This window comes from Arvicola amphibius, chromosome 1 (genome assembly GCF_903992535.2).
Source record: "Arvicola amphibius chromosome 1, mArvAmp1.2, whole genome shotgun sequence".
NCBI lineage: Eukaryota > Metazoa > Chordata > Mammalia > Rodentia > Cricetidae > Arvicola > Arvicola amphibius.
In genome coordinates this window covers 148229376-148369204 of record NC_052047.1, presented here as the reverse complement: position 1 = coordinate 148369204, position 139829 = coordinate 148229376, and the positions used below count along the sequence as shown (strand labels likewise).

Genomic DNA, 139829 nt, shown 5'->3' with positions numbered 1-139829 from the left:
CATTCCCTCTGTAGAGATGTAGAAACAAGAGCCCAGAGAAGTTAAGTAACTGGCCTAAGATCACACAGCCAGAAAGTCACCGAGTTATGATTCAAGTTGAGGCATTATGGTTCAAGAACCCATGCTTTTAAACCTGAGGACACACTACACTTTTCCCAACTCCTCAGAAGTCACTGAAGGGCAGCTGAGAACTTTCTGGATCCCAACATACTCCTCTCCTTCCTTTCTTCTGGGAGTTCCGGAGCTAGATAATAATCCAGTGTCTCAGCAAGGGGTAGGTGGGGCAGGCCTGATCATATGAATTATGTGCATTGTATGGCATTCTCAAGAACAAAGACATCTTTGGTGGCACCCCCATCCCAGGATTTTTCTCTGTAGCTCTGGCTGTCCTGGAACTTGTTCTGTAGACCAGGCTGGCCTCAGACTCAGCGATCTGCCTGCCTCTGCCTCCCAAGTGCCGGGATTAAAGGCAATAAGCTGCCACCACTGCCATCACCATCCGATTTAAGAATAAAGAAAATTGGGGCTGGAGAGATGTCTCAGAGGTTAAGAGCACTGCCCGCTCTTCCAAAGTTCCTGAGTTCAATTCCCAGCAACCACATGGTGGCTCACAACCATCTGAAATGGGGTCTGGTGCCCTCTTCTGGCCTGCAGAAATACACACAGACAGAATATTGTATTCAAAACAAATAAATAAATAAGAATAAAGAAAATTAAATTCCTAGCATCCACCCCTAGTAGACCACAGGGCACAACTGGGGACCCATGTCTGGAGAACTACAGCCTGGCAGAGACTTGAGAGACTGAGGGAGATGGGCTGTGGAGCCTCCCATCATCCCCATGAGGTAGATGGTCCTTGTTGTTGGCGGGAGGGAGCCTGGAAAAGGCTCTGAGCAACAGCAGGCCCAGGTTGGGGTTGAGGACCCAGGAAGGGAAGTGAACCAGCGCAGTTCTAGGCGGAGAGGGGCAAGCAGGGCAGGCAGGTTGCTCAGTTATCTCTGGGTTTGGGGTTCATTAAAGAGTACTCAAGATGACTGGAGAAATGGCTCAGAGGTTGAAAGCACTTGCTGCTTTAGCAGAGGACCCAGGTTCAGTTTCAAGCACCCACAGAGCAGGCTCACAACAGTCTGCAACTCCTCCACTTCCAGAGGATCTAGAGCCCTTTGTGCTCTGGGTCATGCATGTGCTCCACTTACACACACACAGGCAAGACACTAATACACACAAAGCACAAACAGATAAAACCTCAGAGGCGCTACTGGAGAGAAGCAGGGTGGCCGCGGCTGGCAGAGGCGTGTCCTGTCCCCATCATCTTTCATGACTCTCTCCACCTGTCTCCACCCCTTTTGACACCTTCCCTGGGCGCCCATCCTTTCCCACTCTTTCCTGTCCCCTTTTCCTCGCACCCAGTCTCTGGGCCTACCTTCAGCGTCCTGGGCCCCTCTTGCTGGAGGCAGGCCTGCCTATAGCAAGGGGAGGATGAGTTCTTTGGCACCCACTGATGACAGCATCTCTCACCTCTTCTTCCTTTCCCCTGCCTGAGCCCATACATCTGTGTCTGCAGATACCCAGAGCGAGTTAATTAGGGGGCTTAATGATCCCTGAGATGGGGCCCGTAGAGCTCCCTCCCTCTTCAGTTCACCCAATTGCTGGCTCACCCTTCCTAGCAGGGAAAGCCCAACAGTAGCAAAATCCCAACCAGGAGGTTCATGCAGTTGGGGGAGCTGGACTTCCCATAGAAGGATGATTGGGAGGGGGAACCTTCTGGGTTCTGCTGTGCATAGGCCTGGGTCTGCTTCTCTGCTGTATGAGAGTTACTTCTACTCTCAGGGCCTCAGTTTCTCCAACTGAAAAATGAAGAGTGTTGGACAAGTTGGCCCATAAAATGCTCCTCACACCTCTGACTTCATTTTTTTATTTAAAATTTTTTATTTTATATGTAGAGTGAGTGTTTTGCATGAATGCATGTGTACCATATGTGTGCCCAGTTTCCACAGAGGTCAGAGAGGCATCGAATACTCTGAAACTGGACTTACTGGCTGTGAACTACCATCTGGTGCTGAGACCCGGACCCAGGTCCTCTGTCAGAGCAGCAAGTGCTCTTAACCACTGAGTCAGCTCCCCATTTGCCCCCTGCCTTTTGGTTTGTTTTTTCCATTCAAAAATTTACACTTCCTCTCCTTCTGCCATTCCCATCCCGCTCCCCCACTCACCCTCCTCCCTCCCCTTCCCTCCTTTTTTTTTTTTTTTTTTTTTGGTTTTTCGAGGCAGGGTTTCCCTGTAGTTTCTAGAGCCTGTCCTGGAACTAGCTCTTGTAGACCAGGCTGGCCTCGAACTCAGAGATCCGCCTGCCTCTGCCTCCCGAGTGCTGGGATTAAAGGCGTGCGCCACCACCGCCCGGCTCCCCTTCCCTCCTTAAGAGAGGGCAGGGAACCCTGCGCTGTGGGAAGTCCAAGGTCCTCCCCGCTACATCCAGGCCTAGGAAGGTGTGCATCCAAATAGATTAGGGTCCCCAAAAGCCAGTACTTGCAGTAGAAACAAGTCCCTGTGCCTTTATCAATGGCTTCTCAGTCAGCCCCCATTGTCAGCCACATTCAGAGAGTCCAGTTTGATCGCATGCTCATTCAGTCCTGGTCCAGCTGGATTTGGTGAGCTCCTATTAGAACAGGCACACTGCTTCAGTGGGTGGACAAATCCCTCGCAGTCCAGACTTCCTTGCTCATCTTCTCCCTCCTTCTGTTCTTCAACTGGACCTTGGGAGCTCACTCCGTTGCTCTGATGAGGGTCTCTGTCTCTATCTCCATCTGTCGCCAGACGAAGATTCTATGGTGATATTCGAGATAATCATCAGGGTAATAGTGGGGCCTGCCTTTTGTTTAGAGGCTGGGCCTCACACCCATTATGTAGATAAGGATAACACAGAACTCCTATTTCTACTGCCTCTACATCCCAAGTGCTGTGATTACAGGCATGGCCACCAACCTGGCATAATTTCTGAGGATTCTGTATGGACAAACTCTGGAACTCAGTGTCCAGATTTTAACTGCCAGCTGGGCCTTGTCTAAGTTCTCTCTCCTCTTTGGGCCTTTGCTTCTCCATTTCACAGATGCATAGGAATCGTATGTACTCCCAAGGGCAGGATGACATGGCATTGCCAAGTGCATGGCACACAGTAGGTGCTTGGTTTATGTGAGGGCAAAGTTTTGAATGGCACAGTCCAGGTTGAATCCAAGAATTTCTGAAATCTGATGGTCACCCTGCCAAGGCACCCCAAAGGCGAGGCCGTGTCTACACAAATACCTAGCACCCCATGCCAGGAGCCCCAGGGAAAAGCCCTGGGAATGACCTGCAGAGAGCAGAGTGGCCACACAGTGGCAGCAAAGAATCAGAGCAGCCTGAGATGCCCAGCTGCAAGGGAGGGTAGAGGTGGACCAAAAAGAGGGGCCAAAAGTTAGGGGGTCTATCCTTGGAGCAAGTAGAAGCTGCAGAACACACTCCCACCTATGGTCACGCGTTATATGTATTTAGCCTGCAGCTCTTCTTTATTTATTTATGTATTTCCTTGTTTATTTATTTTGAGGTTTCACTGTTCAACTCTGTCTAGCTTGGAACTTGCTCTGTAAACCGGACTGGCCTTGAACTCACAGAGAACTGCCCTCCTGCTGAGTACTGGGGTTACAGGCGTGTACCACCACGCTCAGCCATTTGGTCAGTTTGGTTCTTTCAATCCCCTCTTTCTTTCCCTTCTTCCCTGTCCTTTCCTCTCTCTTTACTTCATTCTGTTCTTTTCTTTCTCTTCCCGTGTTTGTCCAGCCAGGCTGTCAATTAGACATAATATCCGGAACCACAGCTGGCGCCTGTCTGAGATAGTCTGGGTTACAGAAATGGGTCAGCTGTGGTCGGCCCCGGGTAGCTCTTGAGGTGGCCCTGGCTCTGCTGGAGCCCTGCATCACTAAGAACAACATTCCAGACGGATGCTGGCCCCACCCCCTCCTTGGTGCTGAGGTCTGCAGGGCAGTCACATGCTACACAGGGCTCATAAAGAATTCTGGGCTTGGGATTGATGGGGCCTGGAGGGGTTGAGTCACCCACAGGCCGGAAGTCAGCAGCAGCTACAGTAAACAGAAAAACAGCAAACAGCACCCTGATGAGGCCGACTATGTGGCCTAGGCCACCTCCCCACTCCAAAAATAAACTTCAGGAAAACAGTAAAGTCCAGAGTCCAGTAATGTCAGATTTGGGAAAACTCCCGATCACCAGGGCAGATGGCTATGGGTCAGTGACTGACTGACATGCCTCTCGCAGGAACCTGAGCAGAGACTGTTGATGAGGCTGGGCTGGACACGGGGAAGAAGTCCTGACTCTGGTCTTAATGGCCTAATCTAAGCAGCGCCCTCCCCCTGGGGTTCAGTCCTCAAGTCTGCAAACAAGAAGTAGGACCATCCCCCAAGCCTGCCTCATAGTGTGAGAGCTGAGAGCAGTAAAGGACAAGAAGTAAGATTTGGGACCAGCTGAAGAGTCTTATCCGGGTCCACGTGCCATTGGCCTCTTAACTATCATTGGAGCTTAAACAAGAAGTTACCCTCTCTAGGCCTCAGTTTCCTCCTCTGTAAAATGGAGTTAGCAATTCCTGCCTCCTGGTGGACAGTCCCTGCACTGCAGCTCCCACCCATCAGTGGGTGCTGTTACCAGAAGGTAGAGAAACTTTAAAGAGTGACCGTCAAGGGTGTCATTACAGTGATTATCCCTATATCAACCAAGGTCAACCTCCTCTGCCTGACTTTCAACTTTCTCCACCCTTGCTCTGGCTCCACCTGCCTCCCAGGACTGGTGACAGCAGGCAGGGATGACTAGGCTGACATCTGACTGGAGTGGGGATGGGACTGGACGGGACGAGGGGGGGGCACGACGGGACAGGGACAGGGACAGGAACTGGGATGGGGACGGGACACAGGGCCCCTCCTCACCACTCCTTAGATTGGGCGTCCTGCTCAGCTACATACCCAGCCTCATACCAAGTCCTACCCAGCCCTGTGGCAGTTTCAGGGAAGGGGCAGAGCTGTCCTGGGGAGGTTCCCTCTATGCAGCTGACCTGGCAGCCGCCGCCGCCCTGAGGGGAACTGGAAACTGCCTCCTTGGGACACAATGAGGATCATATAGGTCTGACAGATCTTTTCACCTGACTTTGAATACCATGGGGATGACATCATAACCAGTGTGGGGTGGGAGGTAACTCCCAAAGACTTCCGACTTTGTTCCATTTAACTTCCACGTAAACACCCAGTCCAAGGTCTGAGAAGACAGAGACCCCCTCCCCCTTCTTGTAGACAGAACATCTAGCCCAGGCTGGTCTTAAACTTTCTGTATGGCCAAGCTGACATTGACTGAATTTCCGATCCTCCTGCCTTCACCTCACTAGTACTGGAATTACAAGCATGCACCTCCAAGTTCAGTTTATGTGATAGTGGGGTGGAACTCGGGCTTTCGTGCATGCTAGTTAAACATTCTAGCAGAAAAGCTACATTCCCAGCCTACTTATGCCCACTAAAGAAGATGTCCACAAAGAAGAATGCGGGATTTAGAGGACAGTTTCAGTTCAACATTGGATTTATTCCTGAAATCCCAAAGGCGCCTCCAACTCCTCAGCCAAGCCCCGCCCTCTAGCCCGTAGCTGGGAAGGGGGCGGGGCCACCTTACGCCAGCCTCTTTGTGTTGTCTTTGAAACACCTGTTACTTTTTCTTCAAGACTGCCTCTCCCGTGAAAATGTCCTCCGCGTTTATTCCAAGTGAGGAGTCCCTTTTTCTCTCTCTGGTCTCTCTGCCTCAGGCAGATCTTACATTGATGGTGGCCTGCCCGGCTCCCAGTCTGGGCTTCTCACAGAAAGTGTTTTGACTTGAACAGCGCAGGGGCCCCAGACTCTTGGAAACGAAGGACCATCTGTGTTGATTAAATATTATACCAAGGAGCTGGAGAGATGGCCCAGAGGTTAAGAGCATTGGCTGTTATTCCAGAGAACTCAGGTTCACCCACGTAGTGGCTCCTTATTGTCTGTCACTCCAGTTCCAAGACTTCGGAGGGCAGAGGTCACCAAGCATGTACGTGATGCACAGACATACACTCAGATAAAAACCCATACACACAAAAATAAAAATTTAACGTAAGTATTATACTAAGAACCACTCATAGCATCAGCCATATGCCAGAGCCTGCTATGAGAGCTACAGATGGACCGTTCCCGTAGTTTCCCTAGATCCCTACCTTCATTGAAGATTCCTGGTGCTGGCTGAAGAGGTCCTGCAGGGACCCACAAGGGCATGTCCGGGCCATTCCCTTCTCATCTGACCTGCATCTGAAGGAGGTCTGGATTGTTAGGTTCCCAAGCACAGAAACTCAGATTCGTTCATTTCATTCACTCATAAAAGACCACCTCCCTCACAGGCAGATGGGCCAGCCCAGATGCGTCTTCCCTCCCTGTCCCCAACCCCTCTCCAACTGCCTGTCTACTTATTTTTTTCTCCCAGGAGCCCCGGGTGCCCTCTGGAGGCACTGCGCCCCACAGTAGGTGCTCCAAAAGTGTTTCATGAACGGCCAGCTAGGACGCCTGGGGACCGTACCCCGCGAGCGCTCCAAGCCTGGTCGGCTGCCGCGCCCCCATCCTGGTCAGAGCCTCTCACCTGAGCTGGGTGTCCCCCGCCCCCCGGGCCGCCTCCTGCCCGGGCCTCCCCGCTCCCACTTCCTCCCGCCGCCCCGCCCCTTCCACATTCCTGTCCCGCCGGGCCAGCCCCGCGCCCGCCGCAGCCAGCCCGCCGCGCACCACCCGCCGCTCCGCGCACGGCTGTCCGCCCGCTCGCCCGCTCGGGATGAAGGCGGCCCAGGCCGCGGGGGAGGAGGCGCCGCTAAACCGGCGCTCGGTCAAAGTAGTCCTGGTGGGCGACGGGGGCTGCGGGAAGACGTCGCTGATGATGGTCTTCGCCGCCGGGAACTTTCCAGAGGTGAGTGCCCTCACCCTTGGCCTTGCGCTGTCCCCGCGCTGGAACGCGCCAATGTGCGGGTCTGCCAAGAGCTGCCTCGAAGTACCCAGCTCCAGTCTCCTGAGTGTGTGTGGGGTGGGGGAGAGAAAGAGGGAGATGTCCCAAGAGAGCCTGGGGTCGAAGGCAGAGTTTTTCAGATTTAGCCTGTAGGGGCGAAGTGAGACTAATGGCACTTAGGGGGAGGGGTGTCCCAGGGACTGAATTAGGCCACCTGGGGAAATAGCAAATCCTAGGAGAGCAGTTGGTGTCACAACTTGGCTAAGAGAGAGTGAGGACTTTGGAGCCAGACTGGCAGCAGCCAAACCAAGCCTTTGCCTCTTACAGCTGTGTGCCTTTAGGCAAGTCCCTTACCCTCTCTGTGCCTGTTTCGTTAACTGCCTGGTAGGACTAGCAGTCCCTACCTGAGTTCAGACGAGTGAGTGGATAGAGGTGAGGAGCTCAGCTCCAAGTCTGCATGCAAGGACTCAAGAAAGTTGATAAATGATGTCCCTTGGGAGACACAACTCTTCTCTCTCTGGCCACTGTGGTGCAGATCCTGCGTTTCCCCGTAGAGAGGAAGATAGGAAACCTAGACCTTTCTCTGAAGAGCCCTGTTCGCCTGCTGACTTGCTTTGACTCTAAGCCTCAGTTTTCAGAGCAGCATCATGGGAAGGAAGGGAGTTGGGAAGGTGAGGCAGCAGGCTGATCGACAACGCAGCGCGGTACGGGGGTAAGGCTTGGCTCTCTGGGCTCGCCCTTGGGACAAGCTCATTGGCTGTCCAAGCAGCTCGGCAGGTCCAGTGACCAGGACAGTGACAGTGACTGAGCCCACTTTCTGTGCCTCCATGAGTCTGCCAGCAGCATGTCCGTTTCCTTTCCTGTCCCTGTGTCCTTCCAGCCTCTGGGACTGTGCAGAGCTGGGCAGTCTAATGCAGGAGTCCGAGAAGCTGCCCTGGCAAAGGTGTCAGCAGGGCTTGCTTGGCACTCTACACCAGTGAGCTGTTGGTTTTTATGTTTTGGGGCCTTCGTGGTTTCTGTTTTATTCTTGAAACAGGATGCCACTGTGTAGGCCTTGGGGCCTCCAGTCTCTTGCCCTGAGGGTTGCTGGGATTACTTGTCTGTGCCACCATACCCAGCTATGAGCCTTTGGTTTTGTGGATTGAAAAGCTGACATCACATCCTTTGACCAATTACACAACTTTTTTTTAAGCTGAGGAGATAGTTTCCAGGTCTCTAGGTGCTGCCCGTGGAAACCTGGCCGTTGTGACAGCCGGGGGATCAGAGGAGGGCACCTAAAGAGAGAGGGCTCAGCATCATTGTCCTGGATCAGACATTCCAGATGGACGCTGATTGCAGGGACCATGCTAATTTCATATGGAAACACCTTAAAGCCCATGAACTATGTATGTTTTATAGGACACATTGGAGTGACAAAAGAGCAGAGTAGGCGTGTGTGTGTGTGTGTGTGTGTGTGTGTGTGTGTGTGTGTACCATTTGTTCTTATTCTCCCTTTGTCTGGGAGGTCCCTGACCTGAGAGAGGGCTCTTTTTAGTTAATTAGTTTTAGTTACATCAAGTTAGTTTTGTTTTGTTTTTGAGACAGTCTCCACAGGTAGCCTAGGTTCACCTCAAATCAGTGATCCTCCTGCCTCTGCTGCCATAGTGCTGGGATTACAGGTGTGCAACACCACTTACCTGGAATCCCAGCACTATAAATTGTTTTTTATTTTGTTTTGTTTTTCTGAGACAGGGTTTCTCTGTGTATGTAACCCCAGCCATCCTGGAACTCTATCTGTAGACCAGGCTGGCCTCAAACTCAGAGATTCACCTGCCTCCACCTCCCAAGTGCTGTGATTATGGGCGTGCCTTTTGAGGGGACCATGGCGGTAGCTCTGATGTGGAGCTCAGGTTGCCTTGCCCTCCCCAGGGCACTCCGTGACCTCTGAAGCCATCACTGCTGTCTCTTGGCCCAGCTTCAGCCGCTTCTGCCTCAGGCAGCCCTAACAGTCAGGGCGCCAGCAGCCTGGAGGCTTAGGGTCCATCTTTCAGGCTTTCCGCTTGCAGCCAAGGGTAGAGAAGAGAACACGCTGGAAATGTGGAGCGGCCTCTGTGACTCTCGTTGGCTGTAGCCCAAGTTTAAGGCAGAAGGGGCAAAATAGAGTTTATGGGGTAGGAAGAGGCATCAATCTCCAGAAAGCCTCAGCTGGCACCGAGAAAGCAAACATTCCTAGTAGCCAGGAGGTAGGAGAGAACACCCGGTGTGCAGAACTAGCCAAGTTGTAAGTCCTTCTCACACTTTTCCAGTCTCAATAGGTTCCACCTGGGGAACCCTGTTCTTGTTCTGTGATAGTCATCTGTCTGTGAACCCCAGGAGGGCAAGCCTGGGGCTGAGTCACCTCTGTCCTGGGTCAGCTTGGGCCAGACCTTGGGTCTCTGGCTGAGCAAAACTGAACAGATAAGATTAGGCACTTATGCCTGGGGGGGGGGGGGTCAAAGAACACCACAAATGGTATAGATAAAGTAACATTCCCAAGTAAAGGGTGGGGCGGTGACACTTTTCAGTGGCGAAGATGACACAGCCCTTTTCAGCTGTCTGTCTGATGTCAGGAGCAAGAACTGGTGAGCTCAGAAGAGGAAGGTGGCTGACTGGTGTAGTCCATGAAGACCGACAGCCCCTGCTCTGCTTCTGCCTGCCCCCCCCCCCCCAGTGCATGACCCTAGGCAAGTCACTTTCCTCAGAACCTCTTGAGGACTACGGAGGTTGTCGTCGGAGTCCAAGAAAAGAGCCTTAGGGAGTAGTGGGCTGGGGCCATCTTCACACTTTGTGAAGCACTGGCCTGTGGGGTCATCCTGACGCTCAGATCAAGAGAGCCCCTCAGCTGGTATGTGGGTGACCACATCACAGTCTCAGATCAGAGGTCAGTAGTGCCACGGTGACAGGTTCTTGCTCTGGGGCAGAGGCCAGAGGCTGCAGTTGGGGATGGGAAGGGTACAGCGAGAGGGATGGGTAGGACTGGTATAGATACTGCCAACCAGGTGAGCAGTGACCACCCATGCTGGACCAGGCCTTCCCTTTGCATCCCAAGGTGACACTGTTTCTCCTCACCAGTGATGGTGCAGACCCAAGACCACACACGGCTGGTGGTTGTCAGAGCTGGGTCCTAAACCAAACTCATCTGATCTCAAAGTCAGTGCTGTCCTCGCTCTCTTCCCCTCCAACAGGAAAAGTGCTGAAGGGAAGAGGGCCTAAGCCTGTAAACAGGGATGGGAAGGCAGCTTGGGCCCTTGTCTGTCCCTGTCCACTTCTATTGCTATAGGAGGTGGCAGACTGTCCATGCTGACTTCTCCATTTGCCCTCTACTGCATGGCCTCCCAGGTGCCCTGGAGAACATACTGACCCATCACTGTGACTGCCCCTCCCAGCTGACCAAGGCCTGACTCAGAGGACAGGCAGGCAATCTGGCCATAAGACAGACAGGCATGAAGTCCTACTGAGTCATAGGCAGGTAAAGACCCTGCCCGACATGGGAAAGGAAGAGACTAGGGATCTCCACATTGTGACCCTACTAGCCAGCCCTGGCCAAGTGATAGAAGCCTAAGGGGTCCTTACAGGAAGTTAAACATGGAATGGTGGCTCATGCCTGTCACCCTAGCACTCAAGAGGCCGAGGTAGAAAAACTGCAGTAAGTTCCAGGCCATCCTGGGCTACACAGTGAGAACCTGTCTGAGCGTGGGGGGGGGGGTAAGGGGAGGAGAGCGGGAGGGGGCGGGGAGGAGGGGGGGATGGCTCACCAACTCTGACAACCTGAGTTCCATCCCCAGCACCCACATAGTAGGAGATCACAGATTCCTGTCCCCTGACCTCTCATGGGTACTCTGGCATGTGTGCTCCTCCCCCAATAAATACATGTAATTAAAATCAAGCAAAGAGGGGCTAGGGATAGAGCTCAGTTGGTAGTGTGCCCACCTGGCATAAATGAAGTCCTAGATTCAGTCCCCACCATCAATCACATAAACCAGGTGTGGTGCCTGCCTGTCTATGTTTGCAGAATTCAGGAGGTGAAAGCGAGAGGATTATAAGTTCAAGGTGTTCCTAGGCTATGTGAGACCCTGGTTCAAATACTAAAACAGTAACAAGACCAGGAGGTCCAGGGCTACTCATAGCCAAAGGCTCCAGACATAGCAGTTTGGCATGCTCCATTACTTGTGGCTCAGGCCCCTAGCTTTTCATCTAGCTATCAGACCTGTCAAGTCCACTTTTCAACCATTGTAGAGAGGGTGCACTCCAAATCTGAGACAAGGCAAGTAGTTGTGGGACTTTGGGAGGGGCAGGAAAGAGAAGGGGAGCCCCAGTGCCTTCTGAATCAAGGAGGCCAGCCAGTCTGCAGGGGACAGGCCTGGGTTGGGGTAGGGGACTGTCTTAGTCAGGGTTTCTATGGCAACAAAACACCATGGCCAAAAAACAAGTCTAGAAGGAAAGGGTTTAGCTTATACTTCCACATCACTGTTCATCATTAAAGGAAGTCAGGACAGAAACTCAATCAGGGCAGGAACCCGGAGGCAGGAGCCATGGGGAGCCAGGCATAGTGGTGCACACAAGCCATGGGAAGCAAGTCAGTAAGCAGCACCCCTCCCCTTCCCTTGTTTGTTTTTTCCAGACAAGACTTCTCTATGTAGCCCTGGCTGTAGAGACCAGGCTGACCTCGAACTCACAGAGATTTGCTTACCTCTGCCTCTGAGTGCTGGGATTAAAGTAGACATGGGAAAATAAGGAGTTCAAGATCATTTCAGGTACACAGTGAGTCTAGAGTACCCTAAAGACTACAGAAGATCCTACCTCAAAAAACAAACCCCCCACAAAATCCCAATACTCCCTACATACACACACCAAGAGTTGTGCTGAGCACAGCAGTGCACACCTGTAATCCCATCAGGCTAGCCTGAACTACAAAGTTAGACTCTGTCCTAGAAAAATAATAACAGGACTAGAGATGGCTTAGTGGTTAAGAGTCCATATTGCTCTTGCAGGACAGTGGTGGAGTACCTCCTTGATCCCAGCACTTGGGAGGCAGAGTCAGGCAAACTCTGAGTCCAAAGCCAGCCTGGTCTATAGAATGAGTTCAAGGACAGCCAAGGCTACACAGTGAGCCCCTGTGTGGGAGGCAGGGAGTGGAGAGAAAGGAAAGGAGATAAATGCCTGACGGCTGGGTCTTATGGAGGATTTGCTCAGTTGAGGCTCCCTCTTCTCAGATAACTCTAGTTTGTATGTCAAGTGACAGAAGACCAGCCAGCACAGACACTGTGCCCTGGGCAACCCATTCAAGAGAGGACACTTCGGGGGGGGGGGGGGGGCATCAGGAAAGGCAGGCTGAGACAGAGTGTGTGAAAGGACTCTGTCAGGATTCTAAGAGATTGAGAGGAGCCTCACATGGTGATATATGTCTCCAACTCTGGCATTCAGGAGGAAAACCAGAGGCTCATTAGGTTCTAAGTGAAACTGGGCTACACAGCAAGACCCCATCTCAAAAAGAACCAAAATGGGGGCGGGGGGAGGAGGCAGGCGTCATGGTGCTCACCTTTAATCCCTGTGAGTTCAAGGCCAACCTGGTCTACATGGCAAGTTCCAGGCCTGTAGTTAGGGTCACACAATGGGACCATGTCTGGAAAGCTCAAAAAGGGGGCTAGAGAGATGGTGCGGGACCTGATGCTCTTGCCGAAGACTCCAAACCACATGGTGCCTCACATCCTTGAGTAACTCTAGTTCCGGGGCCTTCTGCTTTCTTCTGACCTCATGGGCATGTGGCACACATGTGCACATTCATTCACGTAGGCAAAACACTCACACACATAAAACCTTTTTTAAAATAAAGAAGGAACCGGTCATGTGAATTCCAGCACTTGAGAGGCAGAAGCAGGTGGGTTTACATAGCGAGTTCCAGAGATATGTAGAGAGACCGTCTCAAAATGAATGAATGAATAAATTAAAATTGTAAAAGGAGCCTCCCTAGTCACTGTGGTTTTTTTTGCTGTGAAGAGACACCATGGCCAAGACAACTCTTACCAAAGAAAGCATTTAACTGGGGCTTGCTTGCAGTGCCAGAGGTTTAGCGCATTATCTGCATGGCAGGGAGCATGGCAGCACAGACGTCATGCTGGAGAAGTAGCTGAGAGTTCTACATCAGGACCCGCAGGCAGCAGGAAGAAAGAGTAAACTTGGTGGTGCTTGCTTGTAATCCCAGTACTCAAGAGGCTGAGGCAAGAGAATTGCCATGAGTTTGGGATAGTCTAAGCTAAGAAGACCCCAAGTCAAGGGGTGGTAGAATGTTGCATACCTTTGATCCTGAAACAGGGGCTGTGAGCAGAAGAATCAGAAGTTCAAAACCAGCCTGGGTTTTATGAGAGCCTATCAAAGTAGACCCCAGATAACAGAGAGAATGAGCTCTGCAAGCCAGACCAAGTCCTCTTTAGTTAGTCTAGGCTCCTTGGTGCCCAGAACTAGGCTTGGACAAAGTGCGAATGTTTGCTGGATGAACATATGGGTGCGCAAGGGAAGAAGCAGGTATATGTTAATATCTTCCCAGAAAGAGGTGTGCGCACACACGAAAGCTCAGAAGTGGGCACGGGACAAAGGTAATACCAGTAGCCAGCATGTGTGGGGTCTTGTTTTGCACCAGACCGAGCACTCTGCCTGGACCATTTCACTGACTCCTTGTGGCAATATTCTACCCCTACCACAAGGACATCATCTTTCCGTTTATAATCAAGGAAAACAAGGCCAGGGAAGATGGGGACCTTCCTGGCACCCGGCTCTAAACCTTTCCCAAAGGCTGGTCACTGTAACGCTGGGAACCTTCTCAGAAACAAGCACAATGAGGGGGTTACACATTCCCGGAGGTCTGCTTTGCCCCAAATCCCTCAAAAGCTTCCTAACTGTCTTCTTTCTTCTTCAGAGCTACAGCCCCACAGTGTTTGAGCGCTATAATGTCACTCTGCAAATGCAGGGTAAACCTGTGCACCTCCAAATCTGGGACACAGCAGGTAGGTGGGGGGCTCTAGGGGGCAGGAAAGAGAAGGGGAGCCCCAGTGAATAGGCACTGGCATCAGGAGGGGCCCCGGGAACCTGAACCCTCCACCTGTATGTGCCCACTTCTCCAACCCAAGGCAGCTTCAAGAGATAGGCTGGTCCTGGCTCCCAAGCTTTGTACCCTGAATTTAGCTTCTCTCAGACCCCCTAATCTTGGTCTGTGCCCTCCTACTCCTGGCCTTGCCCATACATGGGTTGGTTAACTAAAGTCAAGGAGACCCAGCAGCCCCTGATAGTCCACCTGCTAAGACCTCTCTGTTGGGGTCACATCTGTCCCCGCTCTCACTGCACAAGCAAGGGCAAAGTGGATTCCTAAGCCTGGCCTCTGCCTCAGGCTCACTCACTTGAATAGGGTCTTCCAGTGATGGCGTCTCCAGGCCAAGGCTGCCACATCTCCCAGGCAAGCCAAGTAAAAGCCACCACCAGGGGACATCCACATGACGTACAAAACTTGACTCCACCCCCTAAAATCCCTGGTCTGCTAAGTTCCCTCCCTGATGTTGGGAAGATGCTGAGAGCAGGCAGGAGAACTAGAGAGTGACTCCTCTCCTTTGCCTAGGGCAAGATGACTATGACCGCCTCCGACCCTTGTTCTACCCCGATGCCAATGTCTTGCTCCTCTGCTTCGATGTGACCAGTCCAAACAGCTTTGACAATGTCTCCAACAGGGTAGGTGATGGGGTGAGGGATGTGTCACTTCAACACCCAGGCCACTGCCCATCGCCCTTTGCTCTGTCAGCTGTCAAAGCTTGGCAGACCTGGGGCTAGACAGATGACTCATTGGTGAAGATGGCATACTGAGCTGGGCAGTGGTGGTGCACGCCTTTAATCCCAGCACTCAGGCAGCAGAAGCAGGCGGATCTCTGTGAGGTCGAGGCCAGCCTGGTCTAAAGAGCTAGTTCCAGGGCAGCTAGAGCTGTCTTTAAAAACCAGGAAAAAACAAAAGAGGGCAGGGGCTGGAGATGGCTCAGAGGTTAAGAGCATTGCCTGCTCTTCCAAAGGTCCTGAGTTCAATTCCCAGCATCCACATGGTAGCTTACAACCATCTATAATGGGGTTTGTGGCCTTTCAAAAGGGACCCGCCCAAGGTAGAAAAAAAAATATAATGGGGTTTGGTGCCCTCTTCTGACCTGCAGACATACATACAGACAGAATATTGTATACATAATAAATAAATAAATATTTTAAAAAAAAGAGGGCATACTGAGCTGGGCAGTGGTGGCTCATGCCTTTAATCCCAACACTCGGGAGGTAGAGGCAGGTGGATCTCTGAGTTTGAGGCCAGTCTGATTTACATAGTGAGTTCCAGACCATTTGGGAACACACAGTGAGATTCTGCTTCAAAAACAAACAAACAAACAAAAAAGCTGGGCAGTGATGGCACATGCCTCTAATCCCAGCACTCAAGAGGCAGAGTCAGGTGGATCTCTGTGAGTTCGAGGCCAGCCTAGTCTACAGAGTGAGTTCTAGAACAGCCAGAGCTACACAGAGAAACCCTATTCCAGAGGATCTAATGCCCTCTTCTGGCCTACACAGGCACAGCATGCATGTGTTATGCAGACAAAGCATCCACACACACATAAAGAACAAGAAATTTTCAATTGCCAGGCATGGTGGTTCATGTCCTTAATTCCAGCACCCAGGAAACAGAGGCAGGCGAATCTCTAGGAGTTTGAGGCCAGCCTCATTTACATAGTGAGTTCTTGTAGTTCATAGTGAAATCCTGACTAAAAACAAAAATAAAAAAAAAAAAAGGCTTGGCAGGCCCTTGATGAGTCTGCTGGGTTTGATATATCCATAGATAATGTGAGGTTCAGAACAGGGCAGCAACTTGCCTGGAGTCACATAGAAATGTGGTAGCAGGGCCAGTCCTCCGACTCACTCCAGTGGCTCCCTGCCTGCCCTTAGTGCAGCCCAGACACTGGGTCTTTTCCTTCTGACTCTGCTGAGAATGCTGGGCGACTCAGGCTGCCTCCCGAGCCTGGGCCTGCTGGAGGTCTCGTGAACTATAAAGTCCAGTTCTAGCAGCTGTCGGCACTCCACTCCATGTCCGCTGCTGATAGTCAGCAGCCTCTCATGATGCCCAGGATCAAGAGGGGTTCTCATGGCTCCCATCAAAGGTCAAAGAGGCAGTATTTTGTTTTCCTCTGCCCAGCTGTGGCACAGCCCCTCAGCCACTGCTTACCAAGACCTCCACAGAAGCAATACACTGGGCAGTGACAGCATTAGCAAAGGCAGCAACAACATTTATTAAGAATTTGCACGCCTTTAATCCCAGCACAGAGGCAGAGGCAGGTGGATTTCTGTGAGTTCAAGGCCAGCCTGGTCTACAGAGCGAGTTTCAGACAGCCAGGACTGTTTCACAGAGAAACCCTGTCTCGGGGGAAAAAAGGAAAAAAAAAAAGAAAAGAAAAGAAAAAGACTGGCTATGTAATGGGCACTGTTTATTTACCTTCATGGCAACCATACAGAGTCAAGATACTGTCATTCTTGGATTCAGTCACTTTCTATTAAAGTGAGAAGTCAAGGGCTGGAGCCTAGGCAGACGCTCAATGCTTTTCTTCGGAGCTAGTGCTGAGCACATCCCTGGACCAGGCCTTGTTACGGGCATGAGGACAGGAAAGGATAGTGGTGCCTGTGGTACAGTGGCACAGTGGGTAGACTCCAGGATTTGCTGATGGATGGGAGAGACACTGGACCACAGCAAGCAGAAAACTGAGTCACTACTTCCCCAGGATGAGAGGGAGGAGTCACAGGACTGTGGTAACTGGAATCTGTGGGTCCCCTGCAGGGAGTATGGAGCTGGCCAGTTAGGTAGGGTACATCCAAAGGACCTGAGGAGGTCACCCAGGGAGCCAGAGCAGCTAGGGGAGAGGAGACCATAGGCCAGTGGGAGAGGAGGGCAGAAGGGGATGAACCAGGAGAGCCAGAAGGGTGGGTCCTGGATCTGGATCTAGTGTAGACTGCTCTAAAGGAGCTGATCCTGGTGTCTAGGTTCCTACAGTTGGGTTCATGAGGCCACCGGACAGACTTGGTGGATGGAGAGTGGCTCACTTGTAACTCTCCCCTCCCCATGCAGTGGTACCCCGAGGTGACGCACTTCTGCAAGGGAGTGCCCATCATCGTTGTGGGCTGCAAGACAGATCTGCGCAAGGACAAGGTGCTGGTGAACAAGCTGAGGAAGAATGGGTTGGAGCCCGTGACCTACCACAGGGTAGGAAGCTAGCCCTTGGGCCAGAGGACTTGGGGGAGGGAACTCAAGATACTGCTCCACTGTGCCAGGTGTGTAGCACACTCGGAGGTCTTGGGGGATGTCAGGAACAGCTGGCACTTGGAAGCAGAAAGCAGAACACTTTCTAGAAGCTTCTGTCAGGAGAAGGGCGAATAGATACATATAGCACAAATGGGGCCCCTGACGTCCATGTTTTTAACCTTCTCTGCAACACACAGGTTAGTTGTTCACTACGGGTGTTCTAGAAAAGCCCCACTTCCCACTGTTGTCCTCTAGACTCCCGGATGGCCAGAAGGGCTGCAAGGAGACCAGACGTGAGTTCCACCCTGTACCCACAACTCATAGTAGCTCCTATTTTTCCCTGGCAGGGCCACGATATGGCAAGGTCTGTGGGAGCAGTGACCTACCTTGAGTGTTCAGCTCGGCTCCATGACAACGTGGAAGCCGTCTTCCAGGAAGCGGTTAATGTGGCGCTCAGCAGTCCGAGTCGTAACTTCTGGCGGCGGATTACCCAGAGATTTTGCCTGATCTCCTGACTAGTTTGGAACCCACCTTGCCTCCCAAGTCCCGCGGCTGGAGAAAGACCCAGGAGCTGACCCGCTCTGTTGACTGGGCTGGACCTAGTCCGCAGGCTGAGCCGGTAGAACCATACCTCCACAGATGGACTCCAGAGAGGCCTGGCTCCCGGACCTAAGAATCCTGAACCGAGAAAGAATGTTCCCAGACCCTTAGCTCTGGAACCATTAATAGACTCCCTGTGCCCAATCCTGGACTTGCATGTTGAGTGGGGTCTGTGGAGTCTGGTCTGGCGCCACCTTGTGGCTATTCTCTGAGCTGTACCTAGAGGACCTAGGGGTTCTTGGGACATCCGGCCAGGGCCAACACCCTATCCTGCATCTTCCCTGGTCATCTCATTCATCCCGTTGATAAGTGTAACAATTAAAATGATATCACTTGTTATTTGTGTCCTGACTCTTGCTTCAGAGTATCTTTACATATACTATACTAGGTAGGGAAGAGCCCACCCACCTAGATCCTAGGGTGGGACTGCTAGGAATCCCAGCCTGACTTTATCACTTCTAACACCTTGGGAAAGTTCTAGGCCAAAACCTCATCTGTAAAATGGCCAATCAGAAATTACCCCAAGCAGGGCGGTGGTGGCGCAGGCCTTTAATCCCTGCCTCGAAAAAAAAAAAAAAAAAAAAGAGAGTCTCGAGGACTAACACATGCAGAGAGAGAGAGAGAGAGAGAGAGAGAGAGTATCTCGAGGACTAACACATGCAGAGAGCTTAGCAGTTAACTGGCTCTGAAGATGCACAATCTTATTTAGCTAGTATATTAGGCTTCTCCAGAAACACAAAGACACACAGTTCCTTTAAAGAATTTGCTCACAGCTGGGCAGTGATGGCACACATCTTTACTCCCTGGGAGGCTGAGGCAGGAGGATCTCTGAGTTTGAAACCAGCCTGGTCTACAGAGTGAGCTCCAGGACAGCCAGGGCTACACAGAGAAAGCCTGTTGGGGTTTGCTCATTGTGGTGTGGAGAAACACCGTGGTGTTTTACAAGTACCAACCATGTAAGTCTAAATTCAATCTGCAGAACCCATATAAAAAAAGCCAAATTCGGGGTTGGTGAAATGGCTCACCGAGACTGACCTGAGCTCCTTGGGACCCTGTGATAGAAGGAGAGAACCGACTCCTGCAAGCTGTCCTCTGACTGCCACACGAAGCCTTAGTATAAGCCCAAGTAAAATTGAAACGTTCTGTGAAACTTTTTAGAGCTGAGTGGTGGTGGCGCACGCCTTCAATCCCAGCATTTAGGAGGCAGAGGCAGGAGATCTCTGCGAGTTCAAGAACAGCCTGGTCTACAGAGCAAGTTCTAGGACAGCTAGGGCTGTTACATAGAGAAACCCTGCTTCAAAAAAGGCTAGAAACTGGAGAGATGGCTCAAGAGCACTGGCTTCAAAATAAATAAGAAACAAGCGAATGAAGCAAGCAAGCAAAAAGTACTGGCTTCTCTTCCAAAGGACCTAGGTTTGGTTTCCAGCACTCACAACCACCTGTAATTTCAGTTCCAGGGAACTCAATGCTGTCTTCTGGCTTCTGTAGGCACCAGGCACAAACGAGTAGGCAAAATATAAACAAACATAAAATATAAAATCAAGCTGGGCAGTGGTGGCTCACCCCTTTAATCCCAGCACTTGGGAGGCAGAGGCAGGTAGATCTCTGAGTTCAAGACTAGCCTGGTGTACAAAGCTAGTTACATGACAGCCAGGGCTACACAGGGAAACCCTAAATCCATAATAACAATATAAATAATAAAAAATGTAAGTTGCATATGTGAGTGTGTATGGCAGCACTCTTATGTCAAGATGGGAGGCATACACAAGAAAGTCCCGAATCCCTTGCAAGTTCAAAGCTCACTAGCAGGGGTATATAGGGAAGCTCAGAAACAAGGGAGACTGCCTCCCAAAAGTTGTCCTCTGACTGCTACATGTGTACTGTAGAGCATGTGTGCACGTATGCACTTCACACACACACACACACACACACACACACACACGGTATGCTTTAGGGAGCCTGCTCATGCTGGTGTGGCTGTGGGGTCTGGGCTGGCAAGGCTGATGGGTGCCAGGCAAATGAGTCAGGGTTGACATCCAGAGTTTGGATTTGCAGGGCTGTGGGCTGGAAGCTTAGGCAGGGTTTCTGGATTGCTGACTCAAGGCAGAATTTGTCAGGAAACCACAAAGCCCACACATCCTGAGTGCCACCTGCTTTATTCAAAGACTACCAATTTATACTTATTTTCTCATGTATTTATTTGTGGGGGCTGGGCTGCGCGCCACGCCGCACCTGTGGAAGTGAAAAGGTAACCCTTGAGGGACAGTTCTCTCACGACGTGGGTCCCTGAGATCCACTCAGGTTGTCAGGCTCGGTAGCAGGTGCCTTCTTCTGCTGAGCCATCTCACTGGGTCCCAAAGTCTACCAATTTAAATATGATCACATCTATTCTTTCTTTCTAAGATAATTGGGTTTTATTTAATTTTCTTTTTAAATTGCAATTTGTTTGTTTTTTTGAGCTCCCAGCAGGCTCTCAGCAGGTCAGAGGGACAGGGTTTCTCTGTGTAGCTCTGACTGTTCTGGAACCCACTCTGTAGACTTCCTGGCTTTAAATTTTAATTATTTTTACTATATGTGTGAGTGTTTTGCCTATATGGTATATCTGATGCCCACGGAAGGCAGCAGATGGCAGAGCTGATGTTCCAGAGTGTGATGAGCTGCACACCCGTGGGAGCTGGGAAGCAAACTGCGGTCCTCGGGGAGAAGCCAGTGCTCTTAACCCGGAGCCGTCTCTCCAATCCCAATCTTTTTTGTTTCTATTTTTTATTCTGTATATGCTAATCAAGATAACTGTTAGCATTGTGTGGAAGTACGTGTGTATATGAAGTACGTGTGTATATGGGCACACATATTGCCATGGCAAAGGTGTGGAGGTCAGAGGTCAGTTTGGTGGAAATGATTCTCTCTTGCTTGTGTGTCTGTTCTGGAGAGCGGTGTCAGCTCATCCCACTGTAAAGCAAGAGCCCTTCTATTGCAACTAAATTCCGTCAGGCGTGATGATGGCACATGCTCATGGTCACAGTGACACGCTGGGCTTTGGAGGAGGAGTCCGTGTGTGGTGCTCAGACCTGGACTTTTGTCTTCACACATGAGGCATCGCTCTACCATTGAGCTATATTCCCAGCCCTGAAGACCAAGCTGAAAACCCAAAGTGGAGCCAGGCGCACACCTTTAATTCCAGCATTCAGGAGGCAGAGGCAGGCAAACCTCTGTGAGTTCAAAGCCAGCCTGGTCTACAGAACTAGTTTCGGGACAGTCAGGGCTGTCACACAGAGAAACCCTGTCTCAAAACAAAACAAAGCAAAACCCAAAGTGGAGCCCGTCACCCAGTGGACTTTTCCACATGAGCCCAAGACTACTCACCAGCTGTGGCTCAGCCCTGTCACCCGAGCTGGGGTCTTTTGAGTGGAGCTGCTGAACTGGATGGGGGTGGCTTGTTCTCACTGAGTATCACATGCATCAAACCAAGGTTCAGGTTCATGACATGATGTGAAGTTCCGGGTCTGTTCCAGCTCAGGGCTCAGCAAGGTTAAGAAATACGTGCTTGGATTTAGTCAACGGGGCTTACTGAAAGCTTTGACTTTATTCAAATTACAACAGAAGAAACTCGGATTTCAGCCAGAGCACCTGGACAGAAAACTGACTGGTGTTGCTCTGGCTACTGTTTCACCGTTGGTTCAGATAAGGACTTCAAGCATGAGAATCACTCATTCAAACCAAACATGTAAACGGGTCAGAGAAGTGGACAGTAAGGGCCTCAAACCTCATCCCAGCTGGACCTCAGGTCCCCTCAGCCCTTGCAGGCATCTCAGTGCTGTTTGGAGAGCACTTTCTTGCAGAATCAGTTGTAAAAAACCAAAATTGAATTCATATTTACTTAAGGCCTTAGCATGTGCCAGACAGCATATACAGTCATTTTCTATGATATACCCCATATAAAGTTCCTGGGTAGATAACAGAGAACCCATACTGCACCCAGCTCACAGATGAGGGGCAGAGTTGGGCCAGGATTAAGCTCAGGATTGTCCAATATACTTGCATCAGACCTGCAAGCTCCATTCCTAGGCCCTGGCCCTCAGCAGTCTGCCCTGAACCCCAACTCTGGGCCCTCTCTATACTAATGTGTCTAGACTCTAAGGAGCTCAGTTTAGGGAGAAAAATCCCAGGACTGCCTTTTGTCAACGGGCCTCCTCCCTCCTGCTGCTCACCACTGCCATCACAGCAGCTTTGAAGACGAGTTGGAAAGAGCAGGTGATTGGGTCCAGACTGAGCCAGTTTGGAAAGTCTGAGACAGGAGCAAAACAGGAAATAGGAACCTAGAAAATAGCATGCCTGAGTTCTATATTCAACTCTCAAGCTAGGCTGTGGTGGCACAAACCTTTAATTCCAGCACACCACTGGGGAGACAAAGGCAAGCAAATCTCTGTGAGTTCAAAGCCAGCCTGGTCTACAAAGAGAGTTCCAGAGCCGGACGATGGTGGTGTACGCCATTCCCAGCACTTAGGGAGCCAGAGACAGGCAGATCTCTGTGAGTTTAAGGCTAGCCTGGTATCAGATTTCTGAGAACTGGAGTTACAGATAGTTGTGAGCTGCCTTGTGGGTGCTGAGAACTTCTGGAAGAGCAGCCAGTGCTATTTTGGGGGGGAGGTGGGGGTGGGGAGGAGGATGAGACAGGGTTTCTCTGTGGCTTTGGAGCCTGTCCTAGAACTTGCTCTGAAGACCAGGCTGGCCTTGAACTCACAGAGATCCACCTGTCTCTGCCTCCCAAGACTAGATTAAAGACATGTGCCACCACTACCCAACCAACCACTGCTTTTACTTGCTGAGTCACCTCTCCAGCTACTTTGAACTTCTTCTCCTTCTGTTTCTGTAGCCAACTACTGGGACTGCAAATGTCCACTATCACCCAGTGTTCGCTTTCCTGGCTTTTAGTGTGCTATCTAGCACTCCACCAGTAACTACAAGCCCCAACTCTTGAGCTTTTGGGGGGGTTGTTTTGTTTTATGACAGTGTCTTATGTATTCTGGGCTGATTCCAAACCACTTATGTAGTTTAGGATGACCTAGAACTTCTGGCCCTCCTTATTATACCTTGAAAGTGTTGGGAAAAGAAAGCATGGGTGCATCACCTACCCAGTTTTTTATTGCTGTTCTTGTTTTTTTGTTGCTTTTTTCCCCCTTATGATTTATTTATTTTTATGTGCATTGATGGTTTGCCTGCGTGCATGTCTGCTCAAGGGTACCTGATCCCTCGAGTTACAGACAGTTGTGAGTTGCCATGTGGTTGCCGGGAATTGAACTCAGGTCCTCTGGAAGAGCAGCCAGTGCTCTTAACCTCTGAGCCATCTCTCCAGTCTCAGTTGGTTGGTTTTTAAGATTTAAAAAAGTTTATTATTATTTCTATGTGTGGGGATGTTTTGCATGCATGTATGACTGTGTACCATGTGCATGCCTGATGCTCACAGCAGCCAGAAGAGGGCACTGAATCCCTGAAACCGGAGTTACAGGTAATTAATTATGAGTTGTCCTATGGACCCTGGGAATCAAACCTGGGCCCTCTGGAAGTGCACTCAGTGCTCCTAAGTGCTGCTGAGCCATCTGTCCAGGCCCTACTTGTGCCCATGCCCAGCTGTGCCATCACTAATGCCTCCGTAGGACAAGGGTGAGAGTAAAGGAATGTGGTGGAACCACATTCCTCCAGCCCTCGCCTCCCCTGGCCTGGGGCATGCCAAGTCCAGACCCTCCAGATTCTCACTTGCCTCATCTTCCTCAAAGAGGCAAAGCTACCAGAAGCACAAAATCCAGACAGGAAGCCACAATGCAGAAAGATGTGCACAGCCTCCCCATCCAGAGAAGAACCAAAGACCCCAGCTGTGCCTTGGGCTGTCCTGGATCTGGCTCCACTTCCTTCTGGCCTTGTCCCACAAGCACCTGACCACACCCACTCCAGTTGCACACACAGGGCCACACCCACAGGGCACTGGCCTCTCAGCCTTTGACCAGGCTATCCCCACATTCTCCTTGTCATGAAGTACCAAGGTAGTGTGGTCCTAAGTTCCCTCAATCGCCAAATCTTTAGGGTCCAATTTAGATACCATCTTCTCCAAGAAATCATCATCCTGCCTCTTAATCCCTCCTCTCTGAGCACACATTCACAGGCCAAAACTTGATCTGATCTCTGCAAACCCCTTGCAAAAGGATTCTGGGCCTTTCTTCCCATCCTGGATTCTCTAAAATGACAGCTCTGGCAGTAGGACAAGGCGGAGTGTCTGGCAGGGTGGAGGAAGATGCCAGGAGACAAGTCAGGCAACCATCCAGACACAAGGGACAAGTCACCACAAGTCAAAGCTTGGTGGCTTCTGGTAAGCCACGTATGACAGTGGACTGTGAGAAGGGTGGGGATGGTAAGTGTGGCCTCTCCCTGAGGCCAGAAACACCAAAATAAAATACCCCATGACCTCAGTGTGGGGACATGGCCCCACCGGGTCTGCATTCTGCGTTTCCAGCCACACACAGGCATCCCATGTGTGAAAGCTCAGGAGGGATGTGCTACAGAATCATGGAAGCCCTGCTTGCCCCCCAACAGCCCTCTTACTCCCCACCCCCACCCAGCACTTCAGTTAGTTCCCTACAACCAGTGGGGTAAGTGGGGCCTGACAGAGGGACCCAACCTGGGAAGACACTGCCCAAACACAGTCCCTCAGTCCAGCCTTGGGGTTGTCTGCTGATCTCCAGGACAGACGACTCCCTGGCATTCTCTGGGGCAGAGGGTGGAGCCAACACTGAGTCATAAAGCTCCCTGCACAGGCTGGGAGTCGTAACTGCATAACTGCGGATTATGCCACCCTCCTTACACTCTGGCCTCTATTCATGTCCCAAGATGAGCGCTCACAGCCCCAGGAAGGCATTCTGAAGCCAAGGCCCAGGGAGCCAAAGCACCCTGTGACCAGACCAGAGAACAGGGAGACCTAAAACAGGAGCAGCCTATTACGCACCTCTAAGCTGGGAGTGTGGGGGTGAGGGTGTCACCCCCTCCCCCAGTTAGATGCTCCTGAGGAGGAAAAGATTAGATAGGTAAAAGAAAGGGATTTTCCTAGCTTCAAATCCTGGCTCTGGAGCAAAGCATGGTAACAGAGGACTATAATCTTAGTACCTGAGAGCCAAGAACAGGAGCACAGCTGCAAGTTCAAATCCCGCCTAGTCTGCTTATCTATGTAGCAAACTGGATGCTAACTGGAGCTACATAGTAGCACCCGGTTTCAAAGAAAAAGGAGGAGTCAGAAAGATGGTAAAGACACTAGCCACTAAGGCTGATGACCTCAGAATCCCAGATCTCCAGAACCCACACGGAGGAATAGACTCAAGTTGTCCTCTGATCGATATATGAACATTGTAGCAACCACACACACACAAACACAAAATTTTAAAAAGGCCTAGATGTACAGCTGACTAGCTGTGTAATCTTGTGTTATCTTGTGTTTTTGTTGTTGTTGGGGCTTTTCTATGTTTTTAAAGATGTACTTATTTACTTATGTATGTGCCCGTATGTTGGGGGTGCATGCCTGAGGCCAGAAGAGGATGTTAGGGTTTCTCTATCACTCCCCATCTCTTCCATTCAGGAAACACCTCTCCCTAAATCTGGGACTTGCATTTTTTCTCAGCTAGATGGGAAGCCAGCAAGTCCTCTGTCCCCTCCTGGAGCTGGGGTCACAGGTGTATGAGAGACATTGCACAGAAAATGCTCTTACCCGCTGACTCATCTCTCTAGCCCCTCTATTTTTTTTAGAGATACAGTCTCACTGTGTGTAGCTCAGGTTGATCCTGAATGGTGAAGATCCTCCTGCTTCAGCCTCCTCAGCACAGGGATTACAGATGTTTGTAGCCATGCTTGACTCTAGGTCTTGATAAGCAGTTACTCAGGTTCTCTCAGTTTCCTTATCTATATCTCTTAATTATAAGTTCCCTTATTTCTAATTGTAGGCTAGAACAGTACCTTTTAGCAGGGGGAAGGAGTAATAGCCCTGGCTGTTCTAGAACTCACTCTGTAGACCAGGCTTGTAGAAGGGAGTGGCGGGCTGTGTTCCTGCCCGGCTCCCGCCCGGCTAGTTTTACACCTGAAACAATTACACAGAAACTGTATTCATTTAAACACTGCTTGCCCAATTAGCTCTAGCCTCTTACTTGCTAACTCTCACATCTTGATTAACCCATTTCTTTCTTTTTTTTTTTTTTTTTTTTTTTTTTTGGTTTTTCAAGACAGGGTTTCTCTGTAGCTTTGGAGCCTGTCCTGGAACTAGCTCTTGTAGACCAGGCTGGTCTCGAACTCACAGAGATCCGCCTGCCTCTGCCTCCCGAGTGCTGGGATTAAAGGCGTGCGCCACCGCCGCCTGGCTGATTAACCCATTTCTATTAATGTGTGTAGCACCACAAGGTGGTGGCTTACCAGGAAGATTCTAACCTGCGTCCATCTCGGAGAGGAGAGCTATAGCGGCTGTCTCACTGCCTTCTTCCTCCCACCTAAGGGCTGGCCTATCAAAGGCCAAGGCAGTTTCTTTATTTGACCAATGAAAGTAACACATAGACAGAAGATCCACCTACATCACAGGCTGGCCTCAAACTCAGAAATCCACCTGTCCCTACCTCCTGAGTGCTGGGATTAAAGGTGTGTACTACCACCACCAGCTTCTTTTTTGGGGGTGGGGGGTAGTTCAAGACAGGGTTTCTCTGTGTAGCTTTGGAACCTGTTGTTCTTCCAAAGAACCCAGGATCAATTCCTAGCATCCGCTGGAGGCTCACAGCCATCTGTAACTTCAGTTCCAGAGTATCAAACACCCTCTTCTGGACTCAGGGAGCTCGAGACATACATGAGGTACACAGACTTGAATTCAGGCGAATCACCCATACGCATTACAAATATCTAAATTAGCTGGGTGGTGGTGGTGCATGCTTTTAATCCCAGCACTTGGGAGGCAGAGGCTGGCAGATCTATGTGAGTTTGAGGTCAGCTTTGTTTACAGAGTGAGTTCCAAAACAGGCTCCAAAGCTCTACAGAGAAACCCTGTCTCAGAAAAACAAAAACAAAACAAAGCAAAAGAATCTAAGTTTATGCTAATGTTCACTTATTCACTTGGAATATATTGCTAACTAGTTATGAAATATAAGAATAAATGTAATTATTTATTGTGCAAGGCTGCTGCTGGCTCTGTAAACCAGAAATCATAGCATGCAAATATATTAGTATGTTCAGGGCTGGTTCCCTCATCTCAACCTAGGAGAGCAGGCACTCTGACCCTCCTGGAGCCTCTGGGAAGAGAGGACATGAGAACGTAAGCCTTCCTTCCTGCTGTAGGCACTGATGGCTACTGAACATTGACCGTGGCAGGACTGTCAGTACAGACAGCAGCACGTATCCCTTGTCCTCCAAGTCCTGTCCTCAGTCCTGCAGGAGAGCTTTGAGGACAAGATCACAACGGGCAGGGAACTGGCCTGTGACATGACTGTTGCTTTGCAGTCCACAGCACAGCTGCCGAATAAAATACCTCTTTCCTTGTATCTGCAACAGGGCGAGAAGAGTGACTTTAGTTGTGTCTGGCTGGGCAACCTTGGAGACATTTTGCCTTCTTGCCTAAATTGGTACCCACAGTTCTTTCCAGATGAGGAACCCAAGGTTCAGGGGGACCCAGAACACTATCAAAGACAGTGTTGGGCCAGTCAGAGCTGGGAGCTTAGACTCAGCTCTTTCGAGCCATTGTAGTTGAACATGGACCAGTAGGGGGCAGCAGGGCCCAGGAAGAGCAGCATTTCCTGGTTACAGGAAGTCAGGTACACAGGTGTGACTTGCCCCAGCAGTTCCTTTCATAGCCCACTGTTCCCCCTGGTTGTCACCATAGGGGTAAGGCTTACCACACCAACTCTCTATTAGACGACTACCAAGGTCCAGGGTGATCCTATGAGTTGACTATTTGGCCAGTCTAGAATAAACCTAAATAGAACATTATGCTGTCCTAAAATCTACAGTGCCTCTGCATTTAAATCTGCATTTAGCTACTACAGACAGAGCCCAGGTAACACAGACTAGTCTGATTTTGTCAATGCAAATTAGGGGAGCAGTGACTGAGGGCCACTAGTCCAACCGGCTCCCAACCTATCCTAGTTTATTGGACAGGGAACATAGCTCGGCTGGTAAAATGCTTACCTACTATGAATTAAAGTCCTTGGTTCAAGTTCCAGCACCACATAAATCTATATGAGCTTCTGGAAAAAAAATCCCCTGGGCTGGGCCATGACTGTTTTTCCTGTACGCCCACCAGTGGTGGCTAAGAACATGTGCTGGAGAGGATGCTTCTCATCTGGCTCCACTATAGTCGGCCTCTTCAGAAGTCTCCAGTTCTCCAGCACTGTTCCTTCACCAGCCTATGTCCGGCCTGCTAGAGTCAGAACAGAAGGGCTTGACAAAGTACCGTCGTCACTGTCACATCCCCGAGGTCATCTCTAGGTTCCCACTCCTCTCTACAGCCCCACACCCCTGCAGGGGCCAGGAGTTTGAACCTGTGCTCAACTCTCAGGAGGTTTTAGCAGGATCACAGCAGAGCCCCATTACCCTGTTATCAGCTCCTGACTCTGTGAAACACCATATGAGTCTGGACAATCCCAGACAATGATAAAATATCCTGGAGATGACAGAAGATTCACAGGCAGCTTGGTCTGTCATTCCTTCCCTTTTAGAGACAGACGGATTTTGGATATAGCCAGACGACAACTTTGATTACCTGTGTGTTCTACCCAGTTAGACCTGATTTCTTTCTGCTGAAACTAGCCACATTAGATGTTTAAAGCCTATATTTTTTTTTGTTTGTTGGTTGGTAGGTTTGTTTGTTGGTTGGTTTTTCAAGACAGGGTTTCTCTATATAACTCTGTCCAGGTGTAGACTAGACCTCGAACTCAGATCAGGCCTATCTCTGCCTCCCCAGTGCTGGGATTGAAGGTCTGTGCCACCACTGCCAAGCCTTGAAGCCTATTTGGGACAGAATTTACAGGGCTGGCCTTTTAGAGATCTGGCTGGGGTCCAGTGCTCTATCAGCTAATAGCCTGATGGGCACGTGACCGTCTGTGGTGGGCAGAGCAGGGACATGTAGGCAAAGGAAAGAAAGTGAGTTCCAGATCAGCCTAGGTTACAGTGGTACCCTATCACAGAGAAGGGGGTGAGGGAGAATTAACAACTGTGTAAATAACTTGACTTATTTAATCAAAGCACTTGACCTGTGTTAGAACTTTCCTTCCTTGCCAGGCTGCAGTGGTGCATGCCTTTAATCCCAGCACTCAGGAGGCAGAGGCAGGTGGGTCTCTGAGTTCAAGGACAGCCTGGTCTACAGAGCAAGTTCCAAGACAACTTCACCACAAAAAGAAAGAAACAAAAAAAGAAAGAAAAAAAAACTCCCTCCCCAAAACCCAAGAGTCTTGTCCAGTTACGAAAAGAACTTCAGACAAATCCAGCCCTCTTTAGAACTGTCAAGGTCATCCAAACCAAGTCAGCCAGGTGTGCTTTTGTGGGGTTTTTTTGTTTTGTTTTGGTTTTGTTTTGGTTTTGAAGGCAAGGTTTCTCTGTAGCTTTAGAGCCTGTCCTAGAACCAGCTCTTGTAGACCAGGCTGACTTTGAACTCAGAGATCTGCCTGCCTCTGCCTCCCGAGTGCTGGGATTAAAGGCGTGCGCCACCACCGCCCCGCTGACAGGTGTGCTTTTAAGTGTAGTACTTGGGAGGTGTTGAGAGGTGCAGTGTTCAAGGACAGCACAGGCTACATAGACCTTTCTCACCACCGACAAACATGGAGGGAAAGAAATAACAAACAAAGTCTGAGAAACTGTAACAAACAAAAATAACAAAAAAACCCCCAAAACAAACAAAACATGCAGACAAGAGTGAATTGGTACCAGAACTGAATGATAGGACAGAGGAAAACATTAGGTTCAAAAATAAGGAAAAGCCAGGTATGGTGGCTTAGACCTACCATCTCATCGCTCAGGAGGCTGATGCTAGATGATGTCAAGATCAAGGGCAGCCCTGGGTGTATAACTTCTGCCTCGATAATACAATAAGGCCAGTGTAGTGGTGACTAGAGTCAGAGGCTAGTCTCCATCAAACTGGTCTGTGGGAAATGTAGTGAATTCCAGGCCAGCCAAGACAAATAAAAACAAAGCCCACAGTGTTGACAAGATAACTCAACTAATGGTGCTTTTTTGCCAAGCTTGATCCAGGACCCACAGAGTGGAAGGTGAGAACCCACTCCCACAAGTTGTCCTCTGACAACCACACTTCCTCCAATGTGTGCTCATATACAATTCACAAACAAATAAAACTATCCCAAAACTATTATTCATTCATTTATGTTTTACAGTGCTGAGAATAAACCCAAGAACTCAAGTATGGCTTGCAAGTCACACCTGTGGCTGGGCTTCTAATCCTGGAGCAGGCTGTTACCTACGGGAGCTGGGGTGGGGGAGGAGTCATTGAGATATAAACAGAGATGCAAATAACCCCGAAGGGTTCAGTCATTCACTCTCCCTCACGGTTCCTTTCTCCTGGAATCAAAGGAGACTATCTAACATATCCAGAATTTCAAACTAGAGCATTGCATTCCAAAGAGTTCAGTTTGGAGCCCAGGCCCTGTCCTGCCCATGGGCTGACCATCTGGATACAGCCCTGGGGTTCTGGATCACTGGGCCCTGTCCTGCCCATGAGCTGTCTGGATACAGCCCTGGGGTTCTGGATTGCTGGCACTACAGTTCCCAAGGGAAGTGGCCCTCTTATCAAATTCTGTCATTAGATGAATAAATTAAGACAGGTATTAAAAGCTTGATGGAAAACAAGCAACATGGCTCATGTCAAACCAGGTTCCACCCCCAGAATGACACATAATGGAATAAGAGAACCTCATGTTGGTCTCTGATTTCCACAGGTGTGCTGTGGTATAGTGCACACACTAAACCCTGATGGATGAGGGTCATCTGTCTATGTGTTACTTTCATTGGTTAATAAAGAAACTGCCTTGGCCCTTTAATAGGACAGAAAATTAGGTAAGCGGAGTAGACAGAACAGAATTGTGGGAGAAAGAAAGCAGAGTAAGGCAGACACCTCAGGCAGTCGCCATGCCTCTCCTCTCCGAGATGGACGCAGGCTAAGATCTTTCCCGGTAAGACACCACCTCGTCTTACTAAATTACTAAATATGGGTTAAAGCAAGATATGAGAAGTAGCCAATAAGAGGCTGAAACTAATGGGCCAGGCAGTGTTTAAATGAATACAGTTTCCATGTAATTATTTCAGGTAAAGCTAGCCGGGTGGTGGGAAGCAGCCTGCAGCTCCTTCTACACACACACACACACACACACACACACACACACACACACACACACACTCACACACATATATTCCTGAGTGCTGGGGTAAAAGGCATGCACCACCACTTCCTGGCTTTGTTTTTAAAGATTTATTCATTATGTCAGGCAGTGATGGCAAACATCTTTAATTCCAGCACTTGGGAGGCAGAGGCAGGCAGATCTCTGTGAATTCGAGGCCAACCTGGTCTACAAGATCTAGTTCCTGGACAGGCTCCAAAGCTACAGAAAAAACCTGTCTCGAAAAACCACACACACACACACACACACACACACACACAAAATTATGTATACAGTGTTTTGCCTGCATGTATGCCTGCACACCAGAAGAAGGCACCAGATCTCATCACAGATGGTGGTGAGCCACCATGTGTTTTCCAGGAACCTCTGGAAAAGCAGCCAGTGCTCTTAACTTCTGAGCCATCTCTCCAACCTGTTTTGTCTTTTGAGTCAGGGTCGTACCATGTACCCTCTATGCAGACTCAGGCTCACCTCAAACTCAGAACTCATAGGGATCTGCTTGCCTCTGCCTCCCCAGTGCTGGGAGTAAGGGTATATGTTACCATTCCCAGCTTTCAAGTATTTAAAAAAAAATTAAAGAACATGCTGGAGGGTGGTGAAAGCAGGTAACGCAGGGTAATAGAGGGCGAATATGATCAAAGTGGCTTGGTTGTTACAGCGCCAGCTAGCACTAGCTGGGTCAGCACAGCATATACGGCAGTGTGGGAGCACACACCTGTAACCTTGGCACACAGGAGGTTGAAGTGGAACCCTGTATGCCTCTGGGAAATCTATGGTCATCTGTGTAAGCACCAGGCTCCAAGATGGTGGGAAGATGGCTATGGAGGTGAGATTATGGACAGAGCCAGGCAGAAGCATACTGCAGGACCTTTGAAGGAGGGCTGTGGGTAACCCAGGAAAACCGTGTGTGTGTGAGCTGGACAGTAGAGCTGGATGGAGGATAACCAGACACACTTGGAGCCTTGCTCAGATGGAGGATGTTCCATTCTATGCTAAACTGAGGGCTGGGAAGGGTCTAGAGCGTGGCAAAGGTTGAATTGTCCCTGCCCTCTCTCTCTCTCAGAGCTGCTCCCATAGAAAGGGAAGTGCGTGGATTACAGAGGAGGCTGCCCGGGTCAAAAGAGAAAGGTGACCACTTCCCTGATGAGTAACTTGGGGTTCAACGTGGTTATAATCTGCTGGAATTAACCCCTGTGCATGGCTACCCTCCAGCACCCACCAGAAGACAACATGCCTCCCCTGCAATCCCTGGCGCATCCAGGTAGGATCTCTGAGTGGGTTAGGTGTGTGAGCTGGCGGGTGACTCCATCGCTAAAGCAACCAGAATAAACAGGTTCAATAAATGGTCTCATGACCTTGTCAAGGTGATTCCAAGGTTTTCTGAACAGCTTTCAGAGAGGAAACACTGCTATTTCTAGCAGTCATCTCAGCCTGCTCAGGACTGTGGTCCAGCAGAAGAGGCCACACCTTCCTGTTCTTCACAAACTTAGTGCTGGCTGTCTCTCCTCTGGTGTCCCACCCTTTCACATGGGGCAGCTTATTTTCCCGGCCAGCACAGTGCTTGTTCCAGTCTGGTACACAGGAAATTTTCTTCCCAGTGTGAACTCCTCCCCTTCACCTGCATCTAGCCAACTCAGAACTCACAGCATCATCAACAACAGTCCAACTCCTTCCAGGACGTGTTTGTTTGTTTTTGTTTTTCGATAACAGGGTTTCTCTGTGTTTCTTTGGAGCCTGTCCTGGAGCTAGCTCTTGTAGCCCAGGCTGGCCTCGAACTCACAGAGATCAGCCTGCATCTGCCTCCCCAGTGCTGGGATTAAAGGTGTGCGCAATCACCGCCCGGCCTCCATGACATTTTTAAAATATTTATTTTATTTTATGTATGTATTGTCTGCATGAGGGAGTTGGATCCCCTGGAACTGGAGTTATAGACAGTTCCTCTGGAACAGCAGTCTGTGCTCTTAGCTACTGTGACACTTTTCTTACATCACTTATTTAACACACACAACCTTCTGTATGTTAATAAACCTTCTGTCTTTTTTGTTTGCTTGTTTTGTTTTGTTCTTCAAGACAGAGTTTTTCTCTGTGTAGCCCTGGCTGTACTGGAACTCGATCTCTAGATCACCTACCTCTGCCTCCCCAGTGCTTAGATTAAAGGCATGCACCACCACCACTGCCTCGTTTGTTTTTGTTTTCTTAAATATAGAAATCTGTTTTTCATATATATAAATATATATATTTGATATATATATTTGGTTTTTTTTTTAAATATTTATTTATTATGTATACAATATTCTGTCGGTATGTATGTCTGCAGGCCAGAAGAGGGCACCAGATCTCATTACAGATGGTTGTGAGCCACCATGTGGTTGCTGGGAATTGAACTCAGGACCTTTGGAAGAGCAGGCAATGCTCTTAACCGCTGAGCCATCTCTCCAGCCCCCTATATATTTGGTTTTTAGGGACAGGGTTTCTCTGTGTAGCTCGGGCTAGCTGTCCTGGAACTCACTCTGTAGACCAGGCTGGCATCAAACTTAGATATCCACTTGCCTCTGCTTCCCTAGTGTGGGGATTAAAGGCATGTGCTACTAAGCCTGGCTATGATGCCTGGTTTTAAATGCAGTGCTGAAGATTGAATCTCAGACTTCATGCATGCAACATAAGCACTCAAACGTGCCAAGCTGCACCCCAACCCCTCCAACTGAAGTTTTAAATAACTTCCTTGTGAGCATAGGCCTGGGAACCATACTACCTAGGCTCAAAACCTAGTTTTTCCTATGAAAGCCACATGACCTTAGGCACCTGGTAATCTCTCACCATTTTCTCAAGTCTGGAATGTGGAAAAAACTGTAGCAGCAGTGGTGGTGATGGTGGTAACAGTGGTGGTTGTGGTGGGAACACCAGAGTTGGGATAGGCAGAAATGTAGTCTGAGATTGTGCTTCTGTTTCCTGGCCACCCAGCCCTGAATAATCACACAGAAACTATATTAATTACACTTTTGGCCAATGCCTCAGGCATATTACTAGATAGTGCTTACATCTCAAATTAACCCATTTCTATCAATCTATGTATTGCCATGAAGCTGTGGCTTAACTGTAATGTTCTGCCATCTTTCTCCTTTGGCTTTCTCCATGGGGCTACATCGCATATCTCCTCGACTCCGCCTACTCTCTCTCTCTATCTTTTTGGATTTTCTACCTGGCTTTGCTCTGCTAAGCCACTGGCCAAAAGAGCTTTATTCATCAACCAATAAAAGCAACACATATACAGAAGGACATCCCACATTACAGAAATCCAGGGACTTCAGTAGATATACAGCTGAGGTTTAATAAAATCAATCTGATTATGAGGTAGATAGGATCCTAGTTCTGTACTTCCTCTCAGTTCACCCACTTGGGAATTAGTGTCCAGAGAGAAGGGGATGCTGGGTCAAAGCAAAGTCGCACAGGCTGTACCAGGTAAGGCCAGGAACAGCTGGATTCCTAACATCCACAGAGAGAGGTGACTCTAAATTCTGCCAGGATCATCTTGGATGCATCTGTAAGAGAGAGACTAGGCACATGCAGGACCTGCATCACTGAATGACATTGATGGATGACTAGTAACCTATAATTCTTAATACCTATGTAACTTAAAGACTAAGACTTCATATTAGAATATTAAAAAATCTTTAAACAACTATGCAACAAATGAGGACAATGACCTCAAAATATAAACAATGTGTAAGTATCTTGATCAAAGATAAAAATGTATATTGCAATATGATAAATATATCCTAAAATTGTATCAATATACAAAAAGTCTTAAGCGGAGGTAGAAGCATGCATGCATACAATATGACAAAATAACTTTGCCCTAGGTATACAAATATTGTAGACAAAAATAGGAACATATTCAATATAATTTAAGTTTGTATCAATATACAAGAATCTATACCAACATAAATTGCCTATAAATAATAGCTCACAAGTATTCACTCTATTACTCACTATTATTATTGGTGTATGTAAGTTCACACTAATCTATTATCCCATCCAATTTCCACCCTTTTTTTCCAAAGAAATCCCTGAGCTTATATAATTCCCACCCAACCCCCAACTCATAATCAACCCCTAATTGATGTCCCTAACCCTGAGGACAAACTTTGTTGGGAGAGGGGACATCATCTTCTAGAATTACTTCCATCTGTCATGGGGGCAATGTTCTTCCTATGGGATCCTGTGAAAGTAAAATGATGGTTAACTTCCAAGATTACTGTCTGGTATAATTGCAAATAGTCTCTGAGTATTCAGTAGGGTTTTTCTGAGGTTCCTATTTGGAATTCTGGCCAGAACGTTGTAAAAAAGTGCACCATTTCAGCTAAGCAAGTTGGAACCATCTTGAGCAGCTAGTACCCAAAACAGGTCTTATAATAGTGCTATCAGCATCATGACGTCATATCAATCAGGTGGATTCATTGTTGTGGGGCCCCATATTCTTCCTGGAAGCTTCAAAGATTACTGCAGGAAAATTCATTGTTCATTGTGGAAAGCTTAAACATTATTTATACAGATATATATTCAATGAAAGTTATGATAGAGACAAATATAGGCATAAAGAAAAGTAAAATTTTTTCTAAATTCTTCTTTCTGTTCCATACCATGGCTCCTAACGTGAGACAGAAACTCTGAATTTTTATTTTAACAACATGCTTGGATTTAGAGAAGGACAGAGCTATTGTCCAACTTGAAAGCCAGCTTTCATTTTTAAGTGGGTCATGACTATTATTCTATTTATTTATGTTTAGAGATTCTTACCCTTAGATGATCTGTCCTCATAAGTCATAATTCTCTTTGCTTGGTGGTCCTGTCTGGATAATTATCTTTTCCTCTTTAGGCTTCTAGATGTCCAGGGTCTCTTGACTTTTTGAAGATGAGTATTTTCCTGCAAGGACAAGAACAGAACCCTGCCCCAACCTTTATGAGGTTTCATTACCACCTGATTGGTTGTCACCTCTGTGGATGGGCCATCATTTCTCTTTCTCAAGAGATTTCTCTTTTTCAAACCAAATCTTTGTTAATTTTGATGATATCCATAACTTTTCTTCTCCTGTTGAAACAAGAGCAATACCCCTTCCCCAATGAAGCACATCTCCTGGCTTCCATTGTGAAGTCAGCACATTCTTGAAAAACACTGGCTGATTTAATTCAGAAGACTTTTCTATTATCCAATGTCTCTTTTCTTTTTTTTTTTTTTTTGTTTTTGTTTTTCGAGACAGGGTTTCCCTGTAGTTTCTAGAGCCTGTCCTGGAACTAGCTCTTGTAGACCAGGCTGGCCTCGAACAATGTCTCTTTTCTATTATCCAATGCTGTTATTTCTTTCTCATTAGTGTTAAGAAAATTCAGGGTCAGCCGGGCGGTGGTGGCGCACGCCTTTAATCCCAGCACTCGGGAGGCAGAGGCAGGCGGATCTCTGTGAGTTCGAGGCCAGCCTGGTCTACAAGAGCTAGTTCCAGGACAGGTTCTAAAAAAGCTGCAGAGAAACCTTGTCTCGAAAAACCAAAAAAAAAAAAAAAAAATTCAGGGTCAATAAAGCATCATGTAATCTATTTCTGGGGTATTGTCCATCCTTTTCTGTTTGTTTAACATATCCTTTATAGTTCAATTTGATCTTTCTATAACTGCCTGACATGTAGGATTGCTTGGTATACCTGTAATATGCTTTATATCATAATAAGCAAAAAAACTGTTTCATTTTGTTAGAGACATGTGCTGAACCATTATCTGTCTTTATTTGTTCAGGTATACCCATGATGGCCATAACTTCTAATAAATGCATGATTACTAAATCAGCCTTTCCTGAGCTTAAAGAAGTTGCCCATTGAAAACCTAAATAAGTGTCAATAGTGTGGTGTGCATATTTTAATTTTCCAAAATCTGGAAAGTGGAACACATCCATCTGCCAGATTTCATTTCTTTGAGTACCCTTTGGGTTACTCCCTGCAGGTAGTGGTGTTTTGTTATAGAAAGACCAAGTAGAACATCTCTTTATAATCTCCTTAGCTTGTTGCCATGTAATAGAAAACTCTTTCTTTAAATCTTTGATATTGACATGATGTTTCTTATGACATTCTGAAGCCTTTAACACACTTCCAATCAATAATTGATCAATTTCTGCATTACCTTGTGCTAGCAAACCCGTATGGGATTGGAGCCTATTCCTGATTATATCTTGAACCTGTATGAATGATGAAGTCAATTCTGTATCTTTTGGTATAAATTTAGCAGTTTCAATATGTAAGACAACTCTTTCTGCATATTGTGAATCAACAACTATGTTAAGAGGTTCTTTAAAATCCCTTAGTACCATAAGAATAGCATATAACTTTGCCTTTTGGACAGAATTATAAGGTTTTTGTTCCACCTTACTTAAATCTTCCGATTTGTAACCTGCCTTTCCTGCTTTATTTGCATCAGTATAGAATGCATGGGTTCCAGTTATTGGTGTATCCTATACAATGTGGGGAAGGATCCAAGTAGTTCCCTTTATAAGGTTAATCCTATAACTTTTGGGATAATTGCTATTAATCTCTCCTAAAAATAAGCACAAGCTCTTTTCCAAGATTCATTGTCTTCCCATAATTTTTAAAATTTCATCAGTAGTAAAAGGCACTATAATCTCTGCTGGGTCTATACCTGCAAGTTGATGAAGTTTCAATTTTCCTTTTATAATTAATTTAGAGACTTTTTCCACATAAGTTTTTAATTTTTTAAATGGTTTATGTGATAAAAAAGATCCATTCTAAGAAAATATCTTCCCTTTGCATTAAAATTCCTGTAGAGGAAATTCTGGAAGACAATGTGACTAGAATGCAATTAAGGTTTGGACTTACATGCTCAACCGCGCCACAAGGGCAGGTGCTCAGCTATGTTCATAGTGGACTTACATGCTCAACCGCGCCACAAGGGCATGTGCTCAACTATGTTCATAGCAGCTTTGTTTGTCACAGCCAGAACCTGGAAACAACCTAAATGCCTTTAACTGAAGAATGGATAAGGAAAATGTGGTACATTTCACAATGGAGTACTACACAGCAGAAAAAAATGACAGCTTGAATTTTGCAGGAAAATGGATGGAGCTAGAAAATATTATTTTGAGTGAGGTAACCCAGACACAGAAAGACAATTATCACATGTACTCACTCATAGGTGGTTTTTAAACATAAAGCAAAGAAAACCAGCCTACAAATCACAATTCCAATTAGACAACAATGAGGACACTAAGAGAGACTTATATAGATCTAATCTACATTGGAAGTAGAAAGTAGGAAAAGACAAGATCTCCTGAGTAAATTGGGAGCATGGGGACCTTGAGGGAGGGCTTAAGGGGGAAGGAGAGAGCCAGGGAGAGGAGCAGAGAAAAATGTAGAGCTCAATAAATATCAATTAAAAAAAAGAAAAAAAAGATTTGGATTTACCCTATCCACATGTGCCTCCTGTAATTTTTCTTCAGTGATAGTAAATTCTTTTTCCACTTCAGCTGTTAATTCTCTGGGACTATTTAAGTCTTTGTTACCATCTAAGGTTTTGTTTAAATGAACTATTAGATCAGGTGTTATCTCAGCAGCTGGTCATAGTCTGAAAATGTCTCCTAACAATCTTTGAAAGTCATTAAGAATCTGTAATCAGGGGGCTGGAGAGATGGCTCAGAGGTTAAGAGCATTGACTGCTCTTCTAAAGGTCTTGAGTTCAATTCCCAGCAACCACATGGTGGCTTACAACCATCTATAATTAGGTCTGCTGCCCTCTTCTAGCCTTCAGGCATACACGCAGACAGAATATTGTATACATAATAAATAAATAAATAAATAAATAAATAAATAAATGTGTTTAAAAAGAATCTGTAATAGGTCTCTCCTAATTTGTGCCTTTTGTCTTCTAATTTTCTGTAAATGTATTTTATAACCTAGGTAAATGACAGAATCTCTTCTCTGTATTTTTTCAGGAGCAATTTGTAATCCCCATTTTGGCAAAACTTTCTTTACTTTTTCAAAAATTCTTTCTAAAGTATCTATGTTTGACTCAGATAGCAAAATGTCATCCATGTAATGGTAAATCATAGATTTAGGAAATTTTTACATATTATTTTCAATGGCTGACTTACAAAATATTGGCATAGGGTGGGGCTGAGTATTTCCTGTAGAAGGACGGTCCTCTGGTATCTCCTAGTAGGCTGAGAATTATTATAAGTAGGCACTGTGAAGGTAAATTTTTCTCCGTCCTTTTCTTGTGAAGGTATAGCGAAGAAACAATCTTTTAAATCAATAACTGTAAGAGGCCATCCTTTTGGTAATAGAGAAGGCAGAGGAATTCCAGATTGTAGAGGGCTCATAGGTTGAATTACCTTGTTGATAGTCTTTAGAACTGTCACCATTCTCCATTTACCAGATTTCTTTTTAACAACAAATACGAGAATTCCAAGGGCTGGTTGATTCTTCAATATGGTGAGCAACTAGTTGCTCCTATACCAGCTGTTCTAAAGCCCGCAGTTTGTCTTCTGTTAAAGGCCACTGTTTAACCCATATTGTTTTCTCAGTTAACCATTTTAAAGGTAGGGCCATTGGAACTGCTAAAGGTTTGCTAATTGCTTTGTGTTCTTGTACAGCCTGAATGGCTAGTGACCTTTGTGTACAGTACCTTATAATGTCCTTCCCAGAATTATGAGTTTCTGAGACTGCAGGAATGTTAATCTGGGTATTCCATTGCTACAGCAGGTCACAACCCCATAAATTCACTGCAATATTAGCCACACACAGCCTCAGCCTTCCTCTCTGTCCTTCTGCCCCTATGCATTCAACCCATCTCATGCTTTGTTTCAGTTGAGATAGGGTTCCATTTCCAATGAATTGAACTGTCTCTCTGTCTCTTTCTCTGTCTCTCCCTCTCTCTTTTGAGACAGGGTTTCTCTGTAGCTTTGGAGCCTGTCCTAGAACTAGCTCTTATAGACCAGGATGGCCTCAAACTCACTGAGATCTGCCTGCCTCTGCCTCCCGAGTGCTGGGATTAAAGACATGCGCCGCCACCACCTGGCGAACCACTGTTTCTTTAAGAGGCCAATTTGGATTCCAAGATTCTGGAGTAATGATACTCAAGTCTGCACCCATGTCTACCAAATCCACAATTACAATGCCATTTATATGCACTCTTTGTTTTGGTCTTTGGTCATTTATAGCAGTCTGCCTGAATATATTTTTCCTATTTCCTGTTGGAATTTTTGATTCATCTTCCATGTTTATTCCATCATCCAGAACAGTATGGTTTTTTAGAGAAGGCTCCAGATTTTGTAATTGTCCTGGTGAGACATGTCCTCCACAGTGAGTGGGAATGACTGGACCACTTTTGACTTGGGGGCCTTCGAGAAGCCCCCCAAGGAGTTTCCCAATGGCATTGGGTTGCCTTGTCTGTCTTTTGTTGATCTGCATTCATTGGTCCAATGCCTTTGCCACACCTTCTACATAATCCAGAAGATTGATACCTTTTATTTTTGCCATTCCCAGAGGCGACATTATTTCAAGGAATTCCTTGTCTACAATCCCTTCTCAGATGTCCTATTCTACCACAATTAAAACATTTGGCGTTTTGATGTTTCCTCACACCTTTAGAAATTGCTTCTCATACCCAAGATTCAGTATGATAGTCAAATGTCTCAGTGTTCATTGTATGCAGGATCCATTCATCCATTGGTGCTGATCTAAAGGACCAAGTATCTTTTTCCATTCTAAATTGGCATTTTCAAAAGCCAGAGATTCAATAAATACTTGTCTAGCATCTGGGTCTGTTACTCTTATTTATACAGCCCTAGTTAATCTTTGTGAAAAGTCACTAAAGTGTTCTCTCTGGCCCTGTTTAATCCTGGTATAATTCAACTTGCTTTCCTAGTTCTTGAATCCTGTTCCAAGCATTTAAGGCTGCTTTGTGGCATAGGGACAAGATTTGTTCATCATAAAGGGCTTGAGCCTGTGGGTCAGCATAAGTGCCCTCACCAAGAATTTGATCTTGGAAAGTCTCAAGTCCTTTGCTTTTCTCTGTTGTTTAAAATTTTGCCTCTTCACTAAAATAACATTTCCACACCAGTTGTGGCCCATCATCCAGGACTGCTGAAACTAACTAAAGCCAGTCCTTTACCATCTCCCTAACAGATGCAGAATGCAAGCCATAAGTTACTACTGCTTGCTTAATTTCTTTTAGATCATTCATTCCTATTGGTATCCATCTACCTTCTTTGGATCCTTTTGGGAATTTAGAACTTGATGTTTTGTCAGGGTAGGAAGCTAAAACCCTGGCTAAGTCATCTCTGACAGGTATTGGCGATGTTGAATCCTGTCCCTGTACCTCTTTCCCCACTCATCAGCTCCAATAATTTCCTCAATTGTTTCCAATCTTTTTACTACTGTCTTTTGTAAAGCCTGAATCTCCTGGCCTGTATATATTTCTAGTGATTTCATTGAGGCACCTACTTTCTGGTCCTCATTCTGTACATGTGATTCCAAGGTCTGAAGTTTTTCCTTAAAAGATAACCTCTCATCTTTTATTATTTATTTAGATAGTTTGCAGATTGCCTTTCTGGAGAGATACTCTATCTGCTAACCTATCATAACTTTTTAACAGATTTTGATTGTCAAATTCAACAGTATGAATTCTTTCAGATAATTTCTCAGTACCCTTTGATATGGTTTGAATTTTGTCTGTCAAATTAAAGTTATCCTTTTCAATAGAATTAATTTTTTAGGTAACTTTTGATTTTTGATGGTATTAATCCTGTCAGCTAGCTATTTATTATTAGTCTGTAAAGACTGTATCATTCCTAAAAGTGCCTCATTCTTGGCTCTGTTATCGAACCATTTTCTTAGGGATATATTATGAAGAAAAAACTTAGTCCCAATATCCAATAAATGGATGTATCACAATAACCATATAAACCTTGCAGAAGACAATCCATAGTATCAGCAAAAAGGTTACTAAAATTTTCCATGTTAATGCTGTCTGCCATTATATAACTTTCAAGTTTAATGATTTATTAATTAATAAAATATTTACCTGTGTTATGAGGTCCAGTAAATTGTTTTAGATGTATAAATCTTCATTGTTCAGCAGGTGTCATGGTTGCAGAGTCGCGACTGGCAGCGGCACAACCAGTGGCACCAGAAACAGTCCAGCTCTGCTTTGGTTTTCCACCTTGGTGCTGGTCAAATACTGACAAATATGCTTTGCTTGACAAATTAAAAGTAAATCAATCCCATATACAGAGCAAGAAGTCCCGAACTCAGGAGCAGGGAGCACAAACCGGAAGCTGTGTGAGTCACCGCAGGGAAACAGGGAATGTGGCAGTGCGAGGGGACTGTGTGTGAGCTTGGGAAACTTCCAAGTCGCCACTTAGTAGGTGAAAGCAAGCCAAGCGGGTGGGGGTGGAAGACCTTCTGGGCTGTGGGCCACTTGGGCCTTTTAGGCAGGTCCACCAGGTAGGTGTGGAGTTCAGATCCATGTGGGGTGCCAGATGAAGACAGACGCTAAAAGGAAATTCCACACTAGCTCAGAATTGAGTCTAATAAAGGGTTATTTATTTAGGGGTAGACTCACAGTTCACAGCCCTCTGCACAAATGGGGAACAGGAACCAAATCCAGCAGCCTGAAGAGAGAGGGAAGGCATTTATAGTATAAGAGGCCACACCCAAGTGGGCAGGTAACTTAAACTGGCTTAAAACTGGCTAAAAACTGGCTACAGCAGGCATGAGAAGCAGATTGTGTAGAAAGTCTACGTACAGGCTTGGCCAGAGGGAGACATAAATTCCTCTTCATCCACTGCTATAAGCTAGGGAATCCTGCTTTGAATTTAGCTTCCCTTCCTGTTTGGGGTTCTTCTAGACTGCCTGGACCTGCCCAAGTCTTCAGGAACCTCTGACATGAGCAGAAGAGACAGTAAGACAGCTTCCTGGGACCCTTACACTGAGTTTCAGACCTCCCCACGCTTTTCACCTCAACAGGGGCCACAGACTATGGACAGAAAGTGAGAAGCTACCAAATGTGATGACATGACTTACTGCAGAGTATAGAACTGCCAGAGCTGGGGAAATGGCTTAGCAGTTACTGCAGAGTATAGAACTGCCAGAGCTGGGGAAATGGCTTAGCAGTTACTGCAGTATAGAACTGCCAGAGCTGGGGAAATGGCTTAGCAGTTACTGCAGAGTATAGAACTGCCAGAGCTGGGGAAATGGCTTAGCAGTTACTGCAGAGTATAGAACTGCCAGAGCTGGGGAAATGGCTTAGCAGTTACTGCAGAGTATAGAACTGCCAGAGCTGGGGAAATGGCTTAGCAGTTACTGCAGAGTATAGAACTGCCAGAGCTGGGGAAATGGCTTAGCAGTTACTGCAGAGTATAGAACTGCCAGAGCTGGGGAAATGGCTTAGCAGTTAAGCATTTACTACTGTTGCAGAGGTCTGAACTTGATTCCTAGCGCCCACACAATGGCTCACAATTTCCTGTAACTAGAGTTCTAGGAAATCTGAGGCTTTCTTCTGACCTTGGGATAACTATAGAAACATGGTGCATACACACTCAGGCATACACAAATGTGTGTGTGTGTGTGTGTGTGTGTGTGTGTGTGTGTGTGTGTGTGAAAGAGAGAGAGAGAGAGAGAGAGAGAGAGAGAGAGAGAGAGAGAGTTGTTTTGGCCTATGGCAGGACAAAATATAGCCAGGCTGGAAGAGATATATAGAGAGAGTAGGTGGAGTCAAAAAGATGCCATGTAGTTGCCAAAGGAGAGAGATGTCTAGAAACTTCCTGGTAAGCCACAGTCTCATGGTGATACATGGATTAATAGCAATGGGTTAATTTAAGATGTAAGAGTTAGTTAAAAAGAATAACCTATAGGCCAAACAGTCTTGTAATTAATATATTTTCTGTGTGATTATTCTAGTCTATGTGGCCAGGAATAAACAAGCAGCCTCCATTTACAAAATGGCGATCATACATTTGGTGCTAACCTGTGTGGCCAGCCACCCACTTTGGTCTGGGTGCTTGTATGCTCACTCAGGTTAGGGAGGAAAGTAGCTGCTCAACACCTCCACCTGGGAAGGCAGTTGGATCAGGTCTGCTAGGTATGCACAGGCAGGAAAACATGGTAGATTCCTGCTGCCATACATGAAGACATTTCCAGTCCATGCAGCATGCTGCATGGCAGATTTAGCTTTTTCTCAGACAAAAAGCATTTATGTGGACAGTGCTCCCCAGAGTTGAGGTGGTGAGCATGGCTCCCACCCAGCAGTTCCAGAGCTAGCAGTGAACACACCTCTACCATACTGAAAGAGCAAGAGAGGTGGAGCCAGCATCGGGGCTGCCATAACCACACTACTTACCATTAAAAATGCTCCTTGTCAGAAAAGGATTTCAGATACACAATAGGACAGATTCAGACATAAAGACACAAGACACAGTGTGTTTTAAAATCTACATAGGCTTTGGAGAGAGAGGAAAAGAGTATTGATAGTTATAAAAAGAAGTAAAGTCTTTAAAGAGACAGTAAAAGTAATGTTAAAGAGTACAGGCCGTCATAGATTAAGTGAGTAAAGAAAAATAAGCCATGTAAAGATGGAAATATACAGAGGTCTGGATTATGCATATTATTGTGTTTTCTTTGAATTTTTTGACTGAAGAGAGACATTTTGTTTCTGGGGGCTGCTAACCTAAACTAACATATTCATATTTTTTTTCTTTTTTCTTTTTGTTTTGTTGTTTGTTTTTTGAAACACGGTTTCTCTATAGCTTTGAAGCCTGTGCTGGAACTAGCTCTTGTAGACCAGGCCAGCCTCGAACTCACAGAGATCTGCCTGCCTCTGCCTTCTGAGTGCAGGGATTAAAGGTATGCACTACCATGCCCGATTCAACAGATATATATTTTAAAGGTATCTGGACTTCAAAATTTGAGTCTAAGGATATGTTACTTTGGAAAAGAGGTTCTGCTTTTGTTTCCACAGAAGATGAGAACCTATGAATTCCTTCCAGGCTAATGTGGTCTGATGGAACAAGAACCCCCCCAAAAAAGATCTCCATGAATCCTAAAAATACTTTGCCAGCAAACAACAGGAAGCAGTTTAGAGAGAACAATGCCCAAATTCCCAAAATTATTGTTTATGTTTGTTTTCACTTAAAAAGGATTGAGTATAAATGGTTAAATGGTCACAACCAATCTCTTTGAATAAAAGGAGAGGGAGATATGATACAGAAATGAATATATTGCATTGGTATGGATCTTGGTCTATTGATACAAATTTGTTGTCGATTTTGTTATATTGTATATATGTATTTCTGCTCTTGTTTAATGTATTGTGTTTGTGTAGGTCATTTTAAAATGTAATACATAGATAAGAAATACAGATTAATATATAGTCATCTATAATAGTCAAACTTGTAGTCATGTTAGTTAGGTTTTCTAGAGTTATAGATATATATTTCAGTTAGATATAAACCTTTTAAAGACCTACAGAATATGGCATTTAAAATGTTTTAAGAACTTAGACTTTTCTCAACAGTGAGACATGTCTACTTCTGGCAGCACTAATTACTTCAGAGAGGTTGATGGGCATTGAAGAAACTTGTTATGGAATTTGACTCCAATGTGGCAAGGGTAGCCATTTGGGCAAATAACTGCTGTTGTCTGGACTGCTTAATGGTATGCTGTATGAACTGGACAGGCAGGACCCATAGAAAAATGGCTGCTGAACTTGCCTAAAGAAGGTGAGCTTGCACTTCAGGGTTCTTGCTTCATGAAAGAGTCTGCCAGACATTCTGCAGGACACAGAAGAAAGTGACTGACCAACTGCCAATATAGGTGAAACAGTCTTTCAAATTTCCTGCTTCATGGAAAAGTTTGCCAGATACTGTGGGCCTGTAGGCTAAAGATGAATGCCCCAATGTTACAGAAGAACTTTGGGTGACTGTCCAGACAACGAGATGTCTCTGTAAATTCTAGAGTTTTGGAAATTGCTTACAATGCACTTCTTGTTTACTTAGGTAATATATCCTTCTGGGGTCTTTGAAGTAGTTTTCCTTAGTTAGGATAAAAGATAAATTTGATATGAAACTTTCCAGATACAAATAGACTAAATATTGTAACTATAATTCTTTCTTGATAACTGTTTTGCATATGTATTTTTACTATGTTAAAGTTAAAACCTTCCTTCTTATTTAGACAGAAAAGGAGAGATGATGTGGGATGCCCTTCTGTATATGTGTTGTTCTTACTGATTAATAAATAAAGTTGCTTTGGCCTATGGCAGGGCAGAATATAGCCAGGCTGAAAGAGAGAGAGAGAGAGAGAGAGAGAGAGAGAGAGAGAGAGAGAGAGAGAGAGAGACTGTAGGTGGAGTCAAAGAGACACTATGTAGCTGCTGAAGGAGAAATATATCCAGAGACTTTACCCAGTAAAACACAGCCTTGTGGGCTGGAGAGATGGCTCAGCGGTTAAGAGCACTGACTGCTCTTCCAGAGGATCCGGGTTCAATTCCCAGCACCCAGATGTTAGCTCACAACTGTCTGAAAATCCAGTTCCAGGGGATCTGACACCTTCACACCAATGCACATAAAATAAAAATAAATAAATCATAAAAATTAAAAAATCAACAGCCTTGTGGCGATATACATATTAATAGAAATGGGTTAATTGAGGATGTAAGAAGCCTGAGCTAATAGGCCAAACAGTATTGTAATTAATATAGTTTCTGTGTGATTATTCAGGTCTGGGAAGCTGGGATATGAATGAGCTGTCTCCACTTACAGAAAATTTGTAAAGTTATTTCCTCACAGCCCTAGAGGACAGGAAATCCAGGATCATGGTGCCAGCACCTGAAAGCCTTCTTGACATGTCTTTTCATGGCAGAACAGGGGAAAATAGTAAGTTTACTCCCTTTTTCTGACACTGATCTAGGAATATTCCAGATAGGCTTCTGAGTTTAGTCTCCCATGCCATTATCTTCAAAATAAACTCCTTGTCCTAGACCATGGTAATTTCCTCCCAAGCTAGGACAATTTGCCCATTCTTAGCTGATGTTACTCTTGGATCTCAGGGCCCCCAACTTTTCTATATGCTGCAACAGTGAACATCTCCTGCCCTATCCCTGACCCTTGGCTCACACTTTCCTTCCTTCTACCCTTCTCAGCCAAGCTCCTCAAGTTCACATTCCTCCTTTCCCCATTCATTATATTCAGACTTCCTCTTGCTGCTGTTCCACCTCTCTCTCCCCTCTTTTTTTTCTTTTCTTCCTTCTCTTCTTTTGGGAGACGGTCTAAGTAAGTAGCCCCAAGTGTCCTGGAATTCAGTCTGTAGACCAGGTTAACTTTGAACACAGAAATCTATCTGCCTCTGTTGGGATTAAAGGAGTATGCCACCCACCGCACCCTGCTTCTCCAGATTGGGGAAATTTCACATGTAATGCCACAATAGTTATACCCAGACTTGGTCCTCTTCCCGACCCTGATTCCCCTCTTCCTCCTACTGTCCTCTAGGTACTTTTGTCTCTTCTACCTCTCTGGTCTTTGCTTCTTAGCTGTTTCTCAGTCTCCTCTTCCTCTGATGGTCATTGTGCATATCCATTAATTCCTCAAACAGTTACAGGGCATTTACAATGGGTTCTACAGCCCCGCCCGAAGTCCCAAGGATTCTGGCCTCCTTCCTCTATCCACATAGGCCATATTTCTCCTGTGATTTTGATCCTCTGATGTTATCTCCAACCTCCTACTCTATCACAGACTACTCTCTTCCATTCCAATCCTTGTAAATCCAGCAGGTGTTTCAGAGTCCCTCAGACACGTATATGTGACCTTGTCCTTTGGGTAGAAACTGTCAACCATGGCCCCTCCCTCTCTTTCACATTCTATACAACAAATGTGTGGGTGAATTTTTTCTTTCCTTCTTTTCCTCCTTCCTCTTCTTCTTCTTTTGTTGTTTTTCAAGACAGGGTTTCTCTATGTGTAGCCATTGCTGTCCCTGGAACTCACTTTGTAGATCACGCTGGTCTCAAACTCACAGAAATTATCAAGGCATGTGCAACCACTGCCTGGCTATGTGGACAAATCTTGTTGGGCCCTCTTCCTTTTCTCTTCTCTCTCCCCGCAAAAAAAAGAATCACACTACGTTGCCTAGGCTGACCCTAAATTCAATGATCCTCCTGGCACCGGTCTATGTCAGGCTCTTATTTCTTCCCTTCTCCTCTTACGCTCCTGTGTGGGGCCACTTTCTTGCTTCCTTCATGGGAAGAATAGAAGACTTTTCTTGCTAGCATTCTGCTTTTGTATCAGAGTTCTGAGACATAAACTTGACCTTGTCATTTTCTTGTATCTAAGAGCATCGGTTGTTCTGCCTTGAGGGTTCACTCTTAGCCAGCTTCAAGCCTCCGAGCCTCCTGGGCTCCTGGTCAGGCCACAGGGCAACTTGCAGGACTATTCCCCTAGTGTTTTACTCCCACTGCACTAGCTGCTGCTCTTTGGGTATACCAGTGCCTTTCTCTACCTGGAATGTTCCTCTTCGGGTATACCCAGTGCCTTTCTCTACCTGGAATGTTCCTCTTTGGGTATACCCAGTGCCTTTTCTCTACTTGGAATGTTCCTCTTCGGGTATACCAGTGCCTTTCTCTACCTGGAATGTTCCTCTTTGGGTATACCCAGTGCCTTTTCTCTACCTGGAATGTTCCTCTTCGGGTATACCAGTGCCTTTCTCTACCTGGAATGTTCCTTTTGGTCATAGTTTCAACTCCAGATGTTTCTGCCTCAGATAACTGTCAGTTTCCTATCAGACCCAATTGTTTGCTGTAGTTTTTCCAAGTTAAACTAAGTTCAGTTTTTTGTGTGCTTGTTTATTTTGTTTGGTTTGTTTGTTTTTGAGACAGGTTTCTCTGTGTAGTCCTGGCAGTCCTGGAATTCGATCTGTAGACATGGATGGCCTCAGCTCAGGGATCTGCCTGCCTCTGTCTTCACAGTGCTGGGAATAAAGGTGTGCACTACCACCACCTGGCTTTTTTTTTTCTTTCTGAGACAAGGTCTCAGCATGCAGATCTGGCTGGCCTGGAACTCACTTTGTACACTAGGCTAGATTCAAACTCCCAGAAATCCCTCTGCCTTTGCATCCTAAGTACTGGGATCAAAAGTCTGGTGCCATCATTTCTGGCCCAAATAAATGAACATTTGATCTGTGGGTGAGAAAATGGTATCAGTTTGAGGAACAGCAATGGACCAGCTATCAAGACAAGGTTTATGGTTACAACTGTATCACTAACTGAGCTGCATGACCTCAGAAGGATTCTTAACATCATGGGCCTCAGGCTGTAAAATTTTAAAAATGAGCAAATTGGCCTGGTGGTGATGGCATGCACCTTTCTTTAATCCCAGCAATGGGGAGGCAGAGGCAGGCAGATCTCTGAGTTTAAGGCTAGCCTGGTCTACAGAGCAAGTTCCAAGACAGTCAGGGGTACACAGAGAAACCCTGTCTCTAAAAAAACAAACTAAACAAATCAAACCAAAAGATCACAGAGCTAACGTCCCATTGGAAGGTGTGGAGCCAGCAGACACTCTTTGGAAGAAGTGACCACAGCACAGGAGGTCTTGGAGAGGAGGAGCTCTGACAGCTCCTTCTGACGCTGGCCAGCAACCATGTCCTTCCTGTCAAGTGTTGTCTCCAGGCTTCATCTGGAGGCTGACCTCCCCATTTTCCCCCATGAATGGTGTGGATTTGTATACATATTGGCTGATTTTTTAAAATTAGACTTTTATTGTGTTTATTTTATAAGTAGGAGATGGGAGGGGGTATGTATGCCACGGTGCTCATGTGGAGGTCAGAGGACACGATTCTATCATGTGGTTTCTGGGGATTAAAATCAGGTCATCAGGCACATTTACCAATAAGTCACCTCACCAGACCTAGGCTGGCATTTTGTGAAATGTCTTTTTGCCTCTCTCTGCAACATAAATGTATGTTCCTTAAAGACAAGGTCCACATGTTATGTCTTATTATTTAAATCTTAGGCACCCAGTAGGCACTCAGATATTGGAATATACTGATGCTAATAGTCATTAGAAATCAATCAAGGTTGGGTGGGGGTAGTGCATGCCTTTAATCCCAGTATTTGGGAGCCAGAGGCAAGCAGATCTCTGTGAATTCAAGGCCAGCCTGGTCTACAGAGCTAGTTCCAAGACAGCTAGGCTGTTACACAGAGAAACCCTGTCTTGAAAAGAAAGAAAGAAAGAAAGAAAGAAAGAAAGAAAGAAAGAAAGAGAGAGAGAGAGAAAGAAAGAAAGAAAGAGAAAAGAAAAGGAAAAAAGAGATGAAATGGTAGGCAGCGGCCAGCAGGTTTAAATGAGGTACTATGAGGTACTCTGTGGAACAAGTCAGCCCTGGGAATTGGGCATCACTATGCCATCTGGGGCATCCAGAGCAAGTGCCCGCACTAAGGAGCAATTTAAGTGCATGGATAGGAAGAAACAGTCTCCAGGAGTGACTTGAATTCAGAAAAGAGAAGTTCCACATATTCTCACTCAGTAATTGATCTATGAATTTTGTCTACTTTTCTGACAAAAATTGGGGGTGGGGTGAAGGAGGAAAGTTGGGGGTTACATCCAGTCTTTCACACATGTTGAGCAAGTGCTCTACCACTAAGCTAACATCTCCAGACCACTTTTTCCATTTAATTTTCGCTTTAGTTTTTTGAGACAGGGTTTCTTTGTGTGTAGCCCTGGCCATTCTGGAACTTGCTCTGTAGACCAGGCTGATCCTGAACTCGGAGAACTGCCTGCCTCTGCTTCCCAAATGCTGGGATTAAAGGTGTGCACCACCACCGCTGGGCCTCAAGTCTATTTTTATTTTATTTGGAGATGAGGGCTTTTGAGGTTGGCTTTGAAACTGCAATCTTCTTGCTTCAGCCTCTGGAGTAGCTGGGATTACAGATACACACTACCACACTCAGCACATACTTTTCTGAATTTATTGATAATAAAAACTCTTAAAATATATTTTGGGGGGGCTGGAAAGATGGCTCAGAGGTTAAGAGGACTGGCCACTTTTCCAGAGGTTCTGAGTTCAATTCCCAGCAACCACACAGTGGCTCAGAGCTATCTGTAATGAGGTCTGGTGCCTGGCAGAACACTGTATGCATGACAAATAAATATTTAAGAAATATATATATATATTTTAGTAAAACTATCTAATATGAATTAGGTAATAAGATATATTATGGAAATCAGTATTTATGTAAAGCATACATTTCATTCATGGCTTCATATATAGTCCCAGAATAAATGGGTCATCTTGTAATCAGCTCCAAAAATAAAAAAGTAAGGTGTGCTGGGTGGTGGTGGTACATGCTTTTTTTTTTTTTTTTTTTTTTTTTTGGTTTTTTGAGACAGGGTTTCTCTGTGTAGCTTTGGAGCCTGTCTTGGAACTCACTCTGTAGCCCAGGCTGGCCTCAAATTCACAGAGATCTGCCTACCTCTGCTTGGCAAGTGCTGGGATTAAAGGCGTGTATCATCACTACCTGGTGGATCATGGTAACTCTTATAAAGGAAAAACACTTACTTGGGTGGCTTACATTTTCAGAGGTTTAGTCCATTAACATCAAAGTGTGATGTGATGGCATGCAGGCAGACATGGGGCTGGAGAAGTAGTCAAGTTGTCCAACACCTTGGCTTGTGGACAACAGGAAGAGGTCTGAGTGTCACACTGAGTTAAGCTTGAGCAAAGGAGACCTCAAAGCCCACCCCCACAGTGACATACTTCCTCCAACAATGCCACATCTGCTCCAGCAAAGCCAGACCTAATAGTGCCATTCCCTTTAGGCTTACAGGGGCCGATTACGTTCAAACTACCACAGGTGTCATGGAGCCAGCAGTGGTCTAGAACTCTAGATCCTCCTGCCTCAGCCTCTGTAGTACTAATAGGATCATAAATATGTATACCACCTAGCAGAAGGCTTGCATGGTTTTGGGCTTGGGGAGAACTTTTTGGTTTGGTGGTGGGGATGTTGTTTGCTTTTTTATGTTTTGTTTTGAAACAAGATCTCATCGTGTAGCTTTAACTGGCCTTCAACTCACAGATACACCTCCTGAGGCCTTCCAAGCCCTGGGACTAAAGATGTGCACCACCATATTCTGCTTAGGATTTACTTTTTTTTTAAAAAAATTTCATGTGTATTGGGGTATGTATATCTGTGTAAGGGTGTTGGGTCACGTGGAACTGAAGTTACAGACATTTGTGAGCTGCCATGTGGGTGCTGGGAACTGAATCTGGGTCCTCTGGAAGAACAGCCAGTGCTCTTAACCACTGAGAAAAACTAGTCAAGAAAGTGAACTGAATGAAAGCCTCATGCAGAGGAAGACATTTTGCTCATGGATGCATTCCCAGTACCTGTTACCAGTGCCAGGCAGAGCACTTATTCCTGACTGTATAGTGAACAAATAGATAAAGGAGCAGTAAGAAAGGAGGAGCATGAAGGTGGAAGGATTGAATGCCTACCTGTGAGGTTGTGTGGATTTGATGCGGTAAGACAGGCTCTTGTGTTCTAGAGCACAGGGCTTATCCACTATTTCTCCAAGGAAGCTGTCACTCAGCTGCCACTGCAGGAGGAGAGCTGTCAGCAACCAAAAGCCCTACTCCTGTAAACCAAGTCAAGAGGTAGGCTTGTGACTCTTAGGTCAGCCAAGTTTTTTTTTTTTAATTAAAAATATTTTTATGTGTTTGTTTTGCTTGCATGTATGTCTGCACACCACATGCTTGTCTGGTGCCCTTGGAGGTCAGAAGTGGGTGTTGAATGCCCCAGAACTGTAGTTAAGGATGGTTGTTAGTCATTACATGGGTGCTGGTAACCAAATCTGGGTCCTCTGCAAGAACAATGCTCTTAACCACTATGCCATCTCTCTAGTCCCAGGCCAAGTTCTTCACTATTCGTCTATCTCAGCTTCTCTCCTGATTTAGTCTTAAAATGTCAATCTTTAAAGTCTACACCAAAGCCCTTCTTCCTTGTATGTACCAGGGAATAAACCCAAGGTCTCAGACATGCAAGGCAGGTGCTCAACTACTGAGCTAGTCCCTAGCCCAAAGACTCAACTTTGTCATTTCTGAGTTTTAAAATTGGATCTAAAGTGAGTCAGGCTGGCCTCAGACTGGTTTGTGAATGAGGACAGCCTTGAATTTAAACGTTTCTGCCAGGATTACAAGTGTAGCCACTCAGTTTATGTATTGCCTCAAATATACCAACCAGAGCTCTACCACTGAGGTACACCCCAGAGCACAGCTGCTGTTATTTTGTTTGATTGAGAAAGGATCTCATTATGTAGCCCTGGTTGGTCAGTAACTGGCTCTGTAGACCATGCTGGCCATAAACCCCAGAGAGTTCCCTGCTTCTGCCTCCTTAGTACTGGGATTAAGGTATGTCCAACTAAATTCAACTGTAGTTGGGAGGCCACTTGTGTGTTCCCGGCTGCCCAGACTCCCGAAATAACCACTCTGAAACTGTATTAATTAAATCACTGCTTGGTTCATTAGCTCTAGCTTCTTATTGGCTAGCTCATATCTTAACCCATCTCCATTAATCTGTGTATCACCACGAGGCTGTGGCTTACCTGGTAAAGTTCCGGCATCTGTCTGTGTGGGGCTACACGGCTCCTCCTTAATGTCTTCTTTCTGCCATCATTCACTTTAGTCCCCACACCCCGCCCTGCCTAGTTATACTCTGCCATATCAACAGGCCATGGCAGTTTCTTTATTCATTAACCAATAAAAGCAGCACATATACAGAAGGACTTCCTACATCACTGAACCTTGTTTTGTGAGATAGGGTCTCAAACTCAACACATAGTTGAGGATGACCTTGAACTTCCAACCCTCCTGCCTCTACGTCCTGAGTGCAGGGATGGAACAGAGAGCTTTGTGCATGCCAGGTAAGCACTCTTTCCAACTGAGCTTCATCCCTAGCCCAGAACATGGCTCTTGTCATGGTAGCATAGACTTAATATTTCTATAATCATTTCCCCCCAAAATGCCTCTTTAATAATATTCATTATCTTTGAAGTTTATGAAATTTATTTATTTATTTAGGTTTTTTTTTTCCAGACAGGGTTTCTCTGTGTAGCCATGGCAGTTCTGGAACTCTCTCTGTAGACCAGGCTGGCCTCGAACTCACAGGGATCTGTCTCTGCCTCCTGAGTGCTGGGATTAAAGGTGTGTACCACCACTGCCCGGCGAAGTTTATAAAATTTAAATGACACCCCCCTCACACCCACACAAAACTGCTCGCTAAATGATCCAACTTTAAAATATTTTAAGTCTTCACTTTTTCACTCAGTCTGTCTTTCCCACTCTCTGGAGTGGGACTGCAAGTGACTGCAAGACAGTATTGACCGTGTTTAAGGGGAGATTTTTATATTACAGTTTTTTTGCAATTAAATGTGATTTGCTGCAGCTTGGAGCTCATATTTTGATTTGGCCTTCTTTTTAGATCTGCTTCTGTTGTCCTAGATGTCCTACTGGTGAGTTGCATCTCCTTAGATTTCCATTTCTGTTCAAAAATAAATAAATAAAATGTTAGAGGATAGGACTGGGTGTGTGTCACACGTAGGTGGGGGTGTTTCACAGTTGCCGAGAAAGTAGGAGTTCCTAGGTTTGATCCCTAGCACCCAAAAAAGGAAAAGAATACAAAAGAACCAGTAATTCTTTTAAACATGTCATCTCCCAGATTCCAAGGGACAGTCATATCTTTGTCTACTGATTCTATAATGATACTAAAAGGGAACAGGGCAAGCATTAGAACCTGTTTTACGCAAGAGAACTGAGGCTAAGGCAGGAGGGTAAAAACAAATTGGTAGGCACTCCCTGAAAAACAGCCAAGCAGCTGTAGCAGAAGCTGAGGAGAGATGGTTTGAGGGCACAATCTGACCTGATAGGAGATCTGACTTGCAGATCTGACCTGCTAGGAGATCTGACCTGCTAGGAGGGTCTGGAAACAGATAAGCACTAGCACAAGGAGCCTTTAGGGGATATGACTGAAACAGAAATTTCTCAGTTCTGGTCTGTGGCAGGGCAGCATGTTTCTTTTAGAAATGGAAAGTAAGTGTAGCCTACTTCCAAAGCAATGCTAAGACTGTAGAAATAATAGGTGGATCTCAGATGCTGGCCCAGTTGCCCCAAGAGCCAAAGAGAGAGGCTCATCTATAGAAAAGGTCAAATGCCAGGAGATGGTAACAGAGAGGCACTGGGCCAGGGGAAGTTGAAGTCTCATGATCTTAAGAAAAAGATCAACTACATCTCATGTAATTTATGGGTTACGTGTGTGTCCTAGTTAGGGTTATAATTGCTGTGAAGAGACACCATGACCAAGGCAGCTCTTAGAAAAGAAAGCATTTAATTGGGAGTTTGTTTACAGTTTCAGAGTTAGTTCATTATCTTTTTGGTGGGGAACATGGCCATGATGGCAAGCACAAGGTACTGGAGAAGCAGCAGAGAGTTATATCCTGATTGGCAGGCAAAGAGAGGGACTGTGGGCCTGATAAGGGCTTTTGAAACCGCAAAGCCTACTCCTAGAGATACACCTCTTTCAATAAGCCCACGCCTGCCTCCTAATCCTTCCCAGACAGTTTACCAACTGAAACTAAGCATGTTAATATATGAGCCCATGGGGGCCTGTCAAACCACCACAGTATGTCATCCATGTTCAATGATACAGGGCATTTTTGCCTTTTTCCCTCCCCAATCCTTTTAGGTTCTTTCTCCAGATGCAAAAGAAAATTACCCATAATTCATTTAGGTCATGATCATCAGCATCCAGATTTTATTCCTAGTGTTAATAGTAATGCTGATTTTAGATGCCTTTGAATGATAATCATGTGACTCAGTTCACTTCCAAAAAGAGCTCATCTGGTGGAAAAAGAGAAGAGGGAGATGCTCACTACATAACAAATCTAAAGAACACTTGGTTAAGTGGGCCAGATCGTAAAAGAGGGTAGGCACACAGACAGGTCTGTAAGATCATGGACAAAGAAGGTAGGGACAGTACAGAATGAGGGAAAGGAGGATGGAAGGGGAGCGGGAAAAAATGGAACTCAGACACAAAGTGTGGGGAGGAAAGAGAGAGCAGACTGGAGAGCAGCTGTGAGTAAGGCTGGCGCATCATATGAACCCTCTTCAAGTTGTTACATACCAAACATCTTTACTCAATGCTGATTTTCTGTTTGCTTTGTTTTGAGATAGGGTCTCCTGTAGCCTAGGCTGGCCTTGAACTCTCTAGGTAGGCAACAGAACTCTGAATTTTCTGATCTTTTCTGCTTCTATCTCCTGAGTGTGTAACACCTTGCTCTGTTCTATAAAATGCTAGTATGGAACCTTGAACTTTGTGCTTACTAGACCAAGTACTCTGCCAACAATTCCCAAATTACTTTAAGTATAGGGCTATAAGATGGCTAAGTGGGCAAAGGTGTTTGCTGCCAAGCCTGACAACCTGAGTTTCATACATGGGACCCACATGACAGAAGGAGAGAAGTGACTCTTTAAGTTACTTTTTGATCTACACACATGCACTAACACACACACCCATGACATGCAAGACCTTTTCACCCCCAAAAGGGGAAAAAAAAGAAGCTGAGTGTGATGGTGCATGCCTTTAACCCAGCACTCAAGAGGTTTATGTAGTGATATCTCTAGAAGTTCCAGGTCAGCCTAGTCTACGTAAGTGCTAGGTTAGCCAAGGTAAGATCCTGTCTCAAAACAAAACAACAAAGATAGGAAGTGCATGCCTGTGACCACTCAGACGGCTGAGCAGGTAAGGCTTGGTGTCAAGCCTATCAACCTGAATTCGATCTGTGGGACCCACATGGTAGGGAAGAAGAGGATCCTCTTCAACAGGCTGTCTTCTTGTCTCCATATGCAAGCCTTGGCATACACAAATAAAATCTAATTTAAAAAAGCACTTGCTCATTATCCTACTTGCTTAGGAGGCTGATGCAGGAAGATGTTTGAACACAGGACTTTGGGGCTAACCTCTAGCTGACATGTAGAGGTCATGAACAGTAGCTATCGTGTGACAGACACTAACTTTGAGCTTATTCATTTCACAACTGAGACCTAGAAAGGCTCATGGAGAAGGAGTGTCATAAATCTACAGGGTGACCACTCTGTCTCTGCTCTCTTGAGTCACTGATGACTGTGTTGCCTCTTGGAGAATCTTCAAGACAAACTTCTCTGTTTTGGTTCAGATCTGCTGTCTTGGGGCAGCCTTGTTTTCTCTTTAAAATTTAAAAATAAGTTGAAATAGTTTAATATAGTTAAAAACATAGCTTTTGTTTCAACTGTAAACCCTCCATTTCCCCAAACATATACTAAAAAGTGGGTGACCTGGGTATTTTTAAGATGCTTTTAAAAATACATTTAAAAATTCTCTGGATACCTGTGTCTTGGGGGTGGTATGTGTATATTCGTGTAATTGCTGGTAGAGGCCAAAAGAAGGTGTCAAGCCAGTCTGAAGCTGTAGTCACAGGTTGCTATGAGCCAGTCAACATGGGTGTTGGGAATCAAACTTCTGCAAGAGCAGTACTTATGGTGTGTCACTTTTGTGAAAAAACTGTGTGGTGGTATACATCTGTAATCCCAACACTTCAGAGGCAGAGACAGGCAGGTCTCTCTGAGTTTAGGCCACCTTAGTCTACAAAGCAACTTCCTGACCAGCCAGGACTACACAGTGAGACCTTGTCTCAAATGAAAAAACAAAACCAAAAACAGAGAGAAAGATAGAAGCCAACCAGGCCTGGTGGCACACAACTTTAATTCCAGCACTTAGGAGACAGAGGCAGGCAGATCTCTGAGAGTCCGGGGTCAATCTGATCTACAGAGGAGTTCCAGGACAACCAGGGCTCTGTTCTACAAAGAAACCCTGTCTCAAAAAACAAACAAGCAAGCAAACAAAGACAGACACTGGAGCTGGCAAAACGGCTCAATTGATGAAGTGCTCGCTCACCTGTGTTTGACCCCCAGAACCCATGTAAGAAGAGATGGGAGTTCATAGTAAACATATTTATTTATTTAGACAGGGTTTCTCTGTATAACAGCTCTGGCTGTCTTGGAGCTTGTTTTGTAGACCAGGCTGGCCTCAAACTCACAAGACCCACTCGCCTATGACTCCAGAATGCTGGGATTAAAGTCATATGCCACCATCGATGGGTCATAGCGACCACTTGTAATCTTAATGGTGGAGAGGCATAAACAAGCATATCCTCAGGATTCTCTGGCTAGCCAGCTTAGCCTACTTGGGAGTTCCATGTCATAAGGATACTGTGTCTTTAAAAGAAGAAGAAAGAGAAAGGGTAGATAGTGCTTGAGGAATGACACCCAAGATTGTCCTCCAGCCTATGTATATAGACTCACAGGTAATTGTGTGTGTAGGTATGAACACTTCCTATGAGCAAATGCAGATACAGACACTGGCACACATGTGCATAAAAAGAAGAAATGAATGTACAGATTAAGACACCAGATTATTCCAGACAGGAACCATTTTTCCAAGGCTTCTAGAATTTTTTTTCTTCTTTCCCATAAACCACTTGTCTCCTCTCCTTTTAGGGCAGTTGAAGCTACCTAGTTCAAAGGTCTAGTGGCCTTCTTAGGGAGCTGCCCCAGCTCTAGACTTTCTGGACAAACGATAGTCCTCAAAGATTCGCCCCTACTCACCAGAACCACTATGATTTGGGGGGCTATGACTAGCCATCTACCTATCTCTTCCTGTACCCTGCACATCTGCTTTGGTGTATTTACAAAGCCAGCCTGTGGAGACACTGTTGGGTGTGTTTGTTTAAATAGTCAATCCCCTATTGCAGAGTAGTTAACAAATGGTTTTCAACTGGAAAAAGTTGGGATCCAATTTGACAAACCTTGTTCTATTTGTAGTTCTGTTCGAAATGAATACTACGAGTTGAACTTGTTTTGGAGGCTTTCTTGGTTTTCTTACAGTACACCTGAATTAAACTTACAAAAGGTCCCCACAAGGGCAAGACAAAGTTGAGTTACAGCTAGGGATCCTAACCTCCTCTAAAGCAGGGTCTTGCTATACAGCCCATGTTGATCTTGAACTCATTATGTAGCTCAGACTGAAGATCCTGTATCACTCACCTCCCAGAGTTGAAATTATAGGTGTGTGTACCGTGTGGGACCTTTCTTTTCTTTCTTTTTTACCTACAAGTATTAAGTATTTTCTGGATAAAGAGAACTAAATAAAGCAAATAGCAATGAGACCTAGCACTCGATTTGTCTTATAGAAGCAAAGTTTCCTTTAAAACAAGTGTCTGAATTTCTGTTTTGTAGCTATAGAAAGTCCGATGTCTTTGTGGCTTTATCTGGCACTGGATGTAAAAGACCATTGCCTTTTGTTGAGACAGTTTTGCACTATGTAGCCCAGGTTGGCCTGGAACTCATTATCTAACCCAGGTTGGGTTTTAATTCATGGGAATCTTCCTGCTTCAGCCTCTAGAGTTCCAGGATTTCCTCTGAGTCACCACACCTGAGAAAGAGTACTCATTTTAGAACATCTTTTACTATAGCCTGGAAAGACTGAAAGAGGCCTTAACTCTGGTAAAGTTTCAGCATTTAATCTCTTTGTAGCAACGCCCTAAAAAATTAAGTCTGAAAAGCAACTGGAATCAGAATAAAGAACGACGTTGCTCAGTGGCTGGCTGCAGGATGATGAGTCTATACTAACCAACCATTGCTGTTGTGAGATGTTTCTGTTGACACTTGCAGAACTGTGGATTTCTTTCTCCCAGTAATTATGCAGGCGGTTTACTTTATAATCCAATTGTCTATCTTTAAAACAAGTTTAGAAACACAAAGCTCTTTCTCTAGTCTACTAAAGATGTCAAACAAAGCAGAGAATGTCTGTAAAAATCCCGTGTGCCTTAGCAAAAGCTAAAGTATTATTAAATAATACTTTGTGTTTAAGGAGAGTCTTTACGCCAGTTCAAACTGTGATAGAAAAAGAAAGTATCATTTTTCCAACTGTCAATCACTAACGTCTTCCTAAAAGACCTAGAAGGCTGTTTATGGACGTTTTGTGATAAATACACCGTGCTCTTCCTCTTCCATTCCACACTCTACAGGATCAAGCTGAAGAGTTGGAAACCAAGGCAGGGAGAAAAAGATTTGTGTGACACCACTCGGCAAGGGGAAGGTGCCAACCTCAAGCACTTGGATGTGTAGCGTCCAGGCCACCGTCCTTTGTGGGATTTACAATTTAAACGGGCCTCAAAGCACGAGATTGGCTGGGGAACTGCCCTGAGCGCAGTTGGGCTGCTCGCATGGCATTGCTCTGTTACCTCTGGCTGGGCTCCGTCGACGTCCGGAGCCTGCTAGCCCGTCGGGCAGCTGTCGAGCCGTGGGAGCCCGTTCGTGGGCAGGGCCGGGCAGCTTGGGTCGCTGCTGCCCCACCGCTGACCCTCACGCGAAGCTGCGCACACAGACCGGAGACATTTTCCCGACTGGGCCTCCCTTACAAGCCGCGGCCCTGGGGTTAGGGGCGGCCCGCGCCCCTCTCAGTGGGGGGCGCCCCGACTCGCCGGGGGCGGGGTCACGTCCCACCCGGGCCGCCGAGGGCACCGGCGCGACGGAAACCTGAGCGTGGCCAACACAGGGGCTTCCTGGGCCACCTCCCCGGGCGCCTGTGGCCCGCGGTGGGTGCGCTGGCCGTCGCCGCCCCCGAGCCGTCGTGGATCCCACTGTCGCGCACAGCACCTGTGGACGCCCTTGTCAAGCGTCTGGAGCTCCCCTGAGGGAGCCGAGCCTAGGACAGACATGCTACTACTCCCGTTTCCTGCCCCTTCGGAGCGGCAAGGAGTGGGTGAGGCGGAACCGGGTCGCTGCACAGAGGAGCCCCCCGTGCTAACGGCGGCCTGGCCCTGCAGCGGGGGTGCTGGGGCCTACTCCGGGATGGCGAGCAGGTGGGCCTCGGTCCACCGGCCGGCGCGCGAGGGAGGGCGCCCGGCGGGAAGACGCCGTCTCTGTCTCTGCGCCCCCTCGGGCTGATCAGGCCCGAGCGCAGCGCCCGGCTCTGGCCCATTCCCATGGCATGACCCCGGGGAACCCCGCGCTGAGGCGGCCAACGGCTGCCCTGACACAGGCCGCCTGGCCCTCTGTCGTCTGGCTGTCTGGGCGCCTAGGGCAGAGATGCCAGTAGGGGAAGGGGAGATGCTTCCCTACTGCGTGTGGGGGGACGTTGTGTTTTGTGGGGGTCGGGGGTCACAGCCCTGCTTAGAGCGGTGGGGGAGGGCGGCTGGCGCAGCTGGCCGGCGGTGGGCGGGGTCACAGGCGAAGTTGTGTGTGTGCGCGCGCGCGCGCGCGTGCGTGTGTGTGTGTGTGTGTGTGTGTGTGTGTGCGCGCGTGTGTCGAGAGTGCGGCGTGGGGGAGGAGGCTCGCAGCCTGCGCGCAGGCGCAGGCCTCCCGCCGCGCCGGTGCCCTGGAAGGAGGCGGGCAGGGAGCGGGGGCGGTAGGCAGGCCAGAGGGCTTGCGGGCTGACGCGAGGTGGGGAGGGCGGGGAACCGCGTCGGCGTCGCGGGGCGCGGGCGATTCGAGGCCGACGCATCCGCGCGTGCGCGCGCCGGCGGCGTGTCCGCGTTCGAGGGGAGTGACGCGTGCGCGTTCACGTGTGTCCGGGAGAGCGGTAAGGAGCGCTGGGAGGCTTGAAGGAGGTGGGGGTGGAGAGACGACGGGGGTGGGGGGGGGGGGGGGTGAGGAGACGGCGCCTGCGCAGTGAGCCCGGAGGAGCTGTGTGTATGTGAGAATCTGACGGGTTCAAAATGGCGGCGGCTGCTTCAGCGGATCCTCCTGTGTGAGGGAAACAACACCCCTCCCCAGCAGCTGCGGCGGTAGCGGCGGGTCGCGGAGCACCTTTCCAGCTCCCGGGCCTGTCGCGGCTGTTCCTCTCCCGGGCAGGGGGCTCCTCTGGTGGAAGGGCAACGACAGGGGGCCCATCCCCCGGAGTCCCTCCTCTGCGACTGGGGAGTAGCCGGGGGGTGGGGGGATCGTCCCGCAGCGCGGAGCCCCGGCTTAGGGGACGACGCAAAGGCAGCCGGGGGCCCCCAGTCAGAGCGCTTCGCTCCTCCCGCCCCCTCCGCCCCCCGGGGCCGGGGCCCGCGTTCCGGGGGGCCGGGCGGCGCGGGGAGCGTCGGCCGGGTGGATCTCAGCTGATCGGCCGTGGCTCCTGGGCTTCGGAAGCGTCTGCGCTCGGCCGAGGGTACCGAGAGGAGGGTGCTCCTCGCGGCCGGGTGCCCGGGTCTCGGGCTGGGGCTGAGGACTGCCGGCCCGGGGGAGTCGCCGAGTGTCTTGCTCTCCTCTCCTAACGCCTCGGACTCCGAGTCTGTAAAGCCCGAGGAGGAGGCTTGATTCAGTAACTGTTTCCTCTTTTCCGGGTCGCTTAGACCCGTGTCTGGATACTGGGTTAATACACAGAAAAACCGAAGACGACGTTAGGGATTTAATTTTTTTCTGTTTTTGGAATCTTCTCTCTTGGACAAGAACTCAAGAACAAAATCCCCGGTGAGATTTCCCCTCCCCCCTCCCCCGCCCTGGGAAGTTTGGTTCCCTGTCTGATCTAAAGACTTGATGTAAAGTTTTTATTTCGTTGCAAGGGGTGAACCATAGAAACGCCTTTTCCCTGGGGGAGCAGTCGAGGTTTGCCGCTTTCCTGTCCAGCCCTGGCGGGGTCAGGCTATGGCCCTCACGACCGAGGCAGAGGAGGGTAGTGCCACGGACTGTTCTCTCAAACTATGTCATCGGGTCCCCTGAAAGGATTCCGTTAACGTGGACGTAATATATTTACAAGAGAGAAAAACATTTGCATTCCCAATGGAAGCCATTATCCAGCAAAAAGGATATCTAGAAAAATCAAAACCCTTTCTTGGTGTTATGGATTGATTGACGAGCCAACCTGTCTTTATTTAATGGTCGTTTCATTTATTATTTACCCATCTGGATCAGATGGTGTTTTTGCCTCCGTATTGCAACTCTCAGATTTGTTTCCGAGTTGTACACCTTGTGTTGTGGAGGGTAGTTCTGGGAAGGCAACAACTGTGCGCAGTCTTATTAGAAGGATATGGGGCATTGGTTTGGAGTCTTTCTGTAATAACTGTTTTTTCTTGCCTTTTTGATGAAAATAATCTGCCCTTTTTGCTGATAGTTTTTCATTACTTGTTTGAGAACTCATTTGTTTAGCATCTGGATTAGTTTTGCGCGTACTTCCAACTGGTCATTCAGGCTTTAGAAATAGAAGTCCTTGCTGGGTTTGGTGGCACGCGCCTTTGATCCCAGCACTCGGGAAGCAGAGGCAGTCGGATCTCGTTTGAGTTTGAGGCAAGCCTGGTTTACATAGTGAGTTCTAAGACAGCCAGGCTATGTAGAGAGACCCCCATTTCAAAAAAATTGGGGTGGGGGGAGTAAGTCCTGAGGCTTTTCCTCTGTCTGTCTGTCTAGCTATCTAATCTGTCTAACCTATTTATTGCTAATGTTGCCGGGAAGTTTTGCTAACTGCAACCCTATGGGCAGAAACAAACGATGTGACCGGGTTCTATAGTTGTGATGTGATTAATGTTGACAAGACGTGGCACCATTTGCCCATGAGGGTAAAGGCTCCAAATTCATGAAAGGATTCTTAACTTTCAACTTAATGAGGAATGTTTAAGTTTGAGAATGAGTTCTTATATCTGTTCATTTCCTTTGCAATTTGGTTCCTAAGGAGGAAGAGAAAGGCAGCCCCAGAGTGGTTTCTTTACGGTATTTTCATCAGAAGAGTAAGAGATGGAACCTGAAGAAGAAAGGATTCGGTACAGCCAGAGATTGGTTAGTATTTCCCTTCTTTTGAAAGTAATTATTTAAATGGCTTTTCCATGTACCAGAGGAGGAGTGTAGGTATAATAATATCTTACTGGTTTTTTTTTTTTTTGCCAAGTAGTTAGACCCTTAATTCATCCTGTTTTGAAATGGAGTTACAGCCTAAACTTTTATAGAAATCATTGCAAACTGCAAATGAAAGGTTTTTGTGGATTGCAACCGGACTAAGATTCTTAACTTGGCAATACTGTTGTAAATCTAATTGAATACGTTATATTAGAATGTAAATTTTGGGAACAAACCAAGGAAGGATAGCTTTATTCAATAAATTAGTATTACTTGACTATTTAAAATTTGTAGGTTTTGAGCTAGGGCATTAATAAGCTATGGATTTTTGGGGGGTAAGTTAACTGGTTGTTTTAATAAGTTAACAGTTTGGTGAGTTTGGAGGATTATTGAGGGGATTGATTGAGGGCAATACTGGATGCTGCTTAAGTTCTATGTCATAATATTTTGGAAGGAATTTATGAGACATGTTACTGAAGAACACTTGTTACAGTTTGGAGGGATTAGCTTGTATGTGCATTTGGATGTTTTTAGTCTGCTTCCCTCTCAGGATCTCTCTGTTGCAGTCTAGGAGTTGTTGTCTCTCCTTAGTCAGAGAGACCTTTGTTAGCATTATTCCCCCATGCAGTTATTTTTAAACACTTGAATTTGAGTTTGTAGAGTGGGGTAGGAGAGCCACAAAATTGTATGTGAGATCTGGTGAACTCAAAGGCTTAGAATATTACTGAAGAATTTATGTGATTTTTTTTTGGGGGGGGGGTCTGTGTTTAGACTGTTTGAAGAAAAGTAAGTAAATAGTTTCCTAATCCATTTTCTGGTGATCTTCACTCTTAGAGAAAAGGCTACAGGTTTCTCTTGTTTGCTTTTTTGAGATACTTTCTCATACTATAGCCTGTGGTGGCCTGGAATTTGTGGCAGTCCTCCTGCCTCAACCTCATGAATGCTGGTATTTCAAGTGTGAACTACCTTGCCTGCTTTCTTTTTTCTTTTTCTTTTAATGTGCTTGTTTAAAAAAAATAGATTGGGTATGGAAGGCTAGAGAGATGGCTCAGTGGTTAAGAGCACTCTAAAGAGCACTCTGCTGCTCTTGCAGAGGACCTGGTTTAGTTTCCAGTACCACATGGAGGCTCACAAGTAACTAACTCCTGTTCCAGAGGATCTGATTCCTTCTCTGACCACCTGGGTACCAAGCACACGCACAGACATACAAAACACATAAAATATCTAACTAATTTTTAATGATTTGACATGTATCAGCAAGTATATCTAACGTGCATATATTCTGGTCAGCGGTATTTCAGGTATTTATCTTATATCCCTGAATCCATATCCATTAATAAGATTTTTCTGGGTGGTGGTGGCACACACCTTTAATCCCAGCGCTTGTAAGGCAGAGAGAGGTGGATCTCTGAGTTAGAGTCCAGCCTTGGTCTAGAAGAGTGAGTTCCAGAATGGCCAGGGCTATACAGAGAAAAAAAATTGTCTCTCTTATACATATCTAGATACCTATATAAATAAATATTTGTGTAATATATAAACAAAATCTTTCTTTGTTTGTTTTTTGTTCTGTTTGTTTCCTGACAGGATTTCTCGTGTAGCCCTGGCTGTCCTGTACAACTCCATAGACCAGCCTGGCCTCGAACTCAGGGATCTACCTGTCTCTGCCTCCCAAGTGCTGGGATTAAAGACGTGTGCCACCACACCCAATCAAATATTTATTTATAAATACAAATACATATAGTTAAAATAAATTTAAAGATTTGTTTTATGTATATGTCTACCTACATGTATGTATGTATGTTACCACATGCATGCAAATGCCACAGAGGCCAGATCCCTTGGAATTGGAATACAGACTTTAGTGAGCCATTGTGTGGGTGCAGGATTACTAATCTTGGGTCTCCTTCAAGAACAAGTGGTCTTAACTGCTGAGCCATCTCTCTAACCTCTGGAATTAACTTTTCAAGTTTATAGAATTGTTGAACTGTTTGATAGATACCTAAAGGATCTTAAAGTCTGGTGTTTAAAAGGAAAAGCCTTTTCAGCAAACAAAACATCTCACATTTTTAACAAAGTAGAGAAGTCTTGAAGTAAGGCTATCTAGAGATTCTGTGAGACTTTTGTCCTGGTTTTTTTTTTTTTTTTTTTTTTAATTATGTAAGGTAATTTCTTCCTGTGTCATGCCACCCTTACTAGCATATTTCTTCTTAGTAATGAGCTATTGCACAGTGTTGTGTAAAATAATATGTTGTATTTTTGCATATGTGTACATTTGTGCTTGTGTATATGTATATGCTTGCATGTGGAGGCCTTGATCACTTCACTTTGTCTATTTTGTGTGTGCCCATGGCCATATTTGTGCTGTTGTGCTCACCTGGAGTGTAAGTATGGAGGCTAGATGTTATGTCTTCCTTTACTGCTCTCACTGTATTTTTTAGAAAAGGTATTTTGGCTAAACCGATTGGCCAGCTTTCACATTGGTGCCTTTGTTTTGTTTTGTTTTTGAAGATAGGGTCTCACAGAGACCGTGTTGTCTGAGGATGACCTTGAACTGATCCTTCTGCTTCCACCTCTGATTGCTGGAATTATAGGCATGATCCACCATGTTCACTCAGCTTTTTACCAGACTGCAGAAGATCAAACTGAGGTCCTCATGATTGCAGGGCAAACACTTTACCAACTGAGCTATCTCTCCAGGCCCTTATAATGTAACTTTAAAAAATTTATACACACACACACACACACACACACACACTTTTTTTTAAAGCATTTGTCTTAAAAAAAATAGAGTTTGCTATGCAAATAAGGCTGGCCTCAAGTTTCTAGTGATCCTACTTCTCCCTCCATCATGTATTGGATTGCATACACTATACCTGGGTCTTAAGTAAGATATACTATATTTTAAACTGAGTTTTAAGACTTACATGAAGGTTCAGTTCCTAGTCAACCCCCACCCCCATGATGCCTCACAATTGCTTGTAACTCTAGTTCTAGGTGGTCTGATGCACTTTTAAGATCTACAAGGGCTCTTACATGCACATGCTACATACTACATGCTATACACACACAATAAATAAATGTAAAAAAATGAAAATACTGATTCTATTTTTTTCTTGTCCTTAAAGAGTTATAAAGATAAAAGAGGTATCACACTGTGATAGGAAAAATAGCTCATTGTTACTGGATAATAGCACACATTAGTTGAATGTGCAATTGGTCCTTTAAGTTCCTAATTCAACCAGCCATGATCCACTAACACTTGAAAACAGAATGTGTCTGTGTTGACCATGTACAGACATCTTTGTTATTATTCGCATACAATACAGTTAATGGTTACAGTGATGTGTCATAATGACATTGAGGACAAATAATACTATGTGTGTAAGTATGCTCTATGATGTTATAAGGGTGCATTTGCAGTATATATCAGTTTTAAGAGTGTATCTCTGTCTTTAAGTGATGCAAAACATTTGCTAATTTGTTTTTCAACAACCTTTAAGATGAATTTTTCTTTATTTTTTGTTTTTTAAGACAGGATTTCTCCAGCCAGGCAGTGGTAGCACATGCCTTTAATCCCAGCATTCGGGAGGCAGAGGAAGGTGAATCTCTGAGTTTGAGGACAGCCTGGTCTACAAAGCAAGTTCCAGGACAGCCAGGCCTTTTAAACAGAGAAAACTTGTCTTGGGAAAAAAAAAAAAAAAGATAGGATTTCTCTGTGTTGTTGCTCTGTAGATCAGGCTGGCCTCAAACTAAAGAAACCTGCCTGCACCCTTTCCCACCCTCCTACGCATTGAAGGTGTGCACCACGATTGCCCAGCAAAGGTGGATTCTATGATTCCCTTTATAGATTTGGAAACAAACATAATGCCTTAAGTAATTTGTCCTGGGTTAGTTATCTAGCTAAGAAGGGACAGAGCTAGGATTCAAAGTTGACAGTCTAGTTAAGGTCTACTAAGCTGTTCAGCTTTGTTGGTGATACTTTTTTATGTTTTTTGTTTGTTTGATTGGTTATGTGTTTGCTTGTTTGTTTTTTGAGACGGGGTTTCTCTGTGTAGCTTTGGAGCCTGTCTTGGAACTCACACTGTAGACCAGATTGGTCTTGAACTCACAGAGATCTGCCTGCCTCTGCCTCCTGAGTGGTGCCTCCTCGCAGGATTTAACTTTTTGAGAGACCTCTCAAGCAATTAAAACACTAACTAAAAAGGTCAATATAACTATGTAAGTGAAGAAGTTAGAATATTGACAAAATATTATGAATGTGCTGGGAAGACAGAGACTCAACAGAGTTGGTAGTATGTTTAGATTACAATATCTGTGTCTGAATTACAGAAAGGATTGGAATTGCTATCCTTAGACAAACCCAGGGAGAGTGCAGGAATGGATTTGTGACCAGTTAGGACACTGTGGTGATTCAAGTAATATGTTGGTATGGGATTATTGAGAGCTGATGGGAGAATTAGAAGGAATGATTAGAAAAATACTTAGAGAAACCATAGGCTTTTCACTTATTAGATGTTTTGAGAATGAATGTAAAGGAGGTGTAGATGTGACTTTGTGTCTTATAGTGTAGTACATTTATTAAGATAGGGCACACTTTTTTTTAACTTTTGTTTGTTTTCTGAGACAGGGTTTCTCTGTGTAGTCCTGTCTGTCCTGGAACTCACATTGTAAACCAGACTGGCCTTGAACTCACAGAGATCCATCTGCCTCTATCTCCTAAGTGCTGGGTTTAAAAGTGTGTGCCACTAACACTAGGCCCAGTTTTATTCTCTAAAGTCAATTTTCAGTAATTGTATATTGAAGGAAACCTCTCGGACCCTCATTTTTCCTGTGACTCATGATATCTAACTGAATATGAGATGAGAAGTTCAGTTTTATCTGTGTAGTATGTTTTGCAGCCAAGCATGATTCTTTTTCATGGCATATACATAGTGTGGTACCATTATATCATTGAAACTCTCATGTTACTGACTTGGTTAACTAAGTACACCAAGAACAAACTAGAATGTAATACAATTTAATCTGTTCTGGGGTAAAGTACTGGTGGTAGTGCTATAATTATCAAAAGAGGTGGTTAGGAAAGAGTCAAAGGGTAGGAAAGTGCCAAGGAAGAATAATTTGTTATGTCTTTTTGCTTCATTTCTGGTCATTAGAAAAAGACAGAAACTGTTATGTTCCTTGAACCATTGAGTTACTTTTGCTCTGTTACTATGTTCTCCAGTTTACTGTAATAATTAGTTTGGTTTACCCTGGTTCCTTGATACTGGGAAATGGTTTCCCTGAGTAGCAGCAGGCATGACTGAAGTACAAGATATCCTAAAGACATTAATTTGGCAGTCTTTTGGTCTTGTAGAACTGAATGCTAGTCTACCAAGATCTTTCCTTTGTACTTTTAAGGAGAAAACAATGTCAGTTTGGCAGTAATTTAATCCTTAAACACTTCTCCTACCTGCAAGAATTCTCCTAATTATACAAAGACTATTTGAATTTGTATATGAACTGCTATTGGATTATCCTTTATGCTTTGCCAACTTTTTCTCTGGAAAGCATTTCATTTTACTATTATTTTATTTTAATTAATTTTTTTAAGACAAAAGCTTACTACATAGTTATGGCTGTCGTGGAACTTACTATGTAGACCAGGCTGGCCTTGAAATTGCAGAGATCCACCTGCCTCTGCCTCCCAGCATTGGGATTAAAAATGTATATCACTATTCCCCGTAAGCATTTTACTTTATTCATTCATTTATTTATTCATCTATTCATTTATTATTTATTTATGGGTTTTTCAAAACGGTTTCTCTGTGTAACAGCCCTGGCTGTCCTGGATCTCACTTTGTAAGCCAAGCTGTCGTCGAGCTGCCTGCCTCTGCCTCTGCTGGGATTAAAGGGGTGTGTCACCAAGTCCAGTTAAGCTTTTTTTTTTTTAAGATTTATTTATTTAGGGGGGGGCTGGAGAGATGGCTCAGTGGTTAAGAGCACTGGCTGCTCTTCCAGAGGTCCTGAGTTCAATTCCCAGCAACCACATGGTGGCGCACAATCATCTGTAATGAGGTCTGGTGCCCTCTTCTGGCTTGCGGGCATACATGGAGGCAGAATGTTGTATACATAATAAGTAAATAAATCTTTAAAAAAAAAAAAAGAAAAGGTGTTAAAAAAAAGATATATTTATTTATTATGTATACAGTGTTCTGCCTGTGCACTAGGAATCCTGACTGGAGCTACCAGGTAATAAAGGACAGACACTTGTACAGAACAACTGTAGTCAGGTGGCCTGTGATGGAGTGGCACCAACTACACAGCGACCCAGAACCTTAGCACCTTTATTATGTACAGAACAGGGTGAGTTAACCAGTCTTAGAAGAAGATGTCTATAGGTGGAGCAGTCTCAGGACTGTAAACTTTGGAGTAAGGAACTGAGGTTTTTAGTTTTTGCAACATTCGAACTTGACCAGAGGAAGACTTTATCATCCCTCTGAGCCTTAATGGGGAGTGGGGAGGAGCTTTGCCTTCTTCCATGGATCTGAGGCATTGGGTCCTTGACATGTAAAAAATATATATTCACTCAGGATTTGCCTGTTTCTGTACATTCACTCAGGTCTTCCTCCACTTTCCCACACACTACTAAGCAAACTGTCTCTCCTCTCTATCTCTATGAAGTGTCTTCCCCCGGGTCAGAGCTTCCTATTATTTTTTAAATTAATTTATTTATTATGAAAATAGTGTTCTGCTGGCATGTATACCTGCATGCCAGAATTGGGCACCAGATTTCTTTACAGATGGTTCTGAGCCACCCTGTGATTGCTGGGAACTGAACTCAGGACCTCTGGAATAACTGCTGAGGCATCTCTCCAGCCCCCATTAAGTTCTTACAGCATAGAGTATCTTTTATGCTAAGTACTTACTAGAATCTGAATTTGCTTTCTTAGTTTCCTTTTTTTTAAATGTACAGGTGCTTTTTTTTTTAGATTTTATTTATTTAGTATATAGTATTCTGCCTGCATGTATGCTTTCAGGCTAGAAGAGGGCACCAAATCTCATTATAGATGGTTGTGAACTGCATTGTGGTTGCTGGGAATTGAACTCAGGACCTCTGGAAGAGCAACGAGTGCTCTTAACCACTGAGCCATCTCTCTGACTTTTGGGGGGTGGGTTTCAAGACAGGGTTTCTCTGTAGCTTTGGATTCTGTCCTAGAACTAGCTCTTGTAGACCAGGCTCGAACTCATAAAGATCCACCTGCCTCTGCCTCCCGAGTGCTGGGATTAAAGGCGTGTGCCACCACTACCCGGCTCCCGACTCTTACTTTTTCACAGAACATAATAAAGTGTTACATGTTTGGTAAATTGAGAAGAATTGGCATTTTAAACCAAGTGTGGTGGGTGGTACATATCTTTTGTCTCAGCACTAGGGAGGCAGAGGCAGAAACAGGTAGATCTCTATGAGTTTGAGGCCCCCTTTTTTACATAGAGTTCCAGGATAGTCAAGCTAGATAGTGAAACTTATCTGTTTAGAAAATTTATTAATTAATTTATTAATATTTATTGAGATCTACATTTTTCTCTGCTCCCCTCCTCCCTTTAATTCTCCCCCAAGGTCCCTATGTTCCCAATTTACTCAGGAGATCTTGTCTTTTTATACTTTCTACTTACCATGTAGATTAGATCTGTGTAAGTCTCTCTTCGTGTCCACATTGTTGTCTAAGTTCTCTGGAATTCTGGTTTGTAGGCTGGTTTTCTTTGCTTTATGTTTAAAAACCACCTATGAGTGAGTACATGTGATAATTGTCTTTCTGTGTCTGGGTTACCTCACTCAAAATAATGTTTTCTAGCTGCATCCATTTTCCTGCAAAATTCAAGCTGTCCTTATTTTTTTCTGCTGTGTAGTACTCCATTGTGTAAACGTACCAACCACATTTTCCTTATCCATTCTTTGATTGAGGGACATTTAGGTTGTTTCCAGGTTCTGGCTATGACAAACAAAGCTGCTATGAACATAGTTGAGCATATGTCCTTGGCACGATTGAGCATCCTTTGGATATATACCCCAAAATGGTATTACTGGGTTTTGAGGAGGTTGTTTCCTAATTTTCTGAGAAATCACCACACTGACATCCAAAGGGACTGTACCAGCTTGCATTCCCACAGCAGTGCAGAAGTGTTCCCTTTTCCCCACAACCTCTCCAGCATAAGTTGTCATCAGTGTTTTTGATCTTGGCCATTCTTACAGGTGCAAGATGGAATCTCAGAGTTGTTTTGATTTGCATTTCTCTGATGACTAAGGATGTTGAACATTTCCTTAAGTGTCTTTCAGCCATTTTAGATTCCTCTGTTGAGAGTTCTCTGTTTAGGTCTGTACTCTATTTTTTTTATTGGATTATGTGATCTTTTGATGTCCAATTTATTGAGTTCTTTGTATATTTTAGAGATCAGACCTCTGTCTGATGTGGGATTAGTGAAGATCTTTTCCCATTCTGTAGGCTGTTGTTTTGTCTTGTTGACCATGTATTTTGCTTTACAGAAGCTTTTCAGTTTCAGGAGGTCCCATTTATTAATTGTTTCTCTCAGTGTCTGTGCTGCTGGGGTTATATTTAGGAAGTGCTTCTCTGTGCCAATGCGTTCGACTGTACTTCCCACTTTCTCTTCTATAAGGTTCAGTGTGGCTGGCTTTATGTTGAGGTCTTTGATCCATTTGGACTTGAGTTTTGTGCATGGTGATAGATATTTTTTGCTTTATCAAAGATCAGGTGTTCAAAAATGTGTGGATTGATACCTGGGTCTTCTAGTTGGTTCCATTGGTCCTCCTGTCTGTTCTTATGCCAGTACCAGGCTGTTTTCAGTACTGTAGCTCTGTAGTAGAGTTTGAAGTCAGGGATTGTGATGCCTCCAGAAGTTCTTTTATTGTACAGGATTGTTTTGGCTATCCTGGGTTTTTTGCTTTTCCAAATGAAGTTGAGTACCGTTCTCGAGGTCTTTGAAGAATTTTGCTGGGATTTTGATGGGCATTGAGTTGAATCTGTAGATTGCTTTTGGTTAGAAAATTTATTTTTAATTATGTATATGTGCATGTGAGTTCAGGAGCTCATAGATGAGGCCATCATCCAGAGGTGTCAAATCCCTCTGGAGCTGAAGTTACAGGTGCTTGTGAGCCACTCAGCATGGATGCTGATAAACAAACTAAGGTCATCTGCCAGAGCAGTGCTCTTAACCATTGCTTTCTCTCCAGCTCCAAGGAGTTCTGGGATTAAAGGCACGCAGCACCACCACACCTAATTGCCTTTTTTTCAGTCTTAAAATAAGAGCTTACTCAATAGCACAAGCTGGTCTAAAACTCGTGGTAATTTCCCTGTTTTAACTTCCTTGGTACTAGGATCATAGGCATGAGCCACCATGCCTGCCTGAATTCTACATTAATAAACGTTTTATTTTGTTTTGTTTTGTTTTTCTAGATAGGGTTTCTCTTTGTAGCCTTGGCTATCCTGGAACTCACTCTGTAGACCATCACTGCCTGACCTTGCCTTCAATAAACATTTTAAAAAGTATTTAAAGTATGTGGTATTTTGCCTCCATATGCTTGTAGAGGCCAGAAGAGGGTGTTGGATACGCTGGAATGCTAGTTGTGGGCCACCTTGTGGAGTTCTTGGTTCATTACTACTGTGAGTTCTTTTTTTTTTTTTTTTTTTTTTTTTTTAAAGATTTAGTTATTTATTATGTATACAACATTCTGCCTCGATGTATGCCCGCATGCCAGAGGAGGGCGCCAGATCTCAGTACAAATGGTTGTGAGCCACCATGTGGTTGCTGGGAATTGAACTCAGGACCTCTGGAAGAGCAGCCAGTACTCTTAACCTCTGAGCCATCTCTCCAGCCCCCACTACTGTGAGTTCTTGAAAGTTCCAGTTTAACCCAGGATAGCACAGACATAAGTATTGACTTTTTTGAATATATTATTAACATAATTCTATAATAAGGGGGAAATATTTAGGTGCTATAACTTATTTATAATTATAAAAAAACCCAACCATCTGGAAGCAACCTGAGCCAGATTGCTGGATCTCCATTCCCAGAATTTCTGATTAAGTCTAGCACAAGATTAGAGCATTCTATTTCTACCTATTTCCCAGATAATAGGGTCAGGGACCACATATTGAAAATAGCTGGGTATAATGTCACATACTTATAGTCCTAGCCCCTGGGAGTAGGTAGAGGCCAAAGGACAATATTTGAGGCCTATCTAGGCCATATGAGTCTGTGGAGATGCTATGAGGAGGGAGAAAAAAAGAAGAGGGGGGATTTAAAAAAAAAAAAGCCAGTTAGATGGTTCAACAGGTACTTGCCACCAAGCCTCATTACCTGAGTTCCTTGTGAGGCCAGCCTGATGTTTAGAGCAATACAAAACTCAAAACAAAAGTTTTGGAACAGGGCATATAATACAGCCTGTAATCTCGGTACTTGGGAGATGAAAGCCATAGGAGCAGGAGTTCAAGGGTATCCTTGGCTAAATAGTGATTTCGAGACCAGCCTGGGCTATGTGAAACCCTGACTCAAAAAAAAAAATTAAGTGTTATTGTTGATTTTATTATTTTACTGGTTGTGCTTTTTATTATTTTTATTATTTGTTGTTGTTGTTTGAGACAGGTTTTTGTTTGTTTGTTTTGTTTTTTGAGGCAGTTTCTCTGTAGCTTTGGAGCCTGTCCTGGAACCAACTCTTGTAGATCAGGCTGGCCTCGAACTCCCAAAGATCCACCTGCCTCTGCCTCCACCTCCTGAGTGCTGGGATTAAAAGCCTGCACCACCCCGCCCAGCTGAGACAGGATTTTTTGTTTAGCTTTGGCTGTTGGGGAACTTTTCTGTTAACCAGGCTGGTCATGAACTCAGAGATCGGCCTGCCTTTACCTTCTAGGTGCTGGAATTAAAACATGAATCACCATGTCCACCCCTTTTTTATTCTTTGTTTAACATAAAGAAGTGACTTTCCTTGACATTTCCATGCATGTACTTGCTCATATCTTTTTAAGATATGTTTACTTGCTCTTTTTTTTTCATGATTTTTCAAAATAGGGTTTCTCTGCCTAGCATAACAGTCCTGGCTGTGCTAGAACTCAGAGAGGTGCAGCTACCTCTACCTCCCAAGTGAGATTAAAGGACAAAGGTGTGCACCTGGTTGTCTTTCTACTTTTATGCTGTCTGTTTTATCTTGCTTCTAATGTAAATATTAAATCCCAGAAATGAGAGAAAACATGAGATTTTTGTCTTTCTGAGTCTTATTTTCTTTTCCTGTCAGTATTATAATTTTATTGTTTTATAGCTGAAAGAGATGTTTATATGTCTCATTTTCTTGTTTGTTCATGTGTTGATAGGTAACTTCAGCTGCTTCCATGTTTTGGGTACTGTGAATAACTGCAGCATGTTGAAGGTTTAGATCTCAGAAGCTATTAATCTATCTGTCCTGTGTATCAATAGGAGCCTTGGCTGGAGAGTTGTTCAGTAATTAAGAGCATTTACCGCTATTGTAAAGGACCTAAGTTAAGTTCCCAGCACAGTAGATGAGGCTATAACTACATCTTTGCAGGATGTGCCTGCGGGTGGTGTAGGGGTGGGGCTAAAGTCTGATGAGCTCATGGACACCACAACCCCTCTGCACACTCATGACCACATAACCACACAGACATACATATGCATAAAAATTTTAAATATCAGCCGGGCGGCGGTGGCGCACGCCTTTAATCCCAGCACTCGGGAGGCAGAGGCAGGCGGATCGCTGAGTTCGAGGCCAGCCTGGTCTACAAGAACTAGTTCCAGGACAGGCTCTAGAAACTACAAGGAAACCCTGTCTCGAAAAACAAAAAAAAAAAAATTAAATATCTCCAAAAAAATAGACATCTTCCCTTTTCATAGATTTTTTTTTTTCTTTTCCAAATTGTGTTTCTTCATACCCTTCACTTGGGAAGAGACAGTTTTAGAAACATCTTAAAGCAGAACTAATGTCTAAATTTTTTTTGGTCTCATTCTGATCTAATAATTATATGAATGGTTTTTGGGTGCCTAGCCTATTAATGAAACTCATTGATTTCTCCGTATAGAATGGTGACCTCTGACATATGTCCCTTTGAAATAAAAATCTCTTGATTTCACAAGAGATAGGTTCTTTGTCATCAGATTATAAATAAGTAGCGCTGTCTTAGGTGTGATAGCCGCTGTTCAATTTCTGAGGAAAATTCCTTTAGTTTAGATACAATTTTTTGTGTGTTGCTAAATTCTAAAGACTATATATTAACTAGTAGTATTATAGAATTAATTTTTTATTAATTTTTTTCTTTTTGAGATAGAATGTCATGTAACCTAGGCTGGCCTACAACTCCTCATCCTGTCTCTGTCTCACCAGTGCTGTGATTACAGGTGGTGCCATCACATCCAGCCTAAATTGCCACGATCCACACTGGTCCTCATGATTACACAGCTAGCTCTTAGCCATTGAACCATCTCCATTTCTGGTTTTTAATCAAAAGAAAAAAAATGGTGTGTGTGGGGGTAAGTTAATAGCATAATCAAACAACTATTCTGAGATGCCTTTACCCACACTAAGCACTGTTAATTCTTGTGCTTAAATCTTTTTTAAGCTCTTCAAATAAACCCCTCTCTGCTTAACTGAAAAAAAAAAAAAAAGTGCAATTCAGCTCTCAGGACAGTGAGAGCTACAGAGAGAAACCCTGACTAGAAAAACAAAGCAAAACAAAAGGCTGTGGGGATGGCTCAGCAGTTAAGAGCTCTTGACTGCTCTTGCAGAGGACCTGGGCTCTATTTTCAGAACCCACACAGTGGCTCACAACCACCTGTAACTGTGGTTCCAGGGCATCTGGAGCTGCTTTCTGACAGGGTACCCAGCGCACACATGGTGTACAGACGTACATGCAGTGAAGCACTCATACACATTAAAAAAAAATTAAAAATTTATTTTTAAACAATTCTTACTGAAAAACAATAGTTTAAAATATTTCCGTTGCTCACATCTCTCCAATTGCTGCTTTTGCAGTGGTTTGTTGGTTCAGATCAGGGATCAGGGATGCCCTTATCCTGTGTGGTTGATAAATGCCTCAGTCTGTCTGTCTGCTTCCCAAGTTGTATGATTAAAGGTATGTACCACCACACCAAACTAACTATATATTACTTTTTTTGTTTCTTTCTTTTTGTTTCTTTTTTGTTTGTTTTGTTCTTTGTTTGTTTGTTGGTTTTTTTTGTTTTTCGAGACAGGGTTTCTCTGTTCTCTGTAGCTTTGGAGCCTGTCCTGGAACTCTGTGGACCAGGCTGGCCTCAGACTCAGAGATCCACCTGCCTCTGCCTCCCAAGTACTGGAAATAAAGGCTTGCATCACCACCACCTGGCATATTACTTTTGACAGAATTATTTGCAACTAATTTGGACATCATGGTACAGTGTCTCTAATTATTTTAGCACTTAAAATTTTTATAGATTGGGGCTGGAGAGATGGTTCAGCAGTTAAGAGCACTTTTTTGCTTTTGTCTAAGACCTGGGGTTCAGTTCTTAGTTCCCACATAGTGCCTCAAAACCATTTGTCACTCCAGTTAGTTTCTTCTTCTGACCTCAGTAGACACAAGGTATGTTATGCAGAGATATATATGTAGGCAAAACACTCATACACATAGATGAAAAATAATTTAAATTAAATTTCTCTAGGATCTATTTACTTATTAAATTTTTGAGGTAGTCTTATAACATGACTGGAAGTCTTTGTTTTTATTTATGTATATGAATGTTTTGTCTACATGTTTGTAAGTGCACTTTGTCCATGCTTACTGTTCTGGGTCACCTGGACCTATAGTTACAGATGACTGTAAGCTACCACGTTGGTGTGGGGACCAAACTCAGGACCTCAGCAAAGCAGCAACAATCTCGCCCCCCTTTAACCACTAAGCCATTTCTTAAGTTTTCACCTGCTAACTTTTTTTTTAACAAGATTCCCTGTGTAACTGCTCTGAACTGGATTTGTAGAGCAGTCTGGCCTTGAACTCACAGAGATCTACCTACTTCTGCCTCCTGTACGTTGTGCAGCCACCTTCTGGCCCTGTCTGATAGCTTTTGATCCCATCCCTTAGCCTCCCAAGGGCTGGTGTTACAGATGTATACCACTATGCCTGGCTTACTATAGGATATCTTGCCAGAGAATAAGAACATCATCTTACCAGAAATATATTGTCATAGCTAAGGAAATTGTCATTTTTTAATGACATAGTCTGAATTTTCCAAATGTCCTAAATAAGTCCTCATGTTTTCATACAGGGTCTCACTATGTAGACCACGCTAGCCTCCAACTCTGAGGTTCAGATATGAACTACAATTGGCCTAAATAAAAAAATGGAAAGCTCTTATCTCCCACTCCCATTTCAGTCCAGGCTTATATTGCGTTTGACTGTTGACTCTAGGCTCTCATAATTTAGAATACTGGACACTTAAACCATCAAATCAAAACAAACCTGGCTATTTGATTTTGTAAAATCCATCAAGTAAAAGATTTTTACAGGATCTTTTTGTGTTTTGATAGAGCCTTGACTGACCTACAACTTAAGCAAACTATGCTGACCTTGAACTCAGAGTCCTTATCATCTTTTTTTTTTTTTTTTTTTTTAATGGAGATAAAACTAGCCAGACTTGGTAAAGAATGCTTTTGGGCTCTCTGAGTCCAAGGCCAACCACCTTGGTCAACATAATTCCAGGACAACCACAGCTACACAAGAGAAACCCTGTCTCAATGCCACCCCCTTCCCAAAGAAAATAAACAAGAAAAAAGAAGTAAAAGCCACACTTTAACTATTTTCAACAGTACAATTAGTGTTTAGTACATTCAAAATATTTTCTAAGCGGGGTATGGTGGTGTCTGTCTTTAATTCTAGCAGGAAGAAGATAGATCTTTTGAGTTGGAGGTCAGTGTATGGTATGGTCTACATAATGAGTTCAAGCCAGCTCTACAAAGTAAAACCTTATATCAGGAAAAAAAAAAAATTGTAGCCATCAATTTTTAAGCATCTTAAAAAGAAACTTAGTATTCATTAAGGACTTGCTCCCCATAACTCTCTAGCCTCCGAAACCCATTTTGATTAGTTTCTGTGTCTGTAAGGATTTTACTCATTGTGGATCGTTCTTATCAGCAGGATCATATATTATCTTTAGTGTCTGGATTCTTTGACATAGCAGGAGTTTGTGGTTCACTTGTGAGTTTCGTTCCTTTTTTGGTGACTAAACACTTTCTATACAGCTAAACTACATCTTGTTTATTCATGTATGCACTGATGGATGTTTGAATGGTTTGTTTACTTTCCACCATGAATGTGTGTGAATATGTATTTGAATCCTTTTTTAGGTTTTGAAATGGTTGGAAAGAAAAGATCAGTATTGTGGCATGAAAACTATCCGAGATTAAAATTTCAACATCCATAAATAAAAACTGCTCTTTCATTTATATGTTGTCTGTGCTACTTTGCTTTCTGGGTGCAATGACTGAATTGCATTGTTATGATAGATAGTACATAGGCTGTGAAGTTTAAAATGATTTCTACTTGTGTCTCCTTCCCTTGGCATTGACTTTGAAGGTGGGGCATTGAGACAAGGTTTCTCTGTAGCTTTGGAGCCTGTCCTGGAACTTGCTCTGTAGACCAGGCTGACCTTGAACTCACAGAGCTCTGCCTCCAAGTGCTGGGATTAAAGATGCACCACCATCTGGTGGCATTGACTTTTTCAAATTAATAAACTCTTTTCTGTGTTGTTTGTAATGGAACCCAGGGCCTTGTGCATGGTATGCAAGTTGTTATACTGTCGACTCATTTCCTCAAGCCCTTAAATTGTTTCCTTTTTTTTAGTGTAACTTATTTTTTAATTAAAAAATTTTTTATATTTATCGCTATTTTGCTTGCTTTTATGTATCTATATATTGTGCATATATGATACCTGAGGAGGCCAGAAGAGGGTGTCACATTTCCTGGAACTGGAGTTATAGACAGTTGTTAACTGGCATGTAGGTGCTGAGATTGAAACCCAGGTCCTCTAGATGCCAGCCTCTGGCTTTGAACTCTTAATCTTCCTGCTTTAGCCTCTAAATGCTGGAAATATAGGTATGTTGAATAATGGAGTGGGAAGTACAATTTTTCCGCTCTGTTTTCCCGAGTAACATTCTTACTTTAGTGTGGTATGTGTGTTAGAATCAATGGGTCAATAAGGATAGTGTGTGTGTGTGTGTGTGTGTGTGTGTGTGTGTTCCCATTTATGTGGGTTTGTATATGCTTATGTGTAGAGGTCACAAATTTCCCCTGGTTGTTACTCTTCAGGGATCATCCATTTTGTTATTTGAGACAAGGGTTCCTCACTGGCCAGGACTGACTAGGTGAATAGCTCCAGGGATCCACCTGTCACTGACTTCCATGTTGCTGAAATTATAAGTTTACACCACTCTGCCTATCTCTCTATGTATTCTTGACTTCAGTCTTCATTAAGCAGTACACATTTTACCAGCTGGACTATCTCCCCAACCCTGCTAACAAATTACTAACTCAAGTTCACAGTAAGTATTAACTCTGTCGTACAGTTCTGTGGCATTTAACAAATGTATTACTATAGTACAATACATTTCACTCCCTAAAAATCTGCTATGCATTCCCCCTTCTGTTTCTATCAGCAACTATGTGTCTTTTTAAATCTATAGTTTTTCTTTTCTTTTCCTTCATTTCTTCCTCCCTCCCTCCCTTCTAGACAAAAAAAAGGGTCTCATGTAGTTCTGAATGGCCTTTAGCTTCCTCTGTAGACCAGGGTGGCCTCTAACTCACTAAAATCCACCTCCTTTTGCTTTCCAAGTATTAGAATTAAGAGTATGGTGGTGGCGCACTCCTTTAATTCCAGCACTTGGGAGGCAGAGACAGGTGGATCTCTGTGAGTTCGAGGCCAGCCTGGTCTACCAAGTGAGTTCCAGGACAGTCTCCAAAGCTACAGAGAAACCCTGTCTTGAAAAAAAAAATGGTGGTACCTCTGTAATTAGAGCACTGAAGGAGGTAGAGACTGGAAAATCAGAAGTTCAAGGTGACCCTTGGACGGATACAAAACAGGTGTGAGACAGTGTTACATGATACCTTATCTCACAAGTAAAACCCAAATTCCTCACTGCCAAACATAGGTTTTCTCCTATATTATCTTTTAAAAGTCCCATTTTATTTATTTGTTTGTTTGTTTGTTTGTTTGTTTATTGCTTTTTCGGGACATGGCTTCTATGTGTATCTCTGTCTGTCCGGGAACTCATTCTGTTGACCAATCTGGTCTCCAACTCACAGAGATCCGCCTGCCTCTGCCTCCCTGAGTGCTGGGATTAAAGGCATGTGCCACCTAAGCCTGGCTAAAAAGTTGCATTTTTTTTCTTTTTTCTTTTTTTTGGTTTTTCGAGACAGGGTTTCTCTGCAGCTTTTTTAGAGCCTGTCCTGGAACTAGCTCTTGTAGACCAGGCTGGCCTCGAACTCACAGAGATCCGCCTGCCTCTGCCTCCCGAGTGCTGGGATTAAAGGCGTACGCACCACCACCGCCCGGCAAAGTTGCATATTTTTATAGTATACATTTAGGTTTATGAACCATTGCTTCCAGATAACATACAGTTCGTGTATGTTTATTTGTTTGCATGTGAATTTTGAATTTTTCTTGCACTATTTGGTGAAAACACTGGCCTTTCTGTATTGAATTTTCTTTGGCTATTTGCCAAAGATCAGTAGCCTGTCCTTGCATGGGTGATAATTACTTTACACATTCTCATTTCCTCATTGAAGAGCTCAACATTTTCTGGATAGTTTCCTTTTAAATTCAAAGTTGAGTCCAGAAGAGACAGAGATGAAAAATGTATTTCTATTCTCATAGAACGTGCCCCTTTCCTTCATTGAAGTCAGTTTTGAGTATGTGTTTATCCTTAAGGGTTGAACATGTGCATTTTAGATGATGTTATCAGAAGAGGAACTATGAGGGACTGGTAAGATGGTTCAACACTTAAGGGAACATGCTGCCAAACCTGACTACCTGAATTCCATCTTGGAAACTATAGGGTAGAAGAAGGAACCAATTTTGCAAGTTGTCCTCTGACTTCCATAAGTTGAATGACAGGTGTGTGCACATGCACACGCACACACTCACACTCTTTCTCTCTCACTCTCATGCTATGCAGTATGTTCCTGCATACATACAATATAACACACAATATAAAAATAAAAAGATCGACTGGGCAGTGGTGGCGCATAACTTTAATCCCAGCACTCGGGAGGCAGAGGCAGGCAGATCTTTGTGATTCCGAGGGCAGCCTTTTCTGCAGAGGGAGTTCCAGGACAGCTAGGGCTATTATACAGAGAAACCCTGTCTTGAAAAAAACTAAATAAATAAAAAAATGAAAGTGAAAACATACATGTTAGTACAATTTTCAAATATTTTTAGGTTTTTGAGAGATTCTCACTACTTAGCCCAGCTGGATTCAAATTTGAGTCCCAGTGCTGTGGCTTTACTACCATTATAGGTTTGCACTACCATGTCTTTCATGAAAAGCTGTGGATGTGGGTGATGATGGTGATTGCATTACAGTGTGAGTGTACCAAATACTGTTGAATTGTCCACATAATAAATGTTTGCCTCTGTGGTGTATTGCTAACTATAGTCCTGTCTCACTGTCTTTTCTCAGGTTTTTATCAGTCTTTTTCCACCAGTAGAATGTGTTTTGTTAGCCTCGTAGGGAGATTGTTGTTGAGTTCTCTGGGTACCATAAATTACGCCCAAAGCTATGTGTGAAGATTTAGCTGCTGGTGAAGACAGGCTTTGCCTTAGACCATGTGCAGTTTCTGTTTGTTGCAGTGTTCTCCTGGTGTGGGCCTACTTATTTCTGACAAGAGAGCAACAGATATACAACTTACTGGAACCACAGTTTAAATGTTACCTTAAAAAAAAAAAAGAGGAGGAGGAGGAGGAGGCAGGGGTCTTGTTATGTATATCTATCTGGCTATCCTAGTACCATGTTGCCCAGGCTGTCCTCAAACTTGATATGCTCTCTCTACAAAAGGCTGGGGGTTGATCATTCACATGTTCTGCCAGGCCCGGCCCTTACTTAAATGTTGCTTTGACCCAGGAAATTCTGTAAGATCAGGGTGGAAACAGTAATCCTAATGTCAACTCCAAAATGAATAGTTTGCTGGTAAGGCAGGTGATTCATGTATTGAATGAGCATTATGTTGATCTGTTTGGAGGGGAGAAATGAATACCTGTATCTGTAGCTGGTGGTTGGGATGACCTCATTTGCCTTTTTTTGTTTGTTTTTGGTTTGGTTTTGGTTTTGGTTTGGTTTGGTTTGGTTTTTGGAGACGGTTTCTCTGTGGCTTTGGAGCCTGTCCTGGAACTACTGAAACTCACAGAGATCTGCCTGCCTCTGCCTCCCAAGTGCTGAGATTAAAGGCGTGCACCATCACCACCTGGCTTCTCATTTGCCTTTCTTTATGCCTGAATTGGCTGTCAGTGAGATGGTGGCAGAAAAGATTCAGTGCTCACTATAGTAACAACATGATGATATAAGTTGAATTGACTCCTTCAATGCTTAGTTTTCAGTCTGTAGATTATAGATTGTATGTAATTTTTACATAGGTTATAGATTATGAAGATTAGTATGTTGCATTACAGTGTTTTTCACTGATTTTGTAGTAACAAAAGCTTTTTTTTGTCCCTAAGTGGTACTTAGGATGGACCATGCCCATGCCCAAGTTAGAAGAACTCTAGCATTGAGTCACACCCAGCCTGGAAATGCATTTAACATGGTGACACATAGATAGACCTAGCTGTAATAAAAATTTCCAGAAATAGTGTTTACCTATACCATTTCCTGGTTTGTTTTGTTGTTGTTGTTTTGTTTTGTTTTGTTGTTTGGTTTTTCTAGACAGGGTTTCTCTGTAGTTTTGTAACCTGTCCTGAAACTAGCTCTTGTAGACCAGGCTGTCCTCGAACTCACAGGAATCTGCCTGCCTCTGCCTCCTGACTGCTAGAATTAAAGGCGTGATCACTTCTGAAATAATTTCTGAGATTCACAGCAGCATTTGCAAACATATATCAATTATTTTTAAAGGTGGGTTATAAAATGTTTGAACCTTTTCATTTTTGTTAGGTATACCTCTTCTTAAGCAATTCTACCACATAAAGCAGAGGATTTTTAAACACCTTATCAGAATGACCACTTCATATTAAATTGCATTTGGTAGATTTTATGATTAGACATGGTATAAGGATACTTAAAGATGCAGCTTCATGGGGCTGGAGAGATGGTTCAGTAGCTAAGAGCACTGGCTGTTCTTCCAGATGACCGAGGTTCAATTCCCAGCACCCACTTGGCAGCTCTCAACTTTAACTCTAGTTCCAGGGGATCCAACACCATCACACAGACATATATGCAAAACACCAATACGCATAAAGTAAAAATATAAAAAGGCCCTTCGCAGAAGGTAAGGCTTCAACTTAGAAATATTAGAGGCCTACTGGGGGAATGAGAAACTTTCCTTCTATTTAAAGAAAAGATGATGTAGGTCTTGTTTTTAGACAGTTAAGCCATTAATTTTGCAAATAGAAGTGAGGTACAATATTGACTCATGTTTAGAACAACAGTACCTAATATATTTGAATGTTGAGAATAGGGTTTTATATAGCCTTGATCTATGTAGCCAAGAATCCTGATTCTCGTTTCTCTACCTCCCAAGTTCTGGATTGGTTTTACTTGGTTCTGGAGATGGAACCCATGTTTCAATCATGCTAGGCAAGTACTTTCCTAACTGAACCAATCTCCAGCCCCTGTATGTTTTTTTTTTACATTGATTTCCCTCATTTACTCAATTTTGTGGTCTTTTTATCATCATCATCATTATTAAGTATCTTACTGACAATAAGAGACAGAATCTAGGATTTTAGGTTCCAGGAGTTGTAGGCCAGCCAGATGAAACCTTATTCCAGAGACAAAACAACAATTTAAAAAGTTCTTAGGTCCGTTTAGCCATAGGTTTTTCTCCGTTTTTGCTTTAGGTGGTATAAATGGGGTGACACAAATGCTTGAAAGGAGACTGAACTTGGCTAGAGCCCTGATGAGAGGTGAGAGGTATAAGAGTAAGTGGGTTTGGAGGTATATTTTAAATGCAGATCTTGATCTTACATCATTTCCTTCTAAGGCTTCTACTTCTGGACATAAAATTTCACAAATCTCAGGGATTGTTCATTTGGTTGGTTGGTTGGTTGGTTGGTTGGTTTTTCTCATAACAGAGTTTCTCTGTGTAACAGCTCTGGCTGTTCTAGAATTTGCTTTGTAGACCAGGCTAACCAATTGAACTGCCTATTGAGTTAAAGGCATGCGCCAACACCACCAGGCAAAAGTTTTTATTTTTAATTAGGTGTATATGTGCATGCATTTCGGCACGTGCCATTAGAATACCCTGGAACTGGAGTTACAGGTAGTTGTTAGCTTCCTGTTGGGGTGCTGGGAACTGAGTTTGTATCCTCTGCAAAAACAAAACAAAACAACAAAAAAAAAAACAGTGATTGCTCTTAACTGTTGAGCCATCCTTCTCGCCCTAATTAGATTGTTTTACAAATTAATTTTAGGTAAATTTATTGCCAGTGAAAATTTTTGTCTGTATATTTTAATGTCTTTTAAATTGTGTATTCATTTAGTTTTAATTATGGAGGTTTGTGTGTCTACATAGGAATTTGTGCATGTGAGTGCTGATAAATGAGGACAGACAAACAGGCATTAGATCCTCTGGAGCTGGAGTTGAGCTGTCAGACATAGGTAGTAGGAACTGAATTAACGTCCTCTGAAAGTAGTATGCAGCTAAGCATTGAGTCATCTCTGCAGCCCTTATTTGAATGTCTAAATGTTCACACTCTTCAAAAGCCATGATAGATATTTACTAGCTCTGAATTGGTTGTTTTTATTGTGAATTTATTTCTTTAGGCTTAAAGATATAGCAGAAATAAAATTCAGCTGGATGTCATGGCACACACCTTTGATCTCAGAGGCAGAGGGAGGCTGACCTCTGAGTTTAAGACCACTGTGGGGGGACTGGAGAGATGGCTCAGTGGTTAAGAGCATTGCCTGCTCTTCCAAAGGTCCTGAGTTCAATTCCCAGCAACCACATGGTGGCTCACAGCCATCTGTAATGAGGTCTGGTGCCCTCTTCTGGCTAACTGTATATATAATAAATAAACATTTTAAAAAAAAAGACCACCGTGGACTACAGAGTGAGTTCAGGATAGACTAGACTACACAGAGAAATCCTGTCTTAAAACAAAATGTCAATTTCACATGTTGGAAGCCCAGTGGCTGGTTAAAACCTTGTTCTATTTCATGCATTTTGAGAATATCCGTTAATCTTGATCTTGGAGAAAGGAAAGTGGACGATTTAAACTAACAACTAAAACTGGAAGTCCTACTCTACATCTAGGGAGCAGTGACTGCTTGGTAGAGAGCAAGGAAAAGTATATGATTTCATCCTTGTATCCTTCCTTTTACAGCGTGGTACCATGCGACGTCGCTATGAAGATGACGGTATTTCAGATGATGAAATTGAAGGGAAAAGAACTTTTGACTTGGAAGAGAAGCTCCACACTAACAAATACAATGCCAATTTTGTTACTTTTATGGAGGGAAAAGGTCAGTATCATTTTGGTTCAGATCCAGAGCCTCCTGATGGGAAGTCATTGACTCTGAGAACTGTGCATTTAACATCTGTACAACTTTAAAAATACTGCCTGTTGAGTATATATTTATTTTGTCTGAGTGCTCATTCTGCTAGATTTTGAAATAGTCTCTTTTTTGTTTGTTTTTTTGTTTTTTGTTTTTCGAGACGGTTTCTCTGTGTAGCTTTAGAACCTGTCCTGGAACTAGCTCTTGTAGACCAGGCTGGCCTCGAACTCACAGAGATCTGCCTGCCTCTGCTTCCTGAGTACTAGGATTAAAGGTGTGCACCACCACTGCCCAGCTGAAGTAATCTTTTACTAAAAGGCCTCTCTTTCTCTCTCTCTCTCTCTCTCTCTCTCTCTCTCTCTCTCTCTCTCTCTCTCTCTCTCTCTCTCTCTCTCGGCTTGAGTTTAATTAAAAATAGTGCAGACACTTGGGAGGTAGAGACAGGAGGATCAGGAATGGTTAAAGGCCAGCTTGGTTTACGTGAAACCTTGGTGAGAGGAGAAAGGTACAATAAAACCCCTTTTAAGAGGTGGGATTCCTCATATGTGGTGTAGCTTTGATCTTTAGCAAAAATATGTTGGATATTTAACATTCAAACTATTCTGGCTGTTAAGAGACATTGATAATTTCTAATTAGGGTTTATGCAGTGACCCATTTTCTCATTCAAGTGAATACTACCCTCAAACCCTGATTTTCAGTGTGCTTTTCATATTTCCTAAGAGATGCTTCTTCGTAACACAGAGAAGTTGTATAAACTTAACTATATGCACAGAGTAACAAACACCCATCAATATGTTTTTACCTAATTTTTTTTTCCTTCTTTCTGTTTTTCTGTAGGTTTGGAGCCTGTCCTGGAACTAGCTCTTGTAGACCAGGCTGGCCTCAAACTCAAAGAGATCCGCCTGCCTCTCAAGTACTGAGATTAAAGGTGTGCGCCACCACTGCTTGGCTAAAATTTCTCTTATAAACCGGACATGGTGGTACATGCCTTAATCCCAGCACTTGGTAGTCAGAGGCAGCCTGGTCTACAAAGCAAGTTCCAGACAGCCAGGACTGTTAAACAGAGAAACCCTGTCTCAAAAAACAAATAACAAAAAAGTTCTTTTATAATCTTTTTTCCTCTTTTCAGTGATTCCTCTCTAATGGTTTTCCCCTATATGCTTTCAGATTTTAACGTAGAGTATATCCAGCGGGGTGGCTTGAGAGATCCTCTGATTTTCAAGAATTCTGATGGACTTGGAATAAAGTAAGTGCTCTGGTGTTGGCCTGAGATGGCTACAAAATGACTGTTAAACCCAGGAATTCAGACAGTGGCAATGTTGAGAACCCAGAGCAGTAGGTATTTCAAAGTAACTTACCAGTTGCTTTTTGAAGTATGTCTCTTGTTTTAAAAGTAATTAATATACCTAGAAATGAAAAGTGTAGCTGAGCTTAAAGAAGCTTAAGTCTCTTGACTCTATCACTCTTAGATAATTGCTACTAACATTTTGGTTTTTCTTTCTATATAAATATATATTCATTTATATTTTAAAGCTAAACATGAAGATTGATATTTTTGTAGAGTTCTCCATTCTTTTAAGAACAGATCCATACTGATTAGAGAAGTAGTGCTTCCCATTTACTGGTGTTTATTTCTTAGGATGCCAGATCCAGACTTCACAGTGAATGATGTCAAAATGTGTGTGGGTAAGTGACAAACTTTTGGCCTCTTCATCTTTGAGGTTTAAGAATATCAAAGTATATATTTTATTAGAAAGAACTATTTGAGCTGGGCAATGGTGGCGTACGCCTTTAATTAATCCCAGTACTCAGGAAAGCAGAGGCAAACAAATCCCTGTGAGTTGAAGGCCAGCCTGGTCTAAACAGACTAGAGTTTCAAGACAGCCAAGGTTCCACAGAGAAACCCTGTCTCAAAAAACCAAAAAGAAAAGAAGAACTATTCTCTCAAAGGAATACCAAAGTTTATTTTTATTTTTATTTATTTATTTATTTATTTATTTATTTATTTATTTTGGTTTTTCGAGACAGGGTTTCTCTGTGGCTTTGGAGCCTGTCCTGGAACTAGCTCTTGTAGACCAGGCTGGTCTCGAACTCACAGAGATCGTCCTGCCTCTGCCTCCCGAGTGCTGGGATTAAAGGCGTGCGCCACCACCGCCCGGCCCAAAGTTTATTTTAAAAAAAAAATAAATAAAACAAGTATATATGGAGAAAATTAGAAAGTAAATATACATGTTATGGGGAACTTTTCTTCAAAGACAAAAGTTTTTAAATTTATTTCTTCTAAAATCTAGGCATGGATGATAACTGTTATATTCTGTGATCAGGCAATAAAACGGTATAAAGTCTTTCAGATTCCAACTAACATAGGTGGAAAATGGAATTCTTCTGACTCTTGCTGTTTTGTGGTATATGATAGTGCTATTTCTTAGTTTGGAAATTAAATATTTTAGCAGTACCTCTAGCCACTTAGACTTGTTAGACTGCTAGGTAAACTTGCTTAATCTGAGAGATGAAAGTCACAGCCCAAATTCTCTGATCCCTATATTATTCATGTCCTAATGCTCTGTGTTATTCTAAGCATCTGTCACCCATGTATTTCCTGGTACCTAGCAGAACTTGTGGACCAAGTGCTCATTAAATCTGTTGAGGGATCAATATTCTTACCATTCTTTTCAAACACAGCTCCTTTAGAAGGCTTATATACTCTGTATGAGTACTCACCATTATCCCTTTTTGTTGTTATTCTAGGCAGAGAGGTTCGTGTATACTAGGCTAATCTCAAAGTCACCATGTAGCCATGGGTGGCTTTAAACTAATTACCTACCTGCCCTACCTTTTGAGTGCTGCAGTTATTGGCATTTGCTACCATACCCAGATTATTTGGAGCTGGGGATTAAATCCAGGGCTTTGTTCATGCTAGATGAGCATTTTTTCAGCAACTGAGTATCTTCAGCCTTTCCTTCCTTTTTCCTTCCTCCTTCCTTCCTTCCTTCCTTCCTTCCTTCCTTCCTTCCTTCCTTCTTTCTTTCTTTCTTTCTTTCTTTCTTTCTTTCTTTCTTTCTTTTCATGTGCATTAGTGTTTTGCCTGCATAAAGGTGTCAGGTACCCTGGAACTGGAGTTATTGACTGTTATGAGGTGCCATGTGGGTGCTAAGAATTGAACCTGGGTCTTCTGGAAGAACAGCTCTTAACCACTGAGCTGTCTCTCCAGCTCATCTTATTTCTTTCTTAGGAAATTTCTTTCTTATTTCCTTTAGGAAAGTAAAGCAATAGACATCCATAGCTTTTCTATGTTGACTTTTAAGATTTCTGTGTATTTATTTAAGTCAGGGTCTCTCAAATGTAGCCCTAGCCATGTTGGCAGACTGACGTCAAACTCAAGAGATTTTTTTAGTGGTGTGTATGTGTATGGTGTCCATAAGTGTAGGTGCTCACAGAGGTAAGAGGTGCTGAATCCTCTGGAGATGCAGGTAGTTGTGAGCCACCTAACATGGGTGCTGAGAATAGTATTAGGGTCTTCTGAAATGTAGCCCCTGCTCTTTACTGCTGAAACTCTCTAGCCCCTTGCATAGATATTCTCATGATTGTCCTTCACAAATGACCTCCACAAGAATCATCTGAGAAAGCTCAGGGAGGTTTCTGGGAATATGGCAAGAGCCTTCTCCACCTATGTGATTATTGCCTTGATAGAGTGTGTCCATCTGATTTAACTACTTTGGAATTTGGTTGAAGGCTTACAACTTCCAGGGAAAGATTTAGACAGTAAAGTTATTTTCTGTTTTTGCACATCCCCCAATCCTCACCAACCATAACCCATGAAGCAATTGTGCATATTTTCAAAAAGCACAGCATAAAGATTTACAGGAGCTAGGATGGGTAAGAAAGGTCTTGTCATTGAAATATTGGAAACTTGTGCTATTGTCACAGATTGCTGTTTGTCCACCTCTAAACTGTTACAGTGCCCTTATGTTTGACCCCGGTTACTTCTATAGGATTTAAAAGGCTGATAGAAGGCCAGGTGTGATGGCACAAAGAGGATATAATACGGAGACCCAGTCTCAAAACTCATGTGGTGGTGGCGGTGCACACTTTTAATCCCAGCGCTTAGGAGGCAGAGGCAGGCAGGTCTCTAAGACAAGCCTGGTCTGCAAAGGGAGTTCCAGGACAGCCAGGTCTATACAGAGAAACCCAGTCTCAAACAAAAACAAAACAAAAAGGAAAAAAAAGGGCTGATAGATGCCTTCCCCTAAGCAAACATTCAAGACTAGGATATTCAAAAGCAGTTGTATTCATGGAGAAAGCTACATGTTGACCACACATGTTTAGGAGGAAATGCAAGCTCAAAAAAACATAAAAAGACATAAGTTTAGACTTTGTAAAGCGCTTTCAGGAATTAAAAACAAAAATAGTATACATGGCACACCAATGTACATGTAAGGAAAACATCCATACATAGAAAATAATAAGATTAAAAAAAACCAGTTGTCTTAAATATGTACAAACCAATTGTGGTTTGCACTCTTGTAATCCCAGCATTTGAGAGGCAAGATGAACATGAGTTCCAGGCAACCTGGGCTACATGACTATCAAATATTCTGTTATAGCAGTATAAAACAGACAAAGATGAAGCATGTAGGACAGTATCAAGCAGACAGTTGTATATTGTGGGAATATTAGAAGAGAAAGGAACAGAAAATATTTGAAGAAATCCTGAAAACTTTTCATATTTTTTTGAAAGACATGATTAAGTATGCACAGTGATCTCAAAGACCCTCACAGAGACATGTTAAAATCAAACAATGTAAAAGCTAAAGACAAAACTCTTGAATGTTACTCTTCATGTAAAGGGATTCCTCAGTGAGATGTGAGCCAGTGACAACATGTCTTTAATCCCAACACTCTGGAGGCAGAGGCAGGTGGATATCTGTGAGTTCAAGGCCATCCTGGTCTATAGATCGAGGTCTAGGGTAGCCAGAGATACACAGAAAAACCTTGTCTAGAAAGAGAATACCAAAAAAAAAAAAAAATGCTCTAAGGCATATGACATAAATTAGCAGAATGACAATATATTCTTCCTTTGAAGTTTAATGAGTCAAAATCTTGAATTAGAAGATAAATATTGGCAGAGTAGATTTAAAAAACAAAACAGTTCTATATGCTTTCAAGAAACTCGTTGAATTTCCACAGATTTAAATAAGTTAAAAATGGTGTGGTGGTTCATGTCTCTTAAATGTGAAATACATAGAAACAGTGTCTGGGGCTTGAGTGATGTTTCATTGTTTAAAAGCACTTGCTGCTCTTGCAGAGGATCTGGGTTTGGTTCCCAGCACCTGTATGGCAGCACATAACCATCTGTAACTCCAGTACTGGGGCATCTGACACCCTGTTCTTACCTCCACAAGCATCAGACAAAGTCAAAAGCATCAAACACATGTGCTACACAGACACATGCAGGCAAATGCTCATACACATAAAATAAAATATATAAATTGGGGTTGGGGGAAGAAAGAAACAGAAACAGTATCTTTCAAAACACTGCATTCTAAGATGACTTTGTTCACGATTCCTATTCTTCATCTAAATGATCGTACATCATAGTTCTGAATGCTCTGGTAACACTGAGAAAATAAAATTGTTTTGGTTGTGCCCAGAGAGTTCTTGAAGGAAGACATTCACTTTTATTTTTGAGAGAGAGAGAGAATGAGAATGTATGTATGGGCCCAAGAAGGCTAGAGAAATCAGATCCCCTTGAACTGGAGGTACAGGCATCTGTGAGCTGCCCTTGATAGAAGGTGTTGGAATTTGAATTTAGGTCTCTGCGGGAGCAGTACACTTTCCTGACCTCTATGCCATCTCTCCCATCTCATTTTTTTATTGTGATTAACTATAGCATGAAAATTGCCATTGTACTCTCTACAGTTCAGTGTCATTGTATCTATTCATTGAGCAGCTACTATCACTATTTCCTTGCAGAACTTTCTCATCGCCTAAAACAAAAGTCTGTAAAGCAGTCATTTCTCGTTCTCTTCCCTGAGGCTCCTGGACAACTACTGATCTGATGCTTTCCAGATCTGGATTTATCTAATATGTGTATTTCATATAAGTGCAATTATATGATATATAGCCTTTCATCTATGACTTCTCATATAGCGTACTTTCCAGGTTTATTTGTCTGATAGTGTGGATTAGTACTTCATTGGGGGGGCAGGTTGAGCCAAGTTTTCTCTGCATAACAGTCCTGGCTGTCTTGGGACTTTGCTTTGTAGACCAGGCTGGCCTTGAACTCAGAGATCAACCTGCCTCTGCCTGCTGACTACTAGGATTAAAGACCACTACACCTAGCTCTCTTAACTGACATTCTTGAGACAGATTAAATCAGTCTTTAAACCTTCATTGAAACAGTGTATTTTAATAAATCTTTTGTCTTGAAAGTTATCCAATCCCCGTTTTATCATTTATGAAATGTTGACATTTACCATGTATAATTGTAGAATGATATGAGATATTGAATAAAAGATTCAGCATTTGACAGTGTAATAAACATGGCATAGGGAATGATGAGTATTTTTAAGCTGTGCCCCTTGTCCTTTTCATTCTCTGTGGTTGTGATCAAGTAATCTCCTTGTGTCTTACTAATTACCTTAAGTAAGAAAGCATAGTTTATTTTGATGTGTGTTTTGTGTGCTTACTATACTTCAGAGTAATTTTAACTTAATAGGGTTTCTTTCATGTAGGGAGTCGTCGGATGGTGGATGTCATGGATGTGAACACGCAGAAGGGCATTGAAATGACCATGGCTCAATGGACACGATACTATGAGACCCCAGAGGAGGAGCGAGAGAAGCTCTATAATGTCATTAGCCTAGAGTTTAGCCACACCAGGCTTGAGAACATGGTACAGCGACCTTCCACGGTTAGTCATTATCTGTTGTGTGATGTTTTCTCTTTCAGGTTTTTGAGGGGCCCACCAATCAGCTCCCGATAAATCACATACAGAGGCTTATTCTTAGTTATGAGTGCCCAGCCTTAGCTTGGCTTGTCAACTTTTCTTAACTTAAATTTTCCTGACTACCTTTTGCCTGTGGACTTTTATCTTTTTGTTGTTGTTTGTTTGTTTGTTTGTTTGTTTGTTTGTTTGTTTTTCTCGAGACAGGGTTTCCCTGTAGTTTCTAGAGCCTGTCCTAGAACTAGCTCTTGTAGACCAGGCTGTGTTAATTTGTTGTATACCTTTCTTTCCTTCTTACTCTAACTGGCTGGGTGACTAGGTGGCTGTCCCCTGATGTCCTCTCCTTGTTCTCTTGCTCCTGTTCGTCCTCCTCTCAGATTTTTCTTCCTATTTATACTCTTTGCCTGCTATCCCCCCCCATCCTTCCTCCTGCCTCGCTATTGTCTATTCATCTCTTTATTAGGACCATCCGGTGTTTTAGACAGGCACAGCAACAGCTTCACAGAGTTAAATAAGTAAAGCATAAACCAAAGGCACACACCTGAAAATATTCCCCAACAATTATCATTTTCACCAGAAGGTCTTTATAGTGGGAGAATTTTTATAACTTTGCACATGCCAAAATTAAGCTAAATGTGGAAAAGAGTATTGGATAATAGTAACTTTCATTTTTAAAAGACTTCATTTTCCAAAATCAATTTTAATTTTTATTAGAATTATTCTTATTTATATCCCCAAGAAATTAATTTGGGAACTTGTCCTTTCTGTGATAAGAAGAATCTTAAAATGTTACTGGAAAATGTGCTTAAGGAATTTCTGTCTTGTGTTTGCTAAGAAACTTAAGGAAATTATTGGGTTGGGGGTGGGGCTTGTGCCATGTGTGGTGGCATAAGCCTTCAATCCTAGTGCACAAGAGACAGAGGCAGGTGAATCTCTGTGGGTTTGAGTCCAGTCTGGTCTGCATAGTAAGTTCTAGGATAGCATGTGCTGCATAATATAGAACCTGTCTCAATAAATAAAAAGAGCAACTAAGGGAAAATTGGTTTAGAGCAAGGTAAATTTTGTACCCCCAAACTATCCTCTTCTCTAGGTAAGTAACAAGTTGTTCAAGTAGTAAACTGGTAGTGATACATGAGTTGCTTTCTTTTGTTTTTGATATTCTACTTTCCTGAAGTTAATTTTTAAAGGTTTATTTATTATGTATATAGTGTTCTGCCTGCATATATGCCTGCACACAAAAAGAGGGCATCAGATCTCATTATGGATGGTTGTGAACCACCATGTGGTTGTTGGGAATTGAACTCAGGACCTCTGGAAGAGCAGCCAGTGTTCCTAACCACTGAGCCATCTCTCAAGCCCCTGAAGTTAATTTTTATTTTACCTATCTTTTGGTAAAATAGTGGTTATCTATTCACTATTGGGAAAACTGTGTAGGAAGTGGAATTGACTTCAATTTTGGAATGTAACTATATATAGGCCTTTGACTAAAAAACAAAAATAGCTGGGCAGAGGGATGCAAACTTGTAGTCCAATCCCAGCATAAGCTGGAGACAGGAGAATCGGGTTCAAGGTCATCTTCAGCTGGATGAGACCCCTTCTCAAAAACAAACAAAAATGTTACAGAATATTTTATTACACTGTGAATCCCGAGATTGTGTTACTTACTGGAAAAGCCTGTTTCTAGTTGTGTGGTTCCACCCTAGTACACTGTACCTTTAATCCAAGAGTTTTCTGCTTGAATATTGTAAATAGTATTAAATAAAGTCAACCACAGGTCAAGAGACAGAGCAAGGAACCAGTTGACAGGAAATAAACAAGAATTATTAAGAAAAAAAATAGTAAGGAGTCAGGGAGAGAGAGAGATACATAGGGAGAAGGGAGGAATATCCAGTTTGAGGAGGCTTGTTAAAAGACAGGCTTCTTGGATGTTGGCAGAATAGGAAGGTCAGCTGTGTGCTTTCTCTGCCTCTGAGTTAGCAGGCTTTCACCCCAGCATCTGGTTCCCAGGTTTTTATTGGTAAAATCGAACAATTGAGATTTTGTTAAAAACATGTAGAGATACATATTTTCTAATAATTTGCAGTATTATCACTGTAGTTTTATTGGTGCTAGGGTCTATGTAGCCCTATGACAGTTTTTTATGTAGTCCTGGTTGTCCTGGTTGTGTTTGAAAGAAGATTGACAAAGACTTCTTTGATGAATAGGCTATCAGCAGTGGAGTCAACCTCTTATCATTCATTCATTTATTTTTGAGGTTGGGTCCCACTGTGTAGCCTGGCTTACACCTGCCTTTGCCCCAAGTGCTCAGCTTAATGGTGTGTTCCACTAATCATTTTTAATAAAGCATTCAGTAAAAAGGAAGCATGAAACCAAAGCATGGTGGTCCATGCCTGCAATCCTAGCAATTAAGTGGAGACAGGAGGGTTGCCTGGGCTACAGAGTAAGCTTCTATCTCAAAAACAGTAGAAACAATGTTGAGAATTATAGTAGCATTGCTTATAAATGTATTTCTTTAATACTTCTAGAATCATAATTTAAAGATCATGGTTTTAAATATAAAACTTGATTATTAGAATTAGAAACATTGTTTTGGTTTGGGGTTTTTTTGGGTTTGTTTGTTTGTTTGTTTGTTTGTTTTGAGACAGGGTTTATCTGTAGCTTTGGAGCCTGTCCTGGAACTAGTTCTTGTAGCCCAGGCTGGCCTTGAACTCAGAGATCTGCCTGCCTCTGCCTCCTGCACGTGCCACCACTGTCCGGCTAGAATTAGAAACCTTTATACACAAAGCCTACTTTGTAGTATCCTGGGTGTTTTGCCCCTAGTTTTAATTTTTTTATTTTGTCTTTCAGTTTTTTCAAGACAGGATTTCTTTTTTTTTTTATTTTATTTTTAAAACAGTCTTATTTTACATACCAATTTCAGTTCCCTCTTACTGCTGTCCTCACACTCCCCCCACTCCCACCCACATCCACTCCTCAGAAAGGGTGAGGCTTCTAATGAGGAGTCAACAAAGTCTGTCACATCACTTGAGGCAGGACCAAGGCCCTACCCCCTGTATCTAGGCTAAGCAAGGTATCCCTCCATAGGGAATGGGCTCCAAAAAGCCAGTTCATGCACTAGGGATAAATAGTGGTTCTACCGCTAGTGGCCCCACAAACTGCCCAAGCCACACTATTGTCAACCACATTCAGAGGACCTGGTTCGGTCTTAACGCAGGTTTTCTAGCTGTCAGTCCCACTAGCTCAGGTCAGCTGTTTCTATGGGTTTGCCCATCATGGTCTTAGCAAACCCTTTGCTTGTAATATCACTCCTCCCTGTCTATGACTGGACTCTAGGAGTTTGGCCCAGTGCTTAGCTGTGGATCTTTGTGTCTACTTCCATCAGTTACTGGATGAAGTTCTATGATGACGAGTAAGGTTGTCATCAATCTGATTACATGGGAAAGGCATTTTAGGTACCCTTCCCACTATTGCTTAGAATCTTTTTTTGGGGGGGGGTAGTAAAAGCTCGTGATTTTATTGTCTTCATAACAAGATAAGCTTAGAACTGGATCACTTGGCCCTATCTCTTATCACCTCCCAGTTCAAAATGTTTGCATCTCTTAATAGCTAGCATCCTCTTAGATCTGCTGTTGGACTCCACACATTCCAGTCTCAGCACAGTCTTCTTTGTAGTTTTAGCCTTTTTGCGAAAAATAGGCTTAGTCTGCCCACCATAACCACTCTGTTTCCTGTCATAACACCACTTTTCCTGGGCATACAAAGAATCTTTGCCCTTCTTGTACTGTGTCACTTCGTGGGGTTGGCGCTTGCCACATTTCTTGCAGAATGTCCTGCGGGCCTTAGGAACAATCACCATATTGGCGGGTGTGATATCAACACAGAAAGAAAAAAAGTATTGCTTAGATTCTTAGCTGGGTTTATCCTTGTGGATTCCTGGGATTTTATCCAGTGCCTGGTTTCTTGCTAACCCCATAATGACTCATTCTTTCAAGATATCTCTTTCCATGCTCTCCCTTGCTGTCCTTCACAAAGCTCGATCTTCCCAATCCCTCATGTTCTCCCTGTTCCCCTTCTCCCCTCCCCTCTCCCCTTCTCCCTTTCCCACTCCGTTCCCACCCTCTCCTGCCACATTACTAAAGAGATATTGTTTACTTCCCCTTCCTGAAGGGATGCATGTGTGAGACAGGATTTCTTTATGTAGCCCTGGCTACCCTGGAACTTGACCTGTAGACCAGGCTTGGCCTCGAACTCCCAAAAATATGCCAGCCTCTGCCTTGCAAGCACTGGGATCAAAGGTGTGCACTAACATGCCTAGCTATTTCAAAGATTTTAATATTTGTCTACAGTTAATCATCACAGTCCTCGCTTTGATATCAAAACTTAGTTAAATTAGAAGCTTATGATTGCTAACCTAATAGTTTCTGTATCACATAACTGAATTTCTTTTTTTTTTTCTTTTTATATTCTGTTATTATTAGGGTTTTTTGTTTGTTTGCTTTTTGAAACAGGGTTTCTCTGTGTAGCCCTGGCTGTCCTGGAACGCTCTCTGTAGACCAGGCTGGCCTTGAGCTCAGAGTTCTACTTGCCTCTACCTTTCCAGATGCTAGGATTAAAAGCATGTGCCACCACTGTCTAGTGATACTCTTTCCCCCCTCCTCCCCAAGTCCAGTCAAGTCTTCAGAGTGAGTTCCAGGATTTTTAAGGCCGGTCACTCTACAAATTGAGTTTTAGGAAAGCCAAGAACAAAACAAAATATGAGTGTGTGCACGTGCACATCATGGTTCACATATAAGGGACTTGGTTGTCTCTTTCCACTGTGTGAGACCCAGGGTCAAACTGATGATATTGGGCTGGGTGGTATCTACACCATCTTCTCCAGCCCAGATCTTTTTATATTTTAGCTACAGTAACAGTGAGTGTACAGTTACCATCAAAGACTACCCTTTAAAAATTTTATACATTCACAGTTTCAACCTACTGTACCAGTATTGACAGAAGTTATAATCTATTGCTTTAAATCCATTTTGTCCAATGCTTGCTTAACAGTCACAGTAATGGAACCATTAGTCTTTGTTCTCTTTTTTATGTATTTCCAGAACGTTTGTCTTTTGTCTCTAAGGTTCACAGATGTTTAAATATTCTTTTGTGCTCTGTATATTTAAAGGAGTTTTTTTCCTTGACTTTAACATTCTCTGTAACCCCATCTCTTAATGAAATGTTTCTTCCTTTTTAAAGGTGGATTTCATTGACTGGGTAGATAACATGTGGCCAAGGCACTTGAAAGAAAGTCAGACTGAATCAACAAATGCCATTTTAGAGATGCAGTACCCTAAGGTGCAAAAGTAAGTTATTCACTCTTGTGTACTTTCTTAAGTGTTGATAACAAGGAATATAGTCTGTCCCTTTCAAGCTTTGCTTTGTGCTAAATCATCAAATCATTAGATTATTTAAAGAGTGGACTTTATAGTTTCAAGAGTATATGAGAAATTACATAGCACATGATCTCATGAATAATGGAAAAAGCTGTATGTCCTAGAAATATGACTTTGAACTGCATTTCTTTAACAGAATATCATGGCTCATTCCTTGAGGCAGAGTCAGCTAGATCTCCTGAGTTTCAAGGCCAGCCTGGTCTAAGTAGCAAGTTCCAGGACAGCCAAGAAGCATAAAGACCTTAAAACAAAAATGAAAAGAAAGAAAACCTACTAGTAGTTTATTGGGTGCAAAGTAGAATTCATTAGGAAAGAGAATGTCATTTTGGTGACTGATTTCTCTTTATCGGTATAACTAATATTGCTGCTTCTCTTTGGGGGCAGGTACTGTCTAATGAGTGTTCGAGGCTGCTATACTGACTTCCACGTGGACTTTGGTGGTACTTCTCTGTTTGGTATCACATCCACCAAGGTGGAAAGGTATGGTCATGGTTGGGATTGGAATTAGAAGCAGATTATATGACTTGCATGCTTAATATATATATCTGGGAATTAGTCTATTAGGAAACATCCCCATTCATATCAGAAAGAGAATTATAGATTCAGTTGCCTTTGGTGGCTAGTCCATTGGAGTTTTAGTATTTATGTAGGCCAGTGTCATTCCACCAATATTTGCCCAGTACTTGGAGAAATCTCAGTAGTACTATTTCTAGACTGCAGAGCACAATTCCCCAGGTGAAATTAAAAGATAATTCTTGGAGGACAATATCATTTTTTTTAACCTAGAAGAAAAGTAGAGAAAGGAAACATAAATTTTAGTAAAAAAAAAAATCCAGTAAGTTAGGATTCAGCCAGCTCTCCCTGTCTAAAGAAATTGGTCTGAAATGTGACCAAAGGAAACATTAAGTCTCTTTTTTTTTTTTGAGGATTTGAAAAAGTACCTTCAGTTATAAAGAGTTATATTCCAATAATAATAAAATATATCTTCTCACAAGTTTTTCTAAATGTTAATTTTGGAATTGAAATCTAGAGTTAATAGCAGAGGTTTGTAGTGTTAGCCTTTCTTCCAGTTAGAGTGACTTCATTCATTTATTAGCAGAAGCAGAACTGGAATTTTAAAAAGTATACAAGAACTTAACCTAGGACATCTGGGTCTGTATCCAAAGTCCTTTTGTTTATTTACATCTGTGTAGATGGGTCGTAAGTTTTGTTCTGTTGATTTAAGTTACTATATTGGGATAGGGCAGTGTCAGCTCAGTCTCTTAGAGTTATTAATTACACCTAAAGAATGGGGCTGCTTAAGCCTATAGCCAGAATTTTTAAGAAACTGCCGAAGTAATAAGCCCATTTTTTCCTTTCTCTTGGTATTATAGATAGGTTCTGCATTCTTGCTTCTATAGTCATAATCCAGGAAATCCAGATGGTGTCAGACCAGAATCTGTTTGTTTAGATCCTGAGTTACCCAGATAGTTGAGTCTATAGGCTGGGAGAATTGTTTGTCTGTCTTCTACCTTCCAGTCTACTTTGTATTTGTTTATCATTTGAGGGAGACGACTGGATCATGTCAATGGCTGTTAACAGACTGAAGTTTCTTAACTCACAGGTCTTCTGGCTCATCCCCCCTACAGCCCACAACCTGGAGCTGTACGAGAATTGGCTGCTGTCAGGGAAACAGGGAGACATCTTTCTGGGTGACCGGGTGTCAGATTGCCAACGAATTGAGCTCAAGCAGGGCTATACCTTCGTCATTCCCTCAGGTAAGCAGAGTGGGGGAAAGTATGTTGCTTTCTAGCACTTAGCCCCTTTGTATGATCAGCAGCAAACAATGGAGTGTGTGTCTGTTTTTATGGAATACATGGAGAGAATGCTGTTTTTTTGTTTTTTGTGGGTTTTTTTTTGTTTTGTTTTGTTTTTAGAGACAGGGTTTCTCTGTAGTTTGGGAGCCTGTCCTAGAACTCACTTTGTGGACCAGACTGGCCTTGAACTCACAGAGATCACCTGCCTCTGCCTTCCAGGTGCTAGAATTAAAGAAGGGTGCCACCACTTGCCTGGCAGAGAGAATGCATTTTAAAACAAATAAATAAAATGAAATAAAATAAAAGCAGTGCTTAAAGCCAGTGGTGGCTTCCCAAAAGATATACATGTTTGGATTACATATTAAGCCCAGTAATTCAGAATCTTTACACATGGAGTGTCCTCTTCTAGTGAAGAGCCACCTTCCCTACCTAAGTGGGGAGTGCTGAATCAGTTGTATTTTAATTGTATTACTTATTCTAAAATAAATGCATATAAAGAGTACAAATTTTGGGGTCCCTGATCTGTTTGAGACTCAGTACTACTTTGGCAAATACTTAAATTTGGTTTTTTGTTGAGAAGAATACATGAGATTATTATTAAACTATCTTACACATAGCTGATGCATAGTTGGTGGTTTATAAATGGAAGCAGCATTTATTAAAAGTTTCTTGCCGGGCGGCGGTGGCGCACGCCTTTAATCCCAGCACTCGGGAGGCAGAGGCAGGCGGATCTCTGTGAGTTCGAGACCAGCCTGGTCTACAAGAGCTAGTTCCAGGACAGGCTCCAAAGCTACAGAGAAACCCTGTCTCGAAAAACCAAAAAAAAAAGTTTCTTGCACTGGGGAAATAATTTGATGGTAGAGTACTTAACTTGCCTAACACCCTGTGTTATATTTCTAGGAATTAAAAAAAAAAAAAAAACAAAAACACATCTTATGCTGAATATTGAATCACACCCCTATAGTCCTAGCTGTTTGTGTGTTTTTGTGACTAGCAAGAGCAGCATTTAAGACCTTATCTTTAAAATAAGTAAAACCTGTTTCTTAGATACATATTCTCATTTAATACTCAACCGCCATATGAAGTAAAATATGTTCTAGTTTTAAAGAGAATATTGATGCTTTGAGAGATAAGTAAATTGACCAATTAAAGGAGCCTGAGTATGCATCAAGGTCTTGTTTCCAAAAAAGAGAGAGAGAAGTATATAAACCAGAAACCATATTATAGTATGTGCATTCAATCCTGCCTCCTTTTCTATATTCCAGGTTGGATTCATGCTGTGTATACTCCTACAGACACATTAGTGTTTGGAGGCAATTTTTTACATAGCTTCAATATCCCCATGCAATTAAAAATATACAGCATTGAAGATCGGACAAGGGTGAGTAATTTGATCATTGCTAATATTTAATCATATTAACAATTATATGTGACAAATGTTTGATGAGCATGGTAACTCATGTCTCTTTTTTGTCTTGTGTACTTTGGAGCCTGTCCTGGCACTTGCTCTATAGACCAGACTGGCCTCAAACTCACATTCGCCTATACCTCCCAAGTGCTAGGATTAAAGGCATGTGCCACCAATGCCCGACTGCCTCTAATCTTTGTAGCACTCAGGGACAGGAAGATTGTGAGTTTGAGGCCAGCTTGGACTGTGTAGCAAGACCATGTATCAAAGAAAAAGACAAATTAAAAGAGATTCATGGGGTGAAATGGCTTATCAGGTAAAGATACTCAATATTAAACTTGATAACAAACCCCAGAACACATATAGTGCAAAGCTAGAACCAACAACTGCATGTTGCCTTCTAACCTTCATCTGCATATACTATCATCCTTTCCCCTAATACAGTAAATGAACCAGAAAGGGATTCCTGGATAATTTGTCAATTTTTAGATTTTTCTTTGCATTAAAAAGAAGTTTCCACATACTTTGAGGATATAGCAGAAGATTTTACTGGACTTTTGTTTTTGTAGGACTTTTAACTCTAAAGTTCTTCATATGGATATTTGTTCTAATCTTTTGAGCCATGTTTTTCATTTTTATGCTCATGAATAGTTTATGGAATGGATGATTGATTCAAATTTTACAACTTTGAATTTTTCTGTCTTTTTGGTTTTTCAAGACGGGGTTTCTCTGTGTAGCTTTGAAGCCTTTTCTGGCCTCAGACTCAGAGATCTGCATGCCTCTGCCTCCCAAGTGCTGGAACTAAAGGTGTGTGCCGCCACCACTCAACCTGACTTTACTTTTATTACCAGCTCTCCCCTCTTTCCCTTTCCCATTTTAACACCCACTCCCCCACACACAGGGAGGGTTTCTCTGTGTAACAGCCCTAGCTTTCCTGGAACTAGCTCTGTAGACCAGTCTGGCCTTGAACTCACAGAAATCCACCTGCTTCTTCTGCCTTTCAAATGCTAGGATTAAAGGTATGCACCACCATTGCCCAGCTTATAAATACCTTTTCAAAATTAAATTTTATTTATTTTGTCATGTATGTTGGGTTCCTATGCCAAGGCACATGAGTGGAGTCAAAAAGCAACTTGTAAAGTCAGCTCTTTTTTTGTCACTATGTCCCAGAAAACTAATTGAGATCGTCTGGCTTGGCAGCAAGTATCTTTACCTACTGGTAAAGCCCATCTTATTGGGCCTTTCCCTCTCCATCATAAATGTCAGAATTAGTCAGCTCTCATCAAATTTATTCACAGTTTTAGAATTTATACTTGTCCTGAACTGAAAAACTAACCCCAAAAATATTAATGCACTTCAAATACTAACAGAAGCGTAAGGGTGTTGTACTTAGTTTAAGGAGACACAGTACCTATTAGTTCTTAGCTCCCTACTCTTTTCTTCTGCCAGAAATAAATTGGCTTTTAAGTGAGAGAGAAGAAACTTCTGGTTAACGCCATAATCACATAAAAGATCCAGGTTTCGATCTTGTTATATTCTTCATTGGTTTGTATGCCTCTTGTCTAATGACCAGAAAGTGATTTCCTTATTTCATAATAATACCTGTGACCTGATGAAAGCTTTGAAAAGGAATTCTCTTTTCATTTTCAATATATGAAGACAGCTGGACATCATAGGTGGGCTATGCTATTTGGCCTTGAATTGCAACTTCTATAAAGAGGGTGATATATATATTTTTTTAATTTAGTTTTTGTTTTGTGAGATAGAGTTTCTCTGTATATTCAGCCTGGTCTACAGAGTTCCAGTACAGCCAAGGCTATGCAGAGAAACCCTGTCTGAGGGGTAGGGGGATCCAATCCTAGCTGTCTTAGAACTCACTCTGTAGACCAGACTGGTGTAGAACTCACAGAGATAGACCGGCCTCTACCTCCTGAGTGTTGGGATTAAAGGTGTGTGCCACCACATCTGGCTCAATTTTATTTATGTACTTAAAATTTTGTTGGGTTTTGAGACAGCGCTTCTCTGTGTATGCCCTTGCTTTGTAGACCAGGCTGCACTAGAATCTGCCTGTCTCTGCCTCCCAGGTGCTGGAATTAAAAGCATGCATCACCATGCCTGGCTTTAATTTTATTTTTTTAGATAGGGTCTCACTATCTAGCTCTGGCTGTTCTGAAACTCAGTATGTAGACCAAGCTGGCCTCAAATTCACGAAGATTATCTGCCACTGCTTCCTGAGTACTGGGATTAAACAGCAGATACATTTAGAATGGTACCTGACACTTATCTTCCTTGTTCATTGTTTGATAGTAATTTTAATTCATCTTTTTCTTGACAATGGTATACATAAGGGTATACCATTATATTATAATATACCAGTATATTTCCAAAATAATTTTTGAAATGTTCTTAATGTAAAAAAGATGAGGGCTTGGAGAGATGGCTCAGTGGTTAAGATCATTGCCTGCTCTTCCAGAGGTCCTGAGTTCAATTCCCAGCAACCACATGGTGGCTCACAACCATCTGTAATGAGGTCTGGTGCCCTCTTCTGGCCTGCAGACATACACAACAGAATATTGTATCCATAATGAATGAATAAATAAATAAATAAATAAATAAATAAATAAATATTTAAACAATTAATATGAATAAATAAATAAATATTAAAAAATAAAAATGTAAAGAAGATGAATACTACAAAAATAGTGACCAATAAACCACACAAATTATTAATCTGATAGGTGGGTATACTACAAAGCATAAGACAGGAAGCTGAGGGTGGATGTTGAACAGAGGCTCAATCTTGCCCTTCTAAACAGTACACAGCTTGAGAATAAGTTTAAAATTATACTTTTATGCGTATAATGAATGTCTTATTATAAGTGTATAACTTCTGCCTAGCTTTCATTAGATTCTTTGTCCTGTGCGCTTCAGATTTCAGGAAACCAAACAAAAAACTGGGGCCAACAAAAATGCTTGGAATGCCTTTAAACTCTTAAATCAGGGTGTTTTGGTTTGTGTATGTGTGCGCATGCGCGTGTGTTAATTATGAGACAGGGTCTTTCTGTGTAGCCTTGGCTATCATGGAACTCTCTGTGTAGGCCAGGCTAGCCTGCCTCTGCCTCGTGAGTGCTAGGATTAAAGGCATGAATCACTATACTGGCCTAAAATAATTTTTGCAAAATAATAGCACCTTTTACCCTCTCTTCATGCTCCTATACCTTTCTTTCTCTTTTCACTTGCCTCTTACCTCCTGAGAGAAAATTACAGATGGCTGTACCAAACACCTAGTTATTGGTGTCTTATAAACATCCCTTGAATCAAACCTTAAAATTCCTTTTTTTATTTCCCACTTAGCCATGTTAGCTTCTTAGTTATTCTAAATGGTTTTTTTTACAAATCCTTTTGTCTATAGTGATTGTTTCTGTAAAACAGCAATTTTTTTTTCTTTTTTAATTGTGTTTTGTTTTGTTTGGTGTCAGATTTTAAGATAGGGTTTTATGTAGCCCAGGCTGGCCTTTAATTTCTTATTCTCCTTCTACCTCCAAAGTGGTGAGCATATAAGTGTAGATCATGGTACCCAGTTTTATACAGTCCTATAGTTCCAACGCAGGCCTTTATGTATGTTAGGCAAACAATCTGCCAACTATCTATATCCTTAGTCCTTGTTTTTATTTATTCACATGCCCTTATCCTTCCCAACCCCTTTTTTTCTTTTTTTGATAGAGTCTCACTCTAGTCCAGGCTGGCCTTGAAACTTGTTTTGTTTTGTGGTGTTTTTTTTTTTTTTTTTTGGGTCCCAACCTCTTGACTACTGGGGTTGCAGATACAAACTACCTTGCCTTTTATGTTTGTTTGGTTGGTTTTGGTTCGGTTTTTGGTTTTTCGAGACAGGGTTTGTCTGTGTAGCTTTGGGGTCCTGTCCTGGAACTAGCTCTTGTAGACCAGGCTGGCCTCGAACTCACAGAGATCTGCCGGCCTCTGCTGGGATTAAAGGCGAGTGTCACCACCACCTGGCCTACCTTGCCTAGTTCTAAATCAACATTCTAAAAATTGACTTAAGTTCTTACTTCAGATACCAGCTTAAATTTAATAGGTTGACAATTTTTCCTGGGCTAATAATTACTGCAGAGATCAAGATTGTCTTTCTTATTTTCTTACCTTGAAAATTGTCACTGCCTTTTCTCATGGTTCTTTTCCTGTATAGGTTCCAAATAAATTCCGTTACCCATTTTACTACGAATGTGTTGGTACGTGTTGGAACGATATGTATACTGCATAACCAACCGCTCCCACCTAACTAAGGAATTTCAGAAAGAATCCCTCAGCATGGGTAAGTGTTGACCCTGTGAGCATTAAAGACACACTTGAGCTGAGAAATATACTGTCACTTAGTAGTTACAGTTTGGGGGGGCCGGCGGGGATTGACTTTTGTATTTGTCAGTTTGAAAATTCCAAATTGCTGCATTTGAACACTAAATACACAACTAGATATGAATTACCAGGCTGAATGAAATATTGTGGGTCTGTACTTTGCCTGGATTGCTATATTCATCTTCTCAAGATAAATGATACATTGTCTGGTTTTGTTTTTTATTAAAATATATTAGTTATATGAATGAGTTTCATTATGATATCTTCATGCATGTGCTGTCCCCCATTACCCTCATGTCTCGTTTCCTCCACCTACAGATCCACTTTCCTCTTCCCAAGCTAGTCCCTTCTATAATTGTTTTAAAGGGGATTTTTCTTTTCTTTTTTAAAGAGAGTTTAATTATTTTTTATTTTATATGCACTGGTGTTTTGTCTGCATGTATGTGTATGTAAGGGTGTTGGAAACCTTGGAACTGGATTTAAGACACCTCTCAGCTGCTTTGTGGGTATTGACCCCAGATACACTGAAAGAGCAGCCAGTGCTTTTAATAGCTGAGTCATCTCTTCAGCCCCTGGTGGAGTAGGGAATACTAACTAATATGATTAGATTTACTGTAGAAGCCGGTGTGAAGGATTAGTTACAAATGCTTGGGGAACCAATCAAAAAATGTCTCTCCTTTCCCTCACAACCATGAACTACCAAAATGCCAAAAGATCTTCAGGGAGGAAAGGGGCTTATGAGCCCCTAGCAATACTTGATGTCTGTAGATCTTATGGGAGGATCGGGGCCTTGTGATCTCCTTCTACCCATGATGGAAGTTGGTGGCCTAGTCTTGTATAGTTATTGTGTATTATAAATAATCATAGCCACTGACAGTTCAAGATTTCATGTCATTTCTGGAATGCATTATTTAATAATACACCATCCCTTTCTCCAGCCATTTTATTCTTTGGAGGAAGTGATAAATAGATGTCCCATTTAGGGTTGAACATTCAACTCTTTGACCAGTTAAATATGTTTATTATATATAGATGGTCACAGTCTATTCTGTCACTTTTGTAGTTTAAATTCTTATTATGTATTATATGTGTATGTGATATAAGTATATACCTGTGTGGTAGGTATAATTAGCCTGGTTTTACAATAAGAATTTGGGGGGGAAGGGATTATTTAATTTGTTTTGGAGTTTTGCTTTATTTCGAGATACAGGTTTCTCTGTAGTCCTAGCTGTTATGAAACTCACTCTGTAGAACAGGTTGGCTTTGAATTCAGAGATCTGCCTGCCTTTGCCTCCTGACTGCTGGGACTAAAGGTGTGTTGCCACCACCACCCAGCATAAATGAGAATTTTAACTCTCAAGATTTTTATACTTTTTATGATACTACAGTTAATAAGTAGAATAGCCATACCTTGAACTAGACTAATGAGACCTCTAGTATCTTTGTTTTTAACCTTTGTGCTTTAACATTTTTCTCAATATCAAGAGAAATGCTTAATTGGATGAATGGTAATTTCTTTTTTACTTGGCTTTTTAAAAAAATTTATTAGATTATGAGTGTATGTATTTGTACCGTATAAGTAGTTGGTTGGTGCTTGTAGTGGTCAGAAGATAGTATCAGATCTCATGGAACTAGAGTTCTAAATAGTTATGAACCATTATGTGGGTACTGAGAATTGAACCTGGAGCCTTTGTAATAGCAACAAGTTCTTTTAATCTCTGAGCCACCTCTCTAGCTCCGGCATGGTAGTTTCCGTATACATTTTTAATTTTCATTTTTGTTTTGTATTTTTGAGGCAGGGACTCATTCTACCTGGCCTGGGAATCACTATGTAGATCAGGGTAGCCTGGAACTCACAGAGATCCTCCTGCTTCTGCTTTTTAGTACACTGGGAATAAAGGTGTACATTACCACTTGTAAACTGCTACAGGGTTTTTCTATTTGTAACTGTGGGTTTTTCAGCAGTGACTTTGTCATTTATAACTTGGGTGTGCTGTGTAATTTTTCTTGTTAATCATCTAGCCAACTGGCATTTGTTTCCTTTGCATTGGTAGATATGGAATTAAATGAGTTGGAGTCTGGAAATGGTGATGAGGAAGGGGTGGACAAAGAAGCCCGACGCTTGAACAGTAAGCGATCTGTGCTTACCAGTCCTGTTGCTAATGGAGTCAACCTGGATTATGATGGACTGGGCAAAACCTGCCGAAGTCTTCCAAGTCTGAAGAAAACTTTGTCAGGAGACTCATCCTCAGACTCTAGCCGAGGATCCCAAAATGGCCAAGTTTGGGATCCTCAGGGTAGCCCTAAAAGGATAGGCAAGTACATCTGACCCACTTTGAGCTTGAAGGTCTTCGCTGTCTTGTAGATAAGTTAGAGTCACTGCCACTGCACAAGAAGTGTGTCCCCACAGGGATAGAAGACGAAGATGCTCTGATTGCTGACGTAAAGGTAAGGCAGCTTTTGACCTGTCTAGGAGAGTTCTTTCTGATTTGGAGGGAGAAAGTATTAGGATTAAGGATGCCTCAAGTACTGGGAAGTTAATGTGTGCCTGTGTTAGTGCTGCTCAGTGTTTCTGTTTCTAGAGTGATATGAAGTCACCATTTTGAACATGAGAACATTTGTGTTTTCAATGTTGACTTAAATTTAGTGTTAAAAACTTGAGGTTTATCACCAATTAGAGAAAGTGTGGAGAGCCAGGTGAGTTGGCTCAGTGAGTAGAACCAATGACCCGAATATAATTCCTAGAACCTACATGGTGAAAGGGGAGAATCAGCTCTTGCAAACTGTTGTTTCACACACAGTAGATAAACAAAAATGTAGTGAACATAAGGTCATCTGGGACCTGAGGAGATGGTGCAGCAGGTAAATTCTCTTGCTGCACCAGCATGAGGACCTTGGTTCAATTCCTAGAGCCCATCTGTACTCGTATATTGCCTATGGTGAAATGGGAGGCAGACATAGGCAAACTGGCCAGAAGCTGATTTCTTCCTTCTCACCATATTCCTGTGTTTTCCTTCCTACCTTTCTTCTGCTTTCATGTCACATATATTTCACTACCCTGTGTTTTTTCCCCTTCTCTTTTCCTCCCCTCTCATGGTTACCTTTCTACCTCATCTTCCCACACAAATATAGATTCCGCATAATATTCTGCAGTTCTATCCATTTTTCTGAAATGCCATGATTTTATTTTTCATTACAGTTGGTAAAACTTCATTATGTAATTATGTGCCACATTTTCATTATCCATTTACCTCTTGATAGGTATCTAAGCTGGTTCCATTTTTTTTTTAGCTGTTGTGAATAATACCACAATAAAAATATATATCTAAGTATCTATGATATGGGGACTTGGAGTCTTTCAGGTATACACCTAGTGATATAGCTGGGTTATATAGTACCTCTATTTTTAGCTGAGGAACTCCCATACTGACTTCCATAAAAGCTGTGCAATTTACAGTCCCACCAACAACATATAAGAATTATTTTCCATAGGTTCCCACTGGCATTATTGTCATTGTTTTTTTGTTGTTGTTGTTTGGTTGGTTTGGCTTGGCTTTTGGTTTTGCTTTTTGGATGATTTTTTGTAGGAGGGGAGCACATGCTGTCTGTGAAGTAGAAATTGGATTCATGATAAGCACTTTTCTGCAGTCCAGTTCCCGTCATTGAGTGGTTTTTGGTCTTCTTGGGGGTTTTTTTTTTGGGGGGGGGGGGGTGTTTTGTTTTTGTTTTTTTGGTAACTATTTTGGACTGGGTGAAGATGAAATCTCAAGCAGCTTTAATTTAACTTGTATTGATGACTGAGAATTTGGACACACCTTTTCAGATTTTCATTGAACTCATTGTATTTCTTTTTGTTTTGTTTTTTTGTGACTGGGTCTCTATGTGGTTATGACTTTCTGGAACTCTGTGTAGACCAGACTGACCTCACACTCATAGAGATCTTCCTGCCTCGCCTCCCAAGTGCTGAGATTAAAGCTATGCATCACCATACCCAGCCATTTCTGTTTCCTTTGAGAACTGTCTATTCTGTTATTTTACCCATTTATTTATCAATTAGGAGATTTGTTCTCTTGGTGTTTAATTTTATAGCTCTTAATACTTATTTTTTATATTAATCCTGTTTGATGTGTCAATTTCCCACTTTGTAAGCTGCTTTTTTATTCTAGGTGCGTGTTTCCTTTGCTGTATAGAAACTTTAATTTCTATAAACTCTCATTTGTTAATTTGTAGGATTATTTCCTTTGTTATTTGAGTCCTCTTCAAAAAGTCCTTGCCTATATCCTTTTGTTTTGTTAGGTTTGTTTTATTTTGTTATTTTGTTTGTTTTATGGGTTTTGTTTTTTTGTTGTTGATGTTGTTGTTGTGGGGTTTTTTAGATTTTTGTTTGTTTGTTTTATTGAGACAGGATTTCTATATGTAGTCTTGGCTATCTTAGAACCTGCTCTGTATACCAGACTGACTTTGAACTCACAATAATAACCTCCCCTCTGCCTCCCAAGTTCTGGGATTAAAGGTGTATGCCTCCACTGCTTGACTTTTTTTTTTTTAATAATAGCATTGTATGTATTTGTATGTGTGTGTGCGTGCATGCAAAGATGTCAGATTCTCTAGAAACGAAGTTTTTGTGTTTGTGTGCTGTCTGATAAAGTTGTTGAGAATTGTACTCTGGTTCTCTGGAAGAGCAGTACATGCTCTTAACCACTGAACCATCTCTCTCTACCTCTTCGTTGAGACAAGGGTTTTCTATATAGCCCTGGCTGTCCTGGAACTCCCTATGTAAACCAAGCTGGCCTCAAACTCACAAGTACACTTCTTCCTTTGCCTCCTGAGTTGTTGGGATTAAAGGTACTCTTATGCCAGGTATGCTAGAAAATGGCATATTCAATATATCTTGAAGTGTTGTATACTTTTATTTTTAAAATTTTATTATGTGTACACGTGTGTGCCTTTTGAGGCCAGAGGAAAGGTTAGATCGCTGGAGCTGGAGTTACAGGTGTTTCTGAGTTGTCCAATCAGAGTGCTGCAGGCCTCTGAAAGAGCCACAGGTGTTCCTAACCACTGAGCTGTTTCACCAGCCCCAGTCACCCCTGCCTCACCACTGCTGCCTTTTGTTTTGTTTTGAGAAAGGATCTCTGTGTAGCCCTGACTCTCCTAGAACTCATTATATATACCAGACTGGCCTCAAATTCACTGATAGCCACCTACCTCTGCCTCTTTCTTCTGAGCGCTGGAATTAAAGGTATGTGCCACTACACTCAGCTTCCAAGCTCTATTTCTTTGTTTGTTTGTTTGTTATACATGCAGTATTCTATGTGCATGTATGCTTACATGCCAGAATAGGGCACCAGATCTCATTATAGATGATTGTGATCCACCATGTGTTTGGTTGCTGGGACTTGAACTCACGACCTCTGGAAGAACAACCAGTGCTCTTAACCTCTGAGTCATCTCTCCAGCCCCCTAAGTTCTTTTTTTTAAAAGCATACTATTTGGTGGGTGGGTAGGAGTGTGGTCAAATGTGTCACTGCACACATGTAGAGATCCAAAGACAACTAGTGGGAATCACCTCTCCGTTTCTACCGCATGAATGCCAGGGATCAAACTCAGATCCCAGGTTTAGCAGCAGGTGCCCTTTTTCCATTGAGCCGTCTTACTGGCCCTTACCCTTGTTTTGGTATCTTTGTCAATAATTAGGTCATCATACCATACCTGTATGGATTTATATCATTGGTCTATGGGTCAGTTTTTATGCCAGGACCATGCAGTTTGTTTGTTGTTACTATAAATAGTAAATCTCTTTCATCCCATGTTTCTTTTCTTTTTTCCTTCTTTTTTTTTGGGGGGGGGGGGGACAGAGTCTCTTTATATGGCCCTGGCTGTCCTGGAACAGGCAGGGATCATGCCTGCCTCTGCATCCCAAGTACACAGAGAAACCCTGTCTTGAAAAACCAAAGCAGGGGGTGGGGGAATTTCCTCTTAAGCTAGACATGGTGGTATATGGCCGTAATCCAAGCATTCGGGAGGCTAAGGTAAGAGGAATGCTGCAAATTTAGTGCTAATTTAGGCTACAAAATAGGTTTCAGGCCTGGGCTATAGAATAACACTATGTTTCAAATAGGAATTAAAATACTGTTTTAGGAAAAGGAGGTGCTATTACGGCTCATATATAAGGAAGTAAAATAACAAGGCTTTCAAGTTGGTGTGATCCTATTTCTAAAATTGCTAGTGTATAGCAAAGGAAATTTAGCCGTCCTTTTTTTTGGCTCTCAAATTGCAATTCACTTTACAACCTTGAGTAAGCAAAGGCAATTTGGATTTTTTTATTTTTCATTGTGGTGAGTCTGCATATCTATCTGCTTATCTACCTATCTAGTTTTTTGGGCAGGCTCTGTGTAACCCTAGCTGGTCTAGAACTCACTATATAGACCAGGTTAACATGGAACTCGGAGAGAGCCTGTCTCTACCAGTCAGGGATTAAAAGTGTGTGTCACCACGTCCAGCTTTATTTTCCTTTGTGGTGATTGACTATAATATAACATTGTTTTCTACAACATCCTCATTTTATATAGCTATTCCATCACAAGTACAAGAAACAATTCCTAAGATTGTCTTATAACATTCTTTTGGCGTGTGTATTTCTAGTTTACATAACATTATTGTTTTCTACAACATCCTCATTTTATATAGCTATTCCATCACAAGTGCAAGAAACAATTCCTAAGATTGTCTTATAACATTCTTTTGGTGTGTGTATTTCTAGTTTATAAAAGTGAATATCTTAGGCCATGTGGTCCTGTGCAGGCCTTGCATCCTACCTGTGGGAGTTAGGTGGATCTCTGAGAGTTCGAGACCAGCCTGCTCTACAGAGTGAGTTCAAGGACAAGCTACAAAGCTACAAAGAAAAAACCCTATCTCAAAAAAACAAAAAAAAGTGAATATTTTTTACTCTACTATATTCTAATTTTACTAAATCCAGTTTTAGAAAGCTATATTATACTCTAGCATTCTATTGTTCAAGGTCACGGGTCTTGATTGACTTAAACAAGTATTTAAAATAGCTAAATACGAAAAATTGATTTGGTTTGGTTTGGTTTTTAGGGAGAGTCTTGCTGGAGAGCCCAGACTGACCTCAAATTAGAAATCTTCCTGCTTGGGCCTCCCAGGTACTAGGATTGATTACAAGTGTGTACCAGCTGCCACGCCTGGCTTAAGTACAGAGAATGAAGGAAATAATGGTCCAGTAGTATACCAGGTGAGAATGCAGAAAAAATAAATTTGAAGCAGCAGAAAGGCAGGTGAATGAGTTAAGGGTTGGTATCCAAAGGTCTTCAACCATGTGAAAAATGCAGAGCTTCTTTCTATTTATCAAGGATCACTAGGAAGTATAGCTGTCAACACTGGCTAAAATATGGTGGCACACGTTGGAACATGAGGATTCTAGTGGCCCATGAGATGACTAATTAGACTGATAATGTTTGGATTCTTCTTTCAGAGCTTCGTCTACACTGTCTCTTGTTTACTTCTAACAAGAGACGTCAGAATGCAGCCTCTAGTGCTGGACATGGTTATTGTTTCTCTGTAATAACAGCTACTCAAGAGATAGAGGTAAAGGGACCAGTTGAGCCTAGGCGTTTCAGGCCTGGCAAGACAATAGGGCCCCTTTCAAAAGTAAAAAGAAAATACTTAAGCCAGTGTCAGAAAACAGCAGATTTAGAGCTCAGAAAGTGGTAGTTTTATTTAAGAGAAGAAAATGGGTTAATCCTGTATTCTATCCATTATGTGTAATGAGAAATTTACTAAGTTCAGGGCTCTGAGCATCACCTGAAAAAGTATTGAGCCAGATCAATTTCTGTGAGTTCAAGACTGGCCCATTCTGCATTGCAGAGTTCAGTCCTGTCAGGGCTACTAACTACTTACTACTGTCAGGTAGTAAGACTCCGCCTTTTGTTGTTAAGGCATTATGTGGCTAGAGTGGTGGCCCAGCAGTTAGGAATACTTGCTACTTTGCTACTTTTTTTTTTTTTTTTTTTTCTTTTTTTTGGTTTTTCGAGACAGGGTTTCTCTGTAGCTTTGAAGCCTATCCTGGAACTAGCTCTTGTAGACCAGGCTGGTCTCGAACTCACAGAGATCCGCCTGCCTCTGCCTCCCGAGTGCTGGGATTAAAGGCGTGCGCCACCACCGCCCGGCTTACTTTGCTACTTTTGCAAGATGATCCAAATATTGGGTTGTTGCCGGGCGGTGGTGGCGCACGCCTTTAATCCCAGCACTCGGGAGGCAGAGGCAGGCGGATCTCTGAGTTCGAGGCCAGCCTGGTCTACAAGAGCTAGCTCCAGGACAGGCTCTAGAAACTACAGGGAAACCCTGTCTCGAAAAAACCAAATATTGGGTTGTTAACAGCCATGTTGTTTGGCTCGCTCCACATCCTAACTAGCTCCAGCAGATCTGGGCTGGACTCTGTAGGTACCTGCTCTCATGCCCATACCCTACACATAACTAAAAATAAAGTACTTTTATTTTTTCTTGAGGCTAGGCAGTGGCTCACAGAAAGCTGAAACAAGGCTGAGTTTTGAGGCCAGCCTGGGCTATGGAGTGAGACCATTAGAAAAATTAGGGGGGCTAGAGAGATGGCTCAGTGGTTAAAAGCATTGCCTGCTCTTCCAAAGGTCCTGAGTTCAATTCCCGGAAACCACATGGTGGCTCACAACCATCTGTAATGAGGTCTTGTGCCCTCTTCTGGCCTGCAGACATACACACAGGCAGAATATTGTATCCATAATGAATAAATTAATTAATTAATTTTAAAAAAAGAATAGAAAAATTAGGTTGGGTAGGTGTCAAATTACTAGACACATAGGGACTCTGTGACAACATAGCTGGTTATAGTGGGAGGAACAAAAGGAAGCAGCGTACTCTTACTCTTTATTCAGAGAGGAATTATATCCTGTTATAATCCATCTGCTTATCAGAAATACAGGGAGTAGGAGAGAGAAAAACGAAAAATGATGAGATCGTATAGCCATAATTATATATTTTCTCAAAGAAAAGTCCATTTTCGGCCCGCAATAAAGGGCTTTGAGCACTCTAAAATGTTAAGTTTTACAGTGTTGAAGAAAATCATTGAATACAGAATTAGAATGGGATTACATGGGGGGAAAAGAGCATTTAGAGAATATTGACGGACCGGGCGATAATGGTGCACACCTTTAATCCCAGCACTTGGGAGACAGAGGCGGGTGGACCTCTGTGAGTTTGAGGCCAGCCTGGTCTACAAGAGTTCCAAGATAGGCTTCAAAGCTACAGAGAAACCCTGTCTCGGAAAAAAAGAACAACATTGACTTATTGATAAAGTAAATCAGCATGGATAAAACGAGAATGTGTGAGTTACCTCGACTGCTTGAGGAAATGTAATAAAGATAGAAGCTCTTCTGTAAGATAGCCTTAGTTTCTAAAGTCAAAGAGTTGCAGCTTAATATATATTGAATGAAAGGCAGAACATGATGTAGTGTGTCTGGTATAGGTCCATTAATAGAAGCAAAGTATGTTAACTGCAAAGGGTTCTTGAGAGGTCCACCCTAAGCTGTTTTAAATAGGAAAATCTGCGCGTGATGACTGTCAACTGGAAGAATTTAATTGAACTTTATTGCTTTGTCTGTATCTGTTTTGGTCTGTTTTACTGATAAAGAATTTCCAATGTATATACATATATGAAAGAAGCTTTTTGATCAACTTGCCAATCATACTTCGTGGCATTAAGTTACTAGAGACATGAAAATTAGTTCTTTCTTTATAAAATAGCTTTCTGAAATTGTTAAAACTTTATTTTCTATTTGTTTGTTTTTGGGTTTTTTGAGACAGGGTTTGTCTATGTAGCCCTCAACTGTTCTGGAACTTGCTCTGTAGACCAAGCTGACCTTGACCTCACAGAGATCTTCCTGCCTCTACCTCCTGAGTGCTGGGATTAAAGGTGAGCACTACCACTACCCAGCAAAGATTATTTTTTTAAAGTAAGTGTATGTGTGTGGCTATATTATATATGGGAGAACAGCCAGAGGCATCAGGTCCTCTGGAACTGGAGTAAGCTACCCCACATGGGTACTAGAAACTAAAATTGAGTGTTAATACTTGCAAGGCAGACACTTTATTACTTATTTTGTTTGACCGTTAAGTCTGGGTCCTGTTGACTGTCCTAAAACTTGCTATGTAAAGCAGGCTGTCCATGCAGATCATAAAGACTGAACTATCTTTGCTTTCTGAATGCTGAAATCAAAGGTGTGCACCTCTGTGCCTGTCTTCTTTTTATTTTTACTTATACTTGTGTGTTTGTGTTTACGTATGTATCGCCCATATGTCTAAGGGTACCCTCAAAAGTCAGAAGAGGGTACCATAACCAGCTGGAACTAGAGTTACAGGTAGTTGTGAACTGCTAACCAGGCTTAGTCCTCTGAATAGTGTTTCTTGGTTGCTCACCCATTTCTCCAGAATTTAATAATTTACACATTCTTACTGCATTATAGAAAATTTTAAATAACTCAGTTTTAAGTCAAATATGGTTGCTTTTGAAAGTACAAGTTTTTTCATCCAGGCAGTGGTGGCACACAAAAAATACTAAGACTCGTGAGTTCAAGGCCAGCCTGATCTACAAAAGCTATTTCCAGAATAGGCCCCAAAGCTATAGAGAAACCCTGTCTTGGAAAAACAAAAAACAAACAAAAAAAAGTATAAGTTTTTTCAAGTTTCCTGTGTCATAAAAGGCCATGTTCGTCCTCCTTGGCCCCTGGAGATATGGGGGTCTCCCTGTCCAGCCTGAGTTGGTCCTGAAGTTGCATGCTCTTACTTTATCTTCCTGAGTGCTAGGGTCACAGGTGTGTGCCTCCATGCCCAGTTTAGACAATCTTTGTTGGCCATTTTTGAATGTTAATTGCAGAGGAGGGGGAAATCGGGCCTGTTAAATATGTCATTTGAGCCAGGTAATGGTGGTGCATGCCTTTAATCCCAGCACTTGGGAGGCAGAGGCAGGTGGGTCTCTGTGAGTTCGAGGCCAGCCTGGTCTACAAAACTAGTTCCAAGACATCCAGAGCTGTTATACAGAGAAACCCTGTCTCGAAAAACCAAAGAAGGAAGGAAGGAGGGAGGGAGAAAGGAAGGAAAGAGGGGGAAAAAATAATTTGAAAATTTACTGGGAGTGAATTTGCTAGTGACATTTTTGTTTCTCAGCTTTTGCTATAGCCAGTTTTTCTTGAAGTTCAAAGTACGTTTTTCTAAAGCACTTTATCATCTCTCTAGGATAGCTAGATAAGCATTTTCTAAGAACCTCTTAGTAGCTAGATTATTGTTATAAAAACCTTCCTTGTGAAATAAACTGCATGTACTTTGTCTTTAAGTCTTAAAATGGAAGTTCAAAAGTGAGGTCAGGATGACCATATAAGCATTTCCTGGAAGAACTCAATGAAGAACACAAAAGTGCTTCTTTCATTCTGTAAGCTACTGTAAAAGTAAGCACATGCAGGATATGCAGGATCCCAGCTACTGATGGAATCTAGGATGATCACTAGAGTCCCCAAGGATTGGAGCTGATTCTGGGCAGGCAACACAGGGAGGAAAACTGTCTTGGCAGAAAGTATACTCACAGCCTGGTGGCACATACCTTTAAACAACAGCACTTGGAAGGTGGAAGCAGGCAGATCTATGTGAGTTCGAGACCAGCCTGTTCTAAATAGATAGTTCCAGGACAGCCAGGGCTACACAGAGAAAACATGTCTCGAAAAATAGTGTATTCACAAACAACTTTTGACACCAGCCCAGATCCTAGGAAGCCTATTAGGCCCCAAAAATCTATTCCAGAAATGCACTAAAATAACTATTCTTGAGGAAGGGACAATAAAGTATCTCCATGGTGATAGTGCTTACTGCAAAGCCTAACAACTTCCATTCAGGGACCCACATGATAGAAGTTGTCCTCTGACCTACACACACACAAATAAATAAATATAATTGAAAGGGGGGGAATGGTAATGAGAGCTAGATGTTTATGTCAAAGTAGCCATGGCAGTTATGAGGATCTGGAAAACAAAAATTTGAATCCAAATAAGGCCGCTCCTTTAGCCTTCTTTTCCTGTCCAGCTTCTCCTCTCATGTTCATATACAATGTGTGTAGGACTCTGGCTTGTGTGAAGCTTCCCTTTCTGCCATAGCCCAGTGAGAGTATATGAACAAATTTTGAGCTTCTCCCTGGCTCCAGGACCCCTAGACAGTGTAGAAGGTGTCATTGAAGTATCAGTAGGATTTGGATTCATGGACTATCAAGAAGATAGTCATGTCTATAATTCCAGGAAAGCTGAGGCAGTAGGTTTGTGAATGAGGCAGGCAGAGCTGATTTAGAAGAAATTTGAAAGTGCTATCTAGAGGATGAAGCATTCTGATGGGCAGAGGAAATTGTTGCAGTTGGGTCGGGGGGGACCTATTCTCTGACACTGTACCTTGTATAGAGGCAAGAGAATAAAGTGTTCTGATCTTAAATTGCACCTGAGTGCCTTGATTTGGTCACAGTGGAACTGCTAAAAGATTGCTGCATATACAGTTCTAGTATGCTAGTGGTGGCCCTGCCCGAACTAGAAGTGGGTATATGTATGGTTGATGGGAACAGTATTGCCTGTAATTTCTGAAAGTGTTGATAGTAATACTTGCTGGTGGGGAGTGCTATGTGAGTGTGTACAGCTGGTGGGGAGTGCTATGTGAGTGTGTACAGGTGTGAAGCAGACAGGTGACTCAGGAAGAGCTGGGGAATATCATAACCTCCTGCCAGCTTCCTCCTCAAAGCCTGGATTCTTGATGGGATCCCATAGAGGAGAGAAATCTGTGTACCATTGTGAGAGCTCTAGTTAGAACAGTAGTGACCCCGAGGGGAATGGTGTTGGGCCATGGTACACTCGCACTGGGTTAAGCTGGGTTAAGCGTCCTCTTCCACTGGTGCCTCCCGAAGTCAGCTACCAAGAGCCCTCTGGGGGCTGGCTCTGGGTTCTCCTGTTGCAGTGTTGGAGGGAAGGAGCTGGGGCAGGGGCTGGCCGAGCTCCCTCCCCGGTTGTGCTTCCTCCAATCACAAGGAAGCGAGTGGCTGCCAAACACACCCCCTCCGGGTGCTGCAGCAGAACGGCCAGGCCCTCTGCCTGGCTGGCTCACTCGCGCTAAGCTCCCCCTCCTGCCATCTTCCGTTGCAAAGCATTTCTGGGAGCTGCATGTGGGTGACGCAGCAGCATTGTTCGCAGGCACAGGAAGCCGCGGCTGAGCTGAAGGGCTTTAGAAGGATCTCAGAGTGCTGCACGCTGCTCTGGGTAGCCTGAAGGGTTACAGAAGGACTGCCCTGCCTTACCTGCTCTGGGAGATTGAGGATTTCAAGTAAATCAGGATTTTCCTAGAAGCAGAAAAGCTAACTCCTTCCGCACAACTTCCAACACAGAAAACAAAACAAAGGCGCTGGGGAAACTTCACCCAAGAGCCTCTGCAGCTCCAGAGCGACAAGAAATGCAAGGTCAGGCGGTTGGTTGGCAAACCCTTTCTGGTTTGGGTGTGTGTAACTGTGGAGACTTTGTCTCTTGGAAGAGGCAGAACTGCCTGCTGGGCGAGTCCAGGACAATGCTTGTGTTACTTGTGTTTCTTGAGCCGTTGTTAACACTTGTTCTCTAGCTGGTGGGATATGCTTTGGAACTGGGTTGCTTGGTTTGGGGGGGATATTTACTCCTTGACCAAGAACCCTCAGTTTTCTTTCTCTTCCTGTGTTCTGTGGGGTGTGGGCCTGTATTTGAATGTTTTCCCAAATGCCTGGAACCTAGATAGGCAGCAGTCTTTCCGCACTCCACCCACCCACACCCCCGCTCCTTGATCCTAAATCCCCACTGGCAAGGGGTGGTGGCTTTTTTATGGTTTCTCATAGGGCCTCAGCTAGAGTCTTTTTTTTTTTTTTTTTTTTCATGAAAGCATTGCAGACTTGGCCCCAGCAAATTTAAGCTGGGAAGGAAATCTGCATTTCCCTCCACACCCACACATACCCCAGTAATTGAGTGGTGTGTCTGTTAACTGCCCCCACCCAGTGCAACCCACAGAGTTTGTCTCTTGAGCCTTCCGTGTGCCCCCCACAAAAGTCTCACAGGTAGAATTAGGCTGTTTCAGTGAACTTAAGTTCCTTTTCTACTCTCTTAATCATAGGTCTTTCTGTGCAGTCTGCTTTGCTGAAAGTGGAAAGTCCCTGTTTGTGGACAGCTCAGTTCTCTCCCGCAGAGGAAATGGGCAGAGTCCTACTCCTCCCCTATTCAAAGTGGGGGAGGGGAGCCATGCACTCCTCAGTGCACATTTTGAATGGACCTGAATTTTTCATCCTAGGGAGATTAGGAGCTGGGACCAGAACCTTGTCCCACGTGGTACCACACCCTGCCTCTTCACCCCCACACAGTATGGCGCTAGCATGAGGCTCTGGAATAGGGTGCCATAGCAACTTGAAGTAAATAAAATGTCTGAAAATGAGATCCGATTGGGGGAAGGTGCAAGGCATCTGGAGATATGGCAAAGGGAGAGCTTAATAGAGGAACCTTTCAGAATATAAACAGGTTTTATGAGCCATAATTCTGGAATTTGGAGCTTAATATTTAGGTTAAGGATGAAAATAATTAAAAGTTCTGATTATGAAAATGCTTGTTAAAGATGACCCAAGTATGCTGATCCTTCTAGGTCAAAGTTTGGTTTTTGGTGAAAACAGCCTATGTGCACTTAAGACAAGGGTAACCTAGACTTGTATTCTTCTGCTGTAGCGCTGCTTTGTGGTTCATGTCATCAAAGGGGGTATTTATTCTGCTAGGGGGTTTGTGATTCAGAGTCTGTTTTAAAGATATGAAATGATTTGTCTCAAAATGAAGTCAACCAGTGTGATTCACATAAGTGACAGTTTCTTACTGTCAGTTATTCCTAAGCCATCCAAACTTTATTAAAAGTCATAAAACCATTGGTCTAAAACTGTTCCTTTCCCCTTAATAGTAATACATGCAAAGCAGACTCTGCTTGCATGTTTGTGTGTCTGTGTGTGCACTCTGTGAACTCCCAGAGGACATGCAGCTGTAATCAGTCTTAGAACAAGTCTGTGTCAGGGGACATAGCTCAGTGGTTGAGAATCAGCCTAGAATGTGCATGTGTGAAATTGTGGGTTCAATCTCCAGTTTGACTCCCTCTTCTACCCAAAAAAACAAGTCTTCTGTTGAACCAGTACATTAAGGTTATGTTGTCTTGCTAATCCAATATTAGCCACTCATTTTGATGCCCCTTTCCTTACATCTACAATTTAAAGACAAAATTAGTAATAATTGATGCTACAGAACAGTGTCAAAGTAGCCAGGCAGTGGTGGCACCGAGGCAGTGGTGGCGCACTTTAATCCCATCGCTGGGGGGGAGGGGCAGAGGCAGGTGGATCTCAGTGAGTTTGAGGCCAGCCTGGTCTACAGAGAAAGTTCCAGTACTGGCTTCCATAGCTTCTGAGAAACCCTTTTTTTCCAGGGGGGGGGTGGAAGTAATGTAAAGTTTTACTGTCCTGTATAGAACTGCTTGAGAAGAAGCACTGTAACACTGTAGGAGCTACTTGCTTCAGTGTATTAGAAAATATTAAGATGTGGTATTGAGCGAAAGAAGTCTTTATCTTGCTTGTCTGTGGTGGAACTTGATCTGTAGATCTACTTCCTGAGTCCTAGAATTACTGGCTCGTGGCTGTACAGCCAACCAAGGTTAAAGTCTTGATAGCAGTCCGAGGTTCTCTTTCATTGTTGTTTACTTGATTTGCTATAGCCTGTAGCAGGCAAAATGCAGCAACCTACTCCTCTTTGTGGTGCTGAAGGGGGCAAGGGTAAGACTGGCTTTTGTGTTCACCATACTCAGCTTTTTCCTTTTCTTTGACCCTTAGATTTTGCTGGAGGAACTTGCCAGTAGTGATCCCAAGTTAGCCCTCACTGGAGTCCCTATAGTGCAGTGGCCAAAAAGGGATAAGGTAAGAGACTTCCTTTTGATCTTCAAGCCACTTAAGTTTATTGTGTCTTGATCATTACCATCCATTCTGAAAAGACAACTAGAGGTAGATGGGATTCAATGTCTTGGTAGAGTTGGGCAAGGTGGCAGAGAGACTTGTGGATCTCTCTGTGTCTGAGGCCAACCTGGTCTACTTTGTGACTTTAGGACAGCCAGAGCTACGTAGTGAGACCCTTTCTCACAAGAAACAACAAAACCCTGATAGGCCTGCATGGTGATACAGGCCTTTCTTTGATCCCCCACTCAGAAAATAGACGAAGAAGGAGTTCGGGGCTACATAGCAAGACCCTGTCTTAATGAAAATAACTTCTAGTCAATCATTACTTGGTTCTGTTCTGACTCATAGTTCAAGGTAATTGGCCCTCTCTCCAGATTCAGAGACTTTGGTATACATTGGTTGACTCCAGTAGATATTTCCTATTCCTCTAACCCAGAAATTCAGCTAAATATGGTTTAACGCTAATTTAAATCAGTATATATGTATCTAACACTAGAAAGTGGTTTGTTTGTTTGTTTTGAGACAGGGTTTCTCTGTGTAGCACTGAGTATCCTGGAACTCTATAGACCAGGCTGGCCTTAAACTCAGATCCGCCTGCCTCTGCCTCCCCAAGTGCTGGGATTAATGGTATATGCCACCACTGCCAGGCAGACTAGGTTTTTTTGTTGTGGTGAGGCCATAACCCCAACAATTTACTATCCTCCTCTTTTTACAAATGGGGGTCTCACAGAGTATATACAAAGCTGTCCTTGAACTCATGGCCTGCCTTTGCCTCCTATGGTCTGGGATTACAGGTACATTACCATTATACCCAGCTAAGATTTAAAAAGAATTTCCATCAGTTAATTGTCTTATTTTTTTCGTGCCCTTGTAGCTTTCATCTTACATAAGTTTTTTACCTTACTGTCTGTGATAGAGTTGGTGTATTCTGTCTGTCCATGAGCCAAATAAGCCTCTTCTTAGTGTTTCCTAGCTGGCAGTTGCAAAGTCATAACATTCCAGGGGTGTTAAAATTCTGGGATTAAATAATGTCATTAAAGAGACACCTCTCTCACCCAGGCGGTGGTGGTGCACGCCTTTAATCCCAGCACTCGGAGGCAGAGGCAGGTGGATTTCTGTGAGTTCGAGGCCAGCCTGGTCTACAAGAGCTAGTTCCAGGACAGATACCAAAAGCTACAGAGAAACCCTGTCTCAAAAAAAACAAAAAGAGAGAGAGATCTCTTTCTCAGTATAGGAGTCATGTTAGAAAATTGTTAAGAACTGATGTAGAAGATATGGTTCTTACCCTTGGAAAGGTCCCTACCAAGGTAACTAAACACAAGTGCTAAAATTACAAACATTGGCATTTATTCCACTCTTAAATGTTATTAGATGCAGTATAACAAGTTGTGTGATACCATTAGGAGTGATAAATTAGTAAGACTAGTTTGACCTTCCAGGACTTTGCCATCCTGTTTGAGCATATTCTGAGTTATAAAGAACTATGGGAATTTTGGGTCTTTTGGTGACTTCAGTATAAGGTGCTTAACCCCAAAAGCTTTAGAGAGGGTCATGGCTCTCCAAATTGAAAAGGGGTATCGGAGCATTAGGACAGGGGTTGACAAATCTTTCTGTCAATGTTGAAATTCTGTAGCAAACAGTCATGATGTCATAGTTCTGTAACATGTGGAAATATCCATATATACAAAAATAAATGAATATGGCTGTGTTCCAGTAAAAATTTATTTTTAAAAATAGACAAATTTGCCTACAGAAAAGAGTTTGCCAAATCCTAGGCCAGGTACACTGCCATGTAAATATTCTGCCTGAATATGGTTAACCTCGCTGCATTCTTTTTCCAGCTGAAATTCCCTACCAGGCCAAAAGTAAGGGTTCCTACCATTCCCATCACAAAGCCTCACACCATGAAGCCAGCTCCACGCTTAACACCTGTGAGGCCTGCTGCTGCCTCCCCCATTGTGTCTGGAGCCAGGCGGAGAAGAGTACGCTGTAGGAAATGCAAAGCATGTGTCCAAGGAGAATGTGGTGTCTGCCACTACTGCAGGGACATGAAGAAGTTTGGTGGGCCTGGACGCATGAAGCAATCCTGTGTCCTCCGACAGTGCTTAGCAGTAAGTGATCTTCTGGGTAAAACAGTTTTCAGTAGTGGTGCTGGTGCTAGAGGAACTGTGTAATGCGTAAAGTCAGAGAGGCTCAGCTAAGATGGAGTTCCTCTCTCCCTGAGTTCAGAAGGAAAGTATCTACTAGGGAAAATAATCTAATATTTTGGCTGTGCTCATCTAATGTTGAAACAGCCCCAGCATTTGAAGAACAATTCACTGTTTTCTGTCCCCTCCTTAATAAGAAAGGACCTATGAGGCCAAAGGCAAGCCCCCAAAGAGTGAATTAATTGCCTCTGCTGGTCTTTTCTTAGTACCTTGCCCTGTGCATCCCAGGTAAACCAAGTCTCCATCTTCATTTAAAGGAAACATGAAATTTAAAAATTCTGAATCTGGTCTCCTGATTTTTGTTCTCTTGTAGCCCAGACTGCCTCATTCAGTTACGTGTTCTCTCTGTGGAGAGGTGGATCAGAATGAAGAGACACAAGACTTTGAAAAGAAACTCATGGAATGCTGCATCTGCAATGAGATAGTTCATCCTGGCTGCCTCCAGGTAAAGAGATGCCTAAAGGCCCTTGACAGAGAGTAAGACACCTATCAGTTGAGGCTGTTACCATCTCTACTGTGGACATTCAGCTCCCTGTCACAGAGGAGAGTCATTTAACATTAGCCCCTTGTTCTTTGTATGTCTACTTTGTATCAGACTGTGTGATAGTTTGAGGATAGAATACAAAGTAGACTACTAGTTCATGTCCCAGCTAACAGTGAAACCAGACTTGTTTGAGGATGCTTCAAGCCCCCAGACATCTCTGCTATGTCCTTTATATATATATCTCTGGATGTGCGCTTGTTTGGAGCTCATGATAATAGAGATTTAGTTAAAACTCAATCTCAAAGATGGAATTATGTGAGCTAGCTTAAATTTTATATTCTCAGGGTGACCCCGGGTGGTTCTGATATGTAGCCAAAGAAGAGAAGGCATGCTTTACATTGATTTTTTTTTTCCTAAATCTTTATGACAAGTCTGTGAAATTGTATCTGTCAAATGTAGGTCTCATGTTTATGAGTAACTGGTGTGGTAACATAGACCTATCGTCTCAGTTACTCTGAGGTGAAGAAATGGCTTTAGCCTATGAATTTGGGGTCATCCTTGATAATACAGACCCCAATCTCAAAATTGGGTAGATGGATAAGTGGGTGGGTGGGTGGATATGCATGGGTGCTGGTACTTTGGCTTTGACAGAAAGTATTAACAATTAAGGACTTCCACCTAGTGAATATGAGACATTGTCAGTGATGGTCATCTGCACAATTTCAGAAAGATTAAAATGTGAAAAATAGCTTGTTGGTGGTGGCTTACACCTTTAATCCCAGCACTCGAGAGGCAGAGGCAGGTGGAACCTTGTGAGTTCCAGGACAGCCAGGGCTACACAGAGAAACCCTGTCTTGAAAAACCAAAAAAAAAAAAAAAGAAAAGAAAAATATGTGTGTTGATTGATAAAAGCTAGATGTAATTGGCACATGCCTGCAATCCCTGTACTTGGTAGGTTCAGGCAGAAATAGTCTAAATTTAAGGTAGCCTGAGCTACTATACTACTATAGAGACTCTGACTCAAGAGGGCATGGGAGAAAAAAAGAAAAGAATTGGTAAAGTAGTACCTCCCTGTGACAAATCGTTAATAGAGAGTTGAGTACCACACACCTCTGAAGAGCTTTCTTTTTGTTTTGAGACATCCTGTGTAGTTAAATTTGGTCAGAGTTTACTTTGTAGATTAGGCTGACCTTGTGTTTTCTGAGATCATCCTGCCTCTGCCTCTCCCTCCCAATTGCTGAAATCCGGGCAAATGCCACCATATCCAGCCATAAACATTTTGAATTTAGTTCTTAATGCAAGCCAAGATTTATTTTATTATATCTCAAGCAATTAAGTTGATACATTGTATCTACATTTTACAGTGGAGAACCCTGAGTTACAGAGATTAAACTATTGATCTCTGTATCTCGGTAGTCATTAGTTTGCACAGATAGCGGTCAGGTCTGGTGCCATTGAAATGAGATGTTTAGGAGAGGAAACTTAACTCTGAACTGGCCCAGTCCCTGAAAAATCTCTGCAGGGAGCCTAGAATCAGAGTACCAGTGACTGGCAGTGGGTGTTAGTGTTGCTTGTTGTTCAGTAGCTCTTAGTCTTTAATTCCCATGTAGACTAGTGTGTTTAGAAATAGTAGATGGCAGAGGAGACTAACTTTCTTTTAACATCTCTATATGCCTGTAGATGGATGGAGAGGGGTTACTTAACGAGGAATTGCCAAATTGCTGGGAGTGTCCAAAGTGTTACCAGGAAGACAGCTCGGAGAAAGCCCAGGTAAAGGAAATGTTGAGTCTGGTAGGTTGCTGTGCACTCACTGGACTTTACAATAGCATGGGCTTTCTCTGATTCAAGATTTTTTTTTTCCTGTTTGTTTGTGGGGGTTTTTGGCTTGGTTTGGTTTTTGCTTTTTTTTCTTTGTTTTTTGTTTTGGTTTGTGTTTTTATTTTGTTTTGGCTTTGGGGTTTTGCTAGTGTTCTTGGGGTTTTTTGTTTTAGTTTTTGCTTTTTGTATTACTAGGTACTGTTCCAGTAGGGATTCCTGATGTCCTTTTTATTCTGTAGGGTACTAGAAAGGCAGGAACCATCCCTGGGTTATTGATTTGGAGAATTAGGTGTGTAACTTTGTCCTGAGGAATGTAACTAGTGGAGGAGGCAGGCTGGCCTGTGGTGCTGTTACATACTAGATTCATACACTAGAGTTTCCGGTTAAGCAGGTTTACTTTTTTTCCCCCTCATCTTTACCTCTTTGTTCTTACCTGCCCCATGCGCCCAAACATGCACTTTAGAAGCAGTTCCAAAGCCACTCCACAAGAGAGAGTGGAGCTAGCTTCATGACCTTAGTCCAGGGCAGCTAAGGTTGTTGCCCTAATGGTCACCAGTAACATCATAGGGCCTAAAGGACTCTGGTTATTCATACTGGCAAGGCTGGACCTGTTGAGGGCACAGACAGCAAGTGATGACTACTTACTGTCAGTTCTTCAAGGACCCTGCACAGTCATGAGCAAAAAACATAAAGGAAATTGCTTGTTTTTTTTTTGTGTGTTTGTTTGTTTGTTTTTTATTTCTTCCACTTGGGCTCTGGGGCAGTTGAAATTTTAGTCAATATTTTTTGTTGATTTGGTATGTTGAGACAAGGTTTCACTGTGTAACCTTTGCTGGCCTGGAATTCAACTATGTAGATCAGGCTGGCTTTGAACTCACAGAGAACCATCTGTCTCTCCAGTGCTGAGATTAAAGGTGTGTATATCATGCCAGGCTAGTTGAAATATTTTTAAGAATGAGGGTTTGGGCTGGAGAGATGGCTCAGCGGTTTAGAGCATTGCCTGCTCTTCCAAAGGCCCTGAGTTCAATTCCCGGCAACCACATGGTGGCTCACAACCATCTCTAATGAGGTCTGTGCCCTCTTCTGGCCTGCAGGCATACACGCAGACAGAATATTGTATACATAATAAATAAATGAATATTTTAAAAGAGTGAGGGTTTGTGGAGCTGACTACTCCTAAAGTTCTCATTCCATTCTTGAACTAGTAGCTTTTGAATTTGTCTTCACTAGTGCAGTTGAGGGTGGCAAATGCTGTTCCTATTGCATTTTAATATGCTGTAAAAAATAGTTCCAGAACAAAGGTGATCATTTCCTCCCCATGTAAAGAGCAAAAGAAATATAGACCAGGACTTTTGCTGGCAATACAGTGTCTCCTTATGGAAAATCCGATTAATAAATCGGATATTTGATTATAAATAGGGTATTTGATGACATATGTTGACTGATTTTTGTCTCAGCATAGTCATGGTAGGAACCATAATTGTAGGAACAGACAGGCATCTGGAAAGCACGGGTACTACAGCGTGACATCTGGGCCTTGTGGGATTTGGTATTCTTTACCATAATCATAGGCAGATCTCTGCAGTGGCAGGGTTCCTCATGGACAGCTGAATTGAGGTTCTGTAGAATTGATAGCTGAGAAGCAGTGAAATCTGATACTTCTTTGTTCATGGTTAGATGAGCAATTTTTCTCTTATCAACATGGATGCATCACTTGATTGTGAAAGAGCTAAATTAGAGACATAAAGTTACACAAAAGTAGAGTTGTAATGCTAAAATAGTTTCTTACCCAAAGACATACCCAAAAATTGAGGTGCAATGAATAAGGTAGGGTAGAGAATCAAGAAACCTTGTGTTCTAGATTTTAGTTCTCTGTACTTGACACAAACCTTTTCTCACAGATCTGTTTCCCAAGTGACCATATAAGGATTTTGTGTTCTGAAATCAGCATTCTATGGCCTGAGTGTGAGTTCAGTTGCTGATCTTGGTAGGCTGAATGGGCAGCAGTGACCTGCCTTCTCTCAGGTTCTCCTTATTAACTTTAGAAGGTTTAGAAAAAAAAAGGAAGCACTGGTATTTCTTTTCTGGGCATTTTACAGAAGCGGAAAATAGAAGAGAGTGATGAAGAAGCTGTGCAAGCCAAAGTCCTACGGCCCCTGAGGAGCTGCGAGGAGCCCCTAACACCCCCACCTCACTCACCTACTTCCATGCTGCAGCTCATCCATGACCCTGTTTCTCCTCGGGGTGTGGTGACTCGGTCATCCCCTGGGGCTGGCCCCAGTGACCACCACAGTGCCAGCCGTGATGAGCGCTTCAAACGGCGGCAGTTGCTGCGACTGCAAGCCACAGAGCGCACCATGGTACGGGAAAAGGAGAACAATCCCAGCGGCAAAAAGGAGCTGTCTGAAGTTGAGAAAGCCAAGATCCGGGGATCGTACCTCACTGTCACGCTACAGAGGCCCACCAAAGAGCTCCACGGGACTTCCATTGTGCCCAAGCTGCAGGCCATCACAGCTTCCTCTGCCAACCTTCGCCCAAATCCCCGTGTGCTGATGCAGCACTGCCGAGCCCGAAACCCCCAGCATGGGGATGAGGAGGGGCTAGGGGGAGAGGAGGAGGAAGAGGAGGAGGAGGAAGATGACAGTGCAGAGGAGGGGGGTGCAGCCAGGCTGAATGGCCGGGGCAGTTGGGCTCAGGATGGAGACGAAAGCTGGATGCAGCGGGAGGTCTGGATGTCTGTCTTCCGCTACCTCAGCCGCAGAGAACTTTGTGAATGTATGCGAGTGTGCAAGACGTGGTATAAATGGTGAGCAGGGATACAGGGGGTCAGGAATAGGGGCAGGGGAGTAGGTGGCAGGTCTTCTGTATTAGTAAAGGGACCTAGTCTGTGGGTGCTGTTAAAGATGTAGTCCATTGTACCTGCAGATGTTAGTGGAATTTGACCCTGTTTCCTTCTCTCTGCTGGGGAAAGGCAAACTGATAAGGGATGGCTTGTTCTAAAATGTAGGGTCTTGGAGGTTGTAAGCCTGTCTTCCCTCCCCTAACTTACCCTGTGCTGCTTGAGAGTATGACATGCTAGGTAGTGGTCCAGTATTTAATGACAGGATTGCACCAGGAGGGATGGACAGACTTTCCAAAATGAATTTGAAGGTGCTCAAATCTTCCAGTTTTGGTATTCATTAGTGTCTCCACCTCTAAGTTCAGCTTCCAGTTTGAATTATTCCCCCAAACTTGAATTCTTATTCCTTCAACAAGCAGAACCCAGTTCTGAAGCTGATACTTAATTATCCTTCCTAATGGCCCTGTCTCCAATTGGACAGACACTTAGTGGGGACAATCCCTAGAGCTAATGATTGATTAAATTGCTGTGGGACATCGTGAGGCTTTCCATATGGGAGTATATTTTTTATTTTGGTCACACTCGATTACTATTGTTCCCAAATTTGGTGTTCTGACCAAATATATATCTGGGAGCTTTTTAGAGTGCAGTAGTATATACATGTAATCCCAGCATTCAGGAGACAGAAGCAAAAAAGAGTGGATATGGGGGAGGAAAACAGATCCCCACGCCTGTTGAATCAGATAGGTCTAGCAGTGTGTTCTGGCATGTTGCATATTTATTTATTTAAGGACTTCTATCATTGATATTTGGTGTGCTATCAGTGAGATTTTGTCAGTTTAATAACTTGGCCAATACAAAGTTATTTCTTGAATTAGAATTAATGTGTGATCTACCCATATTCTGTTCATTTCTTTTTGTCAAGTAAGCGGGCCTGCCAGGCTCTACTCCTTGGTTTTCAGGCCAAGGCATGTAAGGCTCCTATTACATATTAATCTCCTTGTCCCCTGCCAGGCAGGCTAAACTCAGGAGCAAGGACTATAACATTAAATAGAAGCCTGCATGATATGGTACTATCTGTGGACTGCAGTAGAAAGGCCTCTGCCTTTCAGTTTTAGACTGGTCTGGCTGATGTCAAGGTAGCAGGGAAACAGATGTCTGAGTATGGAAGAGGTCTCTCTAGACCGATAGAGAGCCTTATTTGGCCCAAGACAGTAATAGGCTCAAAGCAAGATGTGATGTAGTGTTGCTCAGTAGCATCCTTGATCTCCCTCAGCTGTGACAAGGGAAAGAAGCAAATCAAGGCATTCTGAGCAGTAAGAAATTAAGAAATTTAAAAATTAAAGTAGGCTGGAGAAACGGCTCAGCGGTTAAGAGCAGTCATTGCTCTTCCAGAGGATCCAGGTTCAGTTCCCAGCACCCACATGGCAGCTCACAACTGTCTGTAACTTGAGTTTCAGGGGATCTGATACCTTCACAACAATGCACATAAAATAAATTTTGAAAATTATTTTTAAAAATTAAAGTATTTTTTAAAATTGATTAAATGTTCTGCACATCTTTCAACAAAAGTCATACTGTTTTAGAACACAGTATACTATTGTGGGACTACCTTAACCTTGATTTGCAAGATGTCTAGTTATTAAAAAAACAAGGCAGTTTTTACCTGATTCTATGGCACAAAATGAGTGATCCTTGGTTTTCTATAGAAGGTAGAGGAATGGCCTTCAGGTATTCTGCCTTTACCAGAAGCCTTCTAGAGAGTGCCTTTGACAGGAATATCAAATTGGTTAAATTCTCTTTCCTCTTACAGGTGCTGTGATAAACGACTTTGGACAAAAATTGACTTGAGTAGGTGTAAGGCCATCGTACCCCAAGCTCTCAGTGGCATCATCAAGCGCCAGCCAGTAAGCCTCGACCTTAGTTGGACTAACATCTCCAAAAAGCAGCTGACGTGGCTGGTCAATAGGCTGCCAGGTAGGTGAGCAGAGGACCAGCAGAGGGGATATTAGGCTGTCATCAACACTGCTTTAAACTAACGCAGTGTAGTTTGAAGCTGAGGCAGCAGTCTTGTAATGTGGCTGTCTTTCCGAAAAGCAAGAGATAGCCTTTCCCAGGGCCACTGAGCCTGCCAGTCTCTAAGGCATTGCTGGATTGGTGACTGCACTAGATGCAGAGAATGTTTGGGTTGCTGCTCCAGCCCAGCACATTTCCTGAGCATAGAAGAAGAAACTTGGGTCTGATTTTGCCTCCGTCGGCCCCTGTTAACCCTTCAGTATTTTGAGATCCGAGAAGGACAGAAACCACACACAGCATCTGTTGCTCCAATAGAAACTAAGCAGTTGGGTGTTTACTTTCCTTGTATATGGATGTGGGTGGGTGTGCATTTGTGTGTACATATACATTAGAAGTTGGTATCAGGAACCTTGAATTACTCTCCCACTTGAGGCAGGATCTGTCAGTCACACCCCACAGCTTTCATGTGATGTAGCTAGTTTTTGATATACCGTTTGTGGAGATCCCGTCTCTTTTCAAGGCTGTAATTACTAGCAGACTGTCATGTCCACCTGACATTTATGTGGTTTCTGGGGATATGGATTCTGGTCTTATTTGAATGGTAAGTACTTAGCCATCTCCCTAACCCCATCTCACTCCAGCAATTGAGTTTTTTGTTTGTTTGTTCATTTGTTTGTTTTATTTTGAGATGGTCTCACTTTGTGTTCTTAAACTATGATGAACTCAACAGAGATCTGTCTGCCTATGCCTCTTAAGTGCTGGGATTAAAAGTGTGTGCTACCACACCTTGCTCTAACAATTATTGGTTGTTTTGTTTTATGTTTGTTTTTTCCTTCAAGATGAGGTTTTTCTTCGTAATCCTCGCTGTCCTGGAACTCAGAGATCCTCCTGCCCTTGCTGGGATTAAAGGAACGCACCACCACCACCCTTTCCATTAGTTCATTTTAACACCAAAGTAAAAGCTGTAACTTGGAGGCCTAAACACCATGGCAATCTTTAGACTTGGTTACTAGAGCTAGAACATAGTCCTTCCTTTAAGACTAGAGATCCATTTCTTTTGCCCAGAACAGCTGGTAACTGAGACTTTGAATTCTCTAAATGTAGAATATGATGTATGTCTGTTTCCATTTGTTGCAGGACTGAAAGATCTCCTCCTAGCAGGCTGTTCCTGGTCTGCAGTCTCTGCCCTCAGCAGCTCCAGCTGCCCCCTTCTCAGGACCCTTGATCTTCGGTGGGCAGTAGGAATTAAAGACCCTCAAATTCGGGACTTGCTGACTCCACCCACAGATAAACCAGGTATGATCTGGGCCTGCCTATCTGTATCTGTCTTCGTGTAGCTTTCTTTTTGGACAGACCTTGAAACTAAGGCTAAAATACAGAGGTTATATATAAGCAGATAACACCCACAAACAGGAGGCAGTTCATTCTTTGCATTTAGTTCAGACCCAGAGAGCATAAGCCTGAGAAAGTCTTGTAAGGCTTCTGGGTCAGAGTAGGAAATTGAAGTTCTTTGTATGCTGGACTGTGAAGAGCATAGGCCCATTCCACACATCACCTTGAAAGTGGGGCATACAATCTGATACTGAGAAGACAGAAAACTTAACATTGTTTTCTAGAAACATTGTTTACTCCCTATGGGAAGGGTTAAGTGTGGCAGTTCTGCTTAACCCTAGCAAGCATATAGCTGCTGCTACCTAGGGCTTTGGTAGAGAATTAAAAGTTTTGATCTAAGATTTTGGTTTGATTTGGTTTGGTTTGATTTTTGAGACAGGATTTCCCTGTAGCTTTTGGAGCCTGTCCTGGAACTTGTGCTATAGATTAGGCTCACCTTGTACTCAAAAAGATTCACCTGTGTCTGCCTCTCGGGTGCTGAGATTAAAGGTGTGTGCCACTACCACCTGGCATAAACTTCTTTTTTTGCCTGTGCAGGTCAGGACAATCGAAGCAAGCTCCGGAACATGACTGACTTCCGGCTGGCAGGCCTTGACATCACAGATGCCACTCTCCGACTCATCATTCGCCACATGCCCCTTTTGTCTAGACTCGACCTCAGTCACTGCAGCCACCTTACAGATCAATCCTCCAACCTACTCACTGCTGTCGGGTCTTCCACTCGATACTCCCTCACAGAGCTCAATATGGCAGGTATGCTTGGGATATTAGGTGGTTTCTTTGCTTTCTGAACTAAACCATGTTTGCTTATTGATTTATATCTGAGGTGCCTCAGTGGTCCCCATGTCACGTGGTTCACAACCACTTGTAACTCTAGCTTCTGAGGATCAGACACCTTCTTCTAGTCTTTGAGCACCTACACACACATTAGCAAACACACAAAAACAGCTGGGCATGGTGGCACACACCTTCAATGCCAGTATTTGGGAAGCAGAGGAGGGTAAATTTCTTGAGTTTGAGGTCATCGAGGTTTACATAATGAGACCTTGTCTCAGAAAAATAAATAATAAATTTTGAGAATGTACATCTTGGCCAGGTTTTGGTGGTACATGCTCTTGAGAGACAAGGCAGGCAAATCTCTGAATTTGAAGTCAGCTTGGTCTACAGAGTGAGTTCCAGGACAGCTAGGCTAGGCCTACACAGAGAAGCCCTGTTTCAAAACAACAAAAAGTTTACATCTGCAGGAGAACAAGAGACTTCTGTTCCTTTTTAACCAAAAGATCTCAAAAGCAGGTAATAAACTCAGATGCCTGCATGTATGGTTGCCATCCAGCTGTAGTCTGGTTAGCCAATGGCCCCATGCTGCTCACTCGCCCATGGTGCTTGCAGGAAGGCAGCAAGAGCCACAGTGCTTATGGCACCTGTGGTCTCTCAGCATGTGACAAAATGGACTTTGATTTAGCATTTTGGAGAAAAGTAGAACTGAATGACAGAAATGGGCATCTGTGGCTACATGTTTGTGATCTTTCTTCTCTTGGACATGTTGCCCACAGGTTGCAATAAATTGACAGACCAGACCCTGTTCTTCCTAAGGCGAATTGCTAATGTCACCTTGATTGACCTTCGAGGATGCAAACAGATCACTAGAAAAGCCTGTGAGCACTTCATCTCAGACTTGTCCATCAACAGCCTCTACTGCCTGTCTGATGAGAAACTGATACAGAAGATTAGCTAAGACATGCTCAGCCCGGACTGAACAGGAAAATCTTCCCCTGCCTTCCCACCAAGGAGAGTCTCTCCCTGCGCAGGTTCTGAGGCCAATGACACACTCCCTCTCTGCTCTCTTTTCTCTGAGCCCTTCTCCCACAGGTGGGGCAGAGAGGATGGTGGACACCAAGGTCACTTGCTTGCTCCTCTTTCTCCCAAGGAAAAGAGAGGAGAGGTCGATCAAGGAGAAAGCACAGGCTGTGCTGTCCCAGTGCCTGCTTGCTTGCTCGTCTGCCAGCTGAGAAGCTGGACTCTCAGTTTGGGGGAATTTGTGCATTTTCACCTGCACTGGGCCAAGAGCCCTTCCTTCTCACCCATGGTCACCCAGCAGTGCCTGGTTCTGAGCAAACTCTAGGGAGGAAGGTCTGAGCAAACTCCAGGGAGAAAGGTGGCCTTGTCTCCCTAGCCAGGTTCTCCTCATGGTGTCCGTTGCGTGTCTCTCCTCCGTTATACTCTCCCAGCTTCTGCAGGAGGGGCCAACAGCCCTAGGAACACCAGACCTGGCAGGTCTCAATGGTGCTGTGAGGTGTCTGAAGCGTTGTTCCATGTCTGTGCTAGCCCCTTTTCTTTTCCCTGGGCTTGATGCTGTCCAACACTCATGCTCATTCACATAATATAGTCCCCATTCTGCCACCACCCCCCTAAACTTTCCCACTAGTCTCTGAGTTTATTGTTGCACTTACTGGGGTTATTAAAAGCTCTTCCAAGGAGCTGGAATTGTACCCCCAGAGATGCTCCATTTTATTGCCACCCAGGCATATTCTAAGACAGGCATCATCTCCCCTCCCCACTCCCAAAGCCAACTGCCCTTGTCCTCTTTCCTGCCTGAACAGGACTTTCCTAGAATGCGTTGTCCTCAGATGGAGCAGTCTGTTTCCTCAGGTTTGGGGAACAGAGGACTGGTTAAGTCCCCACCTGCCTCCAGGCCAGGTTCCTCTAGGCCTCTGGTTTAGCATAGCCCTCTGAGACCAGGCATGTGTACAGCCTAGCAACTCACTGACCTGGTGCCTTTTAAGGGGAGTCCTGATTGGAAGCCAGTTTCCTGCCCTCTGCCTGCAGCCTTGGAAGTGTGTGTGCATGTGCCTCTGTGTGTCTGGCTGAGTGTGCTGCGCGTGTGTGCAGGGAAGGAGGGGAGCATGGTGTCTCCCACTCCACCACCCTTTTCCAAGCCCCATCAGCTGCCCCCTTTTACTTTGCATTGAACGGCCTGTCCAAAGATCCTCTCTCTAGGGCAGCAGAGAGCTTTTTGCACTTTAAAAGAAAAAAAGAAAAAAATGGTCGAATTATTCTGGGTCAATATTTAGAGTGTGAGGAGATGCTCAGCAGAGGCCTGTGGCCAGAGTTTATCAGTGATACATGCAAATTTGCACTCTGCTCCCCATCTGTAGGAGATTGATAGCACAGCCTTACCCCCGCCTTCTCTTCCCCTAGCCATACTCCTTCCCACCCTATTTCCTGTAATCCAGCCTCAGGCTTTCCTAAACTCCATCAGGAGGGGACAGAGCCCAGGCCACCATGAGTCTGAAGTGTGAACCGCCCCAATGAGAGATGCTAACTGCACCCTTGCCACTGCCAAAGCAATAGAGGCAGAAGCACCCCCCCACACACACACCTTTGCCACTTAGCAGAGCTTTGACCCTGGTATTAACCAGTTATTTTTCCAGGAAAACTGGGTTCTGGCAAGGGGTGGCATTGTTTCTTCCAATCTGCTGATTCTCTTGGCTGCACCTAAAAAACAGTAGTCTGCCTCCATGACCCTCTGCCATTCCATTGGTCTTCAGGACCCCGGATTCTGGGGCTGAAATATTGAGGAAACGCCAGTGACTTATTCCAGAGTGCCTCAATTAGGGGAACTTCTGTAAAGAACCCTGGGTGTTGAGCAAAACCTTATTAATATTATTAATGACCTATCATTAGAAGCTTCCTGCCTCTTTTTTTTCTTTTTTTTTTCTTTTTGGTTGCTCCTGTGGAAAATACTAAAATTACTAAGTTTTGTTTGTCGTCTTTTTATAAAAGGGGAGGTGGAGAGACCCCTTCAGAGCAGGGATTGTGCCGGGAGAGAGTGCCTCTGACCTTTGGGACAGTTCATCCACAGAAATTCTAAGCTGATGGCTTGTCTGGGGTTTTGGTCTTTGCATTTAGGTTTGGAAAAAGCAAATGTTTTACCACACAGAAATTCGTCAGCTGAAAAGGGAGCTCAGGATGGCAGCAGATGGACTGATGCCCTAATTGGGTCTTTCTTTTCTTTAGAACTATGAGGGAGAATGGCTTTTTAGAGGTGAGGGTTGGTCCTTGCAAAGGAGAGAAGTGTCTCTGGGGGCAAGAACATGTACGTTCATAGTCCTGCATCTACTCTGAGCTGTGGTCTTGCCAGAGCCTGGCCTCTTCAGACTGTAGGATCAGACCTCTGCCTTCATCTTTCCACATATTGGGGCAAAAAACCACAAAGGAAAGGAAGAAAATTATATATATATATATAACTATATATATATAATATAAAATCACTTGGTGATTAAAAAATAACTGCTCAATAAATAAAACTCCTAAAGTCACTATGTTTAAAGGGTTTGTTTTTGGGGGGGAGAAATATTGTAAATATATATTTTTTTGTTGCTTATTTAGAGTCAATCTCCAATGTTGTGCTAAGATTTTTAAATTAAATGTAAGCATTAAGGGAATGAGTCTTAGCTACCAGCTGACACATTGGCATTATTTTGGGTCAGGGAAGGAAGGAAGCTAGTTGGGCTTTGTTTTCTAAAAGTTCCCCACTTGGTTTTAGAAAGAGTAAAGATGTCTTTCTTCTGACACTTGGGAGTGGGAGATATTTGTGTAATAAAATTTTTAAAAGACAAAAAAGAAAGAAATAGCCTCCAATGAGAAATATTTTGATTTGGTTTTCTTTTTTGTTTTTGTTTTTAAATAAAAATACTTTAAAAACAAAAACGAACCCCTTTCTCCTTTGGTGTATGTGAATATCTAAAAGGATGAGTCAGAAGGTCATACAGACATGTCCAGCCAAGGCCATAGAGTGCTGGCCCCTCCACTCTGGACAGACACAGCTGTGGCACTGGCAAAAGTCTGTACTTAACTAGTTTTCTTAATGTCAAAAAGCAGTACTTTCTTCATTGAGGAAAATTTAAAAACTTTTTGTGTGTGATTGCTAGCATGTACATATGCCATGGCATGCATGTTGAGGTCAAAGGACAGCTTGAAGGAGTTTTTTGTCACCGAGTGGGTTGTCAGGCTTTGAGGCAAGTGCCTATATGCCATGGCATGCATGTTGAGGTCAAAGAACAGCTTGAAGGAGTTTTTGTCACCGAGTGGGTTGTCAGGCTTTGAGGCAAGTGCCTTTACCCACTGAGCCATCTCTCCAGCTCAAAGCAAACTTGGGCAGTGAGAGGATTTCTTTGTATAACCACTCTGGCTGTCCTAGAACTAAATCTGTAAACCAGGCTGGCCTCAAATTCAGAGATCTACCAGCCTCTGCCTCCTGAGTGCTGGGATTAAAGGCATGCACCACCACTGCCTGGCCCTAATGAATGGATAAGTATTTTATGTGCTGAGGTTAAACAGGCAGTATTGGAACAGTGCCTGGGATAGCTTGGGCATTTCTCATCTTTAGCCCCAGTAATGAAGACCAACCTCCATATGACTAAAACCACAGACTAGGCCCCTGCTTAATATTAGTGCCAGCCTGAAGCCTCCAGATGGGCTGTGGTTGGCATTTACCCCTATTATCTAACTTAGCCATATAACCAGATCTGTTGCTTAGTAAATTGAGAACTAGTTCTCACCTCTAGACAAGCACTGCCTGCTTCCAGAAATCATCACTGGCTCAGGAAGGTTGGATTCTTACATTTCCTACTGCCCTGAACTGACAGCTAAGGCTTGTCTAGTTCTGTTGTATGCTCCAGAAACAGATAGGACATTGTGTAAGTTGACTTATAGTTAAGTTTCCTGAAGAGGAGCTGTTTGGGTGTTAGAGTAAGTTTTGCCTCCGTTGTAGCACCTCATCCTTGCTACCACTGTCTAGGACCTCAGCAATAGCCTCTAGTTGAGGGTCTTAACCTATGTAAGCTACGATTCCTTTGGGGTTTCAGACAACCCCACAGGGGCCACCTAAGACCATTCGAAAACATTTACATTACAGTTCATAAACTAGCAAAATTAGAGTTACGAAGTAGTAGCAACAAAAGGAATTTTATAGTTGGGAGTCACCACAACATGAGGACTGTTTAAAAGAGTCACAGCATTGGAAAGGTTGAGAAAACTGC

The 139829-nt window shown here is 43.5% G+C and overlaps 3 protein-coding genes and 1 long non-coding RNA gene across 6 annotated transcripts; 2 read left to right on the top strand and 2 right to left on the bottom strand.

The window, feature by feature from the left end:
* Positions 1–5589: 5589 nt before the first annotated feature.
* On the bottom strand, positions 5590–7740 carry LOC119818414. Of its 3 annotated transcripts, XR_005286111.1 has the most exons (3): positions 7434–7740; positions 7008–7092; positions 5590–6350 (listed from the first exon to the last, which is right to left on the bottom strand). It is a non-coding gene; the product is annotated as an uncharacterized LOC119818414 (long non-coding RNA). The 3 variants fall into 3 exon arrangements; XR_005286110.1 differs by lacking the exon at positions 7434–7740 and having other exon boundaries at positions 7008–7272; XR_005286112.1 differs by lacking the exons at positions 7008–7092; positions 7434–7740 and adding an exon at positions 6616–6667.
* Rhod (ras homolog family member D) lies at positions 6779–18286 on the top strand. The gene is made up of 5 exons (XM_038335726.2): positions 6779–6993; positions 13961–14048; positions 14654–14763; positions 17174–17308; positions 17695–18286. The coding sequence occupies exons 1-5, from the start codon at positions 6862–6864 to the stop codon at positions 17860–17862; spliced, it is 633 nt and encodes a 210-aa protein (XP_038191654.1). The 5' UTR covers positions 6779–6861; the 3' UTR covers positions 17863–18286.
* Positions 18287–62045: 43759 nt separating this feature from the next.
* On the top strand, positions 62046–138107 carry Kdm2a (lysine demethylase 2A). Its single transcript, XM_038328341.2, is given in 24 exon segments — positions 62046–62064; positions 64135–64238; positions 86853–86991; positions 88193–88271; positions 88665–88711; positions 93760–93938; positions 99207–99313; positions 99788–99848; positions 99851–99883; positions 101007–101160; positions 102465–102580; positions 106812–106842; positions 106845–106937; positions 109033–109281; positions 109284–109426; positions 122913–122996; positions 124874–125143; positions 125553–125684; positions 127404–127493; positions 129641–130347; positions 132194–132357; positions 133534–133692; positions 134326–134541; positions 135342–138107. Coding segments are annotated over 23 exon segments (3477 nt in total). The 5' UTR covers positions 62046–62064; positions 64135–64196; the 3' UTR covers positions 135524–138107.
* Positions 97531–97827, bottom strand: LOC119813704 (60S ribosomal protein L36a-like). The gene has a single exon (XM_038329359.1). It carries the CDS (start codon positions 97825–97827, stop codon positions 97531–97533), a length of 297 nt encoding a protein of 98 aa, XP_038185287.1.
* Positions 138108–139829: the final 1722 nt, after the last annotated feature.

What these genes read in the sequence shown, in the direction of transcription:
- LOC119813704 (XM_038329359.1), bottom strand. Translation starts at nt 97,827, where the DNA reads ATGGTGATTGTTCCTAAGGCCCGCAGGACATTCTGCAAGAAATGTGGC.
- Rhod (XM_038335726.2), top strand. Translation starts at nt 6,862, where the DNA reads ATGAAGGCGGCCCAGGCCGCGGGGGAGGAGGCGCCGCTAAACCGGCGC. An exon ending in CCGCCGGGAACTTTCCAGAG is followed by an intron (nt 6,994 to 13,960) that starts GTGAGTGCCCTC and finishes TTTCTTCTTCAG; the next exon opens with AGCTACAGCCCCACAGTGTT. An exon ending in TTGACAATGTCTCCAACAGG is followed by an intron (nt 14,764 to 17,173) that starts GTAGGTGATGGG and finishes CTCCCCATGCAG; the next exon opens with TGGTACCCCGAGGTGACGCA.